The sequence below is a fragment of the Pseudocercospora fijiensis genome (genome assembly GCF_000340215.1).
Source record: "Pseudocercospora fijiensis CIRAD86 unplaced genomic scaffold MYCFIscaffold_3, whole genome shotgun sequence".
In the NCBI taxonomy this organism is placed as follows: Eukaryota; Fungi; Ascomycota; class Dothideomycetes; order Mycosphaerellales; family Mycosphaerellaceae; genus Pseudocercospora; species Pseudocercospora fijiensis.
Genome location: NW_006921534.1, coordinates 2,778,305 through 2,892,164, shown reverse-complemented (window position 1 = coordinate 2,892,164; position 113,860 = coordinate 2,778,305). Strand labels below are relative to the sequence as shown.

Sequence of the window (113,860 nt, the reverse complement as noted above, 5' to 3'; positions counted from 1 at the left end):
TCCTCGCTTTTACGATATTCCTTAGCTATTGCTCCTTAGAGGAGGTCGAACGTGTCGGCCTTATAGTATAAGCGAGATAGGTACTATAAATCCGCCTTAAATAATATAACGTTTAGGCGCTTATATCGCGATCGGTACTATAGAAATTTTTTCTAAAAAGCTACTAGTTTACGTTCCCTACGATAGACGCGGTTATCGCGCTTAAGGGCCGTTCCTATTCGTCGTCGGTAATTAATAGAAAGCTCTCTTATCGTCCGAAAAGATCGATACTAAATAAGGGATAGCCCGCGTCTACGTATAACGGTTGCCTAAGTAACGTAGTTACGATAACGATATAAGGGCACGCCTAGGCGGATTACGACTCCGAAGGAGGAGTCGCGCCGCGGAGTCGTATCGATTTGCGACAAACTACGAGGGATTGTCCGGCCTCGCCTTTATCGGCGGAGCTAGCAACCTCTAAAAAAGGCTAGCGAGCTCTCGTCCGCTTTACTATCCTACGAAGGGTACGGGATAGCGGTACCTCCTCTAGAGGGTATACGTTATCGTAGATTTTACGTAGATTGTCCGCGCCTATTAAGTCGTCGATATTATACTATATATTATAGGCGCTCCTATACCCTTTCTACTTTACTAGGTATTAGAGAATAGGCTAGCCTTTTCGGACGACGGTCTATCGCCTAAGAAAGCGCTCGATTTTATAAGAGTCGCCCTCGTCGCTAGAACCTAGACCGTCCTTAGCTATAATAGGTAGGAGCTCGTAATTAATAGTTCTCTTAAAAGGATCTAGGTCTTTAGGAGCTTTTTCTAATTGCGAAACCGATATTACCGGATAGATACGCATTAATAGCGGCAACTCGAGATAGTAGGCTAGTTGTCCGACCTTCTTAAGAATCGTAAAAGGCCCTTTAAAATAGTAGCTAAACTTGTACGACTAACCTAGCACTTCGTAACTATAGTATAGGCGAAGTATAATACGGTTACCTAGCTTAAGGAATAGGGGCTTATACTTGCTATTATACCGTTCTTTTATTTTTACGTTCGCCTAAGTAATCGCATCCTAGACTTCCTTCTAGATACGGCTACGCGCTGCCGCCCTATTATACGGATAGTCGTATAGTATATCGAGCGAGTCGAGATTCGTCCTTACGCCTATAGCAACCTCGTTCGGCGACTAACCGGTAGTCGCATTGCGGGAGTTATTAAGCGTAGCCTATAGCTATAGGATAAACGTCGTCTAATCCTCGCTAGGATAATCTACTAACTAGTAACGAATCGCCGTCTCGACTGTTTAGTTAGTTCGCTTAGATTAACTATCGGTTTAAGAGTAGTAGGCCGTAGACGTAGCTAGCTTCGTACGTAGGCGCGAGAAAACGCCCTTAAAGAAGTCGCTTAGCTAGTAAGGATTACGGTTAGCGATAAGCACTACTAGTAAACTTATATCTATTAAGCAAAGCCTATCGATTAGAGCGATGCCCTAGTCGTAGGCCTTCTAGTCCTCTTTGCCTAGGACGACTACTACCCGCTTAGACGTCTTGCAAGTAATCGTATATAGTATATTAAAACTATCGGTCGTAACCGGCAAGGCAGTTACGAGATCTATCGTTATAGTATAGTATAGGCCCTCCGTATTCTAGATCGGGTAAAGTTCGCCGTAAGGAGCGTATCGGGGGGTACGTAAAAGGAGATACTAGTAATAATAATCTAAATAGAGGCGAAGGTAGCGAGCGAGTCGATATATAAAAAAGGAAGCTTAAATGCGGTCGAAGACGCGCTAAAAGCCTTAGTAGCAACAGTTATCGTAAGCCTACTCGAAGATCTCGCCTATTAAGGCTCGAGGGATATAGAGTCGCTCGCGCCCTAAAGATTAGTTACGGAAATATAAGAGGCCGTCCCTTTCGAAGAATCGAATACCTAGCGGACTATTAAACTTATTACCTACGAATAGGTCCGGATTTTTGCTACCCTTATACCGAACTAGCGTTTTCGTTACTAAAGGCATATTAGCTCCCTCCGAATAGAGACGCTCTAAAGCATTCCGCGCCTACGCTTATCGAACTAGTCGCAAAACCCTAGACTAATGTTCGTCGTTATCGTACGCTTAGTTTAACCGACGTCGGAAATCCGGATCTAGCTCTACTAATATCGCATAGAAGTAGGCTACTTCCTCTAGATCGGCCGAAGAGGGCGTAACGTCGGCATAGTAAGAGAGCGGGTCTAAGTTCTCCTCGTCCGGTATTAACTTAGGCGACTCCGTATCCCTTAGAAGTCGACTAAGGGCGTCTAGAACTAGGTATATCCGCCCTAGGCGGTAAACTATATTAACTCGATATTAGGAAAGGAACATCGATGCCCTTACTAACTTTAGGTTCTATTTGCCTATATCGGTAGTCGTAGTTATCGATACCGAGTTAGTAAGACCGACCGCGGCATAGTAGTCTATAAAGATAGTCGTCGGCCTCGATAAAGTATATATTAAATAGCCTACCTTTTTTGCTGTCTGTACGATTCCCGAGTATTCGAGCTCTATTAGCTAATATCGTATCTCTGCCTAAGTTAGGCCTCGGCTTAAGAATAGAATAGACTAAACCTTATAGTAAGGAAACAACTACGCCTTTCCCTTAGATAGAATCGGGTCCGGATCCCTATCGATATAGTAGAGTACTACGCTATAGCTAAATTCTTTTAAGGAATCTATATTAGCATATAAGCGACGGTTAGGGTCGAAATAGTATAGGAAGGAGGGCTTATAGAACATAGATTGTAACAAGCGAAACGCTTTTACTAGCTTGTCGCGGTACTAATCGTTCTTACCTAGCGTTATAATAGCGACGTACCGGCGACGACTATTGCCGGTAACTAGCGCCCCTTTTAATAAGCGTATCTTTTCCGCCTATAAAGGCGCCGCTATCTGCGCGTAGTATAGGATGTATTGCCGTAACTAGTTAGTTAGGCCGAGATAATACTCTAGTTTCTATATATTTTCTAGGAACTAAAGCGAGGTAATCGCTGCGATCTTCTCTTTACTCGTAGCTAAACCGAGGCCGCTAACGTGCTAACCTAAAAGGGTCGCGGAGGGGAAGCCTAAGAAAGTCTTCTTCGGACTAATACTAATCCTTACGGCGTCTAATCTCTAGAAGACCGCTTCTAGATAATCGAGGTACTTAGGCAACGTCTGCGAAAATACTACGATATCGTCGATATAAGTCTACGTAAAGCTACGACAGTTACGAAGGATCTAATCTAGCTTCTGCTATACGAATTAGATACTGTTCGAGTATCCTATAATAGCGACCTTATACTATTCCTAGCCGCGATAAGTATTAATCGTTAATTTATAACGATCCTCTAGTTTTACGCCCTATTAGTAGAAGAAGGTTAGACAGTCTATAGTGCTAATATACTAGCACCCTACTAATTGTGCAAAAAGGTCCGCCTAAAGCGGTATCTAATAGCTGTCGGGGATCGTTACCTTATTTAAGGCGCAGATATCGACTACCGCCCGCGGCTTATTAATTATACTACCTTTACCGTTAGAAACGCGCTTCTATACGACAAACACTAGAAAGCCGAAGGGCGTAGGCTCGGTTATATACTATATCTTCCCTTAGCGGTATAGGTCGTTATATATCTTATCTACTACTTTACAATCCCTCTTACCTAGATTAATTATACGGGAGGGCAGTAATAGATCTAGGTAATTTAGTACGGTTAGGATAGGCATATAATCGCGCTCGGGAATATCGACTACCGTTTAGCGATCCGTAAAAAGCTCCGGGTACCGCTCGACCGCTATAGCGATTTAGTCTACCTAGTTATCGTTACCGTAGATCGTTACGCCTAATATATACTAGTATTCCCGCTATGTATTTAGCATATCCCGCGTAGCCGTAAAAGCGTTAGGACTCAATCCCGCTAGTCCGTAGTCGGCTACGTCGATATAGTAGGCCCTAGCAATAGTCCTATTACTTAACGAACCGAGTAGCTATTTAGCTCGAATCGTTACTAGAGTCGTCGTATCGTTACGAATGTATATATAAGAAAAATTAGCGTCTACGACCTAATTATACGCTGTTACTAACGGCGGAGCTTGTAACGACAATCCCTATATATTGCTAGTTAGCTAGACTAAGAAACCGGCGTTAAGAATAAAATCCCGGCCCTTAGGGAGGTTACTATCGTACTTAACTAGCGCGAGGGCGACCGTACGCGGCGCTAATATTACGTCCTCCGCTAGCCTTATAGGGCGCTAAACCGACTTCCCTTTCTTACGCTTAACGGCTACTTTAAAGCGGGCGTTGTCCTAACTAGCTACGGTAACCGTCCGTACGGGAATATCGATCTTTATTCCCTCTAGAGCAATTGTATCTATACCGACTAGGATTTTTGCCTTTAGTTTAGGAACTAGGTAAACCTTACGAGTTATTCGCACTAGGGAGACTATACTATCCGTCTTCGCTACTAGGACAAACATATCTAATACGACGTATTCCTCGGAGCGATATACGCCGGTAATACCGCCGATTTCGATCGATTCGTATAGCTTACGTACCTCTACGTCTAGGTAATAGCTTAAAACGAAGTCTTTTTCCGCAATAGTAAGCGTATAGCTAGTATCTAGGCAGACCTATATAAATGTACTAGATAGTAATAACCGAAGAGGGAAAGTTATATATTACTAATTCCGGAATACGTAACCTTGCTAAGCTAACGGAGGCGCCTTCGACTAAATTACTTTTAGGTTTGCCGATATGCGTTCGATAATAGTAGAAGGCGTCGTCGCCCCTATATACTTTTTACAAACATACTAGTATAGAAGGTTGCCTAACTTAAATCGCCGCCTATAGACCTTATAAGCGTACTTCGTAGAGGTAAATAGTTAGATCGCCGCTAGTAGGGACGCTTTAGCCTATAGCACCGAGTTTAACGCTAATAGCGAGCGGTCGCCTACGCCCGCAAAGTAAGCTCCTAAGCCCGGATCGGAGTCGTATAGGTCGGTAAAGTAGTCGGCGTCTTCTCCGGCGTTACTAAAATAGCTATAATTATCCGCATCGGTTCTTTTATTATCCTCCTAACTATCCTCCTAATAGCCGTCGTCGGCTTAGTTAGTATTATTTATAGTATCGCCTACTTTCTTACTATTATCGGTAAAGTTAGCCTACTTACGAGCTCGATCGTTACGCTTTCTATCCTATCGATTAAATAGGCGCGAATCGACTCGCTTTAGGTCTTTTAGGAGGAAGGTAGGGCTACTACCCTTCGACGGTCCTTTACTATTTCCTACCGGCGGTAGGCGATTATACTAAGAGGCGTTAGGTAGGCGATTCTGCTAATAGGCGTTAGTAAGGCGTAGTAGGTTCGATCGGTCGACATCGCGGTTCTAGTAGTTAGAGGATGCTCTTACTAGAGCGAAGCTCGCTAGAGTATAAAAGGCGTTCCCTTCGTATCGGTTCTACTAGGTAGCCTTACTAGCGCGGCTATTATTCCTAGTCGTAGCGTCTTAGCGACGATTAGACGAGAACAAAAGCATATACTCCTAGATTAATACCTACTTCTCGCAGTACGTAACCTACTTATCGACCTTTATACGACAATTTAGCTCGTCTATATTTAATTAGAGGCGCGGGTCTATTCGACGGTAAGCTTCTAAGAGCCGGTTCGATTTCTATACGCCGGTATCCTTAGCGAGTCGTATTGTCTTAATAATAAAGTCCGCCACCAAACGCCCTAAAGCGATATCCTACCGGTCGTAGCGCTACTTATCGAGGAGATCTATCGCCTTTATCGGAGGGACCTTCTATTTCTTACTAAGACAACGTTCCTAGCGCTTTAGACTATGTCCGCTGCGGAGCTTTACTCGGTTGCGGCTAGAAAGGTAACTATAATACTAACTAAGCGCTACCCCTCGAAAGTAAAGGGAGAGGTTAAAACGAACTATCTCTCGCCCTACGATATAAGTATAATCCTTAGCCGCTTCGATAAAAGCATATACCGAACGGTATATTATCTTATTCCCGACTAAGGCGTAGTCTCCCTTGCCGTAACCCGTAATACTAAGCAGAGAATCGAAGAACCTAAGATACGCTAGATTAAACTGTAGCTACTAAGGGCAGGCGTAGTGCCCCTAGATATAACTCGCTTTAGAAACTAGCGCTTCCGCGACGTAGTCCTAATAATACTAACGGTATCTGCGACAGCGGGCATGCCTATAATAACTAGTATCTAAGGAGCTATCGTTATCCGACGAGGATTAATCGGAGTCGTCCGAATCCTTACTATTAGATAAAGATCTATCCTTACTCGGATTATCCCTATACTAACGGTGTTTCTAGCGTTACTTCTTGCCTTCCTATAGTAGACTCTACAAGTCTAATAGCGGAAAGGGCAAAGGCTAACCCTACGTCGGCTTACGAGAGGAATTACCCGGATCGAAGTTACTAGGTAGCGGTAGTAGAGGATCGTTAGGAGGATTTCCGGGTAGATTGCTAGAAGGATTACTAAGCGGATTGCTAGGCAGATCGCCTAGCGTAAACCCGCCCCGACGCAAGCAGCTATACCTACGGGTATTTATATATACGTCTGCCCTCTACTAGTAATCGTATTAACCTAGGTTCGGCTAGAGCGGACTTAGCTTACGCGTAGCCGATAGCGGTAAAATCGCCTATTCTATTAGAAAGTCTAATACGACTTCGTTAAAATAGACTCCTCTCCGTCTAGCTAATTCGCGAAAATAATTACAACGCTAACGGTTTTGCTATATAGCGATATTCGCCCTATCGATCTCCTTAGTTATCTACGAGGCATCTACTAGGGTACGATATTAGAAATAACTACGCGGCTCGTTAGCCTACGGGTCGGCGAGGCCGTCGTTTATTAGAGGCAATTAGCCGCGACCGATGTTCTAGAATAGCGACGTCGATAGATCGGAAAGCCCGGTTAACGGGTCCTTAGGGGAAGTCTTAGGTAGAGGCCCCCTTAGCTTCTAAGGATTCTCGTCCGCTAGGTATCGTAGCTTAAGTAGCCTCTATAAGAAAACCGATTTAAGCGAGCTATTAGGCGAACTAGGACGCTATCCTAGCGGTACGGTTGTTTCTACTATAGTAATAGGCGAAACCGTAGGCCGCGGTAGAACTTAAGGCGGTCGGGCTAGTAGGCGCTGCTCTACTATAGGTAGTAGATAGATCTCCGGGTAGAATTGACGGTAATAGCGTAAATCGCGTACCGTTAGGAGCGCGGCTTTAAGCTCCTTAACCGATTTAGTTAGAATTCCTTTATCTACTACCTACTATCCTAGGAAGTTGTAACTATTAAGGGCGTCTAGGTAGAGTTCCTCGATTTTAGCCTATAGAGGCGGCGGATTTCCTACGAGCGGGTAATAATACAGAACGTATAAGGTAAGTAAGTCGATTTAGCTATACTTTGCCCTAAGCTAGGTTGCGAAGTTCTCGCTATAATCGACGTAGTTCTAAATATAGGAACAGATACGTAGGATATAGGGCTCTATATCTAGTAATCTAAGATTATAGTACTAGGGTAGCGGTTAAACCGCTAGCTTAGCTAATTTCGAGGCTTCTACCGGAGTTAGAAGCGAGTCCGAAGGAGCTACGGCAAGCGGGTAAACTATTAGTAAGAGGGTAGAGGCGAGATAGTCTCTAAACGGAGGACAACAACGGAGAACCGACTAAAGGCGGAGGAGCGTAGCTTATCGGGCAGGTCCTCCTAGGGAAAGCGGCTACCCCTAAACCTAGGTATAGTAGGCAATTGCTACTAAAGGTAGAAACTACTACTACTATCTCCTCGGGGTACTAATAGGATCGCCGATAAGGCGCTCGCGCGTCGGTAGGGTATAGTGCGAAAGGGTAGTAAATCGAATAGGTACTATTGTAACGGGTAGGAGTTAAATCGTAGTAATCGGCGGAAGATCGGTAGGACCCGTAGCTAATCGCGTCGATTCTCGTCGTAGCTATAACGACTAGGGTCGATTCGGGTAGAGGACTAGTAGTTAGTATAGAAGCTAACTAAGTATTAAGTAAAGCTACTAAGTTGCTAGGCATACGGTTATAGTACGAAGGTATCGTAACAGTTATACGGTACAAAAGTTAATATATTCTCTAAGGTACCGCGAGGCAAGCTATCTATATAATAGTCCTACTATTAGTAGCAATAGCGACCGCAGCGGTCGATAGTAACCGCTACCTACTATCGTATATGCAATAGTGTTATATCGTAATATAGCAGTAGTATAATAGTATTAATTTTTTTTAAAAAAAATTAAAAAAAAATTAATTAGTATAGCTAAAGCGCTAGTAGACTGCTATATAAATTAGTAGAAATAGAGAGATATAATTATCGCTATTTAGAACAGAAATTAAGATCTAGGATTTAATATTAGTTTTACTTATATACTAAAAAATATAAGTATAAATACCTAATTAGATAGCAACTTAGAACTATATACTCGATATTTCTAGTTCTTACTACTAGGTAGTGCTAGTTTATACTTTATAGCCTAATACTTAGCTTAACTATTAAAACCGGCTTCGTACCAAGCTAGCAGTATAGATAACACATACTATACGTAATCTACAAATGTCTATTAAATTTTTTCGATACTTTACAATAACAGGTAGCATTATTACAGAGCATTTCTCAATAAAATTCGTAACCTTGCTCCAACCTCTTCCCCTTCCATCAACAACAACACTTGCGATATGGAACGTACAGATGAATGCATCACATCACGCACCATGTGTTTCTCCCGTTTTCACCCGCGACATGATGTTCATTCATTGCTCATGCTCATCATCAGAACTTCCACAATGTCATTCCGTAGCCAAGCGGGAGATCGGCACGCACGCCCACGCCCACGCCCTGCGTTTCCTCAGAGCATTCCTCCGAGCTCGGCTGGAGGATCAGGTACGGGTGGTGTTGGAAATGGTGATAGAGGATAAATAAGTACTGTAGGTCAATCATGCCCTGGCGTGTGCAAAACGGTGGCCGTACATAGACAAGTGGACATCGGGTAACATGATCTCGGACGAGGAAATGCCTTTCGACGATGCTCGGGACTGGAGTGGTCCAAATGATCCAGAGAATCCTCGCAACTTCTCGACACGACGGAAGGGAGGCAGTACGATAGCATACACCGGCCTAGCCTTTGTCAGCACTCTAGCCGCGTCACTATACAGTGCCGGAATCAATGGCGTGCAAGCCGACTTCAATACCTCCAAGGAGATTGGGATTCTGGGCTTGTCGCTCTACAACATTGGAATGGCGTTCGGGCCACTCATCGGGAGTCCTCTGAGCGAAACAGCAGGTCGTAAAGTCGTGGTCTTAGTGACAACACCCCTCTTCGCACTCTTTACGCTCGGGACAGGGGTTTCGCAAAATGTGGCCAGCGTGAATATTTGTCGCTTTCTCGCCGGCGTGGTTGCAGCTCCTGCGATAGGAAATGCTAGCGCGACTATATGCGATTATACTGCTGGCCAGTATCGAGCGATCGTGATGGCTTTCTACTACTCCATGCCTACTTTCGGGGCTGTAACTGGACCTCTGATCGGCGGGTTCGTGGTCAAGGCCAAAAGCTGGAGGTGGACTCAGTGGACGACTATCTTCTTCATCATCGCCTTCTACCTACCTATCTGCTTGACGAAGGAAACTTACAAGAAGACGATTTTGCAGAGCCGCGCGAAGAAGTATGGCATTGAGGGCCCGGCTGTCGTGCAAAGGACGACTGCACAGTGGATCCACTACTTTGCTACCACCTTATTCATAAGACCGGCACATATGCTCTTTACCGAGACCATTGTTACTCTGGTCTGCATGTACAGCGGCTTCCTTTTCGGGCTGATGTACACCTTCGTCATCGCATCTCCCTGGGTATACGGTAAGCGAAGCACGCACGAGGAAAAAGCAGTGCGCCGAATGAAAACTGACCTGCAATAGAACACTGCTACGGTTTCGGCATCACAGGACAATCGCTGTCGTTCCTAGGCCTCATACTCGGTTCATTCCTTGCGCCCTATCCTCTGATCTTACTAGACCATTACATCTACCAACCTCGACTCAGAGTGTGGCACGAAACGCACGTGCAAGACGACCAGTTCCCTCCCGAGCATCGACTATATCCTGCTATGGTAGCATCCCCTGTCATGCCGATCGCGCTGCTAGTATTTGCTTGGACGGCACAGTATCGCGTTCACTGGATCGTTCCCATATTCTTTCAAGGAGTAGCGATGGTGAGTAAACTAAAGGCCAAAATGTCGTCCTCTTGTCTCACTCTCAAGCCGCAATCGCGTCACCTCGTTGCAAACGGCTTTTCCTCGCTTAGCACATCTGCTAACACTTCTACCCTTCACTTGCAGATGTCGTCGGTGGTGATTTACGCACCAACGAATCTATTCATGATGGACTCCTACGGTCCTTTATACGGAGCTTCAGCTGCTGGTGCAGCAATGCTCAGTCGATATTCACTCTCGGCCGCATTTCCGCTCTTCTCGTTCCAGTCAGTCGGTCTTGAAAAGTAATCATCCGTGTGGCTGAACATCCGCTGACTGCTGCCATCCAGAATGTTTCAGGCCCTGGGAGTAGGCTGGGCAACGAGCATATTAGCTTTCATTACCGTGGCCATGGCGCCTATACCGTGGTTGTTCTGGAAGTTCGGACATCGCATCAGGCTGCATATAAAGTATGAGACTAGTGCGTAAAATCGATCGACGGAATATATGTGCAATATACATAGACTTGAAGTGCTCGCTCTTCCCTCCTCGTTGGTACGGAGACGGAGATCGTAGTACCACATCCATCGCCTTGCCGCATGGGATTTGTTCGGGACTATCCCGGAGAAGAACCAAGCGACACCGTTCAACGTCTCGTAAGCGAGCGCTAGCACGTCAGATCCTTTTGTGTTGCAAGCGAGCGGAAGAGAGGTAATCCGAAAGTAGAACTTGCCACGACCCAGTGTACTTGGGGAACGCGGAAGCTGATCAAACCCGGTTTTCCATGTATAGGGACCTCGAGCATTATGATTAGTGCTCTCGTATACGCTGGTTTGAGCTCGCGGCAAATCATGCGACAGTGATAGGAGAAGCTGAAGGAGACCCGTAATTCGACAACATTACATGCCTCTATACTGATAGCGAGGTTTCTATTCTAAATGTACAATTCCCAATCGCTCGCTCTAACGAACCAAGCTACGGTACTAGGTAGTCTTCTTGATCTACCATCTATGCTATGCGCTAATCACCCTCTATGCTCCTCCCCCCCCCCCAACCTCCCCTTTTCTATCCTCACTGCGAGGTTTCCTTCTTCTTGCCCTTGTGCTTGGGTACTCTCACAAGCCAGTAGAAAAACACAGCAGCGCAGATATTGAAAATGATAAACGCCCACAGAATGCCGAAATTGCGCCACCGGTCGCCGTAAAAAATGCTGAGCCGTGACAAGAAGTAGTTCGAGTCTCCATATGAGCAGAATTGGCAATCTCTCGTGGCATTAGGGTCTTCGAGGTAGCCTGCGAAGGTGCTGAGATATTCAGACATGTAGGTGCCGCAGGTGCCGTTTCCGGGTTGGAAGGTGACGAATTCGTTGGAAGCACAGGTGACTCTTGCGTTGGCCAGACCGGTCGATAAGAAGCCGCCGACCAAGTAGGTGAAGGGCGAGACGCGGTACATGAAGATCCAGAAGCCGGGGAGGCTGTGTGGGTTGACCAGGACACCGCAGAAGATCAGGGAGAGCGAGAACATCAGATTGGCAATGTTACCTCCGGTTTCCGCGCTGTCCATGCCGGCAATGACCATGCTTGTGAATGAGGACGTGAAAAGCAGGAATTGCAGCATGAACAGGAAAAAGAGTGCTCCTCGCTCGTGAACATCAGATCCGGCGTTGTTGTAAAGTCCCACGGGGTAGTAGTAGCAGAAGAACATGATCACGGCCATCAGACTGTTCCATGGCAGCTCGACGAAGATATTGCTGACCATGAATGCTTGCCAACTGTATGCCTTCGAAGGACGTTCTCGGACCTCGTAGAGGGAACGCTGGGTGACGAAGTGTGGCATGATCTGTTGCGTGAGCTGTCCGAAGATCGTGAAGGTCATGAAGATCGAGAACATCTGGTTTTGAAGACCTTGATGGGTGAGTGGTGCCCGGAAGAAAATGAAGCCGATGAAGAGAGATGAGCAGGTACAGAGCGCCGCCTTGGCGTAGATGTAGGAGGGTGTGCGCCAGTACTGTTGGAATACACGTCGGGTGACCTCCAACAGTTGCTCGCCAAATGGTGCAGCGAATTCGCGGTAGGCTTCCTGGTCGCTGGTATTGCTCACAGGTGCCTGCTTTGGCCGTTCGATCTTGAGCATCTCGAGGTGTTCTTGCGTCTGTTGATATTCGGGGCTATTGCGCCAGACTTGATACCAATCGATATCCGTGCTTGAACCGGGCGCAGCTCCAATGACTTCAAGCATCCATTCAGCCGGGTTGGCATCTGGCGGGCAGGCGTGGGCACCGTTGCGCTCGAAATAGCTTGACAAGGTCTTGGAGTTCTCACCAATCTCGCCGAAGTAGACAGTCTTACCGCCCTTCGCGAGGAACAGGAGGCGATCGAAACGCTGGAAGAGCATCGCCGACGGCTGGTGGATGGTGCACAGAATGGCTTGACCGGAATTTTTCAGCTTCTCCATCAGATCGCAAATTGCCCAGGAAGTTTGAGAATCGAGGCCAGATGTAGGCTCATCGAGGAACAAAAGGAGCTCAGGCTTGGCAGCGAGTTCCACACCAACAGTCAAGCGCTTACGCTGTTCGACGTTGAGCCCTTCTCCGGGAACACCAACGACGGCATCGGCGTACTCTTCCATGTCAAGAAGCTTGATCACCTCCTCGACGTAGGCGAGCTTGTCTGCGCGTGACGTAGATTTTGGTTGTCGCAGGAGGGCGCTGAAGTTGAGAGCTTCTCTCACCGTTGAAGTCTGAAGGTGGAGATCCTGCTGCTGCACATATCCGGTTTTGCGCTGGAAAGAAGAATCCCTCTGACGTCCATCAACAAGCATTTCGCCGGAGATCACTCCCATGGTAACACGGGTGGCAAGCACATCGAGAAGAGTAGTCTTGCCGGCACCAGAGACACCCATGAGAGCGGTTAAAGTGCCTGGCTTGACCCAGCCGTCGACGTGGTCCAGAATGCGGCGCTCCTCGCTCTTGATCTTGATGTCGTAGCACACATCCTTCCAGCTGAAGATGGCAGTCTGCTTCTGGAGAATGTCCGTGGCGGCCGTGTAGCTTTCTGTCTTGGCCAATGCATTCCTCTGGTTCTCGCCGACGCTTTCCTCATCCTTGGCCTTCTCCTTCAATGCGCGTGGAATGTGGCCGCGTTGGAAGACAAGCACCTCGCCCTTGGACTTCTTTGCGCTGATGAGCTCAGTTGCTGTCAAATAAACACCCATGAAGAAGATACCAAAAGCAATGACGATCCCGAAGTTCCTCCAGCGGTGCGATGGGTAGTATTTGTAAGCGGTCTCGAGATAGGCTGTACCGGCAACGAAATTTTGTCCCGCGACGGAGCCGACAGCGGTGCACACTTGGCTTTGATCGCTCAAGTTGCCGTAGGGAGGCACTAGAGAGGCGGAGCTACAGGTGTACTGACGCCCAGCGAATTCGTTAACCATCAGCGCTTCGAACGCGTACGCCACGGGATCGATGTAGTTAATCCATCGGCACCACCCAAGCATGTAGTCGGTAGGAATGGCAAATCCAGTGAAGACGATAATGGCCAAGATCAGGAGTGCAGCCGGCGCCATGGCCTGCGACAGAGTTCGTGACACAGATGCGATGGTTCTGAACAACATACTCATCATTAGCGTAGTAGTAAAGCTGATGAGCACGAAGAAGAAGAAGGCACCAGGTGTCCTCTTGAGATTGGCCATGAAGTAGAGGGTTGTGTTGAAGATGATGGCGTTGACGATCTTATATGGCATATCCGTCAACATTGATGCGAAGGCCTCGGCTGATGGATGATACAAGGCGTAGCGGTCATGCTTTTCGACAATCGGTCTCTGGGCGTACAGTGTGAGGATTTCGAGGGCAGAGCCAAAAGCATTCAGCAGGATGGCGAAGAAGAGGGCAGCTCCGCGCTGGAAGAACGAGTCAGTGGTCATTTGGAGGTTGAAGAAGACAGATCCGAGGATGAGGGCCATGACGAAGTTGCCAAAGAGCTGGGTGTAAGTGAGTTCCGGGTCTCCGACCAGACGTCTGAAGCCTCTCCATAGACACAGCTTGACTTGCTGCGCGTAAGACAGAGTGTATGGGGACTTGATACGCTGCCCCTTGGCCTGCTGAGCTTTGCGGCTGTCAACGAATTGCTGATATGCCTTACCCTTGAACGGATACCGCTTGTCGTATGCGTCAATGTCCTTGAGCAGCCGTGCACGCTCGGGGCTCGCCTTCCATCGCTCGGCAAACTCATCTGGCGTACGAGGCACCTGATCCTCGAAGCCGGGCTGGACGACTCGCTCTTGAGCAGAAGTCATACTGGTGAGGAAGTCAGCCGAAGTCTGGCGGTCTGGACAATGGAAGCCCATATTCTCGAAGTATTGGCGTGCTTCATGTGTTCGGCCGAAAAAGATCTGGCGGCCTTCGTACAGGACAATGGCTTTGTCGAAGCGATCATAGGCAGCCTGAGGGGCCTGGTAGATGGCGACCATGGCGGCGCAGCCAGCAAGCTCGGCACTGAGACGGACCGTCTTGCAAAACTCGATCGCATTGGCCGAGTCAAGTCCACGGGTGGAGTTGTCCCATGCGTGTAGAGGTGCGCCGCTAAGAGCAGCCTCGGCAATGGTAACACGTTTGCGCTCACCACCAGAAACACCGCGAACGAAGTCGTTTCCTACTCGAGTGTTGATGGTGTGGCTGATGCCGAACGTTGCCATTACAACATCTCTCATGTGTGTGGCCCATGTGTTCTTGCTCACGCCGCCTGGGGTCATCTTTGGCGCACGTGCGCGGGCTGCAAAGTAAAGTGTGTCGCCTACACTCAGCTTAGGAAAGTGGACATCGACTTCAGCGGTGTAGATTGCCTCGCCGCGGAAGTATTTGTGCATGTCTTTCGCGGGGACTCCCTGGTAGTTCAGGTGGGAATTCTCATCGACAGCAAATCCATGGATTTCGCCAGTCAGTGTCTTCAGCAAGGTCGAGCATCCAGATCCAGGAGGTCCGAGCACGACCAGCATCTCTCCACTTTCCACCAGACCTTCAAAGTCTCTCAGAATGTCGATTCGACGAGGCTTGGCGAGCCCAAGGAGACTCTTGATCAGTGCGATGCCCTCCAGCCAGATGTTGCCGACATCTTTCTGGTAATCCGTGGCAGCACCAAAGCCATGAGCGCTGAGGCCTTTGAATGCCACGCCACCCGTACGTTCTGGATTTCTGCCGTCCTCACGTTGGAGCTTGATCATGCTCTTTACCCACGATCTTGCTCTGAAGTTTTCTGAATGCGGGTCCAGCTCCGAGTGCTCTCCAGCTTCAAATGGGTTGGATGGCACTTGGCTCCAATTGGTGGTGGTTCGCGCAAGTTGTGTGATAGCACGTTGGAGGGAAAATTTGGTGGACTCCTCGTCTGACTCTAGCTTTCGCTCTGCATTATTCTCGTAGGCCTCCAGCCCTTCCTTCTCCGCATCACCTTTCTCGACGTCCCGCAAGGCTTCATTCGGACTTTGCTCGATGGGAAGGTCCGGCACTAGAAGGGGGTTCGGCGCATCAGATGGTGATGCAGCCTGTGATGGCCGTCTTCTGAGGAAGCTTCCTCGCCTCGGTCGATGTGGTCGGCCTTCTTGGTCCTGGTCTGGGAAGGATGATCGACGTACAAAGCCTGTGCCCGTTCCAGCGCCTGTGTTCTCTGCCGTGCGGTCATAGTTGTTGAAGGCAAAATTGCCCACGAGCGACATGGTGGCTGGAGGATGAGGTGCTCACGCGTGTCCGTTGTAGCACCAGCACGCGTGTTTGATTGTTTGCACTACTGCTGCGCACAAAGAGCCATGCCGTGTCCGGTCATCAGGCAACATGGCGGCAGCATAAAATCGAACGGTAGCAATCCTATTATGCCTTTGTGTGCCTGTCGGAGCTGTAAAGGGCATTATTATTGTCACTGTACTCTGCAGCTACAGTACAGTAGTCCGCCCATGCGGCTCCCCGCATAGCATTCCCTTGGTTCGGATGTGATTAGCGCGTCATCCGTCTTTCTCTTGGCCTGCAGAATTGTCTGTACGTAGTGGATAGTGATGGGGTCCACCAAGCTGTGGATAGTGTACACGCTCTGTAATACACTAGGTATACGACCCTTTCAGGCGAGCTCGTTATATATATACAAGACGGAGTTATCGGATACGCTCATATCCCGCCTACAACCTGCTAAGCTGCTTAATATTGCTTTTCTATCAAGGCTTAGAAGCTCGCTATTTTATAGTAATTATACGCTCCTTAGCGGCTTCGAGTTTGAATTTATAAGAGTAATTAAGTTAGTATAGACGACCGATAGTAGCGACTATAGCTAAGCGCTTAAAGAGGCTTAACGCGCCTATAACCGAGACTAATTAAGGCCTGTTTGTTTACCTATAGAGCGGCTTCTATATGCTAACTAAGTAGATACTATAGGGGCTAATACCTATTTTGCTAACAAACGCTCCGAGGCGACGAGTTTTTACAGGGGATAACCTTTCGGCATCTGCATCACCCATGCATTATTCTATGCCAGGGTGAAGAACTGACTAGACTAGAGGCGATCACGAGCCAAGAATGAGCTTACAGCATTCTTATAGCACATGCTCGTCGAACAATTTCTTAAAGCCTTCCGGCGCCTTTTCGCCAAACATTAGCTCTCGCGTTCCCACGCCGTCTTTCACATGCTCGCGCGCACGTGGGAGCATCAGCTGTTCATACTCTACCACTGCGCGATCCAGTGAGTGGAGTCCAAATTCCTCAATCTTCCGTGCTAATTGGAGACTGTCGTGCATCGCGTTGTTCACGCCCTCGCCGTTTGGATACGTGACATGCGCCGCATCGCCGACCAGCGTCACACCAGCGACCGATGTCCAATTCAGAGATTCGAGCGGAACAGACCCCAGTGACCACACGCGGAATCCTCCTTCGCCGTCTCTGATTACATCTGTCACCGACTCGGCCCAGTCGGCGAAAGGTTCCCCGATCAACCACTTCCGCAAGGCAGTCGGATCTTGCAGAAGACTTGCGCCCTCCGTGGCTGCCCAAGACTCCGGAAGCTTCAGCCCGATGTACATGTTGTACAGTCCGTCTCCGGTGTATTGCAGTGTCAGCATCTTGCCACTTCCCACGCTATTGAAACTGCCTTTCTCCGCCCGTCTGACGATTTTTGGATACACTGAATGCTTGGGCTCTACAGATGTAGCGAGATACGCGAGACCCTCGTAAATTGGTTCAGCGCCTCCGACCTATTATTCATCGTCAGCACATGTTGGTTGCAAAGGCGAGGAGCAGCCGACTTGCCATGCATCTTGCTTTTGACCTGGCACCATCGGCGCCGACCACCAATTGGAATCCCGTCTCAATTTGTCCTGCCTGAAATTCTACCGACACAGTGCCGCCCTTGCTCCTTGAAACTCGGGAGACCTTTCGCCCCCACTGTATCTTTGAAGCGGGGATGGAGTCCAACAGTAAATTACGCAGCGCAGTCCGATCGATCTCAGGACGATCGAATACCCCTTCGCCAGGCTCCGGGTCCATTCTCAGGGCAACTTTGCCATTCTTGTCTGTGATCGTTGTCGGCGCATCATATCTGGCGAACTTAAGGAAGTCATCCCACAGACCTGCTTCCTTAACTGCAAGCTGTCCCGAGCCAACATGAATGTCGAGCGAACCTCCCTGCGGCCGCTCTGATCGATGGGAATCTCTCTCGAAGACGACATAGTTGAAACCCTTCTGTTCCAGCAGTCGAGCAAGAGTGAGACCTGCTGGTCCAGCTCCCAGTATCGCTATAGGTGGCTGGGGCATCTTGATTGACTGTGCCCTGTCGTGGCGTATGGCGATTCTTGATATCAATTGTTGGCGGATCCTGCTTTGAACAAAGGCTGCGTGAAGATACCAGTTCATGAGATGGGTTGAATTCCGGTCGCAGGCATCGTGGATGGAGAAGTGGTGTTTCCTTCATATGTACCAGCCTTCGCTTCCCATTCTTGCTCCTGGTGAAAGGCCGTAAATTCCGTGGAGAGAATCGCCGCCAACAATCCGTTCTGCCATTGGATCGCTTCTCGGGTCGCACCAAGAATCCTCAGGAACTCAAAAACGCCTCCCGCGTAAAGCCCTTCTTCCGCGTTTCCTCCAAAGTGTCACCTAACTTCCGAAAGCCCTTTCACGAGACCAAAAGCTGCAGTAATGGGTTCGGAAGAGAAGGCTCAATATGCTGTGAGACAGATCACATGACCTTCACAGCTTCGACACTAACACCGGGTTGTCAGTGTGACAGATGCCGTGCTCGCAAGGTGCATCATTTTTCGTTGAGCGCAGAGGTCTGCTTATACTAATTATGACCTGAGGCATCTTGCTCGCGTGAACTCTCGGGATGCGGGCGATGCAAACCAGAAGCAGCGGACTGCTCGTATTCTCGATCTGGCATCATTCGTCGCAAGCGAAAGCGCAATGCAGGACATGGTACTCCACCTCAGGCTCAACATACCGTCTTGACTCGACCTCAGCTTGCCGACGACCTCACAAGTACGCATGAACGTCTTTCACGCCTGGCTGGCAAAGAGCATCAATCATTCAAGGCCCTGGGCGCTCTGTTCGAGGAGTATCGTTCCACCTGGTATGATGCTTCGATGATGGACTGGCTTGCGAAGGAGTCTGCGACGAACTTCTTTCGACACGAGCACCAGGCCGAGAGGTGGGCTGAAGGCGAGTGATATTCTCGCTTCTTGAGCAAACCAATGCTGACCTACAGTGTCTCGCAGCTTTGACAGCGACCCTGCAGAAGAAAGGGCTTCCAGTTTCAACTGTTCCATCTGATGTTCTGGAAGATCTAGCTGCCTCTCGCCCAGAATCAGTCCCTCGCGCCTGGCTAATCATGTTCTACAGTATCGCGTTCGGCATAGAATGCTCGCGCGACGAAGCTGATGAGACAACGAAAGCTGAGCTTCGCAGCAACATCTGGCTGGCCTTCAACGACATTCGAGTCAGCATCGTCGCGGATATCACAAATATGCAGGCCCTTCTCATTCTGGCAACACAGATTACGGAATTTATGACACCTTCGCTTTGTTGGAGCTTGGTGACGAATGCGTGCACAATGCTTCAAGCCCTAGGCGTGACACATCGGCACATCGACACCCCTCTCAGAGAGCAGCGTAGCATCATATTCTGGCGCCTGAACATCTTTGATAAGGCTATGGCGCTCACGATGGCAAGGCCGCCAGTATTTCATCATGATACTGTCGGCAAGATTGCTATGCCTACCCTCGAGCAGCTCTTGCCCTCAGATACGACTGGGCGGCCATCCCTCTTCCAAGCACACTTCATGCATCAAATCATGCTGTTGTCTCGAGTTATGGGCGACATATGGCACTGTGTCTATGGAATGGAGGCATCAGACAGCGAAGCTATTACCACTGCGAGAGATAAGTTGGAGTCGTGGAACTCAAATGCCGTACAGGTAACGTGCACTGGAAGTGACCACTTGTCTACAGATACTGAAGAAAATCCAGATTTTGGAAGCTACCGCGATTGCAGAAAAACCGTTCCTCGCCCCAAATGGCATTCGAGCTATCGAGCACGGCCTGGAAACTTTGCGTTTCCATTACAGGTTCCTGTTAATTTTACTCTGCCGTTGTCACAAATCACGTCGAGGCCAATGTACCAAAGTGTCTCAAGACATGCTCCTATCACTCGAAAAGCTGATCTCGAACACAAACGAGCAGTACGGCGCGCTCATCTGGCAACTCTTACACTATCCATTCTTCGTCTTCATGGCTTTGTTTGGGGAAATTCTCGTCACTGGCAAGACTCAACTTCAGACGAATCAGAAATCTTTGGAATGTATGGAACATCTGCCGGCATTTCTCAATCCGCTTCGACGTCGCACACCACTTGCGGCGAAGATGGAGAGCATTGCAACTCGCGTTCTCGAGCAGGCTAGGGTGTGGTTGGATGGTCATGGCGATGCAGCTGCTCAACCTTCTTCTGGCGACGAAGCGAGAAATCAAACTTCGACGGCACCGGTAGAAACGACGACGAGTCCTTTGATGGCGCTTTTGACGCCTGCGGCTACGACAGATGCCTCCTCTGCATACGATCTTGGCAGTATCGACATGCAGACCGATAACCTCTACTCGTGGGACGATGACTTCTTGTTCAACGGTGCGACCGACTGGTTCAAATTCGATGAAGCAGTAGTGTGATAGGTATGCGCTACGGAAAGTTGTAGGACGTCTACAGCTTGGTCGGATGGGCTGCGATGGATCTTTACGCAGCTCACACGCCCATGTCTATTGCGATACTCTAGGAAGGCAAACACTGTACTGTTGTGGTATTCAAAAGTCTATGCTATACATGTACGACCTACTAGCTGAGAACATGCATGTGGCTTCTAGGTAGCAAACTGCGCTGGTAAATCGACAGTGGTATGCAAAGCAAAGTCTAGATTAGCGCTATCCGACGATCTAATTCTTTCTATAGAGATACATTCTGCTACAATAGTGATACAGCGTACCGAGGATCCCGAGACTTCCTGGGTCTACTATATGGCGCGGACTTTTTGAATATTCGGAAATCAACGTCCGGCATCTACTCGTACGTTTTGGCCGCCGAACTTTTTCCGCCAATCTCGGGCATTTCAAGCGGCGCATATAACACTGAAGCCGTCCGTTCAACACTAATGACTGCTAGTCGAGATCTTACGGAATGTCGTTACCCTGCTGCTTGTGCTTACAGCATCTCACCATGGGAAGTGTTCGACCGGGCCGCAAACGTGGAAGGGTGCCGCGCTGAATTTCTAAGATCAGCCACGATGATGTCGGCCGCGCTGCCACAGGATAAAAGGCGCAAGCCTAACTACGCAAACGAGCTTGCAGTGGCCATTGAAATTGTGGCATAGTGAACGATCACAATGTTGTCCACATCACTCATTCTTACCAGTGCAGCAGCCTTAGCGGCGGCGGCGGCGGCGGCGGCATCACCATCAGCATACTCTGCCTTGGTCGAACCAGATACAAGATCGCTCGACGCTATATACCAAGCAGCTCGCAAAGAGAATGGCACTCTCCAAGTATTCTGGGGTGGAGACGCTGGTAGCCAGGGCGACGATCTTCGAACCGCCTGGGCTGCTCAATACCCCGATGTCAAGCTCAATCTGACGGTCGACTTGTCGAAGTATCACGACAATCGAATCGATCGCGCATACCAAGAGGGCATTCATGTGGCTGATGTGGCCGTCCTTCAGACACTGCAAGATTTTCCGAGATGGAAGCAAGAAGGCAAGCTGCTGAATTACAAGCCCGCCACCTTCGACGACATCCTACAGGACCAGAAGGACCTTGATGGGGCGTGGTACGCTTGCTTGGTCCGTAGATGCGTGCGCATACACCCAAACAAGGTTGTGTACTGACCGGATTCCAGGTGTATAATTTTGGGTCAATTTTGTACGACAGTACCAAGCTCAATGCTTCTCAAGTCCCGTCATCCTTCGGCGACTTTGCGAAGCCAGAGTGGAAGGGGAAATTGATTCTGACCTACCCCAATGACGACGATGCCGTCGCATCCCTGTTCGCGCTCATTGTCGGTCGCTATGGCTATCAGTGGCTCTATGATCTGGCCAACAACGATATCCAATGGGTTCGTGGCACCGGCACTCCAGGATTCCAGTTGATCGACTCACACAACACCACGTCCAAGAGAGTCCTATCCTTTACAAGTTACGCCAATGCCGACTTCTTGGCGACAAAGCTCCCAGAAGCTCCCGAGCAATACGTATCCTGGGCTCAGACAACCGGCATAATCAAGGACACACCAATGCCCGAGTCCGCGAAGCTTTTCGTTTCGTGGCTCACGAGCAACGAGCGACAAAATGCCACGGCGGCTTCTGGTTCCAGCTCTGTCCTGACGACTCTCAATGAGCGATATGGTGTTTCTCCATACACGAGCAATGCCACCCAGATCAATGACTTCCGTGTCTTTGAACAGGATCGTGCGAATGTGGAGTGGTGGAAGAATCTGTTTGAAGAGGTCTTGGGAACTCCCCAGGGCAAGAGTCCTACGGTGGTGTACCCCAACCCATCGTCGTGAGCGCGAATGACATGATGTGGTATGTTGCAGGAAAGCAGGAGCATTCCTCCAGGCATTTTGTAATAGGATTCAGTGCAAGCTCACTATCTGGAGTCACGTCAGCCTGCCTTGTGTCAAATTTTGTTCATACATCCACAGTAGAATACTTTATGGAATCATGGGTGACCTGTCTCGGCTGCGACTTCCTCTCTTGGCTGAACTCAAAACTGTTCGGTGCTTGCTTGCAGCTTGCTTCCATGGCTCCCCAACATGTGAATTATCGGACTTCGCAGCGCGCGGGGAGCGTACGTGCACTCCTCTAATATGCAGTGAAAGCCAAGATCCAGGCAAGTCTAGAGAGCTTTCTTCTTTCTCATCAAGTATGTCCTAGCAGCGCCCGCCTCGTCTTGAGAATATGACGACCATGCGAGCAGAACGTGCTCCATCGACTATCATTTCGCAGCTGGTCATTGATGCGCAGAAAGATCCACTGTTACCCAGGCCAAATCCCACTAAAGCATTTTGGCAGTGGCCTCCGTCTCCAATATCAAAAACTCAGTCTGCTCGGCTACCATCAAAAACGACATATGCCATCATAGGTTCTGGTGTGACTGGATGTAGCGTTGCCACGCATCTACTGCACAGTCTCTCTGCCGATTCTCGGGATGGCATCACGATTCTGGAAGCTCGGACTCTGACTAGTGGAGCGACAGGCAGAAATGGTGGCCATCTTCTGTCGCCACTTCCAGAGGAGTTCCTCCACGTCGAGAAGGTCCTTGGACGTGAGGAGACGGCGAAAATATCTCGGTTTGCTATCAGGACCTTGGAGTCCATGTACGCTTTGGCCGATGAAGATGAGGCTCTGAGCAAAGCGGCGGAGGCTAGGAGAGTGACCACCATTACTGGTTATTATGATAAGGACACCTTTGAAACGGCAAAGGAAAGCCAGAAGAGATATGAAGAGAGCTTGCCCGAGTTCCGAGGTGACCATCGTGTCTATACGGCAGAAGAGGGATTGAAGGTAGGCGTCCAGCACACTGAAGTAGGTCCACTTGCTAACTGCGACTGCAGGAGTTCAATATGAAAGACACGGTAGGGGTAATTACCAATAGTGCCGGCGCATTCTGGCCTTACCGTTTGGTCACCGGCCTTTACTCTCGGATGCTCACGCAGTACCAAGATCGTTTTTCGATCGAAACAGAGACGCCAGTCACTGAAATTGATTACGCGCCAGCAGAAGATGCAGCATACCCCTACACTGTCACCACTGCTCGCGGAGTAATTCGTGCTTCCAAAGTGATTCATTGCACGAATGGCTGGGCTGGTCACCTTCTTCCCAATTTACGAGGGAAGATCTTTCCGGTCCGCGGTACGATGTCGACGCAGGCTGCTGGACCAGAATTTCCTCGCGAGGGCGAAAAGAAGTCGTGGTCTACGGTAGGAAGGCCGAGCTACGATGCGTCTGATGAGACGTTCTCCTACGGGCTCTATTACATCACGCAAAACGAGAAGACTGGCGACATCTTCATTGGTGGTGAGAGACAGAAGGCCTTGGAGCTGCTCACCGCCGACGACACAACCATTAGTAGCGTGTCAAAGGACACACTTGTCAACATTCTGCCCAAAATATTCGCGAAAGGATGGCCTTCCGGTCAGCAGCCAGAGATCAAGTCCATCTGGTCTGGTGTACTGGGATTTACAGCTGATCACTTGCCATGGGTCGGCCGTGTTCCAAAGTCTGTATCCACGAGGCACGGTGACGGCGAATACATCGCAGCAGGTTTCAATGGATATGGAATGCCGTTGTGCTGGGGCAGCGGAGAAGCTGTTGCCAAGATGATCCTAGGCGAGGATGACGAGGTACGAGAGTGGTTGCCGATCAGCTTTGAGATGACCTCGAAGAGACTGAACAGTCCTTGCTCGACCGCAGAAGCTGGCATTTTGAATCTCTTCGGGCAAGAACCGGACTGATCGGTCGCCGGGACTGCATATCGCACGCTCTTTGGGTGGTTGGCCTGGCCTAGAAGAGAAGAGATACAAGTCGTCGGTTGTGTATCCTGTCGCGGATGAATCGATTCTTTCTCCTAGATCCAGTTGAAGTAGTGCAGCCGAGCGATGCATTTGCGAGGATTCGCCGTCATTGCTGTTTCCGGTACGTGGCCACTGCTCCGCGAGCGAGTTGTCTCACAATACTGCCTGGAAATGCCGACATTTTCGCTGCGGATGTAACGCCGCGGACATTTTTATGATCATGAAGAAGAAGGTTGGTGAGAAAATAGAAGCGGTGTCGTCGAGACCAGATCTGGACTCAGGGCAGTGCTTGAACTCTGTTCAGCACAGGCCGACTCGGAAAGCGGAAAGCGGAAAGCGGAAAGCGGAAAGCGGAAAGCGGAAAGCGGAAAGCGGCTGATCCTTATCACGCACAGCGCAGTGGATTACTTACGTAATACTGCATTGCCGGCGGTTGAATTGGCTTCGTTAATTGCCTATGTTCTGCTCTATTCTATAGTCTAAAATACAATGAAAATTCTTTAAGCTAAGAAGTTACGCACTTGTTACATAACTAAGCTAACGCGTTATATACCCCCTTAGCTTACACAAAAGAGGTTGCCTTCTATTTTAGGCAAGGTATTTAATGCTTCTTTATATGTAAACAAAAGAAAATTAATCTTTTTAACTCCTTATATAGTACTTTATTAAACTACTAAAAAAATAGTTCGAATCTATACTATATATAAGAGAGTCTTATTTTATACCCTAATTACCCTAGAAGGATATCGTTACATAATCCGGACTACGTATATACCTTTATATACGGTCCCTGTTACTAGGAACTGTTGTCTTCCTACGTAGTCTAAGTATAGACCGATACTATTAAGCCTTATATAAGAACTCGTATCGTTAGTAAAGTTAGTTTAGCTAAACTAAGCCCGTTATATTATTACTATCGGTTATTATATTAATCGCATAGGTAGCGTCTATTTAATTAGATAAAGGATTAGGTAAGATATATATTAGTTAAACAGATTTAATAAATTAGGATAGGTAACTTAACTAAGGACGCTACCCTTAGCTAAGACTACTGCACTATTATTACTAGCACTAATACAATCGCCGTAGACTTGTTATTAGTTAGTAGAAGTAACGTTCGAAGTAATAATATAGGCGACAATAACGTATTAGGAAGTAAGGTTAAATCCTTTGTCCTAATTAGTCGTCGCTATCGTATTAGACACTTTTGTTAGCGCTAATCGATAAAGGTATGCTTAATCGACTTAGTTACAATTAATAGGGGAGGCGCCTACTACCTACTATATAGAGTTATCTTTGTATTACTAAAGAGGAAGAGGTTGTTAAAGGAAGAGTTGCTTCCTTATATACCCCTACAACTATATATCTTAGTTAGTTATTAGGTTAGGTAGTCTAGTTAGTCTTAGCTGTTTAATAAACCTCTTCTAGTTCTAAGGGCTATAGAGCTTAGTTATTCTATCGGCTAGTATGTCCTATATAGCTAGGTATTCGCATTAAATCCTTCTAGCCTTATGTTCTTGCCTTAGCTAGCACTAGTGAATATCTATATAGCGGAGCTTCGTATCTAGTTTGCTAGCATTAGCTTTAATAATACGGATAGTCTATATATTGTTATAGTATAGCATAGGAATGCTGTCTAAGGTAAGGCTAATATTGTTAAAGAAACGCTTCTACTAGATCAATTCTAAGCCTATATATAAGGCAGCTAGCAGTTTAGCTTTAGTCGTAGATTTAGTAATAGTTAACTATCGTACTGCCTTCCAATTAACTAGTCTATTAAATAGGCTAAATATCTATCCCTCTAACGACTGTCTCGTGCCTTTATAGTTACTACAGGATGCGTTAGAAGCTCCGTAGAATTTATAAAGCTATTAGCTTGAATAAGCGGTAATTGTTAGTCCGTTTGCGTTATACTCTAAGCATAGGTCCTTCGTGTTTAGCAGGTACCTAATGCACTAGTCTACTGCTGCTATATCTTCTGTCCGCGGGTTCTATAGAGCCTTAGACAATAAGGATACTGCCTTAGCTATGTCCGGCCTAGTTTGCACTACTACAAAGTTAAGTGACCCTATACGGCTTTAGTAGGCTAGGATTGCTAATAGATTAATTCGAGCAGAGTTATCTTTACTAGAAGTTAGTTTCTTATATAGCTCGTATCTAGTTAGTAGAGGTGCTTTAGCTCTTCGACTAGCTATTACGACACTGTATCTTTAAGCTATCTTCTCGGTATATGCCTTCTAAGATAGCTATAGTTTCCTGTTCTGCCTATCGCGTATAATTTCAATGCTAAGGAACTATAAGAGCTTTCCTAGGTTACTTATTTTATATTCCTTTATTAACTTCTGCTTAAGGTCTATTGCCTTTTGCATATGCTAGCGGTAATACAACAGTATAATGTCGTCTATATAGAAGAAGATAAATACCTGTTTGTCTAGGTCGGTATATAGGTAGTCTACATTATCTACTAGTTGTATACTAAGTTTGTTTTCTAGTATTGTAGTAAAGTGGTTATACTATAGCCGAGGTAACTCCTATAGACTATAGAGTACTTAGATTAGTTTTAATATCTTACCCTTCTACTTAAATCTATTAGGCGGCCTAAGGTATAGCGTATATAGGAATATAGCATTAAGGAAGGCATTAACTGCATCCATTTGCTTAGCTTCTAGGTCAAACTTAGCTACGATAGCTATAAGGGCTCTAAAAACTCGTATAGCTAGTATTAAGGCATAGGTGTCTAAGTGTATGTTCTTCTAAAGGTCCCCTCTTACACACACTCTTGCTTTAAACTTAATTAGTCGACTATTAGCATTACCCTTGTATTTAAATACCTAGGTAAGAGGTAGGAGGTTAGGTTTATCTAGTATGTTTAGATCTACCTACTCGAATATACGTGTCTCTAATGCCTTATTAAATTCCACTCTTGTAGTATATATCTAATACTCTTTAAATTTGCTCTTTAGTACCTATCGCTAGTTACGTAGCTCCTTTAGCAAGTCTGAGATCTTTAGTGTAAGACTTAGATTATGCTCGTCTCGTAGAAGTGGTAGCGGATCTAGATCTAGTAAGTTAGGTAGGTTAGACTTATTAGATCGAGTAGGCTATATAAAGCGTGCTTTATATTCGGCGGCTATATAAAGGTTGCTAAATAGAAGGAGGTTTCTCGCTTGTTCTCGGTTATAGTAGATCGTAGCTACTCGTTATCGCTTGTTTGGATTATTAATACGGTAGTACGGACCGCCTAAATTTAGTAAGTAACGATAAGATATATTAGTAGCTTTAATTGGTATTAGCAATTTAGCTAGCTTAGTACGTAGCAAGTTGAAGTCTATATTATCTGTATAACCTAGTGCGTCTATATTGTTAGTAGGGGCTTTATAGCTAGTATCGTTCTTAGGTTAAGGCTGCTAATTAATAGTTAGTTCTACTAATCTATCTAGTATATTATTACGCGGCTCTATTGCTTCGCGTAGATTAATTAGAAAGTCCTATTTCTATATAGGTACCTATATAAGCTATAGCTTAGCTAGTGCTAGTAGTTCTTCTTAAGGTAGTAGTAGCTCTAGTCTAATAGGGTTACCTATTAGCCTATTAACTATTATAAGTCGACTAGGCCCTATTAGTGTATCTACCCCCTTAGCTCTAAACCTAACAAGGTCTAGAGGTGTATTATAGGCTTCTCGAAGCTCGTTAAACTAATGCTCCGAGGCGGGTGCTTGTGCCTCTTCGAGATTACTATATTCTTCTACAAGCTCTTAGTTAGTTATAACAACGCCTAGGTCGTTATTATAGCTATTATAGAACTTAGTCTTATTAAATGTAACGTCTCTAGTACGTAGCACTATTATTCGTAAGGGTACCTATATCCGATAGATAGAGTGTCCCTCGTATCTATATAGGTATCTAATATAGGTCCGTAAGGCTACTTTTATAGTATTCGGTAGTATAGCCTTCCTTTTGCTATTACTATTAGTTGTCTCTATGCCGTAGATTACTAGATATACCCTTACTCTAAACTAGTAGATATAGGCTATATTTGGCTTATAGCTAGTGCTAATCTTATATAGTGTTCGCATTAGTAGGTTAGCTGTCTGTAACCTTAGTAATCTATTAGCGAGGAAGGTAGCTATATATAAGAACCTAAGCAAGTGAAGTCTCCTGTTATGCCTTAGCAAGCCTATATAACAATTATGTAATGTTATTACGTGCACTACGGTGCTGTCTCGCTAGCGTAAAGCCTGCTTAGCGCATACGCGGAAAAGCTTAGTCGCTTATACGGATATACTCGGTTGCCGGCTCGGCATAGGTACTATCCGTACGTAGCCTAGTTAATAGTAAACGCTCTGCCCTGTTCTAAGAAAGGTACGGTTTAGTTCTACTTTCTACTACGGCGATTAGTAGAGGGTATTCTATACGTTGCTATATACCTATTTTCTTATAGTTCTAAACCGTCTACCCTTCGTAGCGGCCTATAGAACCCCGAAAGATAAACGTAAGCGGTCTAAATGCGCCGAGCGCGGGAAACGCGTAGAATAATGCCCTAGGAGTACCGACAGCATTAGAAAACGACGCAGCGATACAATAAGACGAAGCCGAATATTAGGCGCGCTAAGAAGCGACCCGCCTACGGCTCGAACGATTTCTAGCTAAGCAAGAAGTGCTTAGGCTAGAAGTATAGGCTTAAGAAGCTAAGCGAGAGAATGCGCGCCTTTGTACCCTTAGGGACGTAGGCGATATGCTAGCTCCGAGTAGCGGCACTACCGGCGAGGGTCCTACGAGGACCCTACCCTCGGACAAGGACGAGGACGAGGAAGAATTAGCTAACGAGTCGATTTAGAGGCCTAAATCTTAGAGAGCTAAATCTGTCTCGTATCGACTACCTCTTTCCGGAAGTGCGCTAAGCGTAGCTACTATACCTAGTATAAGCTATATAGTCGCTAGTCTTACGGCTATTAAGCCTCGCCTAAAGGAACCTAAGCCCTTTAAAGGCGATACGATTAAGGAGTCGAGGCGATTCCTTCGGGAACTTTCTATTACCTTTACGCTATCCGGAGCTACTTATTATACGGACGAAAGCAAGGTGCTTTATAGTATTATATACCTCGTAGGCGATGCGTAGGAGCGATAGTATAACGAAAACAGCCTTAAGGACCTATAGAATTATACCTACTAGGACTTTAAAACCTTCTATCGGGACTACGTCGGGGACCCTATAAACCGTATACTAGACGTAACCCTCGAGTATAAGGCAGCTCGTTAGCGTAAGGGACAGTTAGTCTAAAGCTTTGCCCTTAAGCTCGTAGTACTCGAAGATTAACTTAGCGACTATAGCGAGGAGTATAGGATCCGCTATCTCCTCGTTAAACTCTAGCTAGCGATTCGTAGCGCGATTATTAAATACTATGCGGTACTAACGACGCGTTACAAACTCGTAGAGCTTACGACGCGCATCGAGACCCCTAACAAGCCGTCTAGCAAACGTAAGGATCGTAACTACGATAAAACCGGAGGTAGTAAAGGTAAGAAGCGTCGATCTAATAGTTAGGCCCGTAAGTAGTAGTTAAATCGCGACTATAGCGTAGGCGGAAAGTATACGAAGGGCAATAACTCGTAAGGCAGGTATAATATTAGCAAGGTCGAATATTATAGCTATCGCTAGAAAGGCTATTATAAGAACGCGTACCCGAACCGCTATCTCTAGAAAGACGACAACCCTACGGTACGTAAGGTAGCCGCTAACGCTAAAGAGAAGAAGAACGACTCGAAGGCTAAGGGAAAAGATAAGGTACCTCCTAAGAGCTAGAGGTAGGTATAGAATCTCAACTAAGTAGCTTAGTAGTAGTAGTACCTACGGGACGCGTACGTAGAGCAATCGTTACGTAAGAAGGGGAAGTATCCGTCGAATGCTTATTAGATAATACTACTAATATTAATATAGTATCTTAAGAATTCGTTCTACGATACTAGCCTTAGCGGATTGTTAACGCCGTACTACCTAGTACCGACAGTTTCTAGGGCGACCGAGGATACTACTACGGAGCGTATTATCTATACTTACGGATCGCCGACTCTATAGGCTAAGAACGTATTACTACCGGAGTGTTCTACGCTTTCGAGATACCCCTCCCTAATATTATTCTTAGTAGGCCTTAGAGGCGCGACTAAAAGGTAATCGTCGATAGCTCGACGGATGCCTAGACTTATAGGATCGAAGCCGTAGCGCGTTCGATACGCGTACGGGAACTATAGGAATTCTAGAAGGATATGTGTAACGCCCTATACGTATATACGATTAGCGTTCGCTAGCTCTACGATATCGCTAAGGGTTCCTCCTTACTAGAAGAATTTAAAGACTTCGAAGACGTCTTTACTATAATGCCCGAAGCGCGACGTAAGCTCCCCGAAGACGTAGAGTATACGATCGACCTAATCCCCGGAACGAAGCCGCTATATAAACCTCTCTACTATTCTTTAGGAAGAGAGCTTAGCGACCTTCGTAATTACCTAAGCTTAGCCTTAGACAACGATTAGATCTAGCTTAGTATAAGCGAGGCAGATACGCCGATCCTATTCGTACTAAAGAAGGATAGTAGTCTAAGACTCTACGTCGATTATAGGGGGCTAAACGAGATTACTATTAAAAATCGTTACCCCCTACCTCTTATTAGCGAAACGCTTAATAGGCTTAAGGATGCCGAATAGTATACGTCCTTAGACCTTTAGGATATATATTACCGCATCTGTATTAAGCGAGGCGACGAGTAGAAGACTACGTTCCGTACGCGGTACGGGTACTTTAAGTATAAGGTAATGCCTTTTAGACTTACTAATGCTCCTACTACGTTTTAAGGATACATTAATAGGGCGTTAGCTAGCCTAGTTAATATTTGCTATATCGTCTATCTTAACGATGTTCTTATTTATAGCAAAACGCGAGAGGACTACGTATAAGACGTACGCGCTATCCTTGCGCGGCTTAGAAAGTTTGCGCTATACGTAAATAGGAAGAAATGTTCCTTCTAGAAGAAAGAAGTCGAATTCCTAGGGTTTATCGTTAGTACCGAAGGCATATCGATAGATTAGCGTAGGGTAAACGCTATTACCGAATAGCCTCGCCTATTAACGCTAAAGGAGGTTCAATCCTTCCTTAGATTCTATAACTTCTATCGGAGGTTTATCCCTAATTACTCCCGGATCGTTATACTACTAACTGCCCTATCGAAAGGAGCTGTAAATAGCCGAAAGCTAGGGCAGGTCCCGTAGGGCGAAAGCGAGGAGCAAGCGTTCTACTAGCTAAAGGCTGCCTTTAGCTCGGCCTCGATATTGCGATACTATAATCCTACGAAGCCCCTATATATCGAAACCGATACCTCTACGTTCGCCTTAGTAGGGATTATATTATAACAAAGTAAAGATAGGAATTAGTACCCTATTGCTTTCTAGTTATAGAAAATAGTCCTAGCCGAGACAAATTATAAGACCTATAACTAGGAGCTCCTAGCGGTTATCGAGTCCTTTAAGTATTAGCGCCCGTATCTCGATAGCGCCTAGTATACGACCCGCGTAGTTGTCGACTATGCTAATCTTAAGGGCTTTATAAAGATAAAGCAGCTCGTCGGAAGGTAGGTAAGATAGGCGACCTTCCTTATACCTTTCGACTTTACTATTAAATATCGGGCTAGTAAACGAAATCTAGCCGATGCGCCTTTACGACGTAGCGACTATAAGAGCGAGTCGTAGGCGGCGAACAACCTTCTTCCTATATTATAGTCGAAACTAGCTCTATAGTTAAATCTGCCCGAGGATATTAAGCTAATTGTAAAACGTATCTCTATTATATATATAGGGATGCGAGACGCTAGTACAGCGCTAGCGGAACGCAAGAGTTTTATTAGCAGTCCCGTAAGAGTAGCGGCTACTATCGTTAGGAATAACGGGCCCTACTACGAGATACCTAATATAATCCTTAGTTTCGTATATACTCTATAATAGCTAGAGTAAGCGAGAGAAGGAGGCTTATACGAGACAAGCTTACCGTCGGGTAGCTTAGCCTCGTTAAGTAGTCCTAACCTCCCGCCTAGCTATTCTCGTCGTAGTAACCTTATTTACTACGGCGATGCGCTATATATCCCTAAGGACTACGCCTTACGTACGCAACTAATACGTATATACTACGACGACCCTTTAGCTAGACACTTTAGTATAGCTAAGACTATAGACCTAACACGCCGAAAGTACTTCTAGCTAAAGATAGCCGAAGACATTACGGCCTATATCCGCACCTATAGAATTTGTTAATAGTCGAAGGCGAAGCGCTATCGCCTATATAGCGAGCTCGCTACGCTACCTATACTAACCCGACTATAGTAAGAATTAACGATAGACTTTATTACTAATCTCCCGCCGAGCAAGCTCGGTGCCTACGTATATACTACGATCCTCGTAATAGTCGACCGCTATACGAAGATAAGCCTCTTTATCCTAACGACGAAGAAGTATATAGTAGTAGAACTCGCGGATATCCTTTAAAGGGAGGTAATTAGGCGTTTTAGAGTGCTATTAGGCATTATTAGCGATCGTAGATCGCTATTTACTAGCTAGTTTTAGAGCGACTTCTGCTTCGAAGCGTATATAAAGCGCAGGCTTAGTATAGCCTTCTATTCTTAGACCGACGGGCAAACCGAACGCGCGAATTAGACTCTCGAGTAATACCTTCGATACTATTACTCTAAGAATTAGGATAATTAGGCTAAAATGTTGCCTTAGGCGGAGTTCGCCTATAATAATAGCGTTTATCCTGCGTTGCGTATAAGCCCCTTTAAGATGCTCTACGGCTTTAACTCTAATTTAATGCCGAGCGTAAATAAGCTACTAGCTCGGGACGAGCTAACTAAGGGAAGGGCACTAGTAGCTATCGACGCTACGGAGCGACTACGATAAGTATATAAAACGCTTACAGAACGCTAGCAGAAAGCAGTAGAATACTAGGCTAAGTAATACAATATATACTATACTACTAAAACATATAGTATAGGCGACCTAGTCTTACTATCGATAAAGAATATTAGCTTAGATGTCCTAAAGAAGAAACTTAGCCCGAAGTATATAGGGCCTTTCCGTATTATTAACGCAGTTAGAGCGTAGGCGTACCGCCTAGTACTACCGTTAAGTACGAAGATCTATAATGTTTTCTATGTTTCCCTCTTCGAGCCTTAGTATAGGCGCGATAGCGAGGAGTATAAGGTAAGCATACCCGTCGCTAAAGGCGATAAGTAGCAGATAGAAACAATCGTAGTAAAGAAGATAAAGAAGCGGAAGGCGTACTACCTTATTAAATAGCGAGGGTAGCCTAAAGAATATAATACTTAGGAGCTAGCTATTTATATTAAAGATTCTATAGCGTTAGACGAGTTCGAAGCTTAAGCGAAGCGTAAGCGTAGGTAGTAATTAAAACAAAAGAAAATGAAACTTAAAAAAAAAATAGTAGACACGTACTTGTTTCGCTACTAAAAAAGGCCTATTAGCCTAGTATATATAAAGAAGGCGCCGCGTAGGCGCGGCGACGGCGAGCCGTCTACTCTACTTATCCTTAGACTCCTCCTCGTCCTCCTCGGCCTCGATACCTATAGCAGCATCGATAGTAGCGACGGCGTTAGCGCCGACGCGCTAAGCGAGGTTCTAGTGCAGTTAGTATACGAAGCGCAAGTAAAACGAGGCTATAGGAAAAAACTATACCTAACGACCGATCTCTACTAAGCCGGCTAAGTTAGTGCCGATATTCTCGAGGGCACTAAGCAGGTTAATATCTGTAAGGGACCCGCTAGCGGCCCCCTTACGGGCTAGGGCTTTGCCGCCTAGGGTTACCTTATTCTTATTAATATAGAAGGCGTCGAGCGTAGATAGGATAACTAATAAGGAGGTTAGTATGCAAAGCGTAAGCGGAGCGTATAAGAAACCTACGTACGACGACAGCGTCTAGGTTAGTCTAGAGTGCCTCTAAGGCCTCGTTAGACTCCTCGACGGAGTCGTAGCCGTCTAGATCGTAAAGGTCGCGCGTAGCGCGTACGGCGCGGATACGGGCTAGTAGCGACACTAGCGCGCGTACCGTAATAGGAGTATAGGTATAATAGCTACCGCGGTAGCGATCGTAGTTACGCTTAGTAGTAGGGTCTATATTACCGCCTATATAAACCTTAGTTAGGTCTACTAAAGCGAGTTAGTTGCGAAGCGTAAGCGCGTAGTAAGTAGCGAGAACATATACTATTAGCCGTTATATGCTTAAAGCAATAGATATAGCCCTTTAGGACTTTTAGGGGGCGCTAGGTAGGCGTAGTAGATATCGAGGGTAGAGCGCCTACAGCGCGCTTGCCCGAGGCACGCGAAGGAGTAGCTATACTAGTAATGTTTTTTTTAATAGATGTTTAAGAAAGAAAAAATCTTTAAGTAATACTAGGGGGGCGCGAGAGGGGAGTAGGTAGGGCGCAGGCGGGTAGTATTCGGAGCGCTTAGAAAAAGAAGAAGTTTTTAAGCGGGCTTCGAATGCTTTAAATACTCGCCTCGCTTTCGGATAGCTTACGTTCTCGCGTAGCTACCGCGTTCTTAGAAATTTAGGCAACCTCTAGTTAGTACTAGAAGCAGCCGCGCTTTAAATCTATAAACAAACAAGCAACTACGAGGCAAATTATAACGCGCCTAGCAACTATAGCCTAGCGATAGGTACGTATAAGACGCGCAAGTGCAGCGCAGAGTATAAGAAATAGTATAACTTACTATATTGCCCTATAGCTAGGATAGCTATACCGGGGGAAGGAGATAATTATAAGAACCTAAGCAAGTAAAGTCTCCTATTATACCTTAGCAAGCCTATATAACAATTATATAATGTTATTACGTATACTGCGGTGCTGTCTCGCTAGCGTAAAGCCTGCTTAGCGTATATACGGAAAAGCTCGGTCGCTCGTACGGACATACTCGGTTACCGGCTCGGCATAGGTACTATCCGTACGTAGCCTAGTTAATAGTAAACGCTCTGCCCTGTTCTAAGAAAGGCACGGTTTAGTTCTACTTTCTACTACGGCGATTAGTAGAGGGTGTTCTATACGTTGCTATATACCTATTTTCTTATACTATATAAACTGCTTCTAGCTATAGGTTGTAAGGGAACCTAGTATATATTATTAAGGCTCGAGCTACCTTAATAATTGTACGGCCTACTCGCTTAGCTAGGTCCTATTCTAATATATATAGGGCTGTTAGCCTCTACGTAGTATAGTTATTGCGTAAATACGATCGAAACCGAAGGCCTAAGATGCCTCCTTTATTATCCGATAACAAATAGATAATATCTCGCCTAATGCTGCGTACGAAGGTAGCTATTTAGTTCTAGCATTGTAGGAGAGTTGATTCCTAGCGATTACTAATTGTCTATGTAAAGTAAAGTCTAGTATTTAGGTCGTATGCGTAAAAGATGTACTAGTCGCTATTGTAGGCCGTATCTAGTTGCATTAAGTCGGCTATAATGTGTCTATATAGAGTCAAAATCGACACATTATAGTACCTTAGTCTCCTAGAGATAAGTCTCTTGCCTTTTACTTATATATATATAGGATAAAGTAGTGTTCTTAGTACCTTATTATTATATATATAATCTCTTATTATTCTATTAACTCTATCTATAAGCTCTTGCGCTCTCTTAGAGCCGAGATGTCTAAACACCTTATATATTTGTTTAAGGGTAAGCTTCCTTAGCGGTAGTAGGCGTACGGAGCGACGAGCTGTTACGTAGGCCGATAGTATAGTTGTCGACTGTGCTAGTTAGAAGGGGTATAGATGTAGCTTGCCTTTATCCTCTATTAGCTATTCGAGCGGGGGTTTACTATCTACTTTATAGGTAATATCGAAATAGGGTATGTAGTTATTAGGTCTAATAAGAGGGACTAGTAGTTTCCCTTATAGGTTGTAGAGAACATTATTAAGCTTATTATGCTTAAACCTACGGTAATAGAAGATTGCCCCTCTAACAATATTAGTATAGAAATTAGGGACATAGAGGCACTCTTTTAGCTTAATAGTTAGGGGTTTACCTACTACTAACTTAATAGTAAAGGATGCCCTTCTAATAGCGATAACTTTATTATATCTAGTTCCTATTGCAATAGTAGCTCGCGGAGGAATAAACATTGCCTAAAAGTTGAAGCGACTAGGATAGTTAACGATATTGCAGTTAGATCTACTATTATATATTAGGCTAATAAAGGGGTTCCATTTCTTGTCTCTTATAGCTATTAATAGATAGGTAGTAGTTAGTGCTAGGGTAACTAATGCAAAGGCTAATAGGTCTAGAGTGTCTAGCTTAAAGAAGTAGGCTAGTAAGACTTTGTCTAATCTATTGCCTATTCTAGTATCGTCTCTACTATCTTTAGCTAAAAGTCTATAGTGTTGCTAGGCAATCTTAATAGCTAGTAGGTCCTTAAAGAACTTAGCCTATCTTAAGTAGAAGCCCTTATTCTTACGCAGATAGGCCTTAAAGTACTTTAGCTTTCCTTTCTACTTTTTGTCCTTATCCTTCTCTTTAACTTGTTTACGAAGTCGGTAGTTTACTATAGTACACTTACCGCGGTTTTTATATGCCTTCTTCTTACCTACTCTAGTAAGTTTAGCATATGTCTTTAGTATACGGTTGCTACTATTACTACGGCTCTTATTCTTATTAGGCTTATCGTTGTTATTGTTATCCGTAGCTTATAGAGCGGCATTAGTACTAGCTTTACCTGTTTCTTCGTAGATAATACTAAAAGATGAACCCTTCTTTATAGAAGTACCTAGCATATTACGGGCATATTCTCGTACTATACTAATTAGTTAATAGAAGTTGTTAACTAATAGCCCTACCTAGTATATTATATAGAGGCCTTTTCTATAGGTCTTATCTATATTTGTAACTGTAGTTTATAGGTAGGTTACTAAGTTGTCAAATTCCGGGTATTGTATACGTTTTATCGTCTTATAAAGGTTAAGCTATTCCTCGTACTAGTGCTTAGGGTCCTTTACCTACTTAGAATTAATAAGGCGGTAAAGCTCCTTACTAAGGGCAGTCCTTTGCTACTAAGTGTTAGGTGCTAGCTTGTTCTTCAATCGAGTTAGAACAAGCCGTATAGTTAGTACTATATTGTCTATATTAGGATTAGTAATCTCTAAGTAATAGCGAATGTCTATAGTTATAGCTAGATATTTAATTGTCTTATTACGAGCTGTCCTAAAGCGCTTAAACTCCGCCTTCCTTATATTAAAGTGTTCCTTAGTAAGCTTTGCCCTAGCCTAATATAGGAGGTTGCTTATAAGTTGTTCTATATCGAACTCTAGAAGAAGGGGTTATACTAGTTTAGTAGGTTTAGTCGAATATAGGTTAGTAAGGACCTAGGTCTTATATCTAGTTAGGTACGTCTTAGTTTGCTTAAACTATCGATCCTAGTCGTTAGGTCTACGAAGGATAATAAGCTTACTACTACCGAGGCGACTAGCTAATAAGAGGGCTATTAAGGATATACTAACGTTGCTTTAAAGCAGTTATAGTTTATAGTACCGTTAAGACTATCGATTCGATTGTTACAGGTCTCGTAGAATAGAAAAAATTCTTTCCTACTATAGAAGTCTCTAATACCGCGGATTAAATCCGGGCTTGTAACTATTATATATAGCGTAGTAGATTACTTATATAATACTGTATTGCCGGCGGTTGAATTAGCTTCGTTGATTGCCTATGTTCTGCTCTATTCTATAGTCTAAAATACAATGAAAATTCTTTAAGCCAAGAAGTCACGTGCTTGTTATGTGACTGAGCTGACGCGTCACAATCCTGCACCCCGACCCCGACCTCCCTGCCCCGCCACGTCTCTCCAAGTTGAACTCCAACCTTTCGCTTTCGCTATCACGCACAGCGCAGTGGATTACTTACGTAATACTGCCTTGCCGGCGGTTCAATTGGCTTCGTTGATTGCCTATGTTCTGCTCTATTCTATGGTCTAAAATACAGTGTAAAAATTCTTCAAGCTAAGAAGTTATGTGACAGTCATGTGACTGAGCTGATGCGTCACACGCTATCCTACCACCACAACAATTCTCGCAATGCCAGCCTCTGCATGATGCCTTCTTCGTTGCAATCAGATCTCGCGTTGGCTGGGCGCTTCACAAATAATGTGGCGAACACGAAATCGCCAATGCTGGTAACTACTGGGCTGTGCATACGCGCCAAGCGCATGTCGAGGTGAGCTATTTTCGTATCGTATACACTCTCACGTAACGGTGACGCTGGTTGAGATCGCTGCCAGGAACAACAGCTTGGCAGGGCACCAAGCGGCGAATGCGAGGCATTGCGAGCCAGAATACGAGTGGCTCAAGCCCTTATTAAAGCCAGGTTGCCAGGCCAGCCTGGGCTCATACATATGTAATTCGCCGGCATGCGGCATACGAGTTATGTGATACCTTGACCCCTACCCTAGTCTGCTATCTCGCTTTCAATCGGTCGAGGTACACCCACCTTGACCCTGGCGGCATTGCAATATAAGAAGACTGTACTCTCCTTGCTTGTCGCCTCGTCATTGCAAACACATATCCACAGCACGACAGGACCTTCGATCGGAAAAGAGACAGCCTTCGACTTTCGTTGTACAACATAATCACTACACCACCCACACCACCGTCAACATGCGTTACTCAATCGTTGCCCTGGCTGTCGCCTCTACCAGCGTCTATGCCCAGACCACCTGCTCTCCCATTCCAGGCACAATCGTTCAGCCATCCGGTGCTCCTCAGATCACAGCATGTGCGAACTCACTGAAACTCGGCGACCCATGCGGATCAGACCAGCAGTGCCCAGCCGGCGTCGAATGCTTTGGCTCTACTGCAGGAACCATCCGTACTTGCGGTAGCTTCAACGCCGTCTGCACCAACGACAGCCAATGTGCCACCAACACCTGCAACAACGGTCTCTGCAATGGCCTCAAGCCATCTCCATCCTCATCCTCAAGCTCCGCAGCCCCAACATCGACCTCCACCACATGCGCCGCACCAGGCGCCTACGACGCACAAGGCCGATACAGCTGCAATCCCGCACATTCCTATCCTGCAGGGCAAACCTGTACATTCATCAACGGCTGCCCACTCCTCGTCAACGCAACCGCATCTTCTTCTTCGACTTCCGCCCCAACCTCATCACCGACTTCGACATGCCCTGCGGCCGGCAGCTCAGATAGCCAGGGCCGATACAGCTGCAATCCCGCACATGCTTATCCTACAGGCCAAAAATGTCAGTTGGTGGACGGATGCTACTTCCTCGCCTCCGCCACCAGCACCAGCACCAGCACCAGCACCAGCAGCACGACTATGGCCCCAAGCTACGGCGGCGGAAACACCACTGCTACAGCTGGTTCAACCGGCTCTGCCGGCTCTCCCGCTGCCCCAAAATCCTCCGTCACTCCATACACCGGCGGCGCTTCTGTCACTGGCGCATTGAGCGGCGTGGCTGCCATTGCTGTGGGCATCGTTGCATTCGTCATGTAAACTTTAGAGCAGCGATTGAGCGAATTTTAGAAAGAAAAAAAAACAAAATGTCTTGCGGGCACAGGAATGGGGGAAAAAAATGGGTGGGTGGCGGCGTGTATGAATTACCCAAAAAGATTCGAGCGATATATGTATGCATTAGCGATATTTATTCTTAATAATGATAATGAGAAAGGATGAAAAAATCTTTGGACAACATCAATTGTGCTGCTGATCAATCCTGCCTCTCTCTAACGACGACTTCACGAGTTCCCAGGGCTTTGTAGGCACGTACAGTCGTAGAAATGACGCTCTTGCAGCAACAGCGCCGGGCATTTAAGGATCTTAAAAGTATGATTTGTGGTATCAAAGCGAGCATGATTCTAATCTCGCTCTGACTCTTCATGAGCTCACCACGTGCTGAATCTGAATCTATCAGCTCACTATTTGGCCTCCTTCAGAAGCGCCTGCAATGCTGGAAACGGCGTCTGTGGGTACGCCTTTGCGCTCTTCTTCCTGCTTCCGCCCAAGCTTTCTCTCCTCATCCCAAGCCTATGCGCATTACCTCCGACCCCAGTAGCCGAAACCTCCTAGACTTTGGCGCTGAGATCGATGTCTTCGACTCGATAATGATCTGCGACTATACGGTAGAGATAGCTGGGCGCATGTCCGCCGAGATTGGTGATGTAAAGATCGACCAGATCGGCATCGACATGGTCGTAGATGGGGTTGACGACATCAACCTTGTCCATGAATTCGCCGTCTTGGTAACTGACGACTTTTCCCGGGTCACCTGCATATTGTCAGCAATCGATCTAGAAGCGCTTGTTGGGCGGCACTGGCTTTAGTCGCCAGCCCTAGTCCAGCGCCTCCAAAGCTGAATCTGAAGCTGAAATTGGCAGGGCATTCGACTTACCGTGTTCAATGAGCTCATCTGTGTTGAATGGGTAGACGGGACTCAGTTTATAGACGCCGCTCAGTACAACGACTGGAACATGATGTACTTTAGCCGCTTGCGCGATAGTGCTTGCTCCGGCCGCCGCGATCAGCGAACCATTGGCGAGGACAGTGTGAGGTGCAAGAATGACTTTGTTGATGCGAGCCATCAGGGCGAACACGGCAGAGTCGGGGATCACGATGACTTTGATACCCATGGCCGTGAGTGCTTTCCACCGCTCTTCTTCTTCGTCTTCTCCTTGCTTGACGCCACCGTTGACGATGGTAGCATGCGTATCGGCATGGTCATTGGGATATGCTTCGGCGCAGACAACGGTGAACTTGCGTTTCCGTGCTGCTGTGATGAGAAATCGCTGCACTGTCTGGCTTGAAGTATGCGTAAGGATGATCTCGTTTGAATGGATGTGATGCAGAGCTGATTCTGCGATCTGTTCGTCCACGATTTCGAGCTCCTCCAGGAGTTCCGAAATGCCGTTCAAGACTTCTGCCTTGACATCGATCTTCTCGTTGGCATCCTTCTTCTGGCCTTTGATTGAAGGCGAGTCTTTAACAGGTGGCGTACCCAACGGAGAGACTCCTGTCGGTTGCTGAAAAATGCCAAATAAGGAGTTCAGATGTGGTGCTTGGCCAGCGTAAGAACTTGCCGCGCCAGGCATGGCAGGTCGCTGGTTCGTCAGAGTGGTGGGCAATGGCGCATCACTGCTACCTGTCTGTGTGTGCGCAGTCTGAGGTAGAGCTCCGGCATGATTCAGTGGGCTGAAAGATGAGATGTTTGTGGGAAGACGTGGTCTCGAAGAAGAATGCTCCTGGCCTTGAGCAGGACTCGGGAGGCTGTCGACGGAGCTACTCAAGTCGGGCTCATCGTCTTCTGCCACTTCACGAACAACGCCCAAGACTCGTCGGACAATATTGCCTTCCGAGGATCAGTGGGTGTCTCGAATTCCAAGTGCGCTCACATATAGAAGCTAGGGCCGAAGCAATATAGCGCCTCTGACCGACGGGATTGAAGCACTTACCAACTGCCATCTCGCGAGGCTGAGCGGCCACCAGCTTTCGCCCGACATCTCGGATTCTTCGCACCAAGGTCTGCGCATCTGGCCATCTTCGCTCTGCAACCACGCTTTGTAATAGGTTGGCCGTCGCAATGGCGCAAGGTCTCGAGTTTTTGATCTGGCGCCGCTTCAGGAGAGATACGAGGAGTTCAATTAGCGTTTCGACATCTTGCGTCTTGCGTGCTTTGAGAAATGTGCTCAGAGAGGGCGTCTGGACTCGGAGGGCGCCCGGCATTTTGGCTGTGGTGTTGATGCGATGTCGAGGTTTGGTTGTGTACGGACACAGAAGCAGTGTTACGGAACAAGGAAGTAACGGTCCAGGGGCTGGCTGACTAATGAGGCGACGGCCTACCTTTGTAATTAGCCTTCCTCCTCTATATAATCATTATCAATCTCAACTTTATAACAATTAGTAGCTTCGCTCGCACTAAACCCTCGTACTACTAGAAGTTATTTAAAACGCTACTAGGACGAGGTAACTAGATTAGACGGATCCGACTAAGAGTCTAACTACTTCCCCCTACTACTACGCAACCGTATATACGGGGCAACGCATATCTGTATAAACCCTATAGACGACGACCGCGCTTTCGCTATATACGTACGAACTAACCGGATTACTAATATAAAGGTTAGATCTTATCTAGAACGCTTTCTATAGAACTTTTAGGCGATAGAGACCTATCCCCCTAAGTAGCTCGACTTACCGGTATACCGACAGCCTATATAGAACTCGTTCCTATAGTTCTATAGGAGAAGGTATAGGCTAAATTTACTATTAGCGACTACTATAGTAAGTAGGTCTAGAAGATACTTACTTATAAAGGGGAAGTTACTTTCTAAGCTAAGGGCAGCTGCCTCTAGATCGCAATAGCAGTTATAACAGCCTTAATAGCCTCTACGGCAATCGCCTAATATAATAATAATAATAGCGACCTCTACTATAAGTATACGACTTTCGACTACGTCGACGGCTTAACCTATAATAGTAACTATATAGGCAACGAGCGTCTAGCCTCCTACTATAGCGGAATAAGGGGACGCTATCTCGGCGGAAATAATAGCCGCTATTTAGGCGGTAGTTGCCTAGGTACTAGCAGGCTAGGCTCCTATAGTAGGCAATAGAAATAGAAATAGTATGCCTATCTTTAACGAGGCTAGCAACCTAAACCGAATATAGGACTAGGAAATTAGCTTCTTCTAGCTAGACCTATCGAAAGGAGACGACGACCTAAGTATCGTAGGATCTAATACCTTCTTCTAAGATATTAATATCTTTATTAAACGACTTAAGGATGTTATAGTATATCGTAGTAACGATCGAGTTAAGTCTAGAATCCCCGTACTACTACGAGGAACGGCCTTAACCTAGTATACTAACACGCTTAACAACCTAGCGAAATAGGGCCTTCGCTACGTACTAGGTCTAGACTATTAGTTTACGACGCTACGAGAGAACTTCTAGACGCTACTATCTAAGTCGCTAAACGAGCTAACGCGGCTTAAATATACGTTATTAGACGTAGGCAACCGACGTAGTATAGATACCTACCTTAGCGAGGTAATACGCTATATACGTAACGCCGGCCTAGTTAATAAAAGCTAGTAGCTAACGTATATATAGAATAGTATCGACGTAGAGCTACGACGTAGCATTCGGCTACCGAGAGAAGAGGATACGATCGTATTATTTAGGTAGAGGCTTAAGGAGGAGCAACTAGCGTAGGTTAAACTAGTACGACAACTAAACCGCCGCAATATAACTACTATTACCGGTTCTTTATTAAGACTATTCCCTACCCGCTTAGCGGGTAAGTAACTATAGCGTAATCGAGACTAGAACTTCCGACCGAGCTATTAATAGACAGATCGATAGGAAGGCTCTAGGAAGCCTTAGACTAACTCCGTATATTCTTTATAGCCGCCGCCGCCTCGCCGCGACTAAGGTCGAAGCGACTAACGCTTTCGGAAGCCTTAAGACTGTTAAGAATTAGCAAGCGACAAGTTATAATTAAGGGGCGCTAAGAAGACCTTCGATAAGGCTAAGCCTTAGCCTATAAAGCCCTTCGCTTAGCGCAAGAAGCAAGACTCTTACTAGAAATTAGTTACGTCCTTATTTTACTAGGATTTTTAGTAATAGCGTCGCCCTCGACGTAGGCTACTATTACGCCGAAGCCTCGTTTCTTAGACGCGCTGCCCTACGTATAGCGACAAATCGATAGAATCCTACGAACGGAAGGACTTAATAGGTTCGCTAAAGCTTTTATTAACGATATCGTAATTTATAGCAAGACGCTAGAGGAACATCTATACTATCTCGATAAGGTATTCGAGGCCTTAAACCGATACTACTTTTCCGCGCTGCTACCTCTGATGAACTTCAAGAACATGCTATCGAGGCGGAGACGCAGGAACGATGCGCATCAGGTAGGCCTTGGTGCCGAGTTTGAGAAGCACGAGCGCGAGAAGACACGGCCCCAACCAAAAAGGCATTCGTCACGACGGAGTCCAAGTGTGGACAGCAATGCCTCCACTGCTTCCTACCAGACATCCGATGGGGAGGACAGCCCAGCCAGACATACCCGCTCCAAGACCGCAGCAAGCCAGCAAAGCGAAGAGAGCCTGCCTCGGAAGAGCATTCGTATAAGAGAGGATGCCTTGCGAAAGAGGAAGCCTTCCAAGGCGAAGAGCAAGCAGGTGTCGCAAGACGATATTGCCAGAGTCGCCTCCGAACTGAAGTCACCGACTTCGCCAGCCGGAGCCGCGAAGCTAACCAAATATCCTCGACAGCCTCAAGTGCCACGCCCGCTTGTTCCCAGGAGACAGCCGAGCTATATAGGCGCTCCTTCCGGAACTCCCAAGAAGACACTCATCATAGATCTTGACGAAACCCTCATCCACTCCATGGCCAAAGGGGGTCGCATGTCAACTGGACACATGGTTGAAGTCAGACTCGCAGGCCCTATGACTAGCGCAGGCGTGCAGATTGGTACCGGTGTGCCCATCCTCTACTTCGTACACGAGCGACCCGCATGTCACGAATTCTTGCGCAAAGTTGCTAAATGGTTTAACTTGGTAGTCTTCACTGCATCTGTTCAAGAGTACGCCGACCCGGTCATTGATTGGGTCGAACGCGAGCGGAAGTACTTCTCGGGAAGGTATTATCGACAACACTGCACGTACAGGAACGGTGCATATATCAAGGATTTGGCACAAGTGGAGCCTGACCTGAGTAAGGTCATGATCTTGGATAACAGCCCCATGAGTTACATCTTTCACGAAGGTGAGTCTGAACCAACATTCCTTTCGACATCTCCCTTGCTAACGTCGCTACAGATAACGCGATCCCCATCGAAGGCTGGATAAGCGACCCTACCGATAAAGAGCTGATCACCCTCATTCCATTTCTGGAGGCAATTCAATATGCGACTGACGTGCGCGCCGTCCTTGCGCTTCGACAGGGCCAAGCTACTCAAGCGTAGCGCGCGATGGGTCATCGCCTTTCAACTTCCGAGGACGAGGAGCTTAGCACTTCATACTTGATTCCCGCGGGCATAGCGAAGGCGTTCAACAAGGTGTTGATGGCGCATGCAAAGAAGTGTACAGTATAGATGAGCATGACTAATGCAACGATGGCTTACGAGCCGTCACTTGGTTCCGAGATGATCTAATTCTCAATAACTTGTGCATCTCAGATGTGCCCTCGATGCCCTTCCAAATCCGTCCCTTAACTCTACTCGCAGTGTCCAACCTCGATTCATCGTCCATTCCTACCACCTACGCCAAGATCTGACGTCCAGAGGGAGATCTGCCGGCGTGCGGACGTGTGCGGCAAGCGGACTATCTGCGGAGCTGCACACGGCAAGATTGAAGGCTCCTTGCACAAACAGCATCGTCGCTATTGTATACATTTCTTCGTAAGTGCGATGCTTGAACGCGATACTTCATGGTCTTCATACCCGCCCGAACGCCAGTCGCTATGCTTAATACCGTCGTAAGTCTACATCTGCAGTCCACACGAAGCGAGCTCCATAGTTCAGATGCCAGTTTTGAACACTCCTCTCCTGCCATTCCTATGTCTGAAGCAGATTTGACCGTCCTCGATGATGGGTACCAGATCCACACCCTTAAGCCCAAAGAATTCATCCAGACTATCAAAAGTCCGTACAGTGGTGGCGTCGATCTTATTCTGCGCCTCACGCACATTCGACTTGCTTGCACGTTTGACAGGGGACTTGGCCGTACTAGATGTGTGGGGCTTGTGAACGCGGAGGAAGGGCTGCTCGCCGAGGGGGGAGTAGAATGCAGGCTTGCCAAATAGCTGCTTCTTCCGCGGCCGCTTCTCGATTTCGGCAATTTTTGCAGCGGCGTCGAATTGATTTTTCGGGTCGTATTCTGGCCAGGCCTCGAATAAAGATCGCTCTGTAGAGACTGCGTCTGATTCTTCCAGCCTGATAAGATGACGCAGCTCACTCTGGTCATCTTCCTGCTCTGGCGTAATTGCAAGCGAGATGTCATCGTCAATCTCCTCGAATACTCTCGGTCCTTCATCTGGTGATCTGGGGGGACTTTGAGCGGCAGAGGTCAGACGCGTCGAGACCTCATCAATTTCCATCGGGTCACCTCCGGCTTGGCCATCACAGTCGTTGGAGCCTCCTGTTGTGAGCGCGAGATTCGAGCGTTGGTGAAGTTGCTGCCGGCGCGCAGCACGAGCGAGGGGCTCGTCTTCGGAGGATTCTTCGTCGACAGTTGCGCACTTCTTTGTCATCGCTTCTTGCGTGAATCTCATGCTGTCGTCAAATGACTGCAATTGCGATAAAGAGCCTGTGTCTTTGCCAAGCTGCACACGCCGTTTCTTGGCGATGCTATCCCGGTTGTTCCATGGTTCCGTCACTTCCTCATTCACAATCAGCTTGCTTTCGGTTTGAGATTCGACAACACTAGGGCTGAGAGGAGACGCCTCCATGAATGGTCTCTGCAGGACAGAGTCCCATTGCATCAATTTGAACTCCAGTCCGGGTAGCAATTCATACCACTTCTCGAGGTTACCATCAGAACTACGAACGGTTACGGCTGAGCAGATCTGCTTTCCCAAACTTCCATGATTGTTGTGAATCATTGACGCTTTGATTGAACCAGTCCAGGGGCCTTCTTTCTGGCTGTAGCCTGGAATGTTCTCGGAAACCCAGGAGACAACGCCTGTCGGCAGCAGTCGGTGCTCCGGCGCTGCGCAAAGTGCCATGGAGATGAGCTTCCAGTATGTGTCCTTCGGCCGCTGCTTCGAATTACCGAGGTCAAACACGTCTTCGCTCTCCTTCAAGCGAGAAGTTAGCTCGGGCTTCCGTTTCTGAGGTACGGAAGGTGCTGTTGATGTAATCGGAGGTGCAGCCGGTTCGCCGTTCCCAGTGTGTGTATTTGTTGATTGGTCGGTTTCATCGACACCGGCGACTAATGCTTGCTGTCTCGAGGTCACTGAGAGACAGGAGGAAGCGAGCCGAGCAGTCTTGGGCGAGTCCGTAGCCATTTCCAGAGGTTCTAATGGAGGTCTGGCATCTATAACGCTGGAGTTTGCCTTCTGGATGATATCGCTGCGCTTGCATTTGGTGCAAATCGAACGACCGGATGGGTGGCGCGGAACTTTTGTTATGTTGCAAATGCTGCAAGAGACCGGCGCAATAGGATTTCGCTTTGCTTTCGTAATTGATCGTCTTGGTAGAGTGCGATGCTCCAGCACGCTGTCTGCTGGCGGTGCGCACGACGCAACCTTGTCGATGACAGGTGCGGTCGGTCCAGTCACAGGAAGAGGGTGGCGTGAAGCTTGGCCACCTATGTGAGAAGCAGGCTCTACTCCCATACTGCGACCGACATCAGTCTTCTCTGACGCCTTAGGATCGGGTCCAACGTCATTATGTTGCGCCTGCGCCGTCTTGGCTTTCGGCGGAGTCTCGCTCTCACCCACTGATCTCAAACCCTCAGCGGCAAGCTCTTTCATTGCAGAGGGTACAGGACGAAAGTTGTCGACAAGGTGCTCGTCTCGTCTCGGGACTGAGGCGCCAGGTTCGGCTGATATGGCATGGTGATCGGCTCGCAACGTCGGATCTGTTGCCTTCTTCGCGCTCTTGATGATTAGACTCTGTTTGGCGGCTGTCTCGACATTTATCGATGGCTTGTGGGCACCCAAGGAGAACCTTTTCTCGACCACGTCATCAGCAGCCTCTGTTACGGGAGTATCAACGATATCCTCCAGCGGACCTTGCAATATCGTATTTCTGGCCGGCGGCGCCATATTCAACTGCTGTGGCCCAGACCTTCGATCCGCATGCGGTGACCCGACGAAATCGTGTCGGGTGGTCGCAAGTGCGGCGGCAGGACATGCCTCAATTGATGTCTCGCTTCGAGATTGAACAGCAGCTGCGGGGTTTTGAGATAAAACGGCTCCTGGCCTCGTGGAGTGGCGCTGCCCTTGGTGAGTAGTGGTTGTTTTCGTAGCTGTTGCCATGTTTACAGGCGCAGCTACTTCTTGCGCATCTCCGATTGCGGGCCGAGCTTGAGACGAGCAAGCGGAAACTTGCTCGCCTTCGTGACTAGTGGACATTTGATCTCCTTCAGAGCGCTTTGGAATGCCTTTTCGCACACATCGTTCGCATTGCCACCACTGATCTATGTCATCTGGAGTTATGTGCAATGGGAGGCACTGCCGATGATAGCGTCTCTGGCATGTCGTACAATTGAACAGCTGACCGCCTATACTTGGACATTTGTGGCAACTCTGAGAACCCATCTTGTTGCGACTTGATGAGGTGGTACCACTGATGGTGGAAGTGGCATCGTCCTTTTCCACATTTGAGGCGCCTTGAGAGTTGTGTGGAACTTGCAGTAGCAACGTAGAATCGGGCTCGAGGGGCGAAGGACTGCGCACTGGAAAGAGCTTTCGGAGCTGTTGCAAACGGGCGGAAGGCTGTGGCGAAGAGCTGGAACCTGCCACCGCTGCCTCGTCGGAAGCGTGGTGGACAAAAGTATGAAGGGATGATGAGTTTTGCACGCGGTAGCCTTTCGAGTACGATTTCTTCGGTGACACTTCATCTGTGCCAACGATACTTGTCTCGGGGATCTTGCCTCCTGGCAGCTGTCCATCTGGATAAAGCTGCATGTTGAGAAGATATCTGTCAAGTACCTTGGTATTGTGATGAGCTTTCTTACAGCTAGCCATATCTTTCAGGCCAGCATCAGTCCTGGGAAACACGATGTAGTACCCATTGTCATCGACCCAAGTGCCAACAGGATTAAATCGCTGAATGTGCCATCTGATGGTTTGATAAGCAGCCAACGAATCACATATTTTGCCGGCAGTGAGGTGAATATGGGGACGACTTTTGAGTGACGGATGGACCGGGGGGAATTTATTCCAAGAGGTCGTAGTAGAGTTGCTTGTCGGTTCTGTTGTCGGAGTAGGTCGTATGCCTGTCACGGCTCGTGGAGGCGGCAGAGCGGGCTTGCTCGAAGTAAGATTTCGGACTGGGTGCTTGGGCGCTCCATGGTGCAATGCTTGAGGAGAACGTCGTCCTCCTGGAGATTCGCCTAGAGATGGATATCCGGGGGAATGAGCAAAGTGGGGTGACGAGGGTTGTCTTCGCGCCAATGATGGCGAATGTTCGCGCCTCAAAGCAGCGGCGTTCTTAAAGCTGAAGTCATCAGGACGGTCGGGTGCAGAATTGGAGCGATCCGGGGTTCTTGGAATACGCGCAATCGTATGCCGACCTGTCTCAGCAGGTGGAGAAGATCTGCGTTCCTCTCCACCGAGTCGCTCTGAGTCGTGATGTGGCTTTTGTTGGTGGGCTTGTCGATTGCTTTCTGGTGGATCATACCAGGTCTGTTTCGGGAAAAGTTCTATAGTTCTATCGCTTGCCTATGAGGTGTAAGTGCCGTTCTGTTTGAAAGTGACAAAAGCAGGAGTGATGTGTGATGTGCGTCTCAGATCTTTTCAGTTTTTGATTTTTGGTCGTCAAGTGGGCTTCAAAGGCTGCATGCGAAAGCCGCAACCATGAGGAACCGCGATCAGCCCTTTTACCAGATGATCATCCTTGCGAGAATTGAGCAGTGTCATGCAGCACCCGACTTACATTATGGAGGAGTTTGGAAGTTCCATTCCGCTCAATTTCATGGTCGTCGTCTCCTCCCGGTCGCGACAGACTGTGGTTCAGCGCGCGCTCCCGATCCGCATGCATCGAGGCGAGATTCTAGCATCAGTGCTGGAGACAGCATCTGCATTGGAATGGAAGTGTGTAGCGGAGGGCAACAAGCTTTGCAGGTCGACAGGAATGCGTCGTGTGTGCTAGCCTGCGACGAGCTGAGTTGCATGTGACACGGCGGTGCAGGTGTAGGTGTGGGTGTAGGTGTGGGTGTAGGTGTGGGTGTAGGTGTGGGTGTAGTCGTTTGAAAGTCGAGAGTCAATTCGAGACTCGAGGTCGAATGGAAGTGGACAAACGCGCACGGATCAGCCGAGCCGGATGCTGCCGAGCCAACCACAGCGGCCAGGGATAGAACCACGTGACCACCCTTGCAGTATACCGCAATGCCCCAGCCTCCTCTCCTCTCCTCGCCTTATTGCAGTCTACAGATCGAGGCTGCACGTCTGACTTGGTCTATGGCCAGCCTACCTAATATTGCCGAACGGTTGATTACTCAGCCATATACCGTGTGGGGGAGATTGCCTCGGGGAAGTGGAGAAAGGAGTAGCGACTTGGCTTTCACACTTGATTACTTCCGTACACCTCCCTATGCAGCACAGCCTCCCATTCTTGGGAATCGACGTGGAAGCTGTCCCACGGATCCGTAAAGGAGATGGTCGACATCCAGCCGGGCCACAGAATATCTACTCAAGCTCATCATCCTGCAAGAGCAACCCAGACCCTCCGGCGCCTTTGTTGCAGAGGAGTTACTCGGGGACAGCGGCCGACTGTGTGAGATATATGGTCTTGTCTCACCGAAAGACTCCAATCTTCCCCGAAACTTAGCTCTCACTCAAAAAAGCTGGACGAGCTCGGCACCATTATTGTATGCTATGGAGGGCGTCGAAGAGGATACATGGAGCTTGATCAGAAGTTCCAAGGCTTGACGACCCTTCTCGAACCATGCATCAAGAGACTTGCTGTGCAAATTAGGCAATGTCTTTGAACCAAGATCACTCGATCAAGGAGACGTGGTGTTGGTATCACGTCGAGTACACAACGGCCAAGAGACCTTAGCTTCTGCCATCAAAGCTGCACAGTCGAGCACATCGCACTATCAAAAGCAGCAGCATCATCAGAATCAAGGCTGCAACCATAGCGCTGCACCGGATGCATGCGTTGTGCTTGGACTGCTCGTCTTCATCGAGCGGAGTAGTGTCATGGTGTACGGGCGATTGCTACCTCGCCACGGACGAAGTGTGGGAGAAGGGTCATACGGACGCTGCAGGGGCGAGACCGTCGAGCAACAGGCTCGACCATCATCATAGCTACTACCCTGGCGGCTGTTGATGAGGTCTCTCTGCTCGCTGTTATCATCCCAAATCTTCATCTCTTTTTGTAAAGACTTTCGCCGAGTCTCGCAGCGTCCATTGCCTGATCATTGATGACATCCGCCTTCTCAGCGCCGAAAGCCAATGTTTGTTGTGTCCCGCACGCTGTGACAACAATACTGCCGCTGCTGCCGCTCTCTTGATGACGAATGCATGAGGCTTTCGAGCCAGACATCCTCTTTCTCCGCATTTTGCTTCTATGAGCATGAAAGGTGGTGCCATGCTGGGGAGTATCTGCCGATTGAGCGAGGGTGTTTCTCGATCCGTTGAATGCGTGACGCCAAGCTCTCTGGCAATTGGCTTACGGTGGGCTGAGACACGATGGGAGCACGATCGCCACCTTCTCGGATTGCGGGTTTCGGTGGCATCGTTCAGGTGGCTGTATCGACCCTCCGCCAGCAGGTTGTGTTTGTGGCGGAGCTGTAGTTACGCTGCGTTCGATAAGTCGGGCAAGGCAAGCCAGCTTCCGCTTCATTGAACCCATGAAGTCAAGCTCACGACTAGCTGGTCAGCGATGGCTCCTGGTGGTTCACGGCGCTACAAGAGCACAATCGCCCCATGTTCCTATTCCATACCAAACCTTGACGATGTTGTCCGGATATCTGTCTCAATCTTCCGCAAGCAAGCTGTATCTGTGCGAGAGGTTCTGTTGAGCCGTACTGGCTAAGTCGGTCGAAGAAGGGACTTGTACTCTGTTGGAATCCACGGCGTCAAGCTCATGGTTGGCTGTCTGATAGCATTTGTTCCTTCAAGGTACAATTCCCACACAACCACCACCTGCGCGAATCGTAAGAATTGGTGAGGCTCTTCCGATGGCTGTATGAACCTTGCGCCGGCGAGTTGTGTCTGTGTGAAAGGTGTTGCTAGGCGGTATGGACCGGGTCGGGCAAGACAAGTCGGCTTTTGTCTTCTTGAACAACGCCAAGCTCACGGCCAGCTGTAGCATTCGTTCCTTCGAGGCGCAATCACAGCACAATTAACCACTGTGCGGATCGCCAAAATCGATGAGGCTCTTCCGATGGCTGTATGAACCTTGCGCCAGCGTGTTGTGTCTGTGCGTAGGGTGTTGGTAGGCCGTATGGACGGGGTCGGGAAAGACAAGTCGGGTTTTGCCTTCTTGAACAACGCCAAGCTCACGGCTAGCTGTAGCATTCGTTCCTTCGAGGCGCAATCACAGCACAACTAAGCACTGTGCGGAGTGCCAAAATCGATGAGGCTCTTCCGATGGCTATGGCCATCTTCCGCCAGCATGTTGTAATCGTGTGAAAGGTGTTGTTGGGTCGTTTAGGATGAGTCCGGCAAGACTCGAAGCCCGCTTTCATCAGCTCTTGCCTCCGAGTCGCTTTCAAAGGACAACCAGCACGAAGGATTGAAAAGCTACAAAAAGCGACACAGCCACCAACAACGCTCTGTGATGATCATTGAATCAATGGTGAGGGTGTGTTGATGGTGTTCATGCTTGTGACGTCCAAAAAAATATTCCCTCGAGGAGGCTCGAACATCGAAACCTCCCGAGGACAAAAGAGCTGCGACAGGAACACACTCTTCCACCTCTTCCAAAGGGACAGAAGAATGGCAAAAAAGAATGGAGCTGATGCTCGGAGCTGATGCTCAAATGCCAATAACCACTGCCACTGCCAACCGCCTGAGCCAAAGGGTAAAGAAGGGTGTTTGTTACCATTGAATTCATTAGACCATAGCGGCCATGAGAGCTTCTGCTCTTCTGATTGATGAAAGGGCCGGCTTTTTTGCGCTTATGAACCTCAAACGCCTTGGGGTCCAAGCGCTGGAGTACTTTGGATTCACCTTTGCTTTCCTCGACCTCGACACACGGTCTTCGAATGGCTTTCGCTCGAGGTACTACTACAACGAAAAAGATGAACAATCTGCTTCTTTACTCGCAGGGCGCACTGCGTCGTAGCTTTGCCTGGACAGTTGCTGCTTGCAAGCAGATATCGCGTGGCTGATCGGCCTTGGGAACGGGCAGTGACCTATCTGACAAACGCATCGCCGAGCTACGACGGCAATGCTGTACTTGGGAAAGGTAGAACGCGCAGCTGACAGTGACCTGAAGCGGTCCCTCTGTCGCTACATTGCATGTAGGCGATATTGACCCAATTGCCAGAGCATTTGGACCGTCATGATGGCAGCGATGATCGCTCGAGCCCCCGACATCACAGCAGCAGCATGCTGACAGCACAGATGGCTTGATCTTGGCCTATCCGATTCGTACCGACCGAGCGATGAGCAACCGATACTCTCAGCCGCCGACGCCTCAGCATACCGTACGCCATGAGGACAGTATGATGCGCCCCTTCTGCTACTACGCCGCTCCGCTTTGACACCATCGAGTTCGACCCGCGTCGCAAACATGCCGACGGCGAGCAACAACGGCAGCGCCTGGCACGACCGATTGTGAGACATGGAAAACTAGCCAACAACATAGGGATCGCAATAGCATCTCCAAGACAGCCTGGCACGCACCGATCGAGCGACGAGCAATCGACTCCTGCAGTCGCCGAAAGCACACCATCCCATACAGCAGGAGAATGAGATACCTAGCCGCTCGTAGCACCACGCCAGAGCGCGTCAGCAGCGGCAAGTCGAACCATCTTGTCGAAGCATACCGGCGACCGGCGACAGCAATCGCAACAGCAGCGACCAAAGTAGCACTCGAGGTCACAATGGCGGCATAATGACAGCGCGTACATCGTTTTCATGGTCTGGCGCACGCCTGACAAGCGACTTAAGACTGAACGAACGTCCGACTCGCAAAGTCATCCGTAGCAGAGCACATCCCGTGAGAATGATCGGTCAATCGCTTTGATCATCATGCCATAGCCTCTTTGTACGTGCAAGTCTTTGGGAGCTCTCGTCAAAGCAGATCGACAGCGAGCGCCAGAAAAATACTGGCTTTGGGACCATCCTCCGCTGGTGCTTCTGTCACGCCTTGAAGACCTCCGATTACCGAATTCAATGCTCAAAGCCGCGGAGAGCGAGCTGCTACGACTCGGTCGACCAGCGAGAATGGCTGTATCGCCACAATAGCGACGAGGATACACTCGACGGCCTGGAAGAGCTCGCGAAGGTGGAAATGATGCTGAAGATCCGGGGTGTGTCAGATCTCTACAAAGCCGACAGTGTAGGACAAAGAGCACACTTGACAACGCTCATTGAAGGCCCTCCAGACATGAATGCTTTGGCAAGGATAATGCATTCGTGTACGATGTCATCATTTCGACAGCGACGCCTCTTTTGGCAATGAGCCATCACCCAGCAAGTTGCAACATCAAGGCAGAATGGCAGATGTCTTCGCAGCTCCATCCATGGTCAGGATTTGCACATCGGCAGAAAATCCAAGCGGAGGAGGACAACCGAGCGGCGTTCTCGAGATCAGATCCTGCGAACGCGTGCGTCTCGAAATATCCATCCATACCATTGGTAGCCTCCACCAGTGACTGTCACGGCCTCATTGCCAACAGCACCACAGCATATGCCATGAAAAGCCAACTGGAAAAAGGGAGAGAGCGGCGAACTGAAGTCAAAAGACAATGGCTGAAGAGCATGATGCAGGTTAAGGATAGTAGGCTGGGCTTGCTTGCACACCTTGTGGACCGCAGCCTTGGATCGCGAAAGGCCCAACAGCTCAGTCGACGCCGTGGAAAATGTGCGGCGCGCGGGAAGCACTTTCATGGCAAGTCTGCATGGTATGCATAGCCAAGAATCATGAGCTTCCAGATCGATGCCACATATCGCTCACAAGAAAGAGGAGTGCAATACGATTCCAAGACTGGGCTTGGCTGCGGCACCAAGACGTACAACTGGAAGTTCAAGTACTGAACACATTTTCCTCAAGCCTCGCCTCTTTACATCGGAAGATTGATGAGCATCATCTTCAATTCTGATGCTGATTCGGTGCCGACCTCAGCTCCTGTATTAAGGCAATGCCGCAGCGATGACAAAAAGGGCCGGCATTTGGTACTGCTGTCGTCGGGGCAAATGAGCCTACGCTGGAATGTTGCTCCTTTCACTCTGGAGACTGTGAATGCAGTCTAACAGTCGATGGCGCACTCCTCTCGTCACCGAGACTGAGACAGGCAAATGGACCACTAAACTTCGATTTGTGTGCTGAGTGACTCCGGCTTTCAGAGACCTCAGACAAAGCGGTGGAATGGACAATCAAATTATGTTGCGGTAAACCCAAGAGCCGGTCATCTCCCTTTGTCTGGCAAGCGCCGCCAGACATGCACCGAGCCTACCAAGAGCCAAGAATCGACTGCTTTGCCAAGGAGAAATCACTGACAGCGGAGAATGAGCAATCCTGCCTGTCGACCAATGGAGCCCGCTGGACATGATAGCGTGAGACTTGTTGGCGAAAAGCTATCGCTTGCTGCTCCTTTACCGCAGTGTTCTGGAGCCTTGTGTCTGATCTGGCAACGCGTGCTTACCAGCAGGATGTGGCCTGGTTCTTTGGACAATGAAAACACCTTCCATTGGAAAGTCCAAGGACGGATGCAATGTGTCACAGCAGTCCGCCACGAGAAGTGCCTGTCATAGTTGATCCCCAAGCAGAACGTATATCCAACTGCCGGTCGACTTCAGCAGGAACATGCTTCAGCAGAGTGACACATTCAGTACAAAACTCGGAGTGCCATTCAAAATTTCTGCTTAAAGTCCGCTTTGCATTCATCGGACCTTCGAGAATGAGTGCTGCTACGGAACACCAGAGCTTTCCACTGCCTTCCTTGGCCGATGAGACATGTTGGAGCCAATTGCCACCAGGTGTAATCCGACCGATACATCTCTTGCTGCCCACAATGCTCTTTACCAGGCCGTCCAGCGCCTCTCGCTCCAGTCTCACTGTACGCAGAGGTGCTGCTCAAACTCGACAGGCGACCGTGGTACTCGTTCGGCCGAGGAAGTACTCTCGCCATGAAAAGCCTGTTGATGCTCCGTGTCGCTGAGGCCGTGCCGACTATGATGTTTTGGGAGGTGGCGGGAAGATGGTGATGGTGGCGCCCAATGATGATGTTGTTACTGCCGCTCGTCTCGGTCGGGTGTATTCGGGCGGACATGCTGTTGTCGCCGCCCACGTCGCCAATGTCGCGCTGGTGGTCGCCACCGCCGCCAGCTACTGTCTTGGCTCGTTGAGGTTGATGAAGTTGTTGTAGACGCCCCGAAGGATGGCGACGATGATGATGTGAAGGATGTAGTATTCCAGGATGGTGCAGAACCAGTAAAGGGCGTCCATGGCTGCGAGGTGCTCGATCGCTGCAAGTCAGCTGGTGGTGTAGTTGCGTGGTAGGCGTTCGAGTGGCGCAGACGCGAAGCAGTGTCGAAATGGCGATGCGGCGATGGACGATGGAAGATGGTTCGTTAGAGTCTTGCACGCGCACTGAAAGACGAAGGATATGCAGCGCTACTGGATGCTGTCGTCACTGACTGAGTGTAGCAGTGGTTAATGGCGCAGGTCCTACGAGCATGCGTGCGGCGACAGATGAGCGGTTACGGTCAGCTCACGAACAACAACACAGCACAACTCATGACGCGACGATAAGAGGCCAAAGAACACAGACAGCACTACAACAACAGCAACGGCGATGATGAGCTTCCTCTCCGTGGCGCTGCCAGTGGCAACGACATGATGAAAAAGTATGGTGGGTGCCAGCAAAAATTACACCGATGCCGCCCCCGAAGGGACGGCAACAGGTTTCGAGCACCACGGTGTGCAATGCAGGCTCATCTCCTGAGCAAAGCCCATTCATGAGCGAGCTCGCTCGGTAAGGTCTGTGAAGGAGTCAGTGGTGTGTTGCCAAAGGGTAGGGGTGGATGTGGTCGGACTCACAAGTATGCCCTCAAATTCAGGGGAATCAGGGGCTTTAAGTACTATTTGGCTCGAAAGCCGTGCTGACAACTCAGAACGGGCTTTTCTTCTGTTGTGAACTTGCACCGTTACACCGTCGGCTGGAGGTGCCCAGGGGCCAGAGATCTGCCTATACAAGGCCAGCGCCAGCTCAACACCTTCCAGAAGTCTCGCACAAGCACAAGAAGGCATCTAGCCGCGAGTCTAGAAGCATCTCGGTCATCCATTGTAGGTGTCAATGGTTGCAGGCTGGAAAGTTGTGGTGATACTGACTGACGTGCGCGACAGCTAGGCCGAACTGTTGCCACCGCCCACCCAACACCACCCAGAAGTCTCGAGAACGCACATGGACACGCTTAGCTGCGACAGTGGAAGAATCTCAGCAATCGCTATCAAGTAATACTGGTTGTAGGCTGGAAAGTTGTAAGGATACTGATTGATAGCGCGACAGCCAGCCTGTCCGAATACCACCACCGCACTCAACGCCATTCCACACGCCACCCATCCGTCCTTTGGCATCGCTCAAAGCAGCACGTGAACACCTACTCTCTCCGTTTCTAGAAGACAGAGCAGCTCGACGCCAACTTCGAGACCGTCGACCTGAAAAGGCCCAGTACGAGTAGCAGCTTGCCACCGCCGCGTTCGCCCGCTCAGCAACCACTACGTCAGTAACGGTCTCGACAGCACCACTATCACAAAAGCCCGCTGTATGGCATATTAGAATCAGCAGAAGAAGGTATGAGGCCATTACAACTATGTACTGAGCATGTGGACTTCTGTCCCGTCCTGCAAAACCACTTGTGAAAGACCCACCCCTTCCCCTTCTCCCAAATAAGCTTGCCAGGCGACACTGACACACCCTCTGCTTAGCTATCTTGCAAAATGCCCTCGCACACAACGACAATGCAGCGCCCAGACAGAGCCACAGAGCTGCGCGAACTCACGCGCGGAGACCGAGAGCGTCTCGCTCGCTGCCCGTCTGCGCCCGCAACGACTTCTGCCGCCGCCGAGAACCAGGAACCAGTCCGCGCCCCAAGGCACCGCATATGGATGAAGCTTCTTTGCTCTTGTTTTGGTCAAGGTTAAGTGGATTGGCTCGCAAGTTACCAGATAGCTCAACGAGACTCAGCCTTCGACGCACATGAAATCACTCTGCTACATACCCGTGTCGAATAAATGTGGGGAGAAGGTATAAGAGTTGCTGCGTGAAATCGTGATTGTTGGAAGGAGATGCTTGAAACTCACACCACTGTGACTCTGGCCTCCCTGTGGCAAGATGCTGCTAGCTGCCCTTCTCGCTCTTGGTGGTGGTCATGGTTGAGATGAGAAGGCTCTTCGACTCGGTGCACACCTTCGTGAGTAGTAGATTGAGAACTCCCGAAGCTGACTCTCTGTGACTCCGGTCTCGTCCTAGCACGATGCTCATCGCTGCCCTGTCAGCCCCGATAAGCTGTGCTGGATTCAGGAGCTGTGTTGAGCCTTCTCGCGCTGGGTTCTGAACTTCATACTAGCGGAGCGTGCGCCCACACTATGCAGCCATTGCTCCAAACAGCTTGAAAAGAGGCCCACTGCTACACGGAGTAAGACATGATTTGGAGCCCTGTTGAGTTTCGCAGCACTGGGTTCGGTTGCCTGCGGGTGGTGGCAACCCTCTCAATACACACTTACACCATACCAGCGACTGGTGTTTGGGACATGGAAGAGACTGGGCATATGACGGAGAGGGTCACATATAAGATTCATGTGAAGTATTGTAGCGCTGAGCTTCGGACACTCGTGAAAGATGGCAGTCCTCTCAGCATGGGCAGACACCTTGCCAGCGACTGGTGTCTGCAGCTTGAAAGAGGCCCGCTACTACAGTACACGGAGCGGAAGGCCAGTGAAGACGTGTAGCATATTTCGAGTGTCACCGAAAGCCAATCCAAGTCTCAAGATCCGGTTGACGTGGATCTCTACGCTCCACCATCGCCAGAGGTGAAGCAGAGCACAACTGCCAAGATCCATCAGCAGCTCCACCAAATGCATCTCCGCACTGTCGGAAAAGCGCGGAAAAGCCAGACTTTGCGCTGCTCAATGCCGAACATACTGTCTCCGCCTCACAGCGCAACGATCTCCGACTATGGTATCTTTGCCAGCATCTGCGGAAATGGAGACACCTACTGCGTACAGCAATTGTAACTTGTGCTCACATATATGTTCGATGGACCTCGTCCGATGTCCGCATCATCATCAGCGACAGTCAACAAGATGGCGGCGACAGTACTGCAGTCAGTGGCGACACATCCACCCAGCTCGAAGGCAACAACTGTGCGGGAGGTCGAGGTGTATAATGACGAACTGGACTTGGAGACAAGGGAAGCACGTACCGTGGACGAATTGATTAAGCTTCGTTCTGTTCAGAAAGGCTGCAATGAACCAATCATCTCCTACCCGAAGTCTGGAACCAACTATGTCGACTGTACGCCGAAACAATTAGATGAACTGGTTGAGCAAGCAGCTTGTATCTACTCCGCAACGGTGCCGCAAAGGATATCTTCAGAGGATCCGGTCCAAGTGGTCGGTATGCTCGGCGACTCAGACTTGAGCTACCTTGTATCCCTTCTAGCAGTATCTCGACTGGGTCACACAGCCCTACTGCTTTCAACTCGGATCACAGACGAAGCATACGAGAGTCTGCTGTCCACGACACGAGCTACTGCTTTGCTCTACCGCGCCTCGTTCCAGACAGCCGCAACGACAGTGATCGCGAAACTGCCGGGTCTCAAGACAGCACATATCATCGATACATCGACTCTGAGCACGAAATCTGCGAGACTAGCACTCTCGATCCTTGATCCAAAGCGTGAGACTAAGAATCGCTCATTTATCATTCACTCGAGTGGCTCTACAGGATTGCCGAAACCAATCTTTCAGACTCACAGCGCTTCGCTGTACACCTACTCACAGCACTTCGGCCTGGTTGGATATCTTACACTTCCCCTCTACCACAATCATGGCATCTGCTGTACCTTCCGAGCCATTCACTCGCGGCGAAAGATCTACCTCTCCAATGCCAAACTTCCTTTGGCCACGAAGCATCTCTTGGCGACCTTCAGGGAGCATTCGGACATCAGAATCTTCTATGGTGTACCCTACGCATTGAAGCTTCTTGCAGAGACGGAAGAAGGCATTCAGCTTCTGACGCGACTTGACATCGTCATGTTCGGTGGCTCGGCCTGTCCAAAACCGATCGGAGACAGCTTAGTCGAAGGTGGAGTGCACTTAGTTGGCCATTACGGAGCCACAGAAGTAGGCCAGCTCATGACCTCTTTCCGGGATTTCAGTAACGATAAGGAATGGGACTGGCTACGAGTGCCAGAGCGACTGCTCCCGTATCTGAGCATGGAGCTGCGAGGTCCCAATTTATACGAGCTTTGTGTCAATCAAGGCTGGGGATCCAAGGTTGCGACCAATCGAGACGATGGGTCCTATGCGACCAAAGATCTCTTCGAGCCACATCCAAGCAAACCCAACACTTGGCGATACTACGCGCGATTGGATGACACGATTGTGCTTGAGAATGGCGAGAAGGCAAATCCCTTGCTCGTCGAGGGAGTGCTTCGCCAGAACAAGAATGTTGCAGAAGCTGTGGTGTTCGGAGCCAACAAGCCACGACTTGGAGCTTTCTTGATCCCGAAGGAGGAAGTGACGCTTTCAAGCAAGGAAATCATCGACTCGCTCACGCCGGCGATCGCAGACATGAACAAGAATTTGCCGGCCTATGCCAAGCTCTCTCGGGACATGATCAGGGTGCTTCCAGCAGAAACAGAGTATCGTCGTACTGACAAGGGCACTGTGATCCGCGCGGCGTTCTATCGCGACTTTGCTCCGCAGATCGATGCCATGTATGTCGACGAGAAAGGCGGATCGTTGCGGCTAACTAGGGACGAGCTTCTGGCGTTCCTGAGAGCAGAACTCGTTTCGAAGCTCGCTGCAAAAGGAGAGCTTTCTTTCGGCAATGACACCGATCTCTTCTCACTCGGTGTTGATTCACTGCAGGCTATCCAGATTCGCAGTCACATCCTCAAGCACATTGACCTAGGAGGCCAAGAGCTCGGACGAAATTTTGTCTTCGACTTTCCGACTTTGAATAGAATGGCAGACGAAGTTCTCCGGCTCCAGACTGGAAAACCTGCATTGGCGCAAGTGAGCGTTGAAGATCGCATGGCAGCGATGGTGGAGAAGTATGGCACATTTGAGAGCCATGTACCCATGGAGCGTCAAGCGGATGGCGAGTTCGCACTTGTCACGGGTGCAACTGGCTCTCTTGGTGCCCACCTCGTCGCACGTCTGGCTTCACAGAAATCAACGCGGAAGGTTTATTGTCTTGTACGAGCATCTGACACTTCTTCAGCGACAGCTCGTGTGGAAGAGTCTCTTCGAGCCCGTCGTGTGTTCGAAAGTCTCTCTCTGGAAGCACTTCAGAAGATCGTCGCCTTCCCATCGGACTTTGCTGACGCTCATCTTGGGCTTAATGACGAGACTTTCAACGAAATGGCGTCAAACATCACTCATCTCTTCCACTTGGCGTGGTCTGTCAACTTCAACAAAGGTCTTGAAAGCTTCGAAGCCGATTGTGTCGCTGGCACTCGGAATCTGATCAACATTTGCTTGAAAGTAAAGCGGCCGGAACCTGCTTCCTTCAATTTCTGCTCTTCAGTGAGCGCCACCGCACGTACATCAGGAGGCGTTGTACCGGAAGCCCTCGCAGAATCACTTGGCGTTGCTCAAGGCATGGGCTATGCGCAATCGAAGCTTGTGACTGAGAACATCTGCGACCGAGCGGCAAAGCAGACTGGTCTCAAAGCTCGCGTACTGCGAGTTGGTCAAGTCATTGGCGATACTCAAAATGGTGTATGGAACGCTACTGAAGCGATACCCATGATCCTGCAGACTGCCAAGACTGTTGGAGCCCTGCCAACACTTGATGAGCGACCATCATGGCTCACAGTCGATACCGTCGCCCAGGCGTTCATTGACATTAGCACGTCAGGCGCAGACGCAACTTTCGTCAACGTCGTGAATCACAATACCTTCCATTGGACGAAAGACTTTCTCCCCTTGCTAAAGCAAGCAGGTGTGGACTTTGAAGCTGTTGATCCGAGAGAGTGGCTCACACGACTGAGATCCTCAGACCCTGATCCAGAGAAAAACCCTCCAATCAAGCTTGTTGACTTCTTTGCTAGCAAGTATGATACTGACGCTGCGCGCCCCTCGCTGGAATATAAGACAGATGTGGCGAGGAAGTGGTCCCCTGCTCTCGAAGACGCTGGCGTTATCGATGCAGAGCTTGTTGGAAAGATCGTGGCATATATGCGGAGCATTGGGACCTTATAGACTGATGACCTGGTGAAGCATTAGCTCTTGATACATGAGCAAGGAGCATAGCAGGTATCTTGGATACGGTTCCTGTCAGCCCGAGAGAGGCTAATATGCATAAACTTCTTTGAATATAATATCACTTGCCAACATCTCGTTCTTAGCTTCTACATCACTCACCCAATGAGCCGTAGTGCATTCATATTCTGGATCTAGTCTAGTAGAACCTGGCTACTTCTTCTTAGTCGCGAATTTCCCAGAATCAGGTCAACAGTCGTTTGTTATTGATGGAAGTTACAATTGCAGGCAATAGATAATTTCAATTGCCCATAATCAGGTCAACAGTCGTGTGTTATTGATGGGAATTACAATTGCAGGCAATAGATAATTTCGATTGCCCATCGAGAGACGACGTCAAGAAATGGACGAGAACCCCAGTCTCTATGATTTCCTTGCTCCCTTCTAATCTGTATCGGATACTTTTTATCTAAATAGTGAACTTCTCCTTGTTCTCGGCCGCAGTCTCCTTCGCAGCCTTTTGCACGTACTCATCACCGACCTCGTGGAAAATGTCAACTCCCCACCGAGCAGGGAAGTTGAACCTCTTGTGTCTCTCCAACGCATTCAATGCCTCATAATGCTCTGATGGGAGTTCCTTGACCTTCAAGTTCGCAGCGATTCTTGAAGGCGTGACAGACTTGGGAAGCACCACAGTACCTCGCTGAACACCCCATGCAGCCAGGACGGCACCTGGATCGAGGCCAACTGCCTTTGCGATTTCGTGGACCTTGGGATCGTCGACGGTTCGTGGCTCGCCGGTTTGATTGTTGCCGAGAGGTGAATATGCCTCGACCAAGATGCCTCTATCTTTGCAGTACTTTGTCAGCTCTGGTTGCTGGAGGTATGGGTGAGCCTCGATTTGGTTGACAGCAGGTACGACGCTGGTGTTCTTGAGGAGGTGCTCTAATCTCTTGATGTCGAAGTTGGAAACACCGACTGCCTTGACCTTGCCCGTGGCCACAAGCTTGGTCATGGCATTCCACGTTTCGGCGATCTTCTCGTCAGTTTGGTACTCGGTGTCGATATCGAAAACGCCATCTTCATTCAGTGGAAACCATTTGTCACCAGGGCGGAAGGCACTACCAACGTTAGCGAGAGATCCAATCAGCCAATCCGTCGGTCTTACACTGGCCAATGCATCAAGTACAGGTCTAGGTAGTCGGTGCCATAGTCCTTGAGTGAACTGTCCAAGGCTTTCTCAATGTCTTCCGGTCTGTGGTCCCGATTCCAAAGCTTTCCCGTTAAGAAGATCTCATCTCTCTTCACTCCTGATTTCTTGATACCGAGGCCAACTTCATTCTCGTTGCGGTAGATTGCTGCACCATCAATGTGGCGGTATCCCTGCTTCAACGCTTCTTCAACAGCTTTCTCGACCTCGTGGGGAGCAGCTTGCCATGCTGAAAATTCAGGTCAGTGGGGGTGACACTCTCTAGACTTTTGGCGACTTGCTGCCAAACCCAACCTGAAAGCAATGGGAATAAGGGTCAGCAATAGTTCATACGATAGGCACTCCCAAACACCGCGCGGAGACAGTGCTGCCATCTCTGACATCGCTGGCTCGGTCGTACACATATGCACGGAATCATGCCTTATACACTAGGGCATACTCACTGCAGGTATCTTAGCTCCGGTGTTGAGTTGAAAGGAGTCAGCGAGAGGCATGCTGGGCGTTTCAATCGGGGTTTCGGATGGTAGACAAATTCTTGTTAAGGATTGCGGGAAGAGAAGGGATATAAGAGAATCAAAAACCTCGTTTCGACGGTGACAGTGCCCCTCCAAACATCCCACCTTGGTGGCCGAAAATATGCTTGTGAACTCAGATGCCGGAGCGACGCCGATGTCGTGCTCAGGGATGCGATATCCGCATTTCGAACCCCATAACTTCTTTTTTTATGAGAGCTCTTGGTCAATCTGGATGAGCCAAATCCGAGAAGCGCTTCCATATCGGCAAGCGTCGGCCTCTGAAGTTCATGCCATTTCCGCACACTTGATTCCATTTTCCGCCCAGCTTCGGAAATGCTCGGTTTGCTCGCAATACTCCAACTTGCGTGTCTTCTTCGGATGTCTGCCCCGGAGAGCAGTCTCTGGGATTGCGGGACGATGTGTGGAGCAGAGCAGAGCAGCATGGCATCTTTCTTGTTACTAAGAGCTGACAGAAAATGCCAAGCCCGTGGCCTCAGGCTTGTCTCCGGCTCATCCCGTTCAATCCGCAGCTTCACTTCCGCTCTGCGAGACGACATCACCACATCTCAGCACCCATCGAACCCCATCCGAGCTCCCTGTCAAAGTAATACCGCCATCAAACACCTGTCTGAACCATCACATATACTGACACCCACCGCGAAGATGCTCGCCCGCCAGATCGCTCAGCGCAACGCCTTCGCGGCCGCCCGCCGTAACTTCTCGACCACACGTCCTCAGTTCAGCTCGCCATACCACTACCCAGAAGGCCCACGAAGCAATATTCCATTCAACCCGCTCACCCGATTCTTTGCTGTGAGATACTGGACCTTCATGTGTATGTTGGAAGTGGCCGGGAAAAGCAGGAGGCAAGCGCTAACGAGTTTTGCAGTCGTTGGATTTGCTACGCCGTTCGGCATTGCTGGTAAGTATGGGCGCGGCGGTTGGAACTCCAGGTGTGCTAATCTGGTGTGCAGTCTGGCAGACAAAAAAGAACCAATAGATGGGTGCGGATCAGACGGGTATCGAGAGCAGAAGAGGCAAGGAGACCTGCAGAGAGAACATGGCGTAGCGAAACGGGCAGTGGGATACTCTCATATGTACAAATGGCATTCGAGAAATTTTGACACCAACGTCCCTCTCATGTGCCATCCGTTCGACGCCCTTGCTGTCACTGCTTCCGAACCGGGCAATTTCGTGGCACGCAAAATGTTGGAGGAAGAATGCCACGCCTCTTCAGCTAGCATTATTGGAGCAATCCCCAATATGCTGGCGATGACCTCAGGTGCTGAAGCCTTTGATATGGTAGTTGCTTTATCCGCAAACTAGTCGGTACATATCATTGCGCAGTTCCGGCGTGATGCCAAGGAGGCATGCGTCTGGATTCGCGGTTTTCTCGGCAGTCTCCATGATGGAGATTGGGATGTACCATGGTATCTAAGATCGTACGCAACGTTGGCAGTGATGCGCGAGCCACTCTCAATTGACGTGGACTGTTCTGCGGCATGTGGAGATGTGCGCTCTTGATGCTTTTTTTTGGTGGGAATGTTGGCAGTTTTGCTGCGATGACGAGATGCTGCTGCTGTAAAGTTGAAGCAGGAGATGCGACAGATTATGAGTATGGTGCTAACATAACGCACAGACTACCTGCGCCATGCCAAGCGCGTTCACATTCACTTGACACGAGATTAGATGCGTGACCTTTTACGCTTTACGCTGACCTCATCTATACAGTCGTCCTCTGCGCACTCTTCCCAGACTCGTCTCAGACCCAGCTCCAGATTCGCGACCATCGACACTCGCAATCGCAAGATGGCCCACATCGTTTCCAGGCTCAACGTCCCCAAGCCTTACTTTCATCTTTTGCAGTAATTTCGCTCGCTCCGATCCATTCATCGCCGTTCCGCCCCCGGGCACAGCAATATGCGGATTATCCCTTGTCGCAAGGCTAGAAACGTTGAGTAAGAGGTCAGGTGCTTTGTTGAAGAAGCATCTGATCATGGGCTGAATCAGACATGCCGCGATGAGAAGTAATGATGCTGCACATAGTGTGATTGCCCAGCCACGATGGCAGACGAAAATTTCAAAGTGGGCTATTTCTTGTCCTGTGACGGTCGACGAATTGCCCAGGAAGAGGTCGTGAGTGTTCCCAGCAAGTAAAGCCTGGGTCATGTTGAAGGTATGGTCTGTCTTTCCTGTGGCTTTGGCTTGAGATAACGCCTGGAATGCTGTCAGGCTGGTCCAATATGCGTTGATCAATTGGCCCATGCGGATCTCATAAGATGTCCTGGTGACAGGAAGACCGGGTGCGGTTTTCTTGCTCAAGAGTGCTGCCAGCACGTCTAACGGGCTGTCAGGATCGATTAGGTAGCATTGCACTGCGGTGGGAAAGCCAGAATTCCCCGTGCTTGAAGTGACAAAGGCCGCAGAGAAGAGACCCCAATTGAAGTTTGTGGGTCCATTTTCTCCTTCCATATGTGCATTCAACACTGTTTGCGTTGCTGGTGGATGAGGCAGACGAGAGCGGCGAATGCTCCGAGCAGCGCAAGATGAGTCTGAAGGGCAGAGAACTTCCACTTCGACATACGTGGTCACGATCTCGCAGAACGACGATGCCTCACTGTACCAGTCGTAGTATGTGAAGTTACAAGGCGGCTCCGCGCCATCGAATTTTGGTGGTGTGCATGAGGTGTCGAAGCCAGCAATAGATCCATTCGTGAAGTCAGACGCGCCCCCACAGCTGGCATCGAAGTTCAGTGACAATGTGGTACCGGCACCTTTGAAAGTACTGCCATTGAGGGCGGAAGTGGGTTCTGATGAAGTCACATTGACACTCGGGCATTCAACGTGAAGATATGATGTCTCGGCCTTGAAGATGTGGTCTTTGCCGGGGAGAGTCGTATTGCTGGTTATCGGAACGCCGACGAGTGACGCGTATTGTATATCGGGGGCGCTGGTGTTGTACCATCCGTTCTGGTCAGGTCTACCAGCACTTTCGAAAGATTCCAACAAAGGCACTTTGAAGTTGCCCCAGAGGTCCAATGCCGAATGCTTCATGTCTGGGCTTGCGATCAGCGATGCAAGAAAGAGAGTGTTGGGCACGTGGAGCATTGGATACGATGATTGATTACCATAGTAGCCCAGCGCGTTCGAGGTTGGTGTCATGTAGGTGAAAGTCGCATTCGAGGATGATGTGTCGTTTCCAAAGCTGAGTTGACGAATTGATGCCTGACCTCCAACGGGTGACAGAGCCCATACTACAACAAGTATGATTCCCAACATGCTGATGACTCTTGAGCGTAACTGAGAGGTGACGGTACTGGTGAGGGATGTGCTCCCAGCGAGTAGATCCAGGACACCGAGACGTTCGCCTCTTTCCAGTCTCCAGAGAAGGGTCGTATGCGCTACGCGACCAATCACGCAGGCGAACAGGATGGGGAACACGCTCGGTCCCACTCTCGAGCCTCTATACAGCAAAGTCTTCACTCGAGGCCACTCGGCGGTCTCTTTCTGATCAAACCAGATGACTGCTAAAGCAAACTCGAGGAACAGAACCGAGAACGCAAGAAGGGCATGTCGACCAATGACTCGGACAGAAATGAGATGGCTGTGGTCTTGATGGCTTTCGGTGCAGTTGGCCAGCCCTTGACGTTCGATGATGTTGTCTGCCGAAGCAAAGGATTGGTGTCGCCATTCGATTCGATTTGTCCCAACCTGGCCTCTTTTAAGTCCACTGTGTCTCTGCTTTTGCTGTGCGACAATGCATTAGAGTATGTAGTGCTCCAGCTAGGCTGGCGCCAGGGTCTGGCATTGGCATCGGAAGTCATCGAGACGTCTCGCTGTGAAGGCTTCGAACATACTGGTATTGTCAATTGATAATATAGGGTTGAAGCTGGTCGGAATCTGCCATGTAGCGCTGTTGCGCTATCTCATCAAAGTGATGCAGACAGCGAAGCAAGGTGGCGCGGCAGTCGTTAGTAGTTTTGTTTGTGCCTGAACTGGCCCGGCAATAACAGAGGTAGCTTCCGACCGCATTTCTCATAGGCCAGCCTTGTTTACGTTTCGGACGGTATGCGTGCCGGGTGAATCAATATTTTGATCTATTTCTGATGCAAGCGGCGGCCTTGCGTCGTTCAACGTCAGCTATACAAAGTCAAGCGAAGCCGATCAGAGCAGTACTCAGCTGGCCAGGCTAAGTGAGTATTGGCATCTGAAACGGGAGGCTGCCAATTAAATCCGGGAATGACAACCTTTCCCCAGCACAGCCAGCATAGCGAAGGCAGAGCAGAAGCTGAGATCAGAGCTGAGGCGCAAGTCGAAGTGCTGCGTGTATTCCTGTAGGATTCGTGGCTGCAGGATGCCGGCTCAGCTCCTGCAAATGCAATCGCTTCGACGAATAGCTTCTTCAGCTGACCTCGCCCTCCCAGCCATCCTCTTGCAGAGATGTGCTGTCTGAAAGTCGAAACTCGAAAGGTTTTCATCGTTCCCTGATGCTGTTGTAAAGGTGAGCCTCGAGTTTGATCAAGGTTTTCATCGTTCCCTGATGCTGTTCTAAAGGTGAGCCTCGAGTTTGATCGTGTTAGCAGCAGTTTCGCGATGTTTCGCCGCGCAGATACTGCTGAACTTTGTATTGTATTGTATCCTATCCCAGCCCTTGCTGATCCATGTCTCTAAATTTTTTTCTGCTCACTGCGACGTTAAACACTTCACGCCAAATCGCTTCGCAAATCTGGTACCAGAAATGTGGAGGCCGGAACCGCGGGCTTCCAATAGTTGTTGAACAACATGGAACACTCCAATTAGGACCGCAAAGCCGAGAAACCCAAGCGCAACCATCGACCCTGTACCAATGTTCACGCCTGGGAGAACATTGTTAAGCAGTAGCTCGATAACATCTGCAGGCATAGTTGTCAATTCTGCCATATTTATGCCAGAATTATGCTCTGAAGGGCTTTCAAAAGCTGCCACTTTATTTAGCAAAAGATGAACAACAGATTGAAAGCTTCTGGACATTCGTCGTACCTTGCTCCGGTATCAGAAGTCCATCAATAATGTGAGCAACACCGCCGTAAAGCAGCAAATCGCTGCGAATAATTTCTTTCCCATTCACTGTCAACTCTACATCGCCTTGGTGTTCGATGGTGACAGTCGAGCCTTGAAGCGTGTCGTAAGTGGACTTTCCATGAGGAATGATCCCTTGGTATAGGACCTTGTGCGGTATAACATGGTATCGTAAAATCGCAGTCATCTGTTCGGTGGGCAAAAGCTTTATGAGCTGTTGAAGACCATGCAAAGCCTCATTGTGTGGTATCAGAAGTGTGACGTCGGCTTGACTTTCGAATTCCGGGATAAGTCCAGCCTGCTCAACAGCGTCAAGAAAAGTTGTAAGGTCGTTCACTTCTGCCGTCACCGAGATGTTCTGAGGTAACACCATGCTGGAGTTTAGTATGTGGATCACACCTTTATCGAAGATGACGTTCGAATGCTCCGAGCCACCGATGACTTGCAAGCCCGACTCAGTTACCACTTGTCCAGCGTTGCCTCTCGACAACTTGACAGCTGCGCCTTTGGTCACGTTTGTCAGCGCAGGTGGCACTAAGTGGCTGTGAGTGACAATGGCTGCTTTTCCCAGGTCATCGGCCATATAGACTCCTTGCAAGGCATGGTATGACAGGAGTGCTTTCGCAACCGGGGCTGGGACTTCGCTAACGTTGAAGCCCCGTGGAGCAAGATCGTTGTATGCCTGATTTGTTGGCGCGAGAATCGTAACGTTGGACAGAGAATCAAATGTTTCCAAAAGTTCGAATTGCTGGAGGAGCGAATGAAAGGTCGAAGCTGAGGACTCTGTATCAAGTGCTTTCTGAAGCGATTGGGATCGAGTGGCCGCAAGATATGCTATTAGAAGCAAGGGATATCTCAGCATATAGATGGCCATTTCGATATTTCCTGGCCCCAGCCTTGTCAGTAAGGTCCACCAGAGTCAGGCTTGCCAGAGTGCGACTTACCGATGGGATGATTGCCCTATGTTGAATGCAATTGCTCTCGGATTGCATTGCAGGATTTTCAGAGTTCATTGAGATATGGTTTTGAGGTCGTGAGCGATGCTTCAAATCTCGGTCACCGAATCCCGTCGCCCGCTCGCGTCTCAGTAGGCAATAAATGAAGTTGCTACGAAGTGACCGGTGGGTTCGAAAAGCTCTCAGGCCGCACGCTTTTGTCAAAATTGCCATCACAAATTATAGACGATGCTTTAAGCGTACAGCTGCTGCAAATCTATTCATTTCAAATGATCGAGATGGGTTGGCAGTGCTGGCTTTGCAGATTTTAGATCTCGTCATCAAGACGCGGAAAGGTGACTGTGTCGACTTCATCGTCGTGGAAAGTCCATTCGCCCGTGCCCACCCAATGCACCGGCATTCAAGCAAAGGATTCGTGGTGGGTAGAGGCGTAGGCTCTTTTCCATGGTCCACTGTTGCCGAGGCCGAGGCCGAGAAGCACTTGCCAGGGGACGGGGGACTCCTTCAACTTCGTGGACCCACCATGGCCTATATCGTAACAGCTTCGTAACATTGGAAGGAGTCAATAACAATACGTGGCTGGTATATCGATACCACGTGGAGGATGCTGGTGCTTGGCTCTTCCACCGCCATATACAGACTGATCTTGCAGGTGGTATGGCGGTCGTAGTTTTGGACGCAGTCGACGCTTGGCCGGAGGTGCCGGAGGTATACAAGGAGCGGAATGGCTTTGATGAGGGCAATGCGAAGGGCAGCGACAATGAAGGTGACGCGACATGTAAGGAGGATGTCGTTGGAAACGGACCCCCCAGTGGCGAAGTGAGAGAGATGCGCATAGGAAATGATACTCCTGCGCGAGGACGCCTGGCGACGATTTGACTTCACGTCACAGGGTGATCGATGCCCTTGGACCGGTCCAAACGGAAGGTAACATGTTCATGACCCACTGGGCAATCGCCGTTCACGATGAGGCCAGATCGCACGACGATGAGATTCAGGAAAGCGTGATATTTGTGTTTAAGAATGCTGAGGAAGCTTCTGATGAGCTCGGACTGAAGAGAGACTTCCTTGCTTTGACTTATGCTGATGGCTGGCACAGTGTGATGGGAGGCAGAAGTCCCGGGGTAATCTGGACTTGACGGCCATTGGATTGTGCGAGGACTAGCACACGCATCGCCGCAAGGGTAGTACATCGTAGAGGAGCCACTATGCAGATCAGAAAGTCCCTGAACGGAATGGGTATCATACAGTCTCAATGCGTATCTAAGGCCTGTCCGCTGCTCCACCTCTGGCCGTCTGTAGTTCCGCCTGCTCAGGCTCCTGTGTCTCCACTGCTGATGTTTCATCCACTCCAGAATATGCAGCTCCTGCTAATGCTCTCAAAGCTTGCGTCTCCTTCACAGCCCATAGTTTCCAATTCTCGAACGCTCTGTCCTCAAGCAGTTCTCCCACTTCTAGGGGTCCAAGACCGAAGTATGCACCCGTCGCCTGCGCCTCCTCCTTCGCCACGCGAAGTTGCACTTCCTTGTAATGTCGATTCCTGTATAGCTCTTTCCGTGCCACGTCGTACGCTGCAGGGCTGGAGAGTTCTGTATGCGTAAGAAGATATTGCCATCTTTGAATGACACTGCCACATGTTAGTATCTGGAATTGCCTGCGCATAGATCATTATGCCTACCTTTCTCCATTAATAGGCCTTGCGGACTGTTTCTGCATGACTCGATCCCAACCACGATGGTCGTTGCCGAATTCATCTGTATATCCAACCTTCGGCCTTCGCAAATTGTAGTCTAAAGGCAGACTCCAGTCCCACCGTTCTCGATCTCGTCCATCATCCTCAAGCACCACCCTCGGTCTGGCAAGCTCCCAGGGATGATCATTGTAGTACTCCCATCGTAACCGATCTTCTGCGTACTGTAGACTTACTGGTTTGAACAGTTGTGATGCCTTCTTGCCTGGTTTTTGAGGTCTTTGTAATGGTGGTCGCGAAAGTCGTGTCGAAGGAGGAATTTTGCCAATTACCGGATACCACGGTGGTGGTGCTGGCATCCGTTTCGCGTCTAATAGTAGTGTTGCTTGCTTGTGAACATTTTGGGGTGCGAAGTTGTATCGTCCCATGGCTGCCCTCTGAGTTTGCAAGCTATGTCATCGATGGCGACATAGTCTGATTTTGGTGTTTCAGTTGCAGTGGCAGCGAAAGGTATTCGCATATATGAAGATGTAGACCTGCAGTCAATGCCATGCATGTGCGGCGAGATGAAGACTCCCGAAGTCTAAATGTCTTGGCGCGAGCGAGCTATACACCCGACGGCTTCATCAAATTCATCTTTTCTCCTTATCTACGATCTCGTCTATGGGACAGGAATGCCAATGGTAGGCTAGTGGATTCATCTTCACAATGCCGGCCACTTCATGTCCCTACTCGCTTCCTTGTTTCGGCCTCATACACGCCAGTCAGCCACGAAGATAACCGCTCAGTCTATGGGCAATTGGATCACATGCCGGGAAGATGGAGGCGAAAAGCAATATGCACACAGCAGACCCAGTCGCGATGGTCGTGGAAGGTCACGGGAGGCATGGAAGCAACGAGAATACTTATTTGAGGATGCTTTCATACGAGGCCTGGTGGCGGCGGGAACTTGCAGAAAGCACAGAAGAATAGACACGGTCCGCCAGAGATCACACAGAAGGTCATTCACTACTGGGACGTATCGTAAGGCGGCATCAATTGCAGTGCCGGATGACGATCATAATGAGATCTCGCGACACGACTACGAAAAGCTAGTCGACATATACCCATCCTTCAACAAGTCCGCTACCAAGAAAGTCTCGAACGGACTAGTCGGGCAGAAGAAGCATGGCCATTTGCCATTGGCACCGCGACTCGTAATTACGCCAGAACAAGAGCTTTTGCAACCTCACTCGAAACGCTCGATTATTCCTCCAGAGGATGAACAGCATCGCAAGCAGCTCAAAGCGTTCGTGAGACTCCTCGAGCACAAACCAGGCATGGTGAACCTAGACAAATTATGGCGAATGTATCATGAGCTGCGGAGTCCCAGGCCCCGTTACCTCACCGATAATGTTCTCCGTCGTGCTCTGCGACATTTCGGATGGGTCGAGTTCTGGCACCAGCCCAATGCCATGCAGAGATACTTTCAGGTGCTGAACGACTGTCTTGCGGAGAATGTGCGCATAGAGATCAACCAATGGTCGACGGCAATATCTTTTGCCGGCCGTTGTGTGAGACATCTCACGAATAACGAGATCAGGCGAGCCATCGAGACTTGGATGCACATGGAACAACATGGACACGCAGCCGATCATGTCACATTCAACATTCTTTTTGACGTCGCTATAAAAGCCGGACGATTCGCACTTGCCGACACGATATTCAACGAGATCAAGAGCAGAGACATGCCCCTCGACAGATGGGCTCGCGGCAGTTTAATTTATTACGCTGGTTTAAGAAGAGAGGGCGATTCTGTGAGAAAAGCTTTTAAGGACTTCGTGGAATCTGGAGAGATCGTGGACACAAAGATCATGAACTGCGTTGTGGTCAGCCTTCTGCGATCTGGAGAGCCATCTGCCGCTGAGCATGTTTTCGAGCGCATGAAGAGCTTACATCATGACAAGTTTGGCACCAGAAGCCTGAGCGATTGGAGAGCAACGAAAGAGATGAAGATTCTGCTAAATCAAACGGCTAAGCAGCTGCGCAAGGAGAAGCAAAAGCATGAGACAACATTTTTCGGCGCGCCGTTCGCTTCTGACCAGAAACGCGATGAAATCCAGAAAGCGGCTCCCATCGCACCTGATGCTGAGACGTACATGATTTTGATTAATTATCACGCCTGCAGAAGTGGTGACATCGACAAGATCTGGGATCTGATGGAAGAGATGCGCGAGCATGAATTCCGTCCTCATGGCAGCACATACCTGTATTTACTGCGTGGTTTCCACGCTCACGGAGGTTATCCATTCTCGGCGTGGAATCATAGACGGCTTGAAGAGACTTGGCAGGAAGCCGTGAGATTTTGCTCTCCAAGTACATCTCCCGACATCAACACAACATTGAATGTTGATCAGAAGACCGATACCAGTCGCAGCGCATCTAGATCTGTCAATGTGCCGGACGAGGACTACGAGGCACTAGACGCGGCGCAATATGGCAATTTTGGAGATGACAATGCCTCAACCGTGGATACTAGCAAGTCCTCGGAAGATGGCGGCACAGCGGACGACGGTTCTATGGATATGCTTGGGGCAATGATGACTGGACGCCATGACTTGGCTGTAGAAACATCCACGAATCACACCGGGGAGCAGCCTTTCGAGTCATCTGACATTGATGCTGCTCATGACGTGTTGACTGTTTCTGGACACAATGAAACGGTTCAGCCGTCTTCCGGGAAGAGCGATCCCTTGCCATCTTCGACTTTTGTACCGATGGAGGCGAATGAAATCCGACAGCGCCTCGACCCCGCGCCCTCTGATCAAGATCCATTCTCGTCCTCTACTGGCTTTGGTTCCTTCGTCCTTCGTGGCGAGACCTTACCACAAGAACCTCTTGAATCACCAGAGATCAATGACTCGTCCGATGCCAACACAGATAGTGATCATTCTTCGTCAGGCGATGAGGATGCTGACTTTCGGCCATTCCTCGAACAAGATCGTACGGTCTACATGACGACGAGCTTCGGCATTGCGGCCATCCGTGCTTTCTACCATTGTATGGGAAGGAAGCGTATGTTGGCTGTGTGGGAAGAGCTCAGGACACGCTGGGTGGGCGAGCCTGACATTGATTGGTCGAGGATTGAGCAGGAAGTGCAAAAGTGTCAGGTTGATGCGGATAAGTATGTTGATGCTGCTGCAGATGGGCCATATCAGAATAGAAGCAATTCGTTCTGACGGTCTTGAGTGAGTGTACACACCGTACAGCGCCACGATATGAATGCAATATATCATAGTGAAGCCCTTGATTCCTTGCTCGATGCGTAGCTCGATAGGTCCGTGGGCACAAGACAACGCCTCGACGGAAAGCCGCGATTAGCAATGTACGCTCTTTTCAACTCTGCAGAAGACGCATCTTCAGTCATGGTAGCGTTTCAAGACAGCGAGCAGCCGATTCGCAAAGACTATGCTTGCCGTTATATACGATTGCGGACGAGAACTTTGATGCCAAGCCAGAGCAAAGCCTAGACGGCACTCTTCATCAGACGGGTGGGAACTACTATGAAGAATGATTACGTCGACTTGATTAATTAGATTAAACTAGGATTAGATAAGAGTACAAGCTTAAATAAACTAAAAAGTCCAAGCCTCTATCCGCCGATTGAGTGCAGCATAGATGATGATATTGAATAGAGGTTGATGTGATGAAAGGGAGAAATGAGCAAAAAAGATTTGCGTCGACTATCGCGCGCGATATTGACAAGAGTGACTGGAGCAATGTTAGGACATACTCCTTGCCAGTGAGACGCAGTGTGTAGCTTACGATTCGAACTCACGCCCTTTCGGACCACGGATTTGTGTTCAAGGTTGAGACCTTAACGTGGCGCCTTAGACCGCTCGGCCTGAACCAATGTTAGCGAATGATTGGATCATTCAAGATGGACTTGCGCTCACCATCTTGCCCATTGATTGGATGGAGAGGGAGTTTTTCCATCTGTACATGACACTACAGTCGAAATCGATGGTGCGTCTTGGCTTCCGAGATCGGTCAGCCGAATTGTGCAGGAAGTCCGATCCGCTCCGCGACTCCAGATGAAAGAGCTGTCATTGGAACAGCGGGGATACGATACTGCTAACCTGGTGATCCAGAGAAAGTCACTTGAGTCATCCAATTTCTCGTCAAATTTTGCATGGATGGGTGCCTTGTGCCCCGGAAGTGAGGTCGAATTCCTTGGCAGAACGCTAGCCTTTCTCGGAAGCTTCCCCCTTTTCCTGTCTCGACATCAACTTTCACACCCCCATCGACCACGACACTGAAGACGTCTTACAGTGCAGCCCGAGAATGTTCGAGTTCGACACTTGCATTGATAAAACGTTGGACGCGGTGTGCTGCTTCGCTTTTGAAAATACGCAGATACAGCCGGCAGTTGGATTAACTTACCTTGGCAACTTACAGGCCGTATATAGCACGAACAACAAACACAACAGCAGCTGTCAGCATCTGACAACAATATTCACCTCACGTCGCTCAAATTGCCTACACCGCTGTGTGTCTCACTAACGGCGCCTGAATTTGCAGCTTATGCGAATGCCACAGCAGTCCTCTGAAAATGCCTCGGTGTAACTAACGACAGCCAGGAAAAATGTATCGATCTTCTACAACAATAATGACAGATTGACCTCCTTCCGATCCTGATTGCTGTGCATAGCTGGCCCCCTAAGCCCTGAAAAGTTAATTTTGCTGCAAATGGCAGGAACCCAGCCTCTGCTGATGATTTTTAGGAGCAACACTGATGATAGACTTTCCATCGATTCGCGCATTCCCTGGCGAACGGCAGGCACAGGCACTGCTTGTATAAATCGTATTGTTTCGATGGCGACACATGATTGCCCAGATCGTGCCAAGCTCATTCCGGGGTCGCTGGCAATTGTACAAAGTAGTGACAGTAGTGACAGGCACCGAACCTGTTGAACAGTCAGGGCTCCGTTGACTACACGTACTCCCAAACGTGTGGCAATCATCCTCGAACCTAGCCGCCGTGGCGGTTCACCACCCTCGCATTCTTGGTCAGTATACATAGACCTGCCAACTCATCCTTTTCCACATATCTCACTGGACACTATCTCTTTTTCATCATTCGTCGGATGGTCATTATGTTTATTCGTAATCTTCAAGCGGTTCTACTCACAGCACTTGTCGCCCTCCATGCTACAGCAGCGCAGGATGCGAAGGCCGATGCCAAAGCGAAGATGGCAAGTTTGCAGGACTCGGCCTCGAAGATTGTACATGCGAACGCCGCGAAGGGAGCGACAGGGTGCACCAGCCAAAACATGATAATTCGCAAAGAATGGTACGTGTACAACTCGAGCGACAAAGATATGAACCTGAGCTGAACGTGTGTGTGTGTGTGTGTGTGTACAGGGGCGACATGAGTCGAGCTGAAAGGCTCGACTACATTCGAGCAGTCAAATGCCTGAAAACGAAGCCGGCAAAGACGGATCCAAAATATGCTCCAGGTTGCAAGAACCGATATGATGACTTCGTCGTCGCACATATCATGAACACTTTTACTGTTCACTTTTCACCCTGGCTGCTGCCTTTTCATCGGGTGTTTTTGTGGGAGTTTGAGAAGGCGCTGCGGAACGAGTGTGGTTACACAGGAGGTAAAGCAGTCATATGAAGGGACCAGTTGCCATGGAGTACTAACCAGGCTCTGCACAGGGCAGCCGTATTGGGACTGGTCCAGATATATCGGTCAGCCGATAGAGACATGGCCAATGTTCGATGGATCAGACACCTCGATTGGAGGAAATGGGCACGTCACATCTGGTAGTCAAGGGTGCAGCTGCGTGACTGAGGGTCCTTTCAAAGATTGGGTCGTAAATCTAGGACCAGTCGGCGAGGGTGTAGCTTGCAAGAGAAATCCACAGGATAATGGTCTTGGATACAATCCGCGCTGCCTGGAACGACAATTCGATTCATCATACTTGGCTAACCTCACGTACGAAAAGGTCCTTGCGCAAGTACACGACTACAACGGTAAGCAATCGCAGAGAACGTGTAAAGACATTGCTGACTGTCGCTTGAGATATCAACAACTTCGGCCTTGCGATTGAAGCTTGGCCAACGGGAGTACATCCGATCCCTCACATGCTTATGGGAGGACTTCAAGCCGATATTCCTGCTTCTCCCGGCGACTGCTGGTTCTGGATGCACCACAACAACCTCGATCGCTTCTGGCTATATTGGGCGAGTCTAGACTGGAACAAGCGATGGAATGCGCTGGGTAATTCTGACGCGTACACCGCATCGAGACAGGCGAACAGATGTGAGTTCGAAGACAATCCTCTTGTAATGAGGTGCTGACCGAAGTCCAGGGCCAGTTGCGAAACAAGTCTCAATGGACAGCAGGATAGTCCTCAGTCCTGCATTTCCAGAGTACAGAGTGGGAGACACATTCGACCCAGCAGGCGGGCCATTCTGCTACAATTACCAGTAGTAAGGATTAATCGCATCTTGTTTTGTACATATTGAAAGTTCTGCATCGCTCTAGTCACGCACCTTGGAGCGACGATATAGACCAAAGGACATTTCAGGCGTTCAGCCATACCACTTGAAATCGCTTCCGTCGGTCTAGACTTGACTACATTTACTGACAATCCAGGGGGTTGTTATAATTGCGACATCCGTGCACGTTTCGCAGCCACGCGTTCGCGGGTAAGCACAAGCAAGATTCCTGTTCTTGAAACATACCCCTTCACGAACGACCAACGAACTTTTCGAGAACTTCGGAACACGGACGAGATGGATTGATTTGACCGCACAGTCTTCGGTCGGGCATATCCAAGCCGCAATTCAAGCCATTTTCCAAGTCTTGCCACGAGCCAACACGAGCAGACGCTACATAGGAATCGAATTACAGGCGTGTCGAGACGGACAAGCGACGAAGACAATGGCCACGTTTGGAGTGCTATCAACCCGAATCTACGAAATTATATACGAAGTGCTGCTACAATACCACTCGAGCAAAGCAGCAAGCTATGTCCGTCCATGGCCTCCTACCGAAATTGATTGAATTTTCACGTTCAGAAGAGGTGTTTCCACCATCCACATGCATCTCGTTGTCGTGCCTTCACTCGCAGAACGAGCAGTTCTACACAGCTTTGCTTGTTCGCGATGAGTCCCATACGGAAGTGAATAAGATGCGCATGTGAATTTGGTCTGAGTCCATTCACTTTGCGCACATTCTGAAGCAGCTCCCTGTGCATCTGTGAACATGAGCTCGCTTCAGATACCTCAGCATTTCTCGACAATAGACCGATCAGCGCCATGGACGAGCTCAGGAGAGCAGCCACGGAAGCTCGACGTATGGCTGAGCTAGGCGAAAGAAGGCGTAGCAGTCGAGATCTTAGCGGTAAGCCCATCCTCGAGTCTCGCCTTAAAGTTGACACTAACGCTGGACAAATTATGAAGATGTCATTCGCGAGCGATAGTGGATGGAATGGCGTGTACGCCAAGGATTCGAGCGCCAGTGGCAGGCAGCTGAGGAAGTTCTCCCCTACGTAGAGCGCAACGTCTCGCGCGCGGAGAGAGCACCAGAACCTGCCAGAAGCGATGGAGAACGATCGGCCCACGCTTATGATCCATATCAGCTACCAGCGCGAGGCTACCGCTCCGCATCGTCGCCATCCTTCAGTTTTCATCGTGCAAAAAGACCGGCTCGAATTCCAACACGGTTTGAGGGCTATGAGACTCGGAATGTGGTCCCAAGTAATCGACAAAGCAGGAGAACCTCCTTGATTGGTCCTCAGAGCACGGAACGGCACTACCAAAGCTCTCACTTTCAAGCAGAGCCCAGGCCTCGCGGCGATGACAGTCATCAGCTGCCTCAATTACATGTTCAACACCAGGCGCAGTATGTGCCACCACCTGGATACAGTACAGCTCTGGCAGAAAGCCGTGAAGCAATTCAGGCTTTTCTGAATGATGAGTACGATCCACCACCGCTGTATGACAGTCTCGAAAGACCGCGGCGGAAGGATAAAAAGGAGATTCGTGCCAAGGACCACCAGAAGGCATTGAGTTGGCTGGCTGGGAGGAGGACGCTGGGTGGGAGTAGGAGAGGCTGAGTCTGGTCCACTGCTCAAACTGGTGTATCTCGAGTTGGGTATGAGATGGGGTCTGACAGAAGTGCATGTAATATCGGGGGTGTTGAGATCAATAGCCTCGCCTCAGACAGGTATGATGGGGCTTGCTTCAGAGTGGCGGAATGATTTAGAGCTTCTCAAAGCAATTATCATGATGCTTTGTAATCATTTCCGCTTCAATTCATGATGACCTTCGAAGCGACACTTAGCAGCCAACTCGCATCCTGCCATCCAGAAACCTCTCCTTGTACCTTGCCGCCATCTCCAAGTGGAGCCGGCGGAGCGTGAGCAGTCAATCTGTCTTTCTCCTCTTTCTTCCGCTTCGCTTCAGCTTCCATCCTCCGTCTGCTTTCTTCTGGAGTCTCATTCTCTACCGCAGCGTATGCGTTCTCATCATCTGTAGTATCAATATGCTCGGTCACGCTGAAGAGGTTGAAATGCATGATACGGTCCACCAAGTTTCCTAGCCCATAGCTATTTTCGCCGCTCAGCTTTTCGATATCCAGATCTTCTTCAGGTTCCTCATCCTGACCACGCTTCTCTTCCGGACTTACAAAGCCCGGCTCGGTGATGAGAGGTGTGATGGGGTAATCAAAATATCCTGCCTGTTCCGATCGTCGTGGTGTCCTAGACCCTACGGGAGATGCTAAACGAGAAGTTTTCCTACTTGCAGGTCGGCTACCGTATCTGCTACCCCATCTACTTGTTCTTTGGCTGACCGGACTTCCACCATCGTACTGTGCGAGGCGTAATCTGTTCGTAGTCGAGCTCAAAGCAGCCATCTCTTCGTAATGATCATCGTCGTCGTCGTCGTCTTCAGACGATGCTGGTGCTAGCGCTGTGGCACTTTCACGAGAAGACAACCAGCTTTGTCCCTTGTCTTCTCTCACGAGCATGGAAGCTGTAGAGCCCGTATGTGTCAACCAGTTATCGGACTCTGTAGGCCTTGGAGTAGCATTGCCGCTCTTGCGTCCCCGCGAGCTACTATATCTGTATCTTTTGCTGACAGGTACACCCGGACCAGCAAGTCTCTGCGCAGCCATTTCTGCCCTCTGCTGTGCTGTAATGGCAGCTTCGCTCTTGGCTTTGGGGATTTGCCCGCTTCCATATTCTGTGCGCCCACGATTCTGGTTGAAAGCATGCATATTGGCAGAGGCAGAGTATGTATATCCGGTCTCCCCTTCTGCATCATATTCCGCATCATTGTTGTCGTAAATGGAGTTCTTCCTGCTCAGGCCACCGCCGAGATGTCGTCTGGAATTGCTCCGGGACAAAATACCAGGTGTAGTAGGCGCAGATTTTCCATGGAGATAAGACAAATGCTGGCGTGCGAACGAGGCATCTTCTCCGGCGTCGTACGGAGTTCGTAATGGTGATTTTGGTGGGACGTCACCCTTGGTCGGTTCGTACTGTTTCGACAGCGGTGCGAGGCGGAGGTCTGCGAGGTTTGTAGTAGATCGCTTTGCGCGGGAGCGTGAACGCGGCGTATTTGTTCCTGAGGCCATTCTTGAATCTGCACTTCCACTCGAATTGTAGAAATAATGTGGAAACGAGCAACGTGAAGGGCTCAAGCTCGATATATACAGATTCACTTCACATCAGTTGAATCCCTGCCTCACCCGAACTAGCAGTAGCTCCACTTGTCGTTCTCCAGACCCTGGCACAATGCAACCTCGGCCCTTACATCGACATCACCTCATTCACTGCACCACAATTTTCACATGACATCTTATACCATTGGTTGATTTGGCGAATCTGAAGTTATTTCACAGGAATTTCAAATGGTACGGTGACGTGGTATCGCCAATCCTTTAGATCGGGCTTTTCTAAAGCGTTATGTTATGAGTTTGATTCTAGCCCCGAGGGCAGGATACATTACACACACAGATCACGATTCACGACAAGCTCAGCACCTCCCACAAGATCTTATCAATTTTGTTGAAAGGAGATGACAAAGCCCCAAAGCATCCATCCACCCCGAATCCTTCAATCCCCGGCTTCACAGCATTCTCAATCATACACCGCCGTCCACAAAGCAACATAACATTCTCTCCCTTCTCATCAGGCCCAAACAAAAACTTCTCCATCAATACCCTATCCACAGACCCTTTCTTCCCATCCCAATCCTCGCTCAGATTCCTCAAAACATACTTAATCCTCAACTTCGCTTCACTTCCCTACTCGTACTCCTCCAACGCCTTCTTCAACAGAATGTCTTCCTCCGGTTTGTTCCCATCAATGACAAGAAGTTCGGTTGGGTCGGATTGAATTAGACAAAAGCGAGCGATGAGTTAAACTCCCGGCGCGAGACCTGTACCGCCTACAACTAGGGGAACGCGTTTGAATATTGGTTCTACACCTTGAAAGGAAATCAGCCATTCGCGAGGTATATGGTATCGCCTTCTGGACCTTCGATTTCGATTTCTGAGCCGATGGGGAGGTTGGATAGGGCCAGGGATACATTCATTAGCTCGAGCAGTGTTACTGGAAGAGAGGCGATAATTTTGCCATGCAATTGCCCATTACGCATACTCGTCATTAACACTCGCAAACTCACTTGAAGTCTGGAGGCTGGAGCAATTGCATGTGAACTCTACGTCAGTGTTGAGTTTGTACTTCAGATTGGATTCCGAAGTCGTTATCCTGCACTCGACTATGAAGCGCCTTTGATTGGCGTTAGCTCTGCTTATTTCCATCGCCTTTAAGATAATATCGGCGTCCATAGCTCCCAAATCCAGCAGCGAAACGGCTGATTTATCTCGTCCAATTTGTTCATAAGACCTGATGAAGTGAAACTATCTGAAGGGGTTCAGGCCATGTTGTAGGCATCTCGGTAGTAGTCGTCGAATCCACCATCCGTGGTTGCAGCTTCGGTATCGGCAGTGTCCGTGCTGACAGTTGAAGGAAACTGATCTGAGACTAGATCTGCCTGGAGGCTCTGGTAGAGTGGTGAATCAGACCGAGGCATTGAATCAAGGTCGAGGCTCGCGTTGAGCAAATCTATCCGGTGTTGAAGGTGTGCATCGAGCTGTTGGAGGTGGCCGTCTGTCTCCTGACGTGTTTTCAAGCGATCTGTGGCTCGTGTATTGCTCGCGAAGGCCGCCGTCAAAGCCTGTATCAGGGTATTGATAGCCCCTCTTGGAATTCGTCTGGCGATGCAGAAGAGAATGGCAATTTGAGCAACGGTGGCGGCAGCTCCGAGTGCGTAAATGGGCGTGGTGACCTCGTCGATTGTGGACCACTCGGAACTTATGATGTATGTGTAATATCGAAACCTGCGATGCTAGGTGAATGAGCTCGTGAGCACTACTGGCGTGTGACAGATTCGAATCGCACACGCGGGGCGCTCGTCATTGCAGCTTGTAACAATAGATACCGGTATTCATGTCTTGATAAGTTCATGACCATGCGACAAGTCCTCAAGGAGTCCAAAAGGCTGTGTTCCCTTACATTGTATGCCCCAACTCCTCGCTAAACTCAATATGGGTATCAAATTTTCACGCGTTACCACTCATGAGCCCAGCTCTGCCTGTCTTACTCTCAGCTCTTGCTCCTCCTTGTCTGCAATCTTCCTCATCTCGAGCAATGCATGTACTTTGCTCATGATCTCATCGAATTGCTCAACTACTCTCGGTGTTGGCAACACTATCAGCTCTGGCACGCCGATGTGCGTCAAAATGGCACCAATCTTCTCGGTCATGATGGTGCTCTTTGCGGTGCGCGGTTTGATGACGCGATCGCTTGCGAAGGAGATACCAGATGATGGTTTCGCATTGTCTGCGGATGCTTCGACAATACCGTAGCGCAGCTTATCGGCCTTGGAGAAGTTGTCTGGAAGGGCCGATGAAGGGGTGGCGGAGGGGAGGGAATCGCGAGTCTGGCGCCGCGAGGGAAGAACGCCGCCTGCGTCGGACAGCGCGGCAGTCGAAGCTCGCGGGCCATGGGATGAGCTGGTGTGTAGTGGTGGAAGCATGCCAGCTGCGCCTGGTCCATCATAGGCCGGATTGCCGGTCGGACGTAGACGGGGATTCTTCTTCATGCGATCCTGAGCGAGCAGTTGCTGCCACAGCTGCGTCAGTGCTTGGCTTGTGGTGTACTGGTAGGCATTGGTGGCAGGATTGGGATAGTCCAGTCTGCGGCGCAGTTCTTCGCGCTGGCTGTCGAGAGTGGCGTGGTTCAGCATGATGCGTTGCAGCTCGCTGAGAAGGACCATCTCCTCGTCGACCTCGTTTGCCTTGCGGTAGAGGTGCAGCTCGGCCAGCTTCTTTCGCGACTTCTCTTGGTCGGGGTTGAAGTTGGTGAGGGTCTCGTACAGCTGGTAGTCGGAAGTGCCCATCGATGCTATCGGAGTGCGCACTTGCAGCAGCTGAGCAGAGATGTAGTAAAAGCGCTTCTTCAATTCTTCCATACTGCGCTCCTTCCCGCCCTCGAAATCGTAGTGGTCTGCGATGATGGGCCATTTCGCGTTGCATTCCCGGTAGACATCGACCAGATAATCTGTCTCCTCCTTCGTCCAGTCTGCTTCCTGCAGGACTTTTTCATATGTTTCTTCCTCGTACTCGGGCACTTCGAGCTTGACGTTGTATTTCTCGAACCGCTCTCCACTGTCGGTATCGCCGTTGCTGTTCGGGGGGTTCGCGTTTGCGCGTCGCCATCGATGCACGTTGATATCTTGCCGCGACGCAGAGGCCGGCGTGGCATCATTGGTCCATTTCGCCGCCTTACGAGGCTGCACCAGTCGCGGTCTCCTGTCGGCCAGCATGGCGTGGCGTGGCGTAGCGACGTGGAGTGCGTGCGTGCGTGCGTGCGTGCGGGTGCGTGTGTGTGCTCTGAGATCAAGTTGCGATCGCGAAAGGCGAAAGATCACAACTGCTCTGTGGCAGTGGCCTGTATTGGACTAGAGCCTTCTTGGCGTCACAGCGACGCATCCCCTTAACGAAGTCCGTGGTTAAGTCCGTCGAACACCCACCCTGGCTCTGCCCTTGTCGGGTTCCACTTCTGATGCTAAATATGGTGTGGCCCTATACAAACCTGCATCGCCCCTCGAACTGCGAGGCTGTCCGATTAGGTCTCGGATTTAGCCGTAGTAGAGCTAAAGGTTAAGAAGCCGATACCTTTACGAGTCGTCCCCTAGTAAAGGTTTTGTAGCAAACCTTCGTAAGTAAAGGTATAGAAGAAGGCAATAGAGGCGCTAAGTACGCTACCGAGACAGGTATATAGATAATAAACCGTAGATTAAGACCTTCTAATAACTAATTAGCTACTAATAACCGAGTCTCGGCTATCTTATATACGCCGTCGACTAAGTCGCTATAAGCTTAGTAAAGACATACTTCTAGCACTAATTAAACCGCCGAGTCTACTTAAGAAGTAGTTTAATATTAGTCTACTTATAGCTAAGGTTAACCGGCTCGTAGAGGTAGTAAGGGACTTAAGGGTAGATATAAACCTCCTATAGAAGGAGGTTAAGAAGGAGGTTAAGAAGGAGATTAAAAAGGAGGTTACGGAGTCGCCTATAGTAGTTGCTAGCTCCGCCGAAGAAGGCTCTCGAAGTAAGGTAATAGTTATTAAAAGGGCGGAGTTTAAGGCACTCTAGTTAAAGGTTAAATAGCTATATAAGACGATTACCTCGCTTATAAAGATGTAGTGTGCTTTAAATGCCGGCTATAAAGCTAACTTATCGGTAATAGCGACTATTGTTAATCGCTAGTAGAGGTTAAAGAGCCCTCCGGCTTTAGGCTCTTAAAGAAGGTATATAGATTAGGCTAGTTATACTATATTAGGTTATATGCCTTATATAAGGCAATAGGACTATAATAGGTATAATAATAGACTGTCTAGTGCTCGGTTGTCTTGTTAAGTAGCTAGTGTTTAAACCCCTAGGCGGTCCTTATATACTTATATAGGAAGTAACGTTAGCGTTATAAAATAGGCTTCTAGTCGTAGATAGCGTTACTACTATAAGCGAGGCGACGAAAGTCCTCGGCTATAGGTAGGCTATCGCCCTTCTTAATCTAATAGCGCCGAGATCTTAGTACTCCGCTATTATATAAGTAACTTGCGATAAACTAACCGGAGCTTCGAGGTAGTAGTAGAGTTAGTATACGCAGAGCCCTCGAAGCGGCCTCTATTGCCTCTACCGTATTAAGCTCTTGTTATCCGAGGCAGACTATTTGCTATACTAATAATATACGGAAGTCGCGTTACTAAGTAAATCGCTGCTCTTTAGTCTACTATTTATTACCTCGTAGAAGGACGAATAAGTTAACTACTATAGCGTCGAGTAGGAAGTAGAACAATAGATACTAGCCCTTCCTTAACTTGTATTATATCGAGTAATAGTAGCGCAGCTAGTCGTAAATGTCTACGCTACCTATATAATTATTATATAATGCCGCAACCTCTAGAATAGTTATCTCTTCCTTGCTATTAGTTTTCTAGTAAGGCCGTACGTACTTATCGATATAGGCGTTATTACTAGCTCGAGGGCAGCCTCGAAGCCGCTATAACCGCTCGAATAGACGGCACCCTGTCGTAAGAAACTAGACAAGGTTTCTATCCTACTAGATTACTACCGCTATACTATAAATTGCCTTATAAAGCAGTGTATTATAGGGAAAACGCGTGCTCTTCTAATTAAGGGCTAGGAAGGTCGAATTCTTCCTCGTACTATCTCGTTTTAGTATTCCTAGCTTTTCGAAGGTTTTACCTCGCTATAGCTAAGAAAGTAAGCTAGATCGTATAGTACTAGTCGCAGCGATGCCTAGGTACCTTAAGACTGCAAATAATAGCACGTTATTAAATAGATTATCTATATAAATATAGAAGAAGCGTTATAGGAAAGGAAGTTATAGGATTAGTCGAAGAACAGCCTACCTAAGCGAGCTTAGCTTAGAGCTAAGCGAGACGGCAGGCGACACGATTAGGCTTTCGGGTGTCTCGGTAGCGCGGTCGGTACGGGCCGTAGTAGTATAACTTTCTTTTCTTACTTGCTATACTAAATACAGTCCTATATTCAATCCGTAACTAATACTACTAGGACTACGGTTCTTACGCTTACGACGCTTCTTATTACTCTCCTTCTGCCGCTCCTTCTTCTTAGCGTCCGTAAGAACCTCTAGAGTTACTACTAGGTACTAAGCGACTATCGAAGCGATAGAATCCGGATCTTTAGCCTCCTATTTATATGCTTTCCGAGGGCTCGAGAACAAGAAGGAATATAGGTACCTATCCTTATACAGATATAGCATATAATATCCGATAGGCGTTAGCTTACCTCTTATTATAATTACATGCCTAGATTTACCTATAAACCGGATTATGCTCTCGTCGATAGATACGTTAGTACTAGGTACGACTACCTCGCGGAATTTGCTACGTAATATATTAGCAAGCGGCAGCATCTAGGTCTAGGTAGGTAAGCCTCTTCTACTTAACGAGAGCGCGTTATTCCGGCACTATAAAGCAGCCTTAATCTGTTTAAACCGCTACTCGCTTATATAACTAATAATAGGATATAATAGCTAGTATCTATCGTTACGCTAGTAGTCGGACTTGTCGGCTATTTAAATAGCGGACATATAGATAATAATACCTACGAAGATCCGCATTGTTAGCTTGTCTACCGGCTTCTACTAATAGCTAGAAACGAAGACCTTATCGCCCTTCTTAAAGTCCGGTTTATTACTAGTATACTCGTTAGTATACTTAACGAGGCAGTCTATAACCTTATTAGTCTAAAAGAGTAAGAAGAAGCGATATTAGACGTTGTCTATTAATAACAAGTTATTACTACGGAGGTCTAGCGGCAAATTAACCTGCCGCTAGTAAGAGGTACTAGTTAGTAGCTCGTATCGACCCTCGTTAATCTCTCTGTTTTTTAGATAATATAATCCGCCTACTCTACTATCTACCCCTATATCCTCGACCTTATTATCCCCTTCTACGACTACTAAACTCTTATCGTCTACGCCGCTTAGTATAGGTTCTCCCGCCTTCTTAAATATCGGCTCTTTTCCTCTACTTAGCTAATTAGTATTTAACTTATTATCGTCTATTAAACTAGTAGATATATCTAGCTAATTATTACCTTTATCGTCGTTATAACTATCTTCTATAAAGGCCTAGAAGCTCGCTATTCTTATATGCTTCTTAGCGGTATTAAGTTTAGAGATATAAAGTTAATTAAATTATATATAGAAGCCGATAGCGGCGACAATAGCTAAGCGCTCGAAGAGGCTTAACGTACCTTTAACTAAGTCTAATTAAGGCCTGTCTATTTACCTATAAAGCGGCTTCTATATACTAACTATATAGATACTATAGGGGTCGACCCCTGTTTAACCGACGAACCCCGAGCAGGTACGAGTTCTAGTAGGGGATTCTTCATCTAACCTACTACAGCGTCAACGCACATCGGAGTGAAAGTGGATACCAGCGGCCCGTGTAATCTGACATTTCTGATTTGTTACGAACCATGAAGTCCAAGATTAGGGAGTTTAGCGCTTTCACTCCGATGTGGATGTATTTATCAACCCGCCACGTCATCGCACATGGCAGTCTAGCTAGCAACACGTTTGTTATGATGCCGCTTGCCTGGTGTTTGGTGTCTGGCGTCTGGTATCGTCAACCAGCTCTCGTCTCACGTTACAGACGTATGCAGACCTAGAGTCTCACCACCGCACTCGTGGTTGGAAGTGCCTCTACTGTCACCCTTGCGTATCCTCTGCAAACACGGCATCCCGAACGTGGTTCAGTTCACCCAGAATTCCCTTCTCGGGGCGGCCGATGCAGCGCGCATTTGCTCAAAAGTGAGATGCACACATTCAATAATACTTATTCGCATTCGATTCTTCAAGGTGCGAGAAATTTACTGTTCACATCATCACATGAAGCAATACGAGTCCAACTTTACAAATTGCTCCAGCTCCTCTCGCGCTCAGAAGAGATTGCACACTCCGTGCCCGATCTCTGACACTAAATTACGGGGAGCAAGACGAGTACGATGCGTCGAATAGAAAGATGGAATGAAATTTGGCCAAATTCCCGCGATGGCACTATAATGGTAGATGGTCTTGCTCATGATGTAAAGTCCGATTAAGCGAGATGGCGGCTTCTATGTAGATCTCGTAGGCAAGGTTGAGCCTGGCCGCCATCTCGCTCAATCGGACTGTGCAGGATATCGTGAAAAGTGGTGTCAACATATACAGGCATCAACTGGCATCTTTGTCGCTCTCCTGCGCCTGCGGAAGAAGATCCCGGGAGTGGCTCCTATCCTTGAGACCACCGAAAGCCGAAAGCCACCAAGGACAGCTGGAGAAGCAGATCATGCCTGTATTGAGCTATTCGAAGTCGTAATCTACAACTCGGGTGTCGGACGCTACTGTTCGGTTCTTGAAAGAGGGTGTAGGGTGCTAGGATAGCCTAGCCTGCCATCTCACTCAATCGGGGTGTGAAAGCTTATGCCCATTAAAAAGTCACGGACTGATGATGATCAAAGCCACGCTGGAAACCAGCTGGCCTGGCTGTCGTAGAGCCGCCTCCGCTCTATCCTCGTCAGCACCACCAACGCCGCAGAAAGAATGGGGCTAGATTTATGCGCCCTGGTCCGGCTTATATGCTTGGTCGTGCGATGCAATGGCACGACCAGATGGATCGGTCTGCTTGCTCCAAGTTGGTGTCCAACGCATGACAGTGCTGGCACAATATGGCGGGAAGTGCTCGTCGAACATGCAGCGGTACCAGTAGGCCTCCTTGGAATCAGGAATGTCATCTCCCCAGAACGGCTTCTCTTTCCGGATGTTGGCCTCAACCATCTGCTCATCAGAGACCATCTTCTTTGCCTCGTCTTTGAGAGCATCAATCCAGCCATACCCGACGCCGTCGGAGAATTGCTCCTTCTGTCTCCAGAGAATGTGCTTGGGCAAGTACGGCTTGGCGCCTGGCTCGCCTTCCGTATCGAATGCTTTTCGCAGAATGTACTTTTCGATCTTGCCTTGCGACCTGTCAATCATCTTCTCCGCAGGGTCGATGTTCATAGCCACGTCCAAGAATTGCTTGTCCAGGAACGGCACACGTGCCTCAACACCCCACGCAGAAGTCGACTTGTTGGCACGTAAGCAGTCTGCAAGGTGTAGGTTCTTGACTCGCCGCACAGTCTCTTCGTGGAAAGCTTTTTTGTCTGGCGCGTTGTGGAAATATAAGTATCCTCCGAAGATTTCGTCCGATCCTTCGCCAGAAAGTACCATCTTAACGCCCATGGCCTTGATCTTGCGGGACAGCAGGAACATTGGCGTGGAGGCACGGATCGTGGTAACATCGTAGGTCTCGAGATGGTAGATGACGTCAAAGAGAGCGTCGAGACCTTCTTGGATGGTGAAGGTCAGAGAGTGATGCCTAGTGCCGAGATACTTGGCGACCTCTTCTGCCGCGACGCTGTCTGGGGCACCTGGCAGACCAATGGAGAACGAGTTGAGTTGGGAGAGCACGGGGACATCAGTGAGATTGTAGTTCTCGTCAACACCTGCCAGGCCTTCCGTGCTCTCAGCAGGCGTTGCGGAGGCAATTTGTCCGTTGGCAACGCCACTGATGGTTGGGCTGTTGGTGCCTTGCGAGAGAAGTGCTTGCTGGCGAGCATACTCTTTCTGCAGGCGCTGCGTTTCACGCTGGGCAATCGAGGCGACAAGTGAGCTGTCCAAGCCACCACTGAGAAGCACGCCGTAAGGCACTTCAGCCATCAGCCTCTTTCGTACAGATCTCTCGAAAGTTTCCCGAAGCAGCTTCAGGTCAAGCGGGTTGGAAGGAATGATGGTAGGTTCGACCAGCCATTTTGGCGTATAATATCGAGTAAGCGTGTCGGTCTTGCTGTCGTATACGTGGCCTGGTGGAAAGCTATCGATCTGATCACACACTGGGTGCAAGCACTTGAGCTCTGAGGCGAAGTACACAGCACCAGGCGTTGAGCTGCTGCGGCCAATGTAGAAAGTGGTGATGCCGATAGGATCTCTGGCGGCAATCAAGCGGTCCTGAGCCTTATCGTGCAACACCCAGCTGAACATGCCGTCCAGGTACTTGGGCGCATCCAAGCCATGCTCTTTATACAGTGGGATGATGACTTCGCAATCCGAATGTGTCTTGAAGGGGTATGGGGTGGTAAGCTGCTTGCGCAGAATCTTATGGTTGTAGATTTCGCCATTGACTGCGAGTGCGACGGTGCCGTCGTCGCTCACAATGGGTTGCGAGCCCGTGTCTACACCGACAATCGAGAGACGTTCGTGGACGAGGATGGTGTTGTTGGCTGTATGGTTACCGCTCCAGTCAGGTCCGCGATGCTTGACCTGCTTTCCCATGCGGATCGCAGTCGGTCTGAACTTCTGCACATCTGGGTGGCTGCAGGACAGGTTGTGGTCAGCGTTTCGGCGTGGATGTGAAAGTCTCGTGCCGCGATTCTACAGCGATTGGGCTGGGCACAACATACCAATGGCACGCGAAAATGCCACACATCTTGACTGTGATCTTCCCCTGCTGTCTGGATGGTGTACGAGGAGGGAAAGCAAGATACAAACGGGGCGTCGGGTGTTTTGCGTGTTGCACACGCCCTTGAGTCACCAAATTTCAAGATCTCCTGGCGGTCTGTACATAGTTTATGATCGGAGGGATGAGGTAAAAAAATCCGGCCATCGACGTTGCTTGTTTATGGCTGCATGTGCATTCAGATCCCCGAGAACTGCCGTTTACAATGGTGTAAGTTCTCTCCTAGCAAGCAGCGTCACTTTTTCACCATTGCAAATGTCTCTGCCCATCCGTTCGATCGATGTACTAGCTTGGCTGGCTGTGCTATACCCTGGTGCGCCGAAGTTGAAGAAGGTCGGCTTTAGGCTAATTTTAGGAATTTCGGGAATCCTGAGAATTGGTTAGTTTGTTTAACTTGTAGTAGTGCCTTTTATATATACTATCTCGAGCAAATATCGATAGGAGTACTTAGTCGTCGCTCTTAAATAAATTATTTTAAGCGGCGAAGATGCTAAGGTAGTAGTAGTAGTAATATAGTAGAATATTTAGACAGCAGGGGGTAGAAAGCTATACTAAGCCGTTTAGATCGGTCTATTATTATAGCGATAGTAAGGTCGGCAATAGTCGATCGCCCTATAAGCAGAGATCTAGATTCTATTAGATATTAGGGTAATTCTAAGCGTAATATAGGCGTAAACAGATAGTTATAGCTGCTAATATAGATTGTTAACGTTTTAAGTGTTCTTATTTAAATATTAAAATATTAAAAGATTAAATATAAGTTTAGCGACATTTAGGCTTATACTAGTATTTAAATAACACTTATATCGTATAACGCTGTCTTATACGCCTTTATCCGCGTTACCTATTAATCTAAAGAGTCGTTTGTTCCGTATCGTTCGTAAGATAGTATATATCTATATTATTAAACACCTTACCTTATATATATATTAGGGCAGACAGTATCGCAAGTAATATTATAACAACTATAGAAGAGAAGAAATAGGAAGAAACACAAAGGATAAGTTATTATACTTATACTAAAGCGAGGCTAGCGAATAGCAGTATATTAATTAATAATATATTTAAAAGAGTAGAGCGGCGCTAGTAGATACGCGCAATTGCGTACTATCGAGCAAGCGTAAGACTAACTAAACAATAGCGACTAAGACTAATACCCTAACTATCTAATCTCTTATTATTATCGTTATCGTTATCCTTATCGTTATCCTTATCGTTATCCTTATCGTTATCGTCGGTAGCGGCGGCGGTAGCGGTATAGTAGGGAGTAGTAGGGCCGGACTAAGCGAGAATTAGTATAAGAAGGGTTATGTTAGCAGGTAGATAGGGTAGTAGTGAATTAGTTTAGTATTCGATAGAGATCTAGGAGGAGAGGGAGGAAGGTAGGAGAGTTAGCCTAACGCTAAGCGCCAAGCCCTGCCTAAGGCATTAAGACCCTAGCTTTACTCGGCCTAGTTATATGCCAATTACGTGTAGCCTCTTTAGCCCTAATATACGCTTCTCTTCTAAAGGCCGCGCCCTCGTAGCCGGTCTTTGTTCTAGTCTCAACCCCTATTACTACTAACTTAGTAGGTCTAATAAGCCGCTTAGTCTGCGCTAAATTAAACACTTAACTACCTAATTATATAACTATATCAAACCTTACCTTCTAACACAATATCTAACTCTAACTGCGCTATCCCTATATATAATAAACTATAAAGTAATATATATCTACAAGAATTGAGGGCCTTCGACTAATTATAATACGAGCGCGTCTTCCCTACTATAATAGGTAGACGTACGAGGTATTACAGCCCTGCCTCCGCTCTACGTAATGTCGTACCGAGTTCTTTGCGTCTACTCTTAAAAGACCTAGCAATGTCCGCTTCCGAGGGTTATTCTTATTATTACGAGGGCTATTATTTACTGTCGTAGTTTTACTAGCCTAAATTAGTTAGGTTTAGTAGCCTTTAAGTGTTAACTAATTATATCTTTTCAAAAAACTTAGTTCTTCTAGTTTCTATAGGTAAAGGCTATTATAAGTGTAGTAGTAGAGGTTCGCCTCGCTTAAAGGGTTAAATAGATCGAGGAGTAACCTATTGTCCGTAAGATCGACCCCGGCTAGCTTAGCTCTATAGTTTTACCCTTAGTTAGTCTATTAGTCGCTTAATCTTTTAACTTAGTTAAAGTTTTAACTTAGCCTTAAAGTTTTAATTAAACCTTTAATAGGCTTAAAGCTTTTAATTAAAGTTTTGATTAAAGGTGCCTTAGGCTCGTAGTATAGGTAAGGTTGTATCTATAGGCGTAGCGATAATAGTAAGTAATGTTAATAATAGCAGCGCTAGTCGTCTTAGCGCTAACTTTACCTTCTTCTAATTTCCTTCTTTAACTAATAATAACTCGGCAACACCGTTACTAATATAGCTATATCCTTCCTTTCTTAAATAGCAACACACTCCGTAACACCGTTACTAATATAGCTACGCCGGCCGCCGGCACACTACTAGCTCGTAGCGCGACACTATTATCCTCGATAGGATAAAGGAATAAAAGAGGGACCTAATGCTAGGGGAAGGCCCTATAGGGCGTATTAGTAAAGAGGTAGAGCCCTTAAAAGAGTATACGATTAGTTGTCGCGTTATAGCGCGCTTGTTAATACTTAGTACGCGTCCGCTATAGTAGTATAGTCTTATTGTCCTTCGTTACTAACAATTGCTTGCTTCTAATTAGTTAGCTAATAGCACCCCGGGGGTGGTATTGTTCTTAGGTCTCTTTTAGTAACATTGGCGGCATTATAAGCTCTTAGCCTTCTTCTTGTTCTTTACGCTAGTCTAATATTCGTCTAACAACTTAGTTATATCTTTAAAGGAACCTTTAGCTTCCTACGAGTCCTATTTAGGTAAATAGCCTTACTATCTTAATAGGTACTCCTTCTTGCCGTTCCTAGTCCGGTGCTATAGGATACGTTCTATAGACTATAGCTCTTCGCTATTAGCTAGTATATCCTCGGATTTAGTAGGTACTTCATCCCCTTTACGTAGATAGTACGGCTTAAGGAGGGATACGTAGAAGGTATTATAGATAGTATAATAAGGTAGAAGCTATAACTAATAGGCCTAGGTACCCCTAGGTTCTCGGATACGGAAAGGGCTAATATACCTTAGTGCGAGTTTGGGCCTTGTTTTGCTATTAGGTAAGGGGTATTTGCGGATACGGAGGTTCTTCGTACTAAGTATAACTAGGTCGCCTTACTTGAAGGTTATTAGAAGGTAGTGTTTATTATAGTAGGCCTTCTAATAGGCCTAGGCCTTTGCTAGTTTGTTAGCTATCTTAGCGTGAATTTCTCGCATCTTTTAAACCCTCTTAATAGCCGCTAGTATCTTAGGTTGACCCGCTTCCCTTTCCTTACGCTCGGCCTCGAGCGATAGGGGGTCTTATAGCATAGTAGCGTTCTAGCCTATTATAGCGAAATAAGGTAACACCTTAGTAGATAAGTAGACACTATTGTTATATACGAATTCGGCGGGTTGTAGGAGATTAACCTAGTTATTAGGGTTCTTATTAATATAGCTACGTAGGTACTGCTATAGCGTAGCATTCTGCCTTTCGGTCTAACTATCTGTTTGTAGATAGAATACTATAGACAGGCGATACTTAAGTCTTAGCTATAGACAAATCTCACTCTAATAATAAGATATAAATGTCGAGCCTCGGTTAGAGACTATCCCTTTAGGGGTCCCCTAATAGGTATAGAAGATATTGTTCTATAGCGCTTCTACTATATTAATAGCAGTCTAATCTTTCCGCGCCGGGATGTATCGAGCGCCCTTAGTAAACCGGTCTATAACGACTAGGATAGCGTTAAAGATGTCTTTGCTTCCTCTTCGCTTAGTAGGGGGGAGACCTATAATAAAATCTATTATAAGCTCTACAAATAGCTTATAGGGAATTAGCAATAAGGACAACTCGCTAAAAGGCTAATACTTTAGTGCCTTAACACGTTAGTATACGGTATACGTGTTAACGTATTCCTTTATATCCCGCTTACTATTTAGCTAGTAGTATATACGCGATAGTAGCTCGTACGACCTCTCTATACTATAGTAACCGGCAAGCTTACTATTATAGTATCGCTTAAGAAGTTCTTGTCGGATCGAATATTTAGCGGGGATATAGTATCTGCCCTTAAACTTCAAATAACCTTTGTTATCGACCGACTAGTTACTCTTACTAGATCGAGTCGTTTGCCTACTTATAAGCTTGTCGATACGTTTAGTAGTAAAGGCGTCCCTCTACTAAGCACGTAACAGCTTATTTATAAACGATTAACTATCCCTATTTGTAAGGTTATTTAATAGCACCCTCGCTATTAAACGAGGTACGTATTATATACATTTAATAGTACTAGTAGCCGGATTAACTATAGTAGTACTATCGCTATTACTATATATTGCGATGTCGACTAGGGAGTTATTATAACTTCTCCTATCTGTGTCCTTAGCCCTTGCCTTAATACGCACTATTAATATAGTAAGAGCATTAACATACTTTAAGCCGTCGCGGAGTCCGGTAAGCCGCTTATCCTACGCTTGCTTATTAACAATATAGGCTATAGCAATCTTATACTATAGGATTAGAAACAAAGAATTGATGTATTAGGTCTCGCTATCGTAATTAGGTCGCCTCGATAGGCTATCGGCAGGGTTACTTACGCCTAGCTAGTATAATATATTAAAATCAAACCCGGCGAGGTAGACGGCCTATCTAGCCTATCGACCTGTAACCCTAGTAATCTTAGTAATACTACGGAGGTTGTTATAGTCTATATAGACCTGTATTGTATATTAAGCCCTATCGAGGTAGTGCCTCTAATACTTAAAGGCCTCGATAATAGCTAGGAGCTCTTACTCGTAGGTCTCGTAGCGACGTTTAGTATTAATTTTTTTCCTCGAGAAGAAGGCAATCGGGTGCTAGTAGGTGTTATTAGCCTACTGTAATATAATAGCTAATATAGCGAACTGTAAAGCGTTAGTCTCAATTCGGATCTGTTTGCTTAGTACGAAATAGTATAATAAGGGGACTTTAGTAAATCGCTTCTTTAGACCGTTAAAAGCGGCTTGTGTCTTGTCGGTCTATTTAAATTCTCTAGACGGGTTAGCCTTAGTTTTAGTAAGCTCAGTTAGTAGCATTATATGCCTCGAATAGCCCTTAATAAATCGGCGATAGAAGTTAGCAAAACCGAGGAACGACTATAGTTCCTTAATTAACGTAGGAATAGGCTATTTAGTAATAGTCTTAATCCGATTAGGATTAGCCTTAATACCCTTAGTTAATACGAGGAAGCCGAGGAATAACACCTCTTTAGTAGCAAAGGTGTATTTAGAAGGCTTGTAATATAATCTATAGGCTTGTAGGCGGTCGAGGACCTTACGCACTACGGCCTAGTGTTCTGTAATATTAGGTAAATATATATAAACTAGGATGTTATCTAGGTAAACTATATAGAGATAGTCTAATAGGCCTAAAAGGGCCCGATTAATATAGGACTAGAATATAGTAGAGGTATTAGCTAGCCTAAATAGTATAACTAAGTACTTAAAATAGCTATAACGAGTGCGAAAGGCTGTTTTCTATTTATCGCCCTTACGGATGCGGATGCGATAGTATATATCCTTAATATCTAATATAGTATAGTAGTAAGCGCTAGAAAGGCGATCGAGGGTCTCGTTAATAAGCGGAAGTAGATAGCGGTCTTTAATAGTAATAGTATTAAGCCTACGATAGTCGACATATAGGCGTAGGCTACTATCCTTCTTTAGTACGAACAGGATAGGTACACTAGTAGGGCTGTTACTATACCGAATGCGACCGTTAGCTAGGTTTTCCTCTAGGTACTTACGTAATATAGCGAGCTCTCGTTTACTAAGGTTGTAGAGGGGACTAAAAGGAACCTCTTTGCCTTCTATAATGTTAATCTTATAGTCTATCTCTTTAAATATAGGCAATGTCGATACTAAGTAGTGTTTAAACACATTAATATAGGTCTCTCGAATAGGCTCTAGTATACGCTCGAGCTAATTAGAGTCTATGCTATTAGGGGGCATAGGCTTATTATCGTCGCCTAATAGGTCGACTGTTAGGTCGGCTAAGGCAGAGGCTAGTATTAGGTTGCTAATAAACAGGACCCTAATATTATTAGGACACTCGCTAATGTCGATATATTTAATATCCTCTCTTCTAGCGATTCTAAATCGCTATTATTAACTGCCTAAGTCTACAACTATAGCATAGTGCTTAAGAATAGGGTTGCTAATAATAATAATAGCTCCCCTATACAAGTTGTCTATATCTACTACGTAGGCAGTAAAGTCTAGTAGGCGTTTATTTCCGAGGTCGTCCTTTAGGGCTATAGGAATATAGTAGGCCCTATAGGTCAAGTGCCGAGCGTTATTAAACTAAGCAAGGGTTAGTAGGTTAGTCCTAGGCAGTTATCGAAGGTCTAATTGCTTAGCTAGGCGATAGCTAATAAGGGTACTAACTGAATTTCCTAGATCTAGTATAACCTTAGTTTAATAGGTAGTGCCCTTCGTATCCTATATAAGGTAGGAGCGTATTATAGCTAGCACAATGTCGATAGTCTTACGCCGTATAAGGCTAATAGTTAGTGCGGCGCTTACTCTTTTTTCGAAGGTTAGCCTATAGGGGTAGCGTTAGCTGCTAAAAGGTGCTTTCGGTGCTTAGTAGTAGTACGGTCGATTCGGGCCTAGTCCTTAGGTTTGTCGTATTAGCCTAGTAGATAGCTAGTGCTATTACAATTAAAGCACTTCAGTCCGGTTAGGGGATTGCTATAGCTATTACCGCTATTGTTAGCCGAGCGATTAGTACTATAGGGATACGAGCCCCTTCTACGGCCCCTATTACGGCCTCCTCTATATAGCCGTCGGCTACGGCTTCTCCTACGGTCGTTGTTACTATTATTGTTAGTATTGTTATTCTAGTAGGAACCTTAGTTTCCTCCGCCGCGGCTACTACGGTTGCTACGGTTAGTACTAGTTAGTCGGATCCTCGATTCTAGCTATTACTAAAGCTAAACAGCTCGTTCGGCTATTTCTACTTCGACTATAAATTAAATGCGTATTAGGTTAGCCTGTTCGAATATACGGCGGCGGTCTAATTCGAGGACTAGTTCCTATCGCAATTTAGGGCGTATTTCGGAAATCTAGATAGAGTCGGTCTTAGCTAGCAAATCGTCCTTAAGGGTCTTTAAATAGGCCTTAAATAAGCGAGCCGATTAATTAGTCTTTTGTTTAGCTCGAAGGTATTAGTCCTAAGCGTATTGTTGCCTTAGTATAGGGTTTCTAAGGGTATCTAGTATAATAGTCTTGTAGTCTTGCTACTAAATAGCGGTCTAGTTAGTAAGGGAGTCGAAATAGTTATCCTAGGTACGCTTTAGGTCTCTATTAATGTATTGTATAGTATAGACGACTAACGAGTAGTCGTCTAGAAGGGCCCTTAGCGCGTTTCGCTAATTAAGCTCGCAGTTACGGATATAGTCGTTATATTGTTTCCGACTAGAGCTATTAAATATAGTACAGTCCTTGAGTTTAGCATCCTTCTTTTAGACTAAAACAGATAGAGAGGAAGGCCCTACTATTAGTTTAGTATTAGTTGCTAGGGCTTCTTATAGGCGACGAATTTCGAGGAGATTATCCTTTAGCTATTGTTCTTAGCGTAAGACAGTAAGCCTGTTTTAAGTAGCTCCTTAAAGTCTCGCTACTAGTTAGGGACTAAAGGCTAGTTAGCTATATCGACGGTTAACAATATTATTAAGAATGTCGTCGACAGACAATTCTAGGTCGTTACCTAGAATTACAGGTTCTTTAGTAGGCTCTCTAGTAGGCTCTTTAGTAGGAGGCACTTTAGCAGGTGCTTTAGTAGGCACTTTAGTAGGTGCTATGCTACTTATATTGTTATTGCTAGCGCTGCTAGCGGCGCCGCGATTGTTGTTTTGTAATAAACCGGCTATTATAAGGGGCGGCACTAATAATGTATTATTAGCCCCTAAGATACGGATATAGCGGAATTAGTAGATATCGGCCTAGTATAATTAACTTAGTGTAATAGGCCGTATAGAAGGCCTTGCTTAATAATTAGTACGGTTGTTTCGATAGAATAGTACGTATAGGTCCCGTTCTTTAGGCGCAATATAGTTAAATCGATAGTTTTCGTAGCTATACCGCTAAAAGCTTAAAATAAGGACTATCTAGCTGCTACCCTTAAAGGGTAGATCGAATACTATATAAGAAGGGTTATGTTAGCAGGTAGATAGGGTAGTAGTAAATTAGTTTAGTATTCGATAGAGATCTAGGAGGAGAGGGAGGAAGGTAGGAGAGTTAGCCTAACGCTAAGCGCCAAGCCCTGCCTAAGGCATTAAGACCCTAGCTTTACTCGGCCTAGTTATATACTAATTACGTGTAGCCTCTTTAGCCCTAACAATTAGCATTTCTTACGTAATTCGAGTCTAGAGTGCGAGTCTATACCGAATGCTAGCGCTATTTCGCGTCTAACCGTATAGAATCGCCGCTACTAAGATAAGGACGTTATACTCGTTCTACTAGACGAGCGCGCAGCGCGGCGAGGGCGAGACGGCTAAAATACCTAGTTAATATATAATCGAATTCGATTAATTTAGAGCTTAACTTACTACCGCGTATACTGCCTTTAGTACCGCTTACGTAGTCCTTATATTTAAGGCAATAATATATACTTATAGGTAGCTCTACGTGCCTATAAAGTGCGAGCGAAGCTTCCGCCTTATATATCCTTATAGGTCGCTAGTCGTTGCAGGTCGCTAGTCGTTATAGGTCGCTAGTCGTTATAGGTCGCTAGTCGTAGTCGCTATAGGTCGCTAGTCGCTAGTCGTTATAGGTCGCTAGTCGTTATAGGTCGCTAGTCGTTATAGGTCGCTAGTCGTAGTCGTTATAGGTTGCTAGTTATAGTCGTTATAGGTCGCTAGTCGTAGTCGTTATAGGTCGCTAGTCGCTAGTCGTTATAGGTCGCTAGTCGTTATAGGTCGCTAGTCGTTATAGGTCGCTAGTCGTTATAGGTCGCTAGTCGTTATAGGTCGCTAGTCGTTACAGGTCGCTAGTCGTAGTCGTTGCAGGTTTTGTTATAGTTAGTATTAGGCACGTAATTTTCCGGAGGCTTAGTTCTGCCGTACCGTCCTAGTAGTGCTAGTACTAGTCTTTTTACGGGCGCAATACTAGCCTTTTAACGGATAGAATGCTAGCCTTAGGCGCGTGCTACTAGTAGCGCAGTGCTAGCCTTAGGTGCGTGTTAACGATAGTATTAGCGCATTGTTATTATCGCGCTTTAAAGGAAGTAACGTAAAAGGAAGGCACGTAATATGCCCGGAAGCTAGGTTCCTCCGTCCTACTAGTTTGTATAGAAAGCAGCTAATTAGAGCTTTAGCTTCTAAAATCCGGGGAGTTACGTAGTGATTTCTTAGGGGATTCGGCTACTATAGTACCCTTATTATTGTAAGGCGAGCTTCGCTCGCAATTATAGAAGAGGGTAAGAGGGTATATACGATACCTAGTTAAAGGAGAAGAAAGTAAAGAAGAGGAAGAGTATATCGTAAAGTGTATTATCCCTAGTAGCGTAAAGTTGTATTATAAAAAGCCTAGTATTATAGAAGTAAAGTACGTAAAGGTTATTATAAAAAGCCTAGCATTGTATAAGTAAGGTACGTAAAGGCTATTATAAAAAGCCCGGAGTTAGCGAAAGTTCGAATGCCGCTCCTTAGCTACTACGTACTATATAGCCTCCTCGGTTTACCGACGGATAGTAAAAGTTAGTAAAAGTTAACGAAAGTTCCTAAGATATGCAAATTAAGCTAATAAATTACAGATAGGGGAGGGAGTTCGGTTATCGTATCGTCGGCTCCGTTCTTCTAGTACTAAGATCGGTATACAAATCGTCTATTCTGTTTCTTAGCTACCTAGTAGCAACTTTTACTAACTTTTATTATCCTACTAGGTCCGCTATTCGAACGCCTAGTCTATAGCTCTTATTGTTGTCTTTTAAATCCTAGTCCTTTAGGTCCTTCCTAGGTCCCTAAGCGCCGAATATATGCTATAGTACCGGTAGCTGCGGTATAATAGGTATAGTATAGTAGTGTCGGCCTTCTTCGAAATATAGTATCGTCTTAGTCGGAGATAGGTTCTTAAAGCTAGTACGGTCGTCGCTGTCGTGCTAGACATCTTTGCTAGCGCGATTTTACTAGGAATGCGCTTATTCGACGTATCTCGTACTATATACGTTGCTAGCGTGCTATATATTGTTAGAGTGCTATCGTATCGTTTAAAAGTCGTAAAGTCGGTATTATAATCTACGGAATCCCGGGTCTTAGCGGGGCTTAACAATATTAGGCGCGCGGATAATACCTACTAAGCTACGCTACTAATCTTTACGTAGTAACAACTTCTACGTATCGGAAGGCTATTAATAGAATCGTCCCTATAATAACAATATAGCCTTTACCTTTTTCTCGTATAAGCTAGCTACTTACCTAGATTATTCGCCGCTTAATAGTATAACACTATTATATACGACAACAAACTAATTAGCCTAGTTCTCTTTTCCTATAGCCGTTACCCGTAGCGAGCGATAAAAACAGGTTAGTATACTCTCCCGATATTCTAGAAAGTATAAGATATCGATACGAGTAACGTACTAGAATGCAAGACGACGCCGAATATAGAGACATGCCCCTACGGCCGGCGGCCGTAGGTCTCGTAGGAATAGCTAGTCTAGTTAATTTCTAGTATCTCTAGGGTTCTAGCAACCCTTAGCACTCCCGGCCGTAGTAGGTCTTGCTAGTAGGAATAGCTTATCTAGTTAACCTTTAGCACCCTAGCCGCAGGCCTTATACTTAGGCCTTTTGTTAGCAGCCCCTAGCAACTTTTAGTATACCCGCGGGCCGCGGTAGCTCTTATACTAGGAACTTTTACCTTTACTATTAACTTTTAGTAACTTTTAGCGCCCGGTAGTAGGTCTTATATATAGAACCTTTATTATTAAACTCTAGCAACTTTTAGCGCCCGGCGGCAGGTCTTATATATAGAACCTTTATTATCAAACTCTAGCAACTTTTAGCGCCTAGTAGTAGGCCTTATACTTAGAACCTTTATTAGTAACTTTTAGCAACTTTTGGCAACTTTTAGTACCCCCGGCGGGCGGTAGTAGGTCTTACGGGAACAGCTAGGCCCGTTAACTTCTAGTACCCCTAGCGGTAGTGCTATAGTAGGTATAGTATCCGAGGCTCCGTTATATACTCCGCCGAGAGCTGCGATTACGCCGACTAGTAAGTTAGCGTAACTAACGAAACCCCGGATTAGTAGTAGGTCTGCTGCCTTATAGCTAGAATAGCTATTCTAGCTATCTTTTAGCAACTTTTAGTAACTCTTAGCAACTCTTAGCAACTCTTAGTAACTTTTAGCCCCCCGTATAATCCGGTCGAGGATTAGAACGTTTACTATATCTTATCTACGAGTCAACTTCGATTATTTTAAAGATTAGATACGTAGACAAGTCTTAGCTAGCAAGAAGCAAGAGGATATTCGTACGGAGCTATATAATGCTAGATACTTAATTAGCCGTATATAATTTAAGGAACGATTAAAGCAATAGTAGATTTCCGCGCCTAGTCGAGCGCTAAGCTATCGTCGATATTTAGAGGATTAGCTAAAGCTCCTAGTATATACTATCTCCGTTTTAGCCCCTTCCTAATAAACGCAAGTAGTAGAGGCAGGCACAACACGCACCTTCTACTATTAGATATTTAACTGATGCACCTGCTTACTGCTCCTTGCGTTAGCAAGGGTCTAAGGACTAAAGTCAGCTTTGCAGTGCCCTACTCTCTATGCCTTAAGCAGGAAAGCTATATCTACTTCCGGAAGATCTTGAACAATATGCATTCTTATAGCAAGCACATCGGGCAGACCTAAGGCTTTCAAGAAGAGTTGTAAGCGATCGAAAGAGAAGAAAACTAGCCTTTCTCGTCGTAGAGCGATCTATTCTAGATTGCGCCCGGCGGCTTTATAGCACTATTAGCCTACTAGCTTTACTTAGGGACAACAGCACACCTGCACTACCTATATAGCATACGGACTACGTTCAGATTGGTTATCTCTCGGACCTCCGGCTCTTTTAGTATCTTTAGAACGCTTTCGAAAATCCGAACTTTGCCCTCTAGAGCTGTATAGTAACGAGGAGATGTCGCAAGATTATCGCAACAACAGGAGGTTATAGAGGCGGCTAGTCTGTACAGCCTTGTACCTTTAGGTGTTTTGAGTAGGGGTAGCAGATATCTATTATTAAAGGCTAGAGGAAGCACTGGTTTCGCATAAGGATTCTATTAGACCTGAGTTTTGTAGTTTTCATTTGTGCATCTTTGGAGATACAGCTATCATTGTATAAAGAGTTATCTTTATTAAAGTCTTGCCTAGGTGCGATTCTAACATAACTTTAGCTAAAAATGGGTAGTTGTTGTGCTGTCTAATCTGTTCTATATTCGCATAAGGTTAGAATAGCCGCTTTGCGACATTTGTCCTTAGGCTCTTTACAGAAGACTTCTTCAAGCCGCTAAGCTATAAAGAGAATGAAAGTAATAGCAACATGCAGTATAGAAAGTGCGTACCGTAGTGGAAGAAGTCGCCATAAAGAGCCTAAGAAGGAGGTAGAGTATATACGTTCTTTTATAAGTATCGCATCTTAGATAAGCAGGCTATAGAGTACTTTAAGTATAAGGGTATCGATATCGGCCTTATACGCTATCGAAGTATCCGAAACGAACTTAGTATAACGTATTCTCCCTACTCTACCTTTATATATTAATTATACTAGGTCTCTACTACTAGGTCGCTCGGCCCCTCTAGAGGCAGTATCTCTTTAATATTGCTACTATTATATAGAAAGAGATACTATTCGGAGACTATAATAACTTCGGTAGAGTAGCATTATACGACGTCCTTTATACAAAGTATAGTATCTCAAGCCGCGAACGTTTATAGTAAGCTATATTATATCTCAATCCTACTGCCGTTAAGCGAAGAAGATATAGTACGGTACGCAACTAGACTAGCTAGACGAATCCGGGCCCTAACTACGCTATCTCTATAGACGCCTACTACAAATTCGAATACTTCTGCTTCGTAATTTATGCCGCCGTAGACATATAGTCTAGGCGGGTTATATAGATCTATATTAGAATATCCGCTCGTACCGCGGTTTCTATAATAGCATAGTATATAGCCTTTATAAAGCAATATCGAGGTATACTACTTATTCTATAGAGTAACTGTAGTATAGAGACCGTTATAATAGCCGATACGTATATAACACTTCGGCGTACTCTTTGCGAAGACCCGTAGAACGGCGTCGTTCTTACGTTTAGCGATATGTTCCGGTATAGGACTAGTCGTATAAACTAGCGTATCGAGACATTCTAGCGTTAGCTAATACGTACGACTAGAAGATAGCGAAGGTACTTCTATAACTTGTACCTTTAAGGTGCATACCTTAAGGATTTCAAGTACGACCGGATCGCTATACTCTTTATATATATACCTATTATAAAGGCTATAGTATACGGATTTGCGAACTACTAGAACTACTACCGTATTCGAAAGCAGTAAGGAGAGTATATAGTAGCCGGTATATCTAACCTAAACTAGCGATACCTATATAGTAAGGGTGCTATACAGTTTATAGTTAAAGTACCCCTAGAGTTACTAGAGCTAATAGAACGAGATCTTTCCGGATTCGATTTAGAAGAGTACCTTCCGCTAGATACTATAGAATAGTGCGAGGACCGTCTTATAGAAGAGGGCTTTATTCTACCTATACTATCGAACGAGCTTAATCTAGATCTTAATTATATTTACCTTAAGGCCTACCTATATCTACGGGATAAGATTAAGTCGTATATAGAATTGGGATTTACCCTCAAGGAGTCTTACGTTCCGCTCTACGCTAGGTTCTAGGTACTAAATCCTAATAATTAGACGATCTAGGACGACGCGAATAAGCCTCTATTCGAGCCGACTTACGACGACCTATGATAGGAATTATAGAGGTCGATAGAACTCGATCGATAGGTCGGTAACAACTTTTTTATATTCGTAGTAGGGGCCTATCGGTCCGACGTAGACTTATCGGGGTCTGAGTCTAATACGGACTCTAATAAGCCTAGGTTATCTATAGGGTAATATCCTAATATAGTATAGAGCGCAGTAGTAGTTTCGGATTTAATACTAGCTATAGTAGCTAGCTACGGATAAGGCCTTTATAGTTATAGCGTCTAAGTATATCGGAGTGTAAGTAACTAGGCCCGGACTACTAAATAACAAGTTACTATTCGCTATAATAATCCTTACTTCTCTAGGGTTTAGGGAATACCTACTTTTACTCCGATATACTTAGACGCTGTATATATATAACAGTTATTATATCGACCTTCTCGACAATTAGTCTACGATCCCGCCGGCCTTCTTTAAAATCCCTCGAATATTATTAGTTATTTAATATCTAGTATATTAAACTTCGGAATCCTAGTATAGAAAGAGGGCAAACTATATACTAGAGGCGGCTTTATCTACGAAGAACGATTTAGTACAAATTTCGTGCCGAAATGCGAAGTATATAGGCTCGGCAACCTACAAATAACGAGTATAATCGTAGCGCTATAGATATCGCAATAGTAGGGCTTATAGCAAGGACTATAGTAGCAAGACCTATAGTAGTAGCTAGGCCTCGATAGAGAAGGATTATCTATATCGACAATATAGTAGTTACCTACGCCCGGATCTTCCGCGTCTTAAGTATTAACGTAGATATATAGATAGAGGGCCGGGACTAGCTCTTCGCTTACCGGAAACTTCCCTTCGATCGGGACCGAAGTACTATCGTATATTACGAAAGGGATTAGGCGATAGAAACTACTAGCTATATCTAACTATAGCCCTACTACTACGCTTAAAGGGATTAATTCGGAGAAGCTATTCTATAAAATTAAGCAATCTTAGTAGTCTCCTAGATATACTACGAAAGGCCTCGAGGCCGCGAAGAAGAAGAGGCGCGATAAAAACTAGATATTATAACTATTACCCCGTCTAGCTAGTAAGCATAGTAGCTAGCTATTAGAGTCGGCTAAGATAAACTATATCTTATTGTGCGTCTACCGCGTATTTATTAAGGTCGATACGGACGGCAAAAGGACCTTTACGAAGGAGCCTAAGCGTATTATTTTTTAGAAGGTCGGTTTTACTAAGGAGGCGGTCGAACTGCTCGGTAGCGACCTAATAAACTTTCTCCTATCTAAAATAGGATATAAACCTCTAATAGAGAACAAATACGACGGATACTACTTCTTCGATTTTATTACTAATCCTATATTAAAGACGTCCGAGCCTATACGTATTTGCGTTAATAGCAGTAATCTAGTAAGTATATAGCTCTAGTACTAAGTAGCTACTCGGGATAAGGCTTTTAAGTAGGACGTCCGGACAATTAAGATACTCGTCGAGTAGATAAGTAATACTTCTCGTTAAAATCGTCGATATATAGCGAGCTAGCCGACCTTAGATAAGGAAGAGGTATTAGATAATAAAGCCGCCTTAGAGAATAAAGTAGGGAGTACTATAGACTCTTTCGGAAGATCGGCGGATAAAGGGGATTAGTAGGATTAGGGGCTAGTAACGACTCCTACGCTAATAAGAAAGATAAAACTACCTACTAGGGCTAGCGTCCGGACGCCTCTACTACCGACTAATCTAGTCCCTAAGGAGGTCTTCGTAAAATCCGAACCTATCGGGGATCGATAATTCGTCGACCTAATAATAAGCCTAGGCCCGAGCGATAAGGAGGATAGTAGTACGACTACGGCTCTAGTAACCGCGTCCGAATATATAGGACCTACTATTAAGACGGAGCCGGAGACTAGACTAGAAGACGTCGTACGGAGTACCGAAGCGCTACCGCGTAATAGTAGTATACCTTTACTATCGAACTTCTAGAGCAGCTCGGAGTAGTATAAGCAACGCAAAGAAGGCAATAGCTATCTAGTTAAGGGTCGAGCTAAGCGTAAATAGTCGAAATCTTCTAAACCTCCGTTAGAAACCCGAGCGACTAGACGAAGATAAAAGGTAGCGGATATATAATAGTAGGTTTTGCACGAATAGAAGGCCGATATATAGTCGGATATAGCTATTCCCGCTTCTCGCGAAATACGCCCGAATACTAGCGCGGTAAGTAAAGATAAGAAAGGCGTAGAACAAAGACGAGGGCAAGGAGGCAAGTTCGTTAAGAAACCGTAGTATTCGGATATAAGCGCTTATATAAAATGTAACTAAGCAATCGGAGCGCGTTACGGTAAAGTAGGCCTATATAGTATTTTAATTAAGTTTAGTTAGTCTATAGCGCTAGTATAAGATCCCGGCTAATTCTTCCCTTTTAATATATCTAATATATAGAATGCTAGACTCGCAATTCTAGCCGTATATCGCTCTATTAATAAGGGCTAATTATCTAACTATTCTAAATTATTAGCGAGCGGTCGATAGTATATACTTCTATCGGCAATTAATCTTATAGGTAATAAGGAGGATAATAGCGAGTAAGAGTATACGTATATCTACGGTACTATATTCGCTATAATCAACCTAATAAGGCATTAGACTACGTAACCCGACGATCGAGTAGCTTTACCGCCTTCTCGACGGTTAGATTAAAGGCTATACGTTTATCGACCTCGACCGCGATAGTACGTCTAAAAGGCATCCCTCGCTAGCCTCGAATGTAGGCTCTAGAAGACTATCCTCCGTAGTACCCGAGAGTACCGTCGAGCTAGCGTAGATAAGCTAGTTCTAAGGAAGTATCGGAACTATTCGTTATAAACGAGATAGTATCGGCGGCTTAACTAAGTCTAACGAGCTCCCTTCTAGAAGAATATATATCCCCCGATATATCCCTCTCCGATTAGGTAGAGGCTATAGCGAGATAGCTTAATCCGTCGAGCTCTAGCCCGGAGCTAATACCGATACAATTAGAGGCTCTAAAACCTCTACTTACGAAAGCGGCTAACGGGGGGTTTAGTACTCTACCGGGCAAAAACCGGAGCGCGTACGTATTAAAAGTACTTTAGCTATATCTCGATACTGCTTACCTTAGCCGTATCGTAATAAGTCAAGTTTACTCGTAGATTACTACTCTAAAGGGATACGACGTCGAGATCGATCGGTTGCTTTATATCCGCGATTAGCTTCGAGGTTAGGTTCGTATATCCTAGGGGACGCCGCGGCTAGGGTAGGGGGCAGAGGTCCGACTCTACTAACGATATATCTAGAAGCACTCGAGATTATTAGTACGTCTTAGGTCTTGTATTAGGCACGGTCGATATATCGAGGGTCTATAGTACCGAGTAGTAAAAGAGCTCCTTCGGTATATAGAGAGTAGCGCGGCTCGCCTAGCTTCTATAATTCTAGACCGAGAAGCGGAATTAGAGTACCTATAGGAGTAAAAAGACTACGAGGACGACTAAAGGGCATATCCGTAGTACCGCTAGTAAGTCCTATTATACTCCGGGTTAAATAGCGTCGTCTAAATAGCACTATATATACTACGTAGAAGCGATATAGTAGTAGCGACCTTTAGCCGCGCAAGTCGTATCGAACTAAGTTTCCTCGAGCCCGGGGACTCCGGTTATAGTAGATAGAGGTGCTAGATACGAGCCTTGTAATGCCCGGTATTAGTAGTTTAGCGTTAGCGTTATTGTTGCAGTTACTATTACTATTGCTCGGGATTAGGTCGAGGCAGATTACCGTCTTAAGGGTAACGATATAGTATACTTACGCAAAATAATAATCGTTGCTCTCGAATATTATTAGCCGTATATCTCTACCGTATCGCTAGACTAATAGCCTTACTTAACTTGTAATCGTTAATATATTATACGAAAGCAAAAATTAAAAATCTATTATTAGCACCTTACTTAGTATTACGGAGGACAGATATAGCATCTTCTATATCTCCCTTCTAGACTACGTATACCGATCGTAGGACGTAGATATTTCACCCCTCGAGCCTTTCGATACGAGACCGACGTAGTAAGATAAACTAGACGCCCGCTATAGATTAGAGGCTAGTTACGGCCTTTATTTACTGCCTTTAATACAACGATACGAGCTAGAAAAACGTAGCGAAGTCCTATAACTACCTCTACGAAGACGATCTAGACTATATACCTTAGAGTTAACGAGCGATCGAATAACGAGTAAACCTTCTTAGATATTAACGTAGTATAATCGACTAGCGAAGCAAATGTAGTCGCGACTATAGTAGTTCTAGAGAGTAGGATAATCCGGACTATATCGACGTTAAAGAGAGTATTAAGCGGGACGCGTCGGAGCGCGTTCTTATATCTCTATTAGAAGCATATTAGGCGGACATAGGATTAGAGATATAGATAGGGACAGAGGGAGACTCCGACTCCGAGTATCTACCGGAATTAGTATTAGGCGCCTACCCTAAAGAAGCCGACTTTGCTACGATTGTTGCCGCTAGAATTATCGACGCGGGCGAGGTTATCTAGACGGTACTCGACTAGTTATATACTAATATACTCGATATAAGTAGAAGGCGGTCCTTATCTTTACTAGTTTCTCCTATCGATAAGCTTTAGCGCTATCGGAGGCGTTAGGTTAAGGGAAAACAGATTATACGTAGGTATAATAGAAGTAAGGCGGCCGCTAGAAGGAAGCGATATAGTATAATAAGAACTCTACAATCTAGATAGATACTAATAAATGTTACCGAAGTTTATAAGATATATTAGAGGTTAACGCGAAAAGCTAGTATAAGACCTATCCTACTATAATACCTATTCTAACTAGCAGACCTGCTACCGCTAAAAGTTGCTAAAAGTTAATAAAGGTTAATTCGAATAGCCTAGGTCGACTTAAATAGCTATCCCGATAGTAAGACCTACTACCGCCGGGGGTACTAAAAGTTGCTAAAAGTTGCTAAAAGTTAATTCGAACAGCCTAGGTCGACTTAAATAGCTATCCCGACTATAAGACCTACTACCGCCGGGGGTACTAAAAGTTGCTAAAAGTTGCTAAAAGTTAATTCGAACGGCCTAGGTCGACTTAAATAGCTGTTCTAACTATAGGACCTACTACCGCCGGGGGTACTAAAAGTTGCTAAAAGTTAATAAAAGTTAATTCGAACAGCCTAGGTCGACTTAAATAGCTATCCCGACTATAGGACCTGCTACCGTCGGGGGTGCTAAAAGTTAATTCGAACCTTAAATAGCACTAGTCGCTAAGTAGTTTCGAGTAGGACGATATAACCTAAGTACTTTCCTTACTTATTAGAGACCTCGCCTCTCTCGAGGAGGACGATATAACCTAAGTACTCTCTCGCTTATTAAAGACCTGCTTTAGTAGAGCCTACCGGTAGGGTTGCCTTCGTAGTACCCGAAGTTAGTCGGCTCGTTAATAAATAGTAGAGCGCATTTAAAGTCTGTCTTAAACGGCCGATAGTCGTAGGGTTAATAATTAAATAGTATATAGTCGAGAAGCGTAAATTCGAAGAAGCAATAGGGATGCCGAGTCCTACTAAGATCCGGATTTAGTATAGTAGAGCGTATAATTAGCGGGATTTAACGTTATAGCTACTTCCGTCCGTATATTATTAAAATACAATACCGCCTCTACGACTTTTATAATAGCATTACTAATATAGCGAGATACGTCGATTAAGCGCATTTCTAGCAAAGCGCGCTAGCAAAAGTGTCTAATACGATAACGACGGCCGCCTTAGGTACGAAGAATCGCTACCGATATCCGAGAAGTCGAAGAGTCGAGAAGTCGAGGAGTCGAGAAGCTAACTCTAATACTATACTTATTGTACCGTATACTCTCGTAGGCACTATAATATATATAGTAAGGATAGATACGTAGAGCGATAATATACATTCGAGAAGCTACGACAGCCCTCTTACGTTAACGCCCTCTATTACTCGAATCCTAGTAACGATTATTCCGATAAACTAGCTACTATACGAGATAGTAACAATAAGAGCAGTAGCGTCCGGGGATCTAATTAACTAGCGGCACTAAGCAGCTTTAAAAGTATATACTCCGAAGCATACTAGAATTATATATAGCCTATATACTACGCGTAGAGCGACAACAATTAACGCATTCTATTACTAACTATAGTACGCGAGGTATATAGGAAGGGACTTATTAAGCGAAACAACGATAGCTCTTCCGCTAAAGCGACATATATTAGTACCTAGACAATAATAGCATATAACCGCGCCCTTAGTATTAGAGATACCGGAGAAAAGGTTGTCGAGCGCGTTATAGATAGATAGCAATATTAATGCGCTTACGTACTATAGTCGGATAACAGTCTTAATACGCTCGGTTCGGGGATGCGTACTATAGTCGGATAATAGTCTTAATACGCTCGGTTTAGGGATGCGTACTACAGTCGGATAATAGTCTTAATACGCTAAGCGGCGTACTTAAAGGACTACAGTCGTATAGTAGCGAAGACTAAGCGCCTTTAGGCTTAAGTACCGAACGATATACTAGAGGCCCTTACATAATAACTAAGGCCGTAAAATCGAGTTGTTGCAAGCTTCTTAGGCGACGACCTTAGGTAACAACTAAGGCTATAACCGAGTTGTAATGCAAAAAGAAGGCTATTAGAATAACTAGATTCGAACTAAATCGGGATTTAAGAACACCTATACGTTACGCTAACTTAACTAGATACGCTCGTATTATCCTATAAAGAATTTAAACGTAGGAAGCCGGTAGTAATAGATAAGACTATCTACTAAGGAGTCGCCTAATAGCAATACTACGAAACCTATTAACCTACTCGGTAGGAGAGTCGCCTTCGGGTCGCTACTTAAGGTATACCTCGCTAAAGAGTTTCTACCTTTAGTTAGACCGTCGGCCGCATTATAGGTATACCTTACTAAAGAGTTTTTACCTCCGCTAATCTACCCGAGACCTCTATAGTTTATACTAAGACTACGATTAAACTAAACAACCCTCGTCCGGTCTTATTCGAGTACGTAGTCGGCGCCCTTCGGAGCCTACTAGTTATCGTCGTAGTTAAGAGATCCTCGCTAGCAGTAAAGGTGCTACTATATCGGTATTACTCCTTAATCGTCGCTTATCGCTAGTAGCAAAGGTACTACTATATCGGCTCGTTTAGATTAGACCGCTTATCTCTAACTATCCTCTAAGCGGTTCTAGCGATAGCAAGTCGTAGAACTAGCAAGGGATCTAGGTATTAATCGCTATAGAGCTACCTATATGCGACAAAGGAGGAATAGACACTATCGCTAGTTACGCGCGAGGCGGATACCGGTATATAGGTAGTAGTATTATTAGTATATATATTATATATAGAAGAAGACGTTATTAGAAAGCGAAGTACTATATAATAGCGCAAGTAAACTTTACCCTATACGTTATACTATATCTAGGCAGTAACGTATACATACCTACTATAGGTCTAATGCTAACGGCTAGTCGCGGTAGAAGGCAAGAACGGACACTATTTACTAACATTATAGGCTAGTTTATCGGGCTGGACTATTATACTATAGCGTTAGGCTAGAACCCCTAACTAGATCGTAGGCTATATTCCTAAACGGCGATAAAAGTTGCTAAAAGGTCGGGTAGCTAGCCCTCTAAAGATTAACAATAGTGCTGCTAAGGGTAATAAAAGTTGCTAAAAGTTACTAAAAGTTCGAAGGTTCGAGATCTAGCTCTGCCCTCTTAAGATTAATAATAGTGCTAGTAAGGGTACTAAACGGTAGTAAAGGTTGCCGAAAGTTCGAAAGTTCGAGAGCTAGCTTTGCTCTATAAAGGTCTACTACCGGCTTTGCCCTCTAAAGATCCCTTCTAAAGATCTACTGCCGGCTCGGGTACTAAACGGTAATAAAAGTTGCTAAAAGTTGCTAAAGGTTGAAAAGTTAGAGTAGATATAGCATCTTTAGCACTACTAGCCTAGAAACAGTATCTTTAGTACTAGCCTAGAAACAGCATCTTTAGTACTAGCCTAG

At 47.2% G+C, this 113,860-nt stretch overlaps 25 protein-coding genes across 25 annotated transcripts; 13 read left to right on the top strand and 12 right to left on the bottom strand.

The window, feature by feature from the left end:
- Positions 1 to 9,042: 9,042 nt before the first annotated feature.
- On the top strand, positions 9,043 to 10,703 carry MYCFIDRAFT_133677 (uncharacterized protein; the record flags this gene model as incomplete). The annotated part of the gene is made up of 4 exons (XM_007926767.1): positions 9,043 to 9,883; positions 9,943 to 10,235; positions 10,362 to 10,501; positions 10,565 to 10,703. 4 exons carry the CDS (start codon positions 9,043 to 9,045, stop codon positions 10,701 to 10,703), a joined length of 1,413 nt encoding a protein of 470 aa, XP_007924958.1.
- Positions 10,704 to 11,285: 582 nt separating this feature from the next.
- On the bottom strand, positions 11,286 to 15,923 carry Atr2 (ABC transporter, PDR type; the record flags this gene model as incomplete). The annotated part of the gene is made up of 2 exons (XM_007926766.1): positions 11,286 to 15,601; positions 15,659 to 15,923. 2 exons carry the CDS (start codon positions 15,921 to 15,923, stop codon positions 11,286 to 11,288), a joined length of 4,581 nt encoding a protein of 1,526 aa, XP_007924957.1.
- Positions 15,924 to 16,704: 781 nt separating this feature from the next.
- Positions 16,705 to 18,000, bottom strand: MYCFIDRAFT_207245 (uncharacterized protein; the record flags this gene model as incomplete). Its single annotated transcript, XM_007926765.1, has 6 exons — positions 16,705 to 16,720; positions 16,762 to 16,775; positions 16,797 to 17,434; positions 17,462 to 17,491; positions 17,523 to 17,553; positions 17,587 to 18,000. The coding sequence occupies 6 exons, from the start codon at positions 17,998 to 18,000 to the stop codon at positions 16,705 to 16,707; spliced, it is 1,143 nt and encodes a 380-aa protein (XP_007924956.1).
- Positions 18,001 to 19,923: 1,923 nt separating this feature from the next.
- MYCFIDRAFT_202979 (uncharacterized protein) lies at positions 19,924 to 20,646 on the top strand. Its single transcript, XM_007926764.1, has one exon. The coding sequence runs from the start codon at positions 19,968 to 19,970 to the stop codon at positions 20,397 to 20,399; it is 432 nt and encodes a 143-aa protein (XP_007924955.1). The 5' UTR covers positions 19,924 to 19,967; the 3' UTR covers positions 20,400 to 20,646.
- Positions 20,647 to 21,106: 460 nt separating this feature from the next.
- MYCFIDRAFT_134075 (uncharacterized protein) lies at positions 21,107 to 22,281 on the top strand (the record flags this gene model as incomplete). The annotated part of the gene is made up of 2 exons (XM_007926763.1): positions 21,107 to 21,559; positions 21,616 to 22,281. The coding sequence occupies 2 exons, from the start codon at positions 21,107 to 21,109 to the stop codon at positions 22,279 to 22,281; spliced, it is 1,119 nt and encodes a 372-aa protein (XP_007924954.1).
- Positions 22,282 to 22,625: 344 nt separating this feature from the next.
- Positions 22,626 to 24,346, top strand: MYCFIDRAFT_152562 (uncharacterized protein). Its single transcript, XM_007926762.1, has 2 exons — positions 22,626 to 23,281; positions 23,332 to 24,346. Exons 1-2 carry the CDS (start codon positions 22,676 to 22,678, stop codon positions 24,229 to 24,231), a joined length of 1,506 nt encoding a protein of 501 aa, XP_007924953.1. The 5' UTR covers positions 22,626 to 22,675; the 3' UTR covers positions 24,232 to 24,346.
- Positions 24,327 to 24,707, top strand: MYCFIDRAFT_173339 (uncharacterized protein; the record flags this gene model as incomplete). Its single annotated transcript, XM_007926761.1, has 4 exons — positions 24,327 to 24,362; positions 24,389 to 24,527; positions 24,556 to 24,576; positions 24,601 to 24,707. The coding sequence occupies 4 exons, from the start codon at positions 24,327 to 24,329 to the stop codon at positions 24,705 to 24,707; spliced, it is 303 nt and encodes a 100-aa protein (XP_007924952.1).
- Positions 24,708 to 38,897: 14,190 nt separating this feature from the next.
- On the top strand, positions 38,898 to 40,049 carry MYCFIDRAFT_210849 (uncharacterized protein). The gene has a single exon (XM_007926760.1). It carries the CDS (start codon positions 38,995 to 38,997, stop codon positions 39,847 to 39,849), a length of 855 nt encoding a protein of 284 aa, XP_007924951.1. The 5' UTR covers positions 38,898 to 38,994; the 3' UTR covers positions 39,850 to 40,049.
- Positions 40,050 to 40,418: 369 nt separating this feature from the next.
- MYCFIDRAFT_187374 (uncharacterized protein) lies at positions 40,419 to 42,072 on the bottom strand (the record flags this gene model as incomplete). Its single annotated transcript, XM_007926759.1, has 3 exons — positions 40,419 to 40,621; positions 40,745 to 41,698; positions 41,802 to 42,072. The coding sequence occupies 3 exons, from the start codon at positions 42,070 to 42,072 to the stop codon at positions 40,419 to 40,421; spliced, it is 1,428 nt and encodes a 475-aa protein (XP_007924950.1).
- A 2,627-nt stretch (positions 42,073 to 44,699) lies between these two features.
- On the top strand, positions 44,700 to 45,262 carry MYCFIDRAFT_112322 (uncharacterized protein; the record flags this gene model as incomplete). The annotated part of the gene is made up of 2 exons (XM_007926758.1): positions 44,700 to 45,120; positions 45,174 to 45,262. Coding segments are annotated over 2 exons (510 nt in total), but the record flags the coding sequence as incomplete, so codon positions are not given.
- A 4,483-nt stretch (positions 45,263 to 49,745) lies between these two features.
- Positions 49,746 to 55,236, top strand: MYCFIDRAFT_173334 (uncharacterized protein; the record flags this gene model as incomplete). Its single annotated transcript, XM_007926757.1, has 43 exons — positions 49,746 to 49,752; positions 49,776 to 49,789; positions 49,813 to 49,843; positions 49,871 to 50,115; positions 50,146 to 50,188; positions 50,213 to 50,260; positions 50,285 to 50,384; positions 50,448 to 50,647; positions 50,676 to 50,771; positions 50,803 to 50,987; positions 51,018 to 51,036; positions 51,059 to 51,264; positions 51,294 to 51,403; positions 51,430 to 51,503; positions 51,555 to 51,647; positions 51,682 to 51,798; positions 51,823 to 51,985; positions 52,019 to 52,039; positions 52,075 to 52,105; positions 52,134 to 52,214; positions 52,254 to 52,335; positions 52,368 to 52,420; positions 52,459 to 52,497; positions 52,529 to 52,541; positions 52,574 to 52,656; positions 52,685 to 52,807; positions 52,834 to 52,857; positions 52,886 to 53,053; positions 53,090 to 53,310; positions 53,346 to 53,382; positions 53,412 to 53,440; positions 53,471 to 53,495; positions 53,522 to 53,533; positions 53,562 to 53,697; positions 53,749 to 54,011; positions 54,052 to 54,062; positions 54,099 to 54,158; positions 54,189 to 54,209; positions 54,238 to 54,615; positions 54,641 to 54,725; positions 54,748 to 55,063; positions 55,096 to 55,103; positions 55,135 to 55,236. The coding sequence occupies 43 exons, from the start codon at positions 49,746 to 49,748 to the stop codon at positions 55,234 to 55,236; spliced, it is 4,173 nt and encodes a 1,390-aa protein (XP_007924948.1).
- Positions 55,237 to 55,262: 26 nt separating this feature from the next.
- On the bottom strand, positions 55,263 to 57,161 carry MYCFIDRAFT_173333 (uncharacterized protein; the record flags this gene model as incomplete). Its single annotated transcript, XM_007926756.1, has 10 exons — positions 55,263 to 55,401; positions 55,428 to 55,621; positions 55,647 to 55,675; positions 55,700 to 55,858; positions 55,884 to 55,944; positions 55,972 to 56,008; positions 56,040 to 56,074; positions 56,121 to 56,815; positions 56,840 to 56,911; positions 56,969 to 57,161. 10 exons carry the CDS (start codon positions 57,159 to 57,161, stop codon positions 55,263 to 55,265), a joined length of 1,614 nt encoding a protein of 537 aa, XP_007924947.1.
- Positions 57,162 to 57,194: 33 nt separating this feature from the next.
- On the bottom strand, positions 57,195 to 59,343 carry MYCFIDRAFT_173332 (uncharacterized protein; the record flags this gene model as incomplete). The annotated part of the gene is made up of 18 exons (XM_007926755.1): positions 57,195 to 57,250; positions 57,309 to 57,329; positions 57,355 to 57,409; positions 57,436 to 57,531; positions 57,568 to 57,592; positions 57,627 to 57,780; positions 57,826 to 57,859; positions 57,894 to 58,035; positions 58,058 to 58,124; positions 58,156 to 58,230; positions 58,274 to 58,389; positions 58,419 to 58,559; positions 58,609 to 58,754; positions 58,787 to 58,801; positions 58,829 to 58,891; positions 58,922 to 59,082; positions 59,125 to 59,269; positions 59,293 to 59,343. 18 exons carry the CDS (start codon positions 59,341 to 59,343, stop codon positions 57,195 to 57,197), a joined length of 1,563 nt encoding a protein of 520 aa, XP_007924946.1.
- A 163-nt stretch (positions 59,344 to 59,506) lies between these two features.
- MYCFIDRAFT_133560 (uncharacterized protein) lies at positions 59,507 to 62,635 on the top strand (the record flags this gene model as incomplete). Its single annotated transcript, XM_007926754.1, has 1 exon — positions 59,507 to 62,635. One exon carries the CDS (start codon positions 59,507 to 59,509, stop codon positions 62,633 to 62,635), a length of 3,129 nt encoding a protein of 1,042 aa, XP_007924945.1.
- Positions 62,636 to 63,040: 405 nt separating this feature from the next.
- MYCFIDRAFT_152559 (uncharacterized protein) lies at positions 63,041 to 64,349 on the bottom strand. Its single transcript, XM_007926753.1, has 4 exons — positions 64,289 to 64,349; positions 64,127 to 64,139; positions 63,804 to 64,074; positions 63,041 to 63,756 (listed from the first exon to the last, which is right to left on the bottom strand). Exons 1-4 carry the CDS (start codon positions 64,337 to 64,339, stop codon positions 63,105 to 63,107), a joined length of 987 nt encoding a protein of 328 aa, XP_007924944.1. The 5' UTR covers positions 64,340 to 64,349; the 3' UTR covers positions 63,041 to 63,104.
- Positions 64,350 to 65,023: 674 nt separating this feature from the next.
- On the top strand, positions 65,024 to 65,360 carry MYCFIDRAFT_133410 (uncharacterized protein; the record flags this gene model as incomplete). Its single annotated transcript, XM_007926752.1, has 3 exons — positions 65,024 to 65,195; positions 65,250 to 65,282; positions 65,335 to 65,360. 3 exons carry the CDS (start codon positions 65,024 to 65,026, stop codon positions 65,358 to 65,360), a joined length of 231 nt encoding a protein of 76 aa, XP_007924943.1.
- Positions 65,361 to 65,953: 593 nt separating this feature from the next.
- Positions 65,954 to 67,639, bottom strand: MYCFIDRAFT_214695 (uncharacterized protein; the record flags this gene model as incomplete). Its single annotated transcript, XM_007926751.1, has 1 exon — positions 65,954 to 67,639. One exon carries the CDS (start codon positions 67,637 to 67,639, stop codon positions 66,080 to 66,082), a length of 1,560 nt encoding a protein of 519 aa, XP_007924942.1. The 3' UTR covers positions 65,954 to 66,079.
- A 1,687-nt stretch (positions 67,640 to 69,326) lies between these two features.
- On the bottom strand, positions 69,327 to 70,280 carry MYCFIDRAFT_135682 (uncharacterized protein; the record flags this gene model as incomplete). The annotated part of the gene is made up of 1 exon (XM_007926750.1): positions 69,327 to 70,280. One exon carries the CDS (start codon positions 70,278 to 70,280, stop codon positions 69,327 to 69,329), a length of 954 nt encoding a protein of 317 aa, XP_007924941.1.
- Positions 70,281 to 71,637: 1,357 nt separating this feature from the next.
- On the bottom strand, positions 71,638 to 72,492 carry MYCFIDRAFT_187371 (uncharacterized protein; the record flags this gene model as incomplete). The annotated part of the gene is made up of 2 exons (XM_007926749.1): positions 71,638 to 72,001; positions 72,053 to 72,492. 2 exons carry the CDS (start codon positions 72,490 to 72,492, stop codon positions 71,638 to 71,640), a joined length of 804 nt encoding a protein of 267 aa, XP_007924940.1.
- Positions 72,493 to 73,515: 1,023 nt separating this feature from the next.
- Positions 73,516 to 75,156, top strand: MYCFIDRAFT_110055 (uncharacterized protein; the record flags this gene model as incomplete). Its single annotated transcript, XM_007926748.1, has 2 exons — positions 73,516 to 74,419; positions 75,044 to 75,156. Coding segments are annotated over 2 exons (1,017 nt in total), but the record flags the coding sequence as incomplete, so codon positions are not given.
- A 2,045-nt stretch (positions 75,157 to 77,201) lies between these two features.
- On the top strand, positions 77,202 to 78,657 carry MYCFIDRAFT_163142 (uncharacterized protein). Its single transcript, XM_007926747.1, has 5 exons — positions 77,202 to 77,396; positions 77,468 to 77,709; positions 77,768 to 78,085; positions 78,135 to 78,374; positions 78,424 to 78,657. The coding sequence occupies exons 1-5, from the start codon at positions 77,296 to 77,298 to the stop codon at positions 78,543 to 78,545; spliced, it is 1,023 nt and encodes a 340-aa protein (XP_007924938.1). The 5' UTR covers positions 77,202 to 77,295; the 3' UTR covers positions 78,546 to 78,657.
- A 1,646-nt stretch (positions 78,658 to 80,303) lies between these two features.
- MYCFIDRAFT_210847 (uncharacterized protein) lies at positions 80,304 to 81,712 on the bottom strand. The gene has a single exon (XM_007926746.1). The coding sequence runs from the start codon at positions 81,696 to 81,698 to the stop codon at positions 80,370 to 80,372; it is 1,329 nt and encodes a 442-aa protein (XP_007924937.1). The 5' UTR covers positions 81,699 to 81,712; the 3' UTR covers positions 80,304 to 80,369.
- A 1,290-nt stretch (positions 81,713 to 83,002) lies between these two features.
- MYCFIDRAFT_195396 (uncharacterized protein) lies at positions 83,003 to 84,955 on the bottom strand (the record flags this gene model as incomplete). Its single annotated transcript, XM_007926745.1, has 2 exons — positions 83,003 to 83,305; positions 83,732 to 84,955. The coding sequence occupies 2 exons, from the start codon at positions 84,953 to 84,955 to the stop codon at positions 83,003 to 83,005; spliced, it is 1,527 nt and encodes a 508-aa protein (XP_007924936.1).
- A 3,819-nt stretch (positions 84,956 to 88,774) lies between these two features.
- MYCFIDRAFT_207237 (uncharacterized protein) lies at positions 88,775 to 90,099 on the top strand (the record flags this gene model as incomplete). Its single annotated transcript, XM_007926744.1, has 7 exons — positions 88,775 to 88,838; positions 88,864 to 89,051; positions 89,088 to 89,152; positions 89,185 to 89,283; positions 89,337 to 89,376; positions 89,403 to 89,603; positions 89,652 to 90,099. The coding sequence occupies 7 exons, from the start codon at positions 88,775 to 88,777 to the stop codon at positions 89,724 to 89,726; spliced, it is 732 nt and encodes a 243-aa protein (XP_007924935.1). The 3' UTR covers positions 89,727 to 90,099.
- Positions 89,217 to 101,969, bottom strand: MYCFIDRAFT_207236 (uncharacterized protein; the record flags this gene model as incomplete). The annotated part of the gene is made up of 5 exons (XM_007926743.1): positions 89,217 to 91,640; positions 91,670 to 91,880; positions 91,930 to 91,944; positions 91,965 to 92,035; positions 101,946 to 101,969. The coding sequence occupies 5 exons, from the start codon at positions 101,967 to 101,969 to the stop codon at positions 89,787 to 89,789; spliced, it is 2,175 nt and encodes a 724-aa protein (XP_007924934.1). The 3' UTR covers positions 89,217 to 89,786.
- Between the last annotated feature and the right edge of the window lie 11,891 nt (positions 101,970 to 113,860).

Coding starts and splice junctions, on each gene's coding strand:
- MYCFIDRAFT_202979 (XM_007926764.1), top strand. CDS start 19,968: ATGGCTTTGTTTGGGGAAATTCTCGTCACTGGCAAGACTCAACTTCAG.
- MYCFIDRAFT_152562 (XM_007926762.1), top strand. CDS start 22,676: ATGACGACCATGCGAGCAGAACGTGCTCCATCGACTATCATTTCGCAG. Junction 23,282..23,331: donor CGGCAGAAGAGGGATTGAAG/GTAGGCGTCCAG, acceptor CTGCGACTGCAG/GAGTTCAATATGAAAGACAC.
- MYCFIDRAFT_210849 (XM_007926760.1), top strand. CDS start 38,995: ATGCGTTACTCAATCGTTGCCCTGGCTGTCGCCTCTACCAGCGTCTAT.
- MYCFIDRAFT_152559 (XM_007926753.1), bottom strand. CDS start 64,339: ATGCCTCTCGCTGACTCCTTTCAACTCAACACCGGAGCTAAGATACCT. Junction 63,757..63,803: donor TACTTGATGCATTGGCCAGT/GTAAGACCGACG, acceptor TAACGTTGGTAG/TGCCTTCCGCCCTGGTGACA.
- MYCFIDRAFT_163142 (XM_007926747.1), top strand. CDS start 77,296: ATGGCAAGTTTGCAGGACTCGGCCTCGAAGATTGTACATGCGAACGCC. Junction 77,710..77,767: donor CGAGTGTGGTTACACAGGAG/GTAAAGCAGTCA, acceptor GGCTCTGCACAG/GGCAGCCGTATTGGGACTGG. Junction 78,375..78,423: donor ATCGAGACAGGCGAACAGAT/GTGAGTTCGAAG, acceptor ACCGAAGTCCAG/GGCCAGTTGCGAAACAAGTC.
- MYCFIDRAFT_210847 (XM_007926746.1), bottom strand. CDS start 81,698: ATGGCCTCAGGAACAAATACGCCGCGTTCACGCTCCCGCGCAAAGCGA.